Below are 136,107 nucleotides of genomic sequence, written 5' to 3'. Positions count from 1 at the left end.
CTGCTAGGGAAATCCCGGTAAGTATGTTGTTTCAACGAACGGCAGAGGTGGTGGTCAGGTAGTAGCGTATGGAGACATTTTCCCGTATTACTCCGATATTCTCTAGTTGGTATAGGGGGAACGGCCCTGAGTCCGGCGTGGCTATCGGGATCATCAGGACTATCCCTATCCCGGTAGTCCTACCCATCTGGCAATCTGGAATTGCTGTGTATACTTGGGTCAGTCCCTTCAGAGTACAATTATCCAGTGTCCCCCTTTGGTTAGCCAACTGAGCTAAATGTGAACTGTCTATCCAATCGGATACTTCCCCGCGTTGGATCTGGTCAAGATTGTGGCGGATCTGTCCCACCATCCACAGACCATAATCGTGACAGGGTTGACCCTGTCTTTGCTTTCCTGTATCTTCTTTTTCTCTATCAATTAGGTGATTGATGGTTTTGGCATGAGCTTCCAGGACTGAGATGCCATCCAACTGGATTTCGGCACCCTCCTTTCCTAGGCTTGGCTTGGTCTTTCTGGTTTTGCTCCACCCTCTCTAATAACCCCTTCATCACCCCTCTAAGCTGTTCCACCCTCTCATTTAACCCTTGTATATCTATCGAGTTCACTACGGAGGTCCCTGTATTGAAAACGGTCGCAACATCATTAACTATTTCCCTCTTCATCCTGGGGGCTAACCCCTGTCCCCGGAACCTACTGGCACCATTGCATCGGCAGCCTGCTGCATTACAACTTTACTTAATACATTGTACATTTTCCTTGACTGTTCGGTACAGTATTCCGGCATCTGGATGCCTGAAATATTGATCAGAACAGACACAATTTCATGTTTAACATTATCATACAACAGTTCCCCTTCGTTGTACATTACAATCCCATTCTCTGGTCCCTTAGTAGTTATGGGACAAGGCAGTTCCTCGGACAATGTAGTGGTTCTTATGGGGTGCGGTGTTGGAGGGGGTGAGAAACATACATACAATGATATTGCAGCCGGCCCCGCCTCCTCGTAATACCCACACAGCCCCATTCCCTTCTTGCGGATGACCGATTGCTGGGATTGTCCCGGAGGCGCGCAAATTATGCCAAAAGTACATTCATCGGGCCCTTTGACATCCCTCCGTTTAATGCATCTGCTCCTTATACCCGTGGAGCACTGTACACATACTCTTATTCTTATTAGGATTCCTTTTAGGATTCACTTGTAACCGTGCATTAAAATAAGTCCTGTCCTTGCTCCAGTCCTTGGCTGCTGGGATGCACATTCCATCCGTTAAATTAAACAAGACTCCATAGTTCATGTAGTTGTTTATTTCCAGCGTGCTCTGCTATCCATCGGTGTTACGTGCATGTCGCAGGGCTATCCATATTACGAGTAGCGCCGTTCGTATTCCCAGTCCGGTAAGTATTATCTGTAGTTTTAAACAGACGGCCTGGTCGTCACCAGGGGTTAAGGTTTTTGCTCTACGAGTGTCCCTGTCACCCTGCAAAATCAGAAGCACAAGGTTATAATCGAACCATTTCGAGCTGAATCTGTAGGGCATGCGCCCGTGTCTTTACCCACTTAAATATTACCCAAACTCCTATGACCAAGGCCAAAGCTATTCCTCCAAACATCGTTGTCTGCTTTACCGTTAGGTTGGGTTTGTGGACTACACCTACCCACCGTGGGGTACATTGGCTCTATTGCCAGAGGTGATGGTGCTATGGCTGCGCACTGCACTATCCGTCTAGTCCCGTTATCTCTTCCAGCCTGTTTATCTTAGCTTTTAACTCTTCAATTTGTTTTATTGAGTATCTATTTCTTTATTGTATCAGGCAAGTATTATTACATTTTTGTTTCCTCTGTTAGGTGAGTTTTTTTTTCTATTAAGAAATCCAAATTAATAATGTTCAGTATAAAACGGCTGTCAATGGAAAGGGTTAACTCGTTTCCAGGTTTGTAAGAAGACCTGATGTCATTACGTGACTTTACGTAATCATCTGAAAAAAAAGTTTTTGTGCCTTCAAAATTGGCTTCGAAATTAGGAATCCGTTAAACAGCATAAATCATCAGAGTAAACTCCAATGTTTTCTTAACTTATAATTCAAGTACTTGCCAAAGAATTTTTTTTTCATTGTTTTAAAATGAGACCACACATACAATAGCAATTTTGTTTACTGAAATTCAATTCTGTTTTTTTTTAAATTTCTCTCTTTCTCCTCGTTATCTTCAAAACCCTCCTGCTTGTTTAGACTGTTCGGGACTTTTTTTTTATAAACACTGTCCATTTTGGAAATCTTTTCAAACTGCATTGAAACTTTCTCATAATTTAAAATTTGAATCCATGTAGAGTGCTTTTTACCTCTTCCAATTTTTTCTTCTAATTAAACCAATATCTTTTTCACAGCAAGCATCAACTAGTATTTAGTAAGTTATGTCTTTTTCCATTTAGTCCGTTACATCTTTTTTTTTCTTCAAATTAGGTTTTGTATTTTACACGGAGGGTTCGTAACTCCATAAAGTTGTTAATTTAAAATCATTTGTTTATTTTCAAAGTGGCGTCTTTATCTTTTTCTTTTTCTCCATAACTGGAATGGAGTCCAGCTTTGAGAGTTTGAGGGCTGCCTTTCGTTATCTCAAAATGCTCCAGTTTCAAAGTCGTTACTAAAGCTTGCTGTTTTTAACATTTTCCAAAAGTCCCTTTTACATCTTCGCAGACAGCTCGCCACTCGCCCCGGAGTTTGACCTGATCAGATTTAATTTAATAATTTTTTTTTTTTGAATCCACCTCAGTATTTTCTGTGCCTTCGCTGAATATCTCAAAATCCCAATTCAAACTTTGTAATTTCAATCTTTATTTAAAACTTTTTTTTTTTGCTAGAAGCTCTTTTTTTTTAAAGCATTCTTTATCTCATTCCGAGACTAAATTTATGTCTTTCAACCCAATCAATCATTGCATGTTTTCTTTCGGCAAGTAAGTGAGCGTGTCAAATAAATCTTTTGCTCAACAAACCTATCCTTTATACATTTGTTTACTTTTCTAGCTCCATAACTTATCATCCAAATAAATCCACACCTGCATTTCTAACTTAAATGTCTTAAAACTTCCCACATACAGGACAACACTACAAAGGGTTAGCTAAAATAAACAGACACTTGCATTTCTCTTCCAACCAGGCTTTCAGAAACATGACAACATAAAAATTCATTCCGCAGTCACAAAATCACACAGGCACTTCTCATTATTCTTTTTTTTTTGGGCCGGCTCTATTCCTCTTTCATACTTCACTTAAGACAATCACCGTCAGTTTTTTTTTTAATCTTAGTTTCCTATGTTAATTTACATGGGCTCGCAGTATCAAGACCACAGCCTTTTTTTTTCTTTTTGACTTTCCGTTCCTTCTCCCACCATTCCCTTTGCTTTGCTGGTAGTTCCTGAGGATTCCACCCTGAGCTAATAATTTTTTTTTTTCGATTAGTTTCTTTTGTTTTTTTTTCCGCCAGATGGCAGGTAATGGATCCTTCTGGTCCCCACTCGAGTTTACTTGTTTTCATGGCCATTCCTGGGTAGGACTAGTACCGTTAGGAATCTACTCTCAGAGGTCCGCTTTCTACCTAGCGTAACTTGTAGTAAACTGTCTCCTAGCTACTGTCAGGTCACAAGTTCTGCTGTTGCACAGACTTATACAATTCTTAAAACGCGTTTAAGCAATTCCCGCAGTGCTCTACGTATCCTTAACGACTACCTACCACTGCTCGGCCCGTTGGTCCGACCCTGTTCACAGGTTTGGATTCCGTTAGCCGCTGTACACCACTTGGTTCTACCCCGGGGTATTTCAAATTACACTACTGGGTCCGGAAGATGTCTCTTGGTATCACGATCCCACGGTCTAAGTGTGTTCCCTACGCCTACTTGGTTCCTGGCCGTCACGTGGGACAAAAGTCCTCTTAATTCAGGCTAGGCGTTTGAGATATTAGACCGTCTCCTCGTGTCGATCAACCAGCTTCCACCTTCCGCACCCTTTATACTTAAAAATTGTTTTTTATACTCACCCGGGTTTTTTCCAAGGGCGTCCAGCGACTCCGGGAAATCCCGTCGACTACACCACTGTTAGCGTTAGTGTTTTCTCAGAAGAATCACTCCACACTCAGAGTCGGTTCCAACACCTGGCGGCCTTTATTACGCTCAGCGGGGAGGAAAACTCAGGACTGTATCCAGGTTTCTCTCCACAGAACAAAGGGTTACATGCACCTTTATATGTTTTACAACAGTTACAAACAGTTTACTACAGCTACACAGCCCATCACGGCTGGACACAAGCCAATCACAACGATTATAGATTACATATAGGTTCTTTTAACCCAATAGAATTCCCCTAGTTTCTCGGGAACCATATGTTCGGTTCTTGTCAGCTTGGGCTGATTGATATAGGTTCTCTCACTAGTTCTTTCTTCTTGGAGAAATAATTGGTTTATAACCTTGTTTACAGGAGATGGGTTCTCTTATCTCTTTCTTCCTGGGGAATTAATTGGTTTATGGCCTTGAATACGGGAGATGGGTTCTTTCTCATTATTCTTATCCTGCATCCAAGGCATTCCTATAGTGGGCCTCACAGGGTTATTGCTCGGTCATTGAACATTCAACAGTTCACAGCTTGACTACCTGATTTCCCATCATGCCTGGGCAGCCATTTTATGTGTGGCCACTTTAAACTTATATGCAGTTAGATATATCTAGCAGGTGCCTAATGCCTAGTATTTTGGTATATTCTAAAGGTGCCTACCTCCTACAACAGAGGTTATTAACTGTTTCACTAACACTTGCTTCTCTAATTCTTGCACTATCTGACAGACCGGTGCCTCAGCTTCGGGTTTTAATGGGTACTGTCGGTGAGCTTTGTGTTTGGGTCCAGGAATTTTGATGGATGGTATCTCTGCTAATCCACAATCTTGCCTGCATTGTGCCCACAGAGTCGGGTATAATTGACACACACTACCCCACACACCCTTTGTTTCCCACTCGGGTTGGATTGGGGTTATTCCGGCCACTCGTTGATGCTGGTGTCCCGGGTGTTCGAACTTAATTCGGTTTCCGTGCTTATCCCCCAAAATTATCCGGTTATGCTGGGGTTCTATCAGTACCCCTATCTCCGTTACGGTATCGATGCCCAATATGGTGCCCTCTGTGTTCTGACAGCAGCAAAACTGAGTAGGTTACATTACTCCCTGTACTTCTAATAACACCATCTCACGTAGGGTTGCTTTCTGATATCCCCCACCCACTCCTTGTATGTTTACACTCCTGCCGGTCCGGGGCAAATCTAACTTGGTAATGGAAACGGACGCTCCTGTGTCTACAAGCATATCGCAGTGCCAGCCCCTAAACACTGCACTAATAAACATCCTTGGATGCCCTAGCTGTGATCCCATACATCCGCCGGGGGCCGGCAACCCCTAGCGTGTACTGGCTAATCGGAGCTTGTTGATAATATCCTCGTTGGAGGGGTCTCAGGTGGGGGCAGTGGTGGCAGTGGTGCTGGTACCTGTCTGAGCCTGTCCATCAGCTCTTCCCTGGTTAATGGTGTTCCCTTCTTTACCTGTTGGGGGCCTCGCCTTCCTGCGCCTCCCCCTTACTCCAACAATCTTTGGCCAAATGTCCAAGTTTAGCACAATTGTGACATTTCCCTTTAGAATTTCTGTAACCTTTCCTTTTCTGCGGACAATCCCGACTGCAGTGACCTCCCTGATTGCAGTTAAAACATATCAGTGGAGCTGTGCGGGGTGTGTCTCCTCCTCCTTCATCTCTGCTGCTACCGCTGTTGCTGCTATTTTTGCTATTTTCTCCCTTTGTTCTAACTTTAACTCCTCTACATGTTCTGCCCATTCCAAAGTTTCATCGTAATCATCTCCTATCTTAAATCCTAACTTAATTATCTTTTGATTTGCCTCTCCAAGTCCGTCTTTAAACATTTTCTAGGATGCTGCACATTTCTGCCAGGATCATCAGCCCCAGAATGGTTTTTGTATTCAATCCACTTTCGTTCCCCGTACTCCCCTACCCTTTCCCTGCCTTCTGAATCACATTCAGTATTCTACTCCAATCTTTTGTCAGAATTCTGTATTCCTACTATTTGCTTAAGGGGTTGGGAACATATTCAATAGAATTTGTCTCTCCTGTGGGCTGAGGGGTACCTCCTGTATGGTAATGTGTGCTGCACTACGTCCGTTGGAGGGAATGGTGATAGTGCGTATCGGTGCTGCTGATAAATAGCCATTATCATGTGCCGGGGCCCACTCTACTCCGCACTCGTTATCCCAGTCTGGTTTACTGTTAGGGTGGGTTTGAGGACTACACTCACCCACCGTGGGGTACATTGGCTCTATTACCGTAGGTGATGGTGCACTGGCTGTGCACTGCACTATCCGTCTGGTCTTGTCTTTATCTCTTCCAGCTTATTTATCTCAGCTTCCAACACTTGAATTTGTTTTGTTTGAGTATCTATCTGGCCTCTGGTGAGTATTATTACATAGGCTTTCTTCGTTTTATTTTTATTCTGGCTATCCCACCATTTCCTCTGTCTCTCAGGTGAGTCTTCTTTCTTTTAGTAAGAAATCCAAACTAATAATGTCCAATATAAAACAGCTCTCAATGGAAAGGGTTAATCATCTGAAAAATTTTTCCCAAATCTTTGTGCCTTCAAAACTTGCTTAGAAATTAGGAATCCGTTAAAACAGCAGAAATCATTCGTAAAGTTGTCATAATAAAACCTTCTCATTGGGAAAGTCAGCATTTTAGATTAAACTCCAATTTCTCTAAACTTCCAATTCAAATACTTGCCAAAGATTGTTTCATTGATTTAAGACGAGACCACACATTTTTAATAACTATTTTGTTTACTGAAATCCAATTTTCCCACAAGCTATATACATTCCAGCATTTTGTTTTTACGGCCCCGTTCATTGCGCAAATCTTGTGTTTTATTTCTCTCGGCACAAAATCTAAACTTTCGTGCCGGTTTCATCTTTTTAAAGAATTCTCTAATTCCCAGTTTTTTTTCCTTCCTTTGCTGAGTCACATCATTTGGATTTTTTTCCCCTTTTGAATCCGAACTTAATAATTTTGTTTTGATGACTTCCTCTGGTCCATCGTTAAACATCTTTGTTTCTCTCTCTCAGCACAAAGCTGTGTCAGGTTTAACACGTAAGTTTTTATATTTAAACCAATATCTTTTTCACAATTTAAATCTCCTTTCTTCAAATGAGGTTTTATATTTTGATGATCTTCCTCCAGTCCATTTTCCTAAACATCTTTGTTTCTCATTCTAGCAGCTGCAGCTTTCAAGGTCGCATTTTTATCTTTTGATAAAAACACGCTGTCCTTTGTAAATTCAACGTGTTTTTCCAGCATTTTTCTTTTCTTTTAATAATTTTCCATTTTTCTCAGCCGGCATTTTATCCCACTGGCCAGTTTCCCGAGGATCCTGGGGTCTAATCCCACTTTTTAGGTTGTATTCCTTCTTTGTTTGCGCAGCACACGATCAATACCGGCTTCTCCGTGTTATTACCGTGTCACACTTCGGGACATACACCTTACTTTTCCTCCAACGATCGCTGGGTCCTCTCCCCCTTAGGTTGTAGTCCTTCTTTTTCAGGCAATACACCTATTCCACCCTTGGTTTTCGTCCTTCCGTGGTTCGCTATAACTTGTTCTACAGATTACCCCTTCTAATTCTTTATGCAGATTACCTCCTTCCCCGTCAATGCTACAGTTTGCAGGTGGTACAAAACATACTCACTGTCATTCAGGTCACATCATCCAGGTCAGAGGGTCTGCATCCTGTTCGTGGGGTAAAAAGGAGGTTTCTCTCCCTCAAGGTGGACTAACTGATATAGTTAATCGATACCTCGGTATAATAACCACGGAAGTAAACAAACAAAACCTCAGGTTTACTGGTTTTATTACGAGCAATGCAAGAGAAGGTTCAGTCGTGGAACCTCCGAAATACAAGAGTTTTCAAGCATAAATTATACAGGTTTAGGAGAGGAGCAATTCTCCTGCAAAATCTTCAATTGGTCTATTGTTATCAGCAAAGTTGCATTGATTTGTCAACTCTTATCAGACGGGCTCTGAGTGGTACACGCAACTGTCCATCTCTCATCATTGTTTTGTTCCTTACGGCCAAAGGGACCAAGGAGCATGGAGAGAAAGCAGGAAAGGGATACTGAGGTTGAATGATCAGCCATGATCTTATTGAATGGCGGTGCAGGCTCGAAGGGCCGAATGGCCTGCTCCTGCACATAATTTCTAAGTTTTTATGTTTCTATGTTTTGCCCTCTACCCCAGACTATCCGACGCTTAGTGTGGCTGTACAGGCTTCCTCTTATCTCTTCCTCAGGGACTTTAAATAAAACTGCTGACTTTGGCTGTTTAAGTATTACTCAGGTTAAGCTATAGTTTAATGTACATAAGTGTACTATACCTAAAAAGCAAGTGTTACATACATCGGCAATTTATAAGTTCACTACCTTCAGTTTAATTCTGACCACCTATTTGCAACCTTACAATTTATCCCTTACAATATGTAAGCTTGAGGGCTGCTGACCAAGGGCCGTGCGGCTCTTTGTTGGGCGGCGCGGACACGGTGGGCCGAAATGGCCTCCTTTTGCGCTGTAAATTTCTATGTTTCTATGTTTCTATGTTTGACCATCAGAGGAACTACTGGTCACCATCCACACTGAGAGTGAGAGATATTCATCCAGAAGGCTCAACAGATGAAGATATGTCTCCAGTTGAACATTCTTGATGTCTATCACTCGGCCAGGAATGTTTCCACAGTTGTCCTTTGTTACATCATCTGAACGAGAGATGGTGGTCTTGGGGCACAGTGTCCTCCAGGCATTTGGGCTACAGCCATCAGGCTCTTCAGGTAATGCTGCGACATTCAGGAGGAATGGGCTCCTGGCCAGTGGCCATGGATGAGTTCACTTGTCATTTCAGCAGGCTCGGGGTGTGAACGGTATAATAGGACATTTTACACTTTCAGACTCAGTGCGGGATAAGTCAGCATGTCTATGGGTGATAATGAAGAGGAAAGTCATGGGCTGCAGGAGGCTATCAATCTAGTGGTCAGGTGGGCAGAGCAGTAGAAAATGGAATTTCATTCAGAGAGTGTGAGGTGATGCACTTTGGGAGGGCTAATAAGGAAAGGGTAGACACTTTAAGCGGTAAGCCACTTAATAGTGTAGATGAACAAAGAGACCTTCGAGTGCTTGTCCACAGATCCCTGAAAGTAGCAGGCCAGCTGGATAAGGTGGTTAAGAAGGCATACGGAATGCTTGTCTTTATGGAATATAAGAGCAGGGAGGTGATGCTTAAATTGTACAATACTTTGGTGAGACCACAGCTGGAGTACTGAGCGCAGTTTTGGTCGCCGTATTATAGGAAGGACATGATTGCACTCGAGAGGGTGCAGAAGAGATTTAAAGGGATGCTGCCTGGAAACGAGAATCTTTATACGAGGACAATTGGATAGACTGGGCTTGTTCTCATTGGAACAGAGGAGGTTGAGAGGAGAACTCATTGAAGTGTACAAAATATTGAGGGGCCTGGACATAGTGGATAATAAGGGTCTATTTCCATTGGTGGAGAGGTCTATTACGAGGGGGCATAGTTTTAAGGTGGTTGATGGAAGGTTTAGAGGGTATTTGAGGGGGGGCTTCTTTATGCAGAGGTTTGTGGAGATCTGGCACTCACTGCCTGGAAGAGTGGTGGATGCAGAAACCTTCAGCACTTTTAAGAGATATTTGGATTGTCACTTAAAGTGCAGTAACCTGTGGGGTTACGGACGTAGAGCTGGTAATTGGAGTTAGACTGGATGACCTTTTATTGGACGGCGCAGATAGAATGGTAAGTACTTCAGGGAATAGAATATGGCCACGGTGTGATCTCCTGGACTAGTGTACCGATCACCTGGATGGGTCGGAGAAGAATTTTCCCAGATTTTTTCTCCCTAAATTGGCCTGGAATTTTATCTGGTTTTTGCCTCTTGCAGGAGATCACATGGCTCCGGTTGGGGTGGAGTGTAGATGTTTTCAGTATAAGGGGTGTCGCAGTTGTGTGAGGCCAACTGGTTGGGCTGGGTGCTCTTTGCCTTTCTGTCATTGTTCATAGGTTTATATGTAACCTTTAGGGCTGCTGACCAAGATGGTGCGGCTCTTTGTCAGCCGGCGCGGACACGATGGGCCGAAATGGCCTTCTTCTACGCTGTAAATTTCTATGTTTCTATGTTTGACCATCAGAGGAACTATCTACTAGTGAGCATACTGGTCACCATCCACACTGAGAGTGAGAGATAGTCATCCAGAAGGCTCAACTGATGAAGATATGTCTCCAGTTCAGCATTTATGATGTCTATCACTTGGTCAGTAATGTTTCCACAGTTCTCCTTTGTCGCAGCATCTGAATAAGAGATGGTGGTCTTGGGGCACAGTGTCCTCCAGGCATTTGGGCTACAGCCATCAGGCTCTTGAAGTAATGCTGTGACATTCAGGAGTAATGGGCATCAAGGCCAGTGGACATGGATGAGTTCACTTGTCATTTCAGCAGTGTCAGGGTGTGAACGTTATAATAGGATATTGTACACTTTCAGACTCGGTGTGGGCTAAGTCAGCATGTCTATGGTTGATAGTGATGAGGAAAGTCTTGGGCAGCAGGAGGATATCAATCTACTGGTCAAGTCGGCAGAGTAGTAGCAAATGGAATTTAATTCAGAGAAGTGTGAGGTGCTGCACTTTAGGAGGGCTAATAAGAAAGGGTAGACACATTAAGCGGTAGGCCACTTAATAGTGTAGACGAACAAAGTGACCTTGGAGTGCTTGTCCACAGATCCCTGAAAGTAGCAGGCCAGGTGGATAAGGGGGTTAAGAAAGCATACGGAATACTTGTCTTTATTGGCCGAGGCATAGAATATAAGAGCAAGGTGGTTATGCTTAAATTGTTTTATACTTTGGTTTGGCCACAGCTGGAGTACTGCATGCAGTTCTGCTCGTCATATTGTAGGAAGGACGAGATTGCATTAGAGAGGGTGCAGAGGAGATTTACTAGGATGCTGTCTGGAATGGAGAATCTTAGTTATGAGGACAGATTGGATAGGCTGGGTTTTTTCTCATTGGAACAGAGTAGGTTGAAAGGAGGCCTCATCGAGGTGTACAAAATATTGAGGGGCCTGGACAGAGTGAATAATAAGGGTCTATTTCCATTGGTGGAGGGGTCTATTATGAGGGGGCATTGTTTTCAAGTTTAGAGGCGATTTGAGGGGGGGCTTCTTTATGCAGAGGATTGTGGGGATCTGGAACTCGCTGCCTGGAAGACTGGTGGATGCAGAAACACTCTCCATTTTTAAGAGATGGTTGGATGGGCACTTAAAGTGCCGTAACCTGCAGGGTTACGTACCTAGAGCTGGTAATTGGGATTAGACTGGATGATCTATTGTTGGACGCTGCAGATATAATGGTAAGTACTGCAGGGAATAGAAGACAGCCAGGGTGATCTCCTGGACTAGTTTCGATCGCCTGGATGGGTCGGAGAGGAATTTTCCCACATTTTCTATCCCCAAATTGGCCTGGGTTTTTAATCTGGCTTTTGTCTCTCCCAGGGGATCACACGGCTCCGGTTGGGATGGAGTGTAGAATGTTTCAGTATAAGGGGTGTCGCAGTTGTGTGAGGCGGACTGGTTAGGCTGGGTGCTCTTTGCCTTTCCATCAGTGGTCATAGGTTTATATGTGTTAGGGCAAAAAGGAGGCTTCTCTCCTTGCAGGTGGACTAAATGATATAGTTAATTGACACCTCGCCCAGCTTCCCACTGTATAACGACCACGGAAGTAAAGAAACAAAACCTCAGGTTTTCCAGTTTTATTACGAGCATGCACGGGAAGGTTCAGTCGTGGAACCTCCCAAATACAAGAGGTTTCAAGCATAATTTATGCAGCTTTTGGAGAGGAGCTATTCTCCTACAAATCATCAATAGGTCTATTATTATCAGCGAAGTTGCATTGATTTGTCCACTCTTATCAGATGGGCTCTGAGAGGTACATGCAACTGTCCATCTCTCATCAATGTTGTGTTCCATTTTGCCTCTAACCCAGTCTATCCGATGCCTAGTGTGGCTGTACTGGCTTCCTTATCTCTTCCTCAGGGACTTTTAAACAAAACTGCTGACTTCGGCTGTTTAAGTATTACGAAGGTTAAGCTATAGTTTAATGTGTTTCAGTGTGCTATACCTATACAAGCAAGTGTTACATACATGGGCAATTTATAAGTTCACTACCTTCAGCCTAATTCTGACCCCCTATTTGCAACCTGACAATTTATCCCTTACAATTCCCCCCTTATGGTATACGCCCAGGATAGGCCACTTCCCAATTAATACCTCACGGGGGAGCTTCCAGGGTTGTCCTTTCGCTTGGGTAGCACTACTTCCCAAGCTGCAGGATCTACCTGTTGGCTTTCCCATCAAGGTTATACTAAGTAAGTCCTTTATGACGGACTGTACGATTTCCCTTTATTCAATGTTTAACTATTGTACGGGTTAGGACCTGCCTCTTACGTCGGTTACATCTTTTTAAAGAATAATACTCGCAAGATGAGTTCCCTTGCACTACAACCAGTACATTTAGTGCAGCATAGTTCGTACAGAAGTCCTTTTTAGCCAACATTTTCTCAGTTTTTGAATTATGCCCCACCTGGGGTATCCTCTGTTTCTTCTATATTTCCTCCACTTGGTCTTCTCTATTCTGCCGAATTTACAGCCCGCCTGGGGTATCCTTTATGTTGTTGAATGGTGTCCAATTCAGTCGAGTTTGTTCCTCATTCAGTTCGAGTATTGGTTTTCCTTGTGCCCGATGGCCTTCACATAACCTCCCCAGGGAATGTCCATCATTGTCCCATCGATCGTTCCTCCTTTAGTTCAGGGGTTATAATAAACCCATTTATATCTGTCTCGTCAAGCGGAGTAAAGCAGAAGTCATATCCATAATGAGGTGTTCCTTTCTTCATTTCAGTTGCCGTGGTGCTCACACATCAAACTCCATTTCCTCGTGGACAGCAATAATTTAGTAGTCCTGTGTTAGCGGGGTGATACTCAAGGTTTACCCGTCCACTTGGTTATATCCACAGTCATCTTTGATCATTCGTAGTGGATCTCGACATAAAGCAACTTGGTTATTTTTATAACAATCATCTATGCTGAGACTCTTAGTAATGTTGTTCTCTGGGACAGCACGCGAGTTTAATTTCTTATTTCTCCTGCATTGTTTGGTATAGAGGATCTCCCTTTGTCACATCATACTATGGTATAGTTAATACAAAACCGAGTATATTCAAATGTCCGGTTACACACCTGACCTTTGGGACCCAAGCATGACCGTTTCTCCGCACCTCGCAGGGATGAGTCATGTTTTTGTCCAAGGTCCAGTTGGTAAATACATCAAGTGTTATCCAATCCAGCACCTTTCCATTCTGAAGCTGCTCTCGGTTATGTTGTATTCCATTGAGCAACCATGCTCCATATCCTGTACATACTAGTTCTGTCTGTATGGTTTTACTTAAGATCCTCGATTCATTTATAGTTCTGGCGTGGTCTCGCAATGTGTGGGCCACTTGTAATAATTCCCTTTCTGCGCCATCACCCAGTTGTGCCTCTAACTTTTCATTATCCTCATCCCTTTCCAGCAATCACTGTAAGGTTCGTGTTAGAACGTTAATTCGATTATCTATTGTGTGTAGCTCTATAGTGTTTACCATTGTAACTCCTGCCGCGTATCCTTCTGTGTATCCCACCTCGTACCATTTGTAGCATCCCTCTTTTTCCTCAGTCCCATTTTTTACATGACCCTCTTTCCACGTTAAACTTCATGGTTTTTGATTCCGGGCCTTACGTGCTCACAGGGTCAGGTTTCTATACAGGCTTATAGTGTTTAACCCACAGAAGTTGAGGGTGGTTATAGTGTTTAAATTTAGGAATACAGTAATTATTCGCTGTCGTACCCCGAAGTGTATCTTATCCTTGGTCTGATTAATCAATCCCCCTTTTGCCCCAGCGTTCATAGTTGAACACGTTTGTGACGTTGGTGGTGTGATGGTCGGGGCTCTGGTTGTGCTCACTGTTGTTAAAGTAGTGGGTGGGGCCATGTTGGTGGGTCTATCTCGGGAGATATCCCTCCATCACCATTCATAGATGTTGAGTGAAATCTGCACCCCCTTCCCCCGGGTACAGTATCTCTGTCCCTCCTGATTATAAAACACACCCTGGTCTTATTCCCACTAATTATTGGTCCCATATTACTGGCCCATCCCCAATGTTGTTTAATTTCCTCGTTACATTGTTTTCTGTCTGTTACTTAAGTCTACTGTTGCTCCGTCCGTCAACATCAGTGTTTTTGATTCTTTATTAAACTTGTTATGTCTCTAATAAAGCAATGTAACTGAGTACTGTAGACGTGAGTAAGTGTGACATTAATCTCTTTATTCCAACTCCAGAATGCTGGTACAGCATGGGAGGCCTGCTTCTATACAGTGCTCCCATGGGAAGTTGGGATCCCTTGGGACTCCAACAGATACGCACTCTGGTAGTGGTAGAATGCTGGTTACATAGTGTTGCATACATAACATCACTCCCTCCCAAAGTCAATAGTTCACTTGTTTACAGGGTGAGACGATCTGGGGCTTTCCACTCCCTAGTCGATCGTTTCGGTACAAATGCAGGTGCAGGTGAGTTGGTTGGGCCTTCGCTGGGCTGCTGCACAGCTGACCTTGCTGGGCTGCTGGGGATGATGAGTTCAGCTTCGTGGTCAACCGTGATGTCGGTTGCCACTTGGGTGTGTGTCGGAGAGTCGAAGCTGGTTGTGTCCTCTTCAGGTTGCTCGTGGCTGTCTATGAATCGCAGTTTGGTTTGGTCTAAATGCTTTCTGCAAGTTAGTCCATTTGCGAGTTTGATCTGAAACACTCTACTCCCTTCTTTGGCTATGACAGTGCCAGCAAGCCATTTGGGACCATGTCCATAGTTGAGTACAAATACAGGATCATTGACTTCAATATCGCGTGACAAATTTGCGCGATCATGGTACATGCTTTATTGATGGCGCCTGCCCTCGACATCTATCTGCAAGTTTTTCCAGGGTCCTTTCGGTCAGGGCTGATGTCCCATTCTGTCCTTTACTTTCCCCCATGGGTTGTATTTTGCACATATCACGCACCTTCTACAGTGGTCCTCTATATCTCGACCCATTCGCTTCCATCACCAGCATCTGGACATCGAGCTTATCGTGTTGGTTCTACCTTTATGGACATACACATGGTATAAATTTAATAGGCTCCCCTGGATGCATTCCGGGGCCACCACATTCCCATCATTCTTCCATATCCCGTTGGTCCCTTGTTGGGCCCCTCTCTGCTTCCACCCCTCCTTTTCCTGTGGAGTGGCTTCTCCCTGTACCTTAAGCATGTTTATTTCCTCAGGCCCGATTGTACATGCTCCGACCTGGGCTTCCCCGGCCACTGTACCCATCTCTGACACTCACTTGGCTGCCTCGTCTGCCCATGCATTCCCCTGTTGATACTGATCATTAATTTTTATGTGCACTTTGACCTTTATTATCGCACACTCCTGGGGTAGGAGGGAGGCTTCCACTCGGTGTTTAACAATCTCCTCATGTTTAATTGGCTCTCCTCCTGAGGTCATGTATCCCCGTCTGCTCCAGGCTATCATATAATCCAAAACCAGACCGACTATCTGTATAGATGTTTAGTCTTTTTCCCCTAGCCAGCCTCAGAGCCTCAGTGAGAGCCACTAATTCAGACACTTGAGCTGATAGGCCCCCTTCTAACCATCTTTCCCTTCTAACCTGTCCGCTGCTATCTACCTCGACCCATCCCGTCCGTGGTGTCCCATTGATATCGTGCCGAGACCCATCGACCTATAGATCCATGTCTGCCTCCTCAAGCGGGGTTTCACTTGCCTGACTACTTCCCTTGTCTTCTCCTGTTGGGCTACACTGATGCTCCTCTCCCTCCGTAATGATCCACCCTGCAGGGTTGTTACTGTTGTCTTTTATTATTGTTACCGTCCCATTGGGGGGTAAGAGCATTGCTTCCCACCCTGCCCTTCGTGCATCGGATACCGTTTTTAGCCTTCCAGTGTTAAGTAATTCTACTAAGGTATGCTGGGTATGTAGGGTAATGCGTCCTGACATTATTATTGGTTCACTAACACTGATGGCCCTTGCCGTACAGTCTAGTGCAGCAACGCACCTGGACAGTCCTGTGGCTACGGGTTGCGACTTATCTGAGTAATATGCCACTGGTCTATGCCTGTCCCCATGTAATTGAGTCACGACGCGTTATAATCATCGTTACTGTGGTAGGTATAGATGTGAAAGGGCCTATTCTGGTCTGGCAGTCCCAAGGCTGGAGCATTGTGAGAGCTTGTTTTAACCACACAAATTCAGTTTCTTGATCTGGGCCCCAGTTTACGGGCTCTTGGGAGGGTTTCCCCCTTTGACCAGGTCCTGTATAGGTTGGGCCATCTCGGCATATTGGGGAATAACATTTCTGCAATGGTTGAATAGCCCTAGTATCTGGCTGACCCCTTTCGTGGTTCCTGGCCTGGGCATTGATTGAATTGCCTCCTTTCTGTCCTCGGGCATCTGTCTCTTCCCTCGTGATATTATGTATCCTACATATTTTACTTAGCTCCTTCCCACCTGCACCTTCCTGGGATTTATTTTTAATCCTGCGCTCTGTAGAGCTCCTAGCACTGTAGTTAAAGCCAGTACGTGTTGTTGTTCTGTGCTGGAGGCAATCAGGATATCATCCACATACTGCAAAAGGGTGCTTCCTTCTCCTACGTCTACTGGTTCCAAAATCCCTGTCAATACTCGATGAAATATGCTCGGGCTATTATGGAATCCCTGTGGCACTCTGGTCCATGTGTATTGTTTTCCCTTTACGGTGAAGGCAAATTTCCTTTGGGACTCTTTGTCTAAAGGTATGGCCCAAAATCAATTTGCGATATGCAGCACGGTGAATGTCTTATGTTCTGGATCATGGCCATTAAAAATTGTGGCCAGACTTACCACTATTGGATGTTCTCGGGAGTCACCTTATTCAGGGCGGTGTAATCGATAGTTAGTCGGTAAGACCTGTCGGGTTTCTTTACCGGCCACACAGGAGAATTAGTGGAGGCTATTACCTGTTTCACTACCCCGCGCTTCTCTAATTCCTGCACTATCTGACAGACCGGTGCCTCAGCTTCGGGTCTTAATGGGTACTGTCGGTGAGCTTTGTGTTCGGGTCCAGGAATTTTGATGGGTGGTGTCTCTGCGCTAATCCACAATCTTGCCTGTATTGTGCCCACAGAGTCGGGTATAATTGACACACACTACCCCACACATCCTTTGTTTCCCACTCGGGTTGGATTGGGGTTATTCCGGTCACTCGTTGCTGCTGGTGTCCCGGGTGTTCGAACTTAATTCGGTTTGCTTGCTTATCCCCCAAAATTATCCGGTTACGCTGGGGATCTATCAGTGCCCCTATCTCCGTTACGGTATCGATGCCCAATATGGTGCCCTCTGTGTTCTGACAGCAGCAAAACTGAGTAGGTAGCATTACTCCCTGTACTTCTAATAACACCATCTCATGTAGGGTTGCTTTCTGATATCCCCCACCCACTCCTTGTATGTTTACACTCCAGCTGGTCCGGGGCAAATCTAACTTGGTAATGGAAACGGACGCTCCTGTGTCTACAAGCATATCGAAGTGCCGGCCCTCAAACACTGCACTAATAAACATCCTTGGATGCCCTAGCTGTGATCCCATACATCCGCCGGGGGCCGGCAACCCCTAGCGTGTACTGGCTAATCGGAGCTTGTTGATAATATCCTCGTTGGAGGGGTCTCAGGTGGGGGCAGTGGTGGCAGTGGTGCTGGTACCTGTCTGAGCCTGTCCATCAGCTCTTCCCTGGTTAATGGTGTTCCCTTCTTTACCTTTGCCTTGCCTTCCTGCGCCTCCCCCTTACTCCAACAATCTTTGGCCAAATGTCCAAGTTTACCACAATTGTGACATTTCCCTTTAGAATTTCTGTAACCTTTCCTTTTCTGCGGACAATCCCGACTGAAGTGACCTCCCTGATTGCAGTTAAAACATATCAGTGGAGCTGTGCGGGGTGTGTCTCCTCCTCCTTCATCTCTGCTGCTACCGCTGTTGCTGCTATTTTTGCTATTTTCTCCCTTTGTTCTAACTTTAACTCCGCAACATGTTCTGCCCTTTCCAAAGTTTCATCGTAATCATCTTCTATCTTAAATCCTAACTTAATTATCTTTTGATGTGCCTCTCCTAGTCCGTCTTTAAACGTTTTCAAGGTTGCTGCACATTTCTGTCAGGGTCATCAGCCCCAGAATTGTCTTTGTAGTCAATCCACTTTCATTCCCCGTACACCCCTACCCTTTCCCTGCCTTCTGAATCACATTCAGTATTCTACTCCAATCTTTTGTCAGAATTCTGTATTCCTACTAATTGCCTCAGGGGTTGGGAACATATTCAATAGAATTTGTCTCTCCTGTGGGCTGAGGGGTACCTCCTGTATGGTAATGTGTGCTGCACTACGTCCGTTGGAGGGAATGGTGGTAGTGCGTATCGGTGCTGCTGATAAATAGCCATTATCATGTGCCGGGGCCCACTCTACTCCGCACTCGTTATCCCAGTCTGGTTTACTGTTAGGGTGGGTTTGTGGACTACACTTACCCACCGTGGGGTACATTGGCTCTATTACCGTAGGTGATGGTGCACTGGCTGTGCACTGCACTATCCGTCTGGTCTTGTCTTTATCTCTTCCAGCTTATTTATCTTAGCTTCCAACTCTTGAATTTGTTTTGTTTGAGTATCTATCTGGCCTCTGGTGAGTATTATTACAAAGGCTTTCTTCGTTTTATTTTTATTCTGGCTATCCCACCATTTCCTCTGTCTCTCAGGTGAGTCTACTTTCTTTTATTAAGAAATCCAAATTAATAATGTCCAATATAAAACAGCTCTGAATGGAAAGGGTTAACTCCTTTACAGGTTTGCAAGAAGGCCTGACATCATTACGTGACTTCGTGTAATCATCCGAAAAATTTTTCCCAAATCTTTGTGCCTTCAAAACTTGCTTAGAAATTAGGAATCCGTTAAAACAGCAGAAATCATTAGTAAAGTTGTCATAATAAAACCTTCTCATTGGGAAAGTCAGCATTTTACATTAAACTCCATTTTCTCTAAACTTCCAATTCAAATACTTGCCAAAGATTGTTTCATTGATTTAAGACGAGACCACACATTTTTAATAACCATTTTGTTTACTGAAATCTAATTTTCCCACAAGCTTTACACATTCCAGCATTTTGTTTTTACGGCCCCGTTCACTGAGCAAATCTTGTGTTTTATTTCTCTCGGCACAAAATCTAAACTTTCGTCCCAGTTCCATCTTTTTAAAGAATTCTCTAATTCCCAGGTTTCTTTCCTTCCTTTGCTGAAACCCTCAGCACTTTTAAGAGATAGTTGGATTTTCACTTAAAGTGCTGTAACCTGCAGGGTTACGGACGTAGAGCAGGTAATTGGAGTTAGACTGGATGACCTTTTGTTGGACGGCACAGATATAATGGTAAGTACTGCAGGGAATAGAATATGGCCACGGTGTGATCTCATGGACTAGTGTCGATCGCCTGGATGGGTCGGAGAGGAATTTTCCCAGATTTTTTCTCCCTAAATTGGCCTGGGTTTTTATCTGGTTTTTGCCTCTCCCAGGAGATCACATGGCTCCAGTTAGGGTGGAGTGTCGATGTTTTCAGTATAAGGGGTGTCACAGTTGTGTGAGGTGGACGGGTTGGGCTGGGTGCTCTTTGCCTTTCCATCAATGTCCATAGGTTGATATGTAACCTTAGGGCTGCTGACTGAGGGCCGTGCGGCTCTTTGTCGGCCGGCGCGGACACAATGGGCCAAAATGGCCTCCTCCTGCGCTGTAAATATCTGTATTTCTATGTTTCTGTTTGACTATCAGAGGAACTATCTACGAGTGGGTATATGGCATACTGGTCACCATCCGCACTGAGAGAGAGATAGTCATCCTGAAGGTCAATGAATGAAGATATGTCTCCAGTTGAGCATTCTTGATGTCTATCACTCGGCCAGGAATGTTTCCACAGTTCTCCTTTGTTACATCATCTGAACGAGAGATGGTGGTCTTGGGGCACAGTGTCCTCCTGGCATTTGGGCTCCAGACATCAGGCTCTTCAGGTAATGCTGTGACATTCAGGAGAAATGGACTTCAAGGCCAGTGGACATGGATGAGCTCACTTTTCATTTCAGCAGGCTCGGGGTGTGAAAGATATAATAGGACATTGTACTCTTTCAGACTCGGTGGGGGTAAGTCAGCATGTCTATGGTTGATAATGAAGAGGAAAGTCTTGGGCTGAAGCAGGATATCAATCTACCAGGCAGGGCTGTGGCAAATTGAATTTAATTCAGAGAAGTGTGAGGTGATGCACTTTGGGAGGGCTAATAAGGAAAGGGTAGACACATTAAGCGTTAGGCCACTTAATAGTGTAGCTGAACAAAGGGGCCTTGGAATGCTTGTCCACAGATCCCTGAAAGTAGCAGGCCAGGTGGATAAGGTGATTAAGAAGGCACATGGAATGCTTGCCTTTACTGGCCCAGTTATAGAATATAAGAGCAGAGAGGTTATGCTTAAATTGTATAATACTTCGAGCCTGCACCACCATTCAATGAGTTCATGGCTGAACATGCAACTTCAGTACCCCACTCCTGCTTTCTCACCATAACCCTTGATCCCTCTTACTACTAGGGGGATCAAGGGGTATGGCGAGAAAGCAGGAATGTGGTTCTGAAGTTGCATGTTCAGCCATGAACTCATTGAATGGCGGTGCAGGCTCGAAGGGTCGAATGGCCTACTCCTGCACCTATTTTCAATGTTTCTATGTTTCTATTAGGCCACAGCTGGAGTACTGCATGCAGTTCTAGTCGGGATGTGGCCCTGGTATTATGGGAAGGATGTGATTATACTAGAGAGGGTGCTGAGGAGATTTACTAGGATGCTGGCTGAAATGGAGAATCTTAGTTAATGGACAGATTGGATAGGCTGGGTTTGTTCTTATTGGAACAGAGAAGGTAGAGAGGAGACCTCATTGAGGTGTACAAAATATTGAGAGGCCTGGACATGGTGGATAGCAAGGGTCTATTTCCATTGGTGGAGGGATCTATTACGAGGGGCATAGTTTTAAGATGGTTGGTGGAAGGTTTCGAGGGGATTTGAGGGTGGGGCTTCTTTATGCAGAGGGCTGTGTGGATCTGGAACTCGCTGCCTGGAAGAGTGGTGGATGCAGAATCCCTCACCACTTTTAATATATGGTTGGATGGGCACTTAAAATGTTGTAACCTGCAGGGTTACGGACCTAGAGCTAGTAATTTGGATTAGACTGGATGACCTTTGGTTGGACGGCGCAAATATAATGGTAACTACTGCAGGGAATAGAATATGGCCAGGGTTTGATCTTCTGGACTAGTGTCGATCGCCTGGATGGGTCGGAGAGGAATTTTCCCAGATTTTTCTCCCTAAATTGGACTGGGTTTTTCCAGGAGATCACATGGCTCCGGTTGGGGTGGTGTGTAGAATGTTTCGGTATAAGGGGTGTCGCAGTTGTGTGAGGTGGACTGGTTGGTCTGGGTGCTCTTTGCCTTTCTGTTATTGTTCATAGGTTTGTATGTAACCTTTAGGGCTGCTGACTGAGGGCCGTGTGGCTCTTTTTCGGCTGACGCGAACACCATGGGCCGAAATGGCCTCCTTCTGCCCTGTAAATTTCTATGTTTCTATGTCTACAGACAGACAGTATGGCAGTAGTCGGGTATTTCTACTGTCTGGGATCCCCTCCTGGGTACCTCTGTCAAGTTGACTTGTTCCTTCCCATTGGTGCTTGAACGACGGGGTGACACTCTTGCTGGCACATTAGGCCGGGATGGACAATACTACAGTCAGCATACTCAGCTGCTCTGTGATTCGCCCTGACCCGTGGATGATCCACACAGAGGTAGTGCAGAGTATCTTTTGGACTTTGGGGGTTACCAGGTCAATCGACTTGCTCGTATCAGCGGACAATCACCTCTCTGCTCGAGGACCTCAGGCAGTCAGAGTGGAGGCTGGACAGCCTTTCGTTCTTTCGTTTCTAGATTCTGTTGCTCAGGGTTGCCTGATCTCCAGGCTGTTACAGAACATCGCAGCAGAAGGTAGTTCTTTCTTAACCCATTACTTGCCTCACAAACCGTGCTTCTCATACACCCTGGTGTTAAATATTGCCGGTCTGACTTCACAGAGGAGTCATTTGAAGATTAAAGTCAAGCCTGCTTTTTATTTAGGGAATCTTTATTTTTCATTCCGACATGTTCCACACACTATTGGACATTGATCAACTGGTACTCAGGGTGAGAAGGGCAGATCCTACAAGGGAACAGACTCTCCAGCTCCCAGGGATGAATTGATCAAAGTGAGTGTTATTCACGGGCACCGGCGTCAGATCGAAACAGTAAACTGAACCATCAGGACCTGGATTTGGATCTTGCCAGCTTCTGATTGGTGGGCTGGCTATTGAGATGGAATGCCCATCAGATTAGGATATCCCAGTGTGAGGCATTCATGGGTAATGATCACTTTATCATGTCTATCCTGGTCACTTAAGCCGCTGTTCCCATCCTCCTCGGCTACTTGGTTAGTCACCAGCAGTGTGTGGAGAATACCCGACTGAAGGTCAGCTCCCTTGTAAGCTGTTCCCTCGTAAGCTCCTCTTCATTCTTCAAATGACGGCATCTTCAAGCCACCTGCTTGTCTCTCGTGTCTGGTGGGGTGGGAAGTGAATGGATTCTCCTCGTTCTGGGTTGTCTTTGGGTGTCAATAAGCTGAGTTCTGGAGTGTGCTAAAAGTTAACACAGCGCGGGAGTCGGGGAGAGAGGCGAAAAACATTTTCCCAGACAAATTGTGCCGATGCATCCCGATAATTAGGTCCACATCCCCTACCACCCCCCACCCCCGCATCCCCATCCCTCAACCCTCCCCCCTTCAGCCCATTAATGTTTCGGAGCTGATGTTTCATCCGAGCATTGCTGGCTCTGTAACTCAATTCCAATTCACTGAGTATGGCACGGCCTAACGGAATGGCAAATTAAAGGGTGTGACAGTTAACACTTTCACAAAGAAGATTGAGAACGGTTTCCGTGCGAGCTGGAACGACACAGAACGGAGAATTCAGGACAGTTCACCGAGCGGTTTCAAGTCGTCGCTGAATGTTGTCAGCGGGTACAGAGCATCGCGGTTGTGTGGGACAAGCTGGATGGAGCAGCAGGTCTTTTCCTGTCCGTCGTTTATCAAGTCACGTTATTTCAACAACTTAAATGTGAGAAGTTTAACATCTGGAAATAAATGTGCAATGGAAATTAATAAACTTTCTCTGTGTTTCCTGAATTGTGGGGTTAAATAGCTGGTTGGAGATAAATTAAGTAATTTTGTAGTGCAGTCACTGTTGTAATGTAGGAAACACGGCAGCCAATTTTCACACAGCAAGCTCCCACAAACAGCAATGTGATAATGACCAGATAATGAGGGTGCAGACTTCCTAAAATGCATTCAAGAGAAATTTTTTCCGCCAGTATGCAGCAAGCCTAACAAGGGAAGGGGTGCTTCTGGATAGTTTTAGGGAATGAAGCTGGGCAGGTGGAAGGGGTATTATTGGGAGAGCATTTAGGTACTAGTGATCATAATTCAGTTCGATTTAGGGTAGTTATGGAAAAGGACAATGATAGACCCGGAATAAAAGTTCTCAATTGGGGAAAAGCCAATTTTACTCAGCTGAGAGGTGATTTAGCCAAAGTGGACTGGAAACAGCTACTTGAAGGTAAATCAGTGTCAGAGCAGTGGGAGGTATTCAAGGAGGAGATTGTGAGGTTTCAAAGCAAGTATGTTCCCTAAAAAAAAAGGTGGGACTAACATTTCAGTCTGCGCGGACACGATGGGAGGTCCTACTGCAGTTCTACAGGGCCTTGGTGAGGCCACACCTTGAATATTGTGTACAGTTTTGGTCTCCTAATATGAGGAAGGACATTCTTGCTATTGAGGGAGTGCAGCGAAGGTTCACTAGACTGATTCCCGGGATGGCAGGAGTGACATATGGAGAAAGACTGCATCGACTAGGCTTATATTCACTGGAGTTTAGAAGAATGAGAGGGGATCTCACAGAAATATATATAAAATTCTGACTGGATTGAACAGGTTAGATGCAGGAAGCGTTTTCCCGATGTTGGCGAAGTCCAAAACCAGGGGTCACAGTCGAAGGATAAGGGGTAAGCCATTTAAGACCGAGATGAGGAGAAAATTCTTCACTCAGAATTGTGAACCTGTGGAATTCTCTACCACAAAAAGTTGTTGATGCCAGTTCATTAGATATATTCAAGAGGGAGTTAGATGTGGCCCTTATGGCTAAAGGGATAAAGGGATGTGGAGAGAAAGCAGGAATGGGGAACTGAAGTTGCATGATCATATTGAATGGTGGTGCAGGCTTGAAGGGCCGAATGGCCTACTCCTGCACCTATTTTCCATGTTTCTATGTTTCTGTGCTGTAAATTTCCATGTTTCTATGTTTTTTCTATGCATTCGTTCCAATTAGGGAGAAGGAGTGTGAAATATTAGGTGAAATAAACAGAGTGAGAGAGTAAGTATTTAGGGGTTTAACATCTTTAAAAGCTGTTAAGAGAAGCAAGCGAGGAAATAGCAGAGGCTCTATCAGAGAAAGGGATAGACCGACTAATTACAGGTCAGTCAGCCTAACCTCGGTGATGTGAAAATTATTTGGAAAACATTATGAGGGACAGGATAAATCTTCTTTTAGAAAGTCACGGATTAATCAGGGACAGTCAGCATGGATTTGTTAAGGGAAGACAATGTAACTAGTAGAGTGGACAAGGGAGAACCAGTGGATGTGGTGTATTTGGACTTTCAAAAGGCTTTTGACAGGGTCCCACACAAGAGATACATGTGCAAAGTTAAAGCACATGGTACTGGGGGGTAATGTATTGACGTGGATAGAGAACTGTTTGGCAGACAGGAAAAAGAGAGTAGGGATAAACGGGTCCTTCTCAGAATGGCAGACAGTGATTAGTGGGGTGTGGCAGGGCTCAGTGCTGGGACCCCAGCTATTTACAATATACATCAATGATTTAGATGAAAGAATTGAGTGTAATATCTCCAAGTTTGCAGAGGACACTAAGCTGGGTGGCGGTGTGAGCTGTGAGGAGGACGCTAAGAGGCTGCAGGGTGACTTGGACAGGTTAGGTGAATGGGCAAATGCATGGCAGATACAGTAAAATGTGGATAAATGTGAGGTTATCCACTTTTTTGGCAAAAACATGAAGGCAGAATGGCGGCAGATTAGGAAAAGGGGAGGTGCAACGAGACCTGGGTGTCATGGTTCATCAATCATTGAAAGTTGGCATGCAGGTACAGCAGGCGGTGAAGAAGGCGAATGGCATGTTGGCCTTCATTGCTAGGGGATTTGAGTATCGGAGCAGGGAGGTCTTAATGCAGTTGTACAGGGCCTTGGTGAGGCCTCACCTGGAATATTGTATTCAGTTTTGGTCTCCTAATCTGAGAAAGGACGTTCTTGCTATTGAGCGAGTGCAGCGAAGGTTCACCAAACTGATTACCCGGATGGCAGGACTGACATATGAGGAGAGACTGGATCGACTGGGCCTGTATTCACTGGAGTTTAGAAGAATAAGAGGGGATCTCATAGAAAGATATAAAATTATGACAGGACTGGACAGGTTAGATGCAGGAAGAATGTTCCCGATGTTGGGGAAGTCCAGAACCAGAGGGGTCACAGTCGAAGGATAAGGGGTAAGCCATTTGGAGATGTGGAGAAACTTCTTCACTCAGAGAGTTGTTAACCTGTGGAATTCTCTACCGCAGAGAGTTGTTGATGCCAGTTCGTTAGATATATTCAAGAGGGAGTTAAATATGGCCCTGGCAGCTAAAGGGATCAAGGGGTATGGAGAGAAAGCAGGAAGCGGGTACTGAGGTGAATGATCAGCCATGATCTTATTGAATGGTGGTGCAGGCTCGAAGGGCCAAATGGCCTACTCCTGCACCTATTTCCGATGTTTCTATGTTTCTACATCAGGTTTCATTCAATACTTCTTTTGATAGTGAGACTGTTATTGCCGACATGACTTTTGTCCATCAAAATTGGTGAACTGAAGATTCACTCATGAAGGAATCCATCTGTGGGCCGACAGGTTTCATTGATGAATTATCTCACCAAGCTGCCTCTTTCACATCCAAGGAGGTGGCAGTGGTAATAAACGACACGGTTCCACCGCTGATCATTCCTCAGTATACCCAACGTATGCAGTTTGTCTACATTTCTAACTGCAAACCTAGGTCAACCTAACCCACAGTGAGGCATTGACCACTCTCGACCAGCTCCGATGGCCGGGCCACATTGTCCGCATGCCCGATACTGGACTCCCGAAACAAGCGCTCTACTCTGAGCGACATCACGGCAGGTGAGCCCCAGGAGCACAGAGAAAATGCTTCAAGGACACCCTCAAAGCCTCCGTGAAAAAATGTAACATCCCCACCGATTCTTGGGAATCCCTGGCCCAAGACCTCTCAAAGTGGAGGAGAAGCATCCGAGAAGGCACCGAAAACCTCGAGTCTCTTCACCGGGAGCACGCGGAAGCCAAGTACAAACAGCGGAAGGAGCGTACGATACAGCAAGCACCCCACCCACCCGTCCCTCCAACCCCTACCTACCCCACCTGTGACAGAGACTGTAGATCCCCCATTGGTCTCATCAGTCACCTTCGAACTGTAGTGTGGAAGCAAGTCATCCTCGACTCTGGGGGACAGTCTCAGAAGCAGAATGTTGTATATGTATGTCTGTTTACTGTGTGATGTCTGCAACACTGTTATGCAACACTGAATTCTCTACCACAGAAAGTTGTTGAGGCCAATTCACTAAATATATTCAAAAAGTAGTCCTTATTACTACGGGGATCAAGGGGTATGGTGAGAAAGCAGGAATGGGATACTGAAGTTGTATGTTCAGCCATGAACTCATTGAATGGCGGTGCAGGCTCAAAGGGCCGAATGGCCTACTCCTGCACCTATTTTCTATGTTTCTATGTTTCTATGAATGTACCCTTACACTGTACACACCTTACTTGTACACCAGAGGGTGCTGCTGTCGGAGACCTACAGGTTACCTGCACACTGCAGGTAACCCAGCATATAAAGGAGCTCACAGCTTGGTGTCCTCACTTGAGGAGCTGCAAATAAAGGACTACAGGTCTACACAGTCTCAGTATCATACCCTGCCTTGTGGAGTCATTTGCTAAAGGTATCTACGTACACTATAACTGGAGACGAGGATACGAGGTCACGAACTACATGCTCAAACATGTGTAACCTCAGCAACTTTCAGCAATTTACAGAGGGGGAAGATTGGGACACTTTTGTGGAAAGATTTGAACATTTTTTTGTAGCCAACGACCTGGATGGGAACATACCGGCTACATGACCGAACAAGCGCAGGACCATCCTGCTTAGCAGTTGTGGGCCCTCCATCCATTGTCTCGTTAGGGACTTGCTAGCCCCAGCGAAGACAACCACCAAAAGCTATGAGGAACTTGTAACACTCATACAGGAACAACTAAAACTGAAAGAAAGCATCCTCACAGCCAGGCACTGGTTCTACACTTACCGGCGACCTGAGGGCCAAGAAATTGCGAAGTATGCTGCACACCTAAGAAGACTAGTTGCTCCGTGTGACTTTGGAGACCATCTAAATGAAGCTCCAAGGGACATATTCATCATTGGAATCGGCCACAAGGGCCTCCTGCACAAGTTGCTCTCTGCTGACATCACGGTCACCCTGCAGAAAGCAATCCAAGTGAGCCAGGCCTACATGGTTTCAGCCGGCGACTCCAAGCGAATACTGACCCACGACTCTAAACCGGTGAGCACAGTGCACCGCATGGATACTTCGAAATGCAGGAAGGCTGACCCGAGTCCAGGAACCCTGAGTCCGTCACATGGGGCAAACCGGATGGCCCCGTGCTGGCGCTGTGGAGGAAACCACAGGACCCACCACTGCAGCTACAAAGACTATGCATACAAAGGCTGCAAAGAGAAAGGGCACCTCCAAAGAATGTGCAGAAAAAGCTGTACTCACCGCGTCTCTGATGAGCTGGCTCATCACCCGGGCTCCGACACAGATGATGGTGAAGTTGTTCAAACCCTGGAAGAAGAGTATGGTATCTATACCTGCTCCAGCGAAAGTTCTCCATGGAAGATGGAAGTGGGCATCGACGGGACGGGGTCCCAGTTTCCATGGAAATCGACACAGGGGCGAGTCAGTCTGTGATGAGCCAAACGACCTTTGAAAAACTTAGGATAAATCCCGCCAATCGACCGAAACTGTCTCCTGTCCAGGTGTAGCTGCTCACCTACAACAAAGATAAAATCCAAATCGTTAGCAGCGCAGACGTCCAGGTCTCCCAGGGCGGCGTGTTGAACAAACTCCCCCTGTGGATTGTAGCCGGCGACAGTCCCAAGCTGCTGGGCAGGAATTGGATGAACCCAGTCCACATCAAGTGAAATGGCGTCTGCCTCTGGTCTCTGGCAATCGACCTCCAACGTGGATCCATCGCAGCATCCGGGGAGGCTCCACTGTCCAGCTCGACGGAGCAGTGACGACTCCACAGCACCCCGGCGAAATCTCCAGGACCGAGGATCCAAACTCCACTTTCCGGGCCGGGGCAGCACTCCAAGAGGTGAACATCGACGAAAGAAATGGATTCCCGACATCCAGGGCCGAACCTGTGGAAGAAAAGACCACCACAGCCCACCTGAGGGAGAGCCAGAAGATGGCAGTCGAACCACGAAGAGAAGAACCTGTAATCTAAATGCCCGTGGCCATACCACGAGGGGCAGCATTGGAGGAGCGACACGTGGCACCGAGCGGCCAATCGGATTGGGAGGCTCCCTTAAAGGAGACCGGTAACCAAAGAAATTTAAAGGGACAGTTTCAACTATTTGAATACAAGGACTTTAAATCTAAAGATGCAATAAAAGGGTGCAAGTATGAAAATGTATGCAATGTAACCATGAATTGTGATGCTGGTTTAACTAATGAGACTAATGAGAAGAATGCAGGTGTCAGTAAGGTTAAGAACAAGTTTATTATGCTTAACAATAATGATAGTGAGTTTGAAATGCCTAATGTAACCATGTCTGTTGAGACCAGGACACCCAAAAGTGATGCATAGGCTAGAATGTACAATGCAGGCTCGACTATGTGTGATCAGAGCCAAGGTGTCTTGTATACTGGTCGGACACTGCCAAAGAACATTGGGTCCTAAAGGGACTATGCTAATGCCAATGGAATCCCTCTGTGAGAGACCCCAGGTCCAGCAGGCTTGCTGATCATGTAGCCTGGACCTTTGGAACAAATGTGATGCCCTTGCAGGATGCACACACATCCAGTGAGAGCAGACCCACTACAGGGACAGTGATCAATGGGCACCCCAGCCATCACCAATGGCAACCTGCACCAGACCAGCTCTACAGGTCACCAGGTCACCAGGGCCAACACCAGGAGCGTGAGGTCAATACCCTCCAGCTTCCCTGGCAAAACCTGGGATGACCTGACCCTCATCCCAATTGGTGGACAAGGAGCCCACCCAGTCATGTGGCCCTGCCCACCACCCCACAACTACTCACATCATAGAATATACACCACAACCACTGCTGCTGTGGTTATCCCCCTGAGGGATCCCACAACAGTGACACCCACATGGTCTGTGTGTGAGGGAGGGGAAACGTATGAGGCCAGCCTCAAGCACAGGGGTCACACCTGGTAACACACAACCCTCATCACAACCTCCCATAGCCCACCACTGATCACCTCCCCTGGGCATGATAATAAGGATATAAAAAATGCTTAGGGGGGAGTGTTGTTGTATATGCATGCCTGTTTACTGTGTGATGTCTGTAACACTATTATGCAATACTGAATGTACCCTTACACTGTACACACATTACCTGTACACCAGAGGGTGCTGCTGTTGGAGACCTAAGGGTTACTGCACACTGCAGGTAACCCAGTATATAAAGGAACTCACAGTTTGGTGTCCTCACTCGAGGAGCTGCAAATAAAGGACTACAGGTCTACACAGTTTCAGTATCATACCCTGCCTCGTGGAGTCATTTGCTAAAGGTACACAACAATATCCAATTAAAAACAAGAGCATACAAAGTGGCCAAAACTAGTGGGAGGACAGAAGACTTTGAAGCTTTTAAAAGCCAAGAAAGAACGACAAAAGCAATGATTAAGAAAGGGAAGATAGACGATGAAAGTAAATTAGTGCAAAATATAAAAACAGATAGCAAGAGTTTCAATTGGTATATAAAAAGGAAAAGGGTGGCTAAAGTAAATGTTGGTCCCTTAGAGGACGAGACCGGGGAATTAGTAATGGGGAACATGGAGATGGCAGAAACTCTGAACAAATATTTTGTATCAATCTTTCCATAGAGGACTCAAACAATATTCAGACGGTGGATAGTCTAGGGACTATAGGCGTGGAGGAACTTAACACAATCACAATCGCTAAGGAGGTGGTACTCAGTAAGATAATGGGATAAAGGCAGATAAATCCCCTGAACCTGATGGCTTGCATCCTAGTGTCTTATGAGAAGTAATGGCAGGGATTATGGATGCATTGGTTGCAATTTACCAAAATTCCCTGGATTCTGGGGAGGTCCCAGCAGATTGGAAAGCTGTAAATGTAACACCCCTATTTAAAAAAGAAGGCAGACAAAACGCAGGAAACTATAAGACCAGTTAGCTTAACATCTGTGGTTGGGAAAATGTTGGAGTCCATTATTAAAGAAGCAGTAGCAGGACATTTGGAAAAGCAAAGTTTGGTCAGGCAGAATCAACATGGATTTATGAAGGGGAAGTCATGTTTGACAAATTTGCTGCAGTTCTTCGAGGATGTAATGAACAGGATGGATAAAAGGGAACCAGTGGATGTGGTGTATTTGGACTTCCAGAAGGCATGTGACAAGGTGCCACATGAAAGGTTACTGCACAAGATAAAAATTCACAGGTTTGGGGGTAATATATTAGAACAGATAGAGGATTGGCTAACGAACAGAAAACAGAGTGTCGGGCAAAATGGTTAATTCTCTGGTTAGCAACCAATGACTAGTGGGGTGCTACAGGGATCAGTGCTGGGACCCCAACTATTTACAATCTATATTCATGACTTGGAAGAAGGGACTTGAGTGTAACGTAGCCAAGTTTGCTGACGATACAAAGATGGGAAGAAAAGCAATGCGTGAGGAGGACACAAAAATCTGCAAAAGGACATAGACAGGGTAAATGAGTGGGCAAAAATTTGCCAGATGGAGTATAATGTTGGAAAGTGTGAGGTCATGCACTTTGGAAGAACAAATCAAAGAGCAAGTTATTATTTAAATGGAGAAAGATTGCAAAGTGCTGCAGTACAGCGAGACCTGGGGGTACTTGTGCATGAAACGCAAAAGGATAGTCTGCAGGTGCAGCAAGTGATCAGGAAGGCCAAAGGTATTATGGCCTTTATTGCAAAGGGGAAGGAGTATAAAAGCAGGGAAGTCTTGCTACAGCGATATTAGGTATTGGTGAGGCCACACCTGGAATACTCCGTGCAGTTTTGGTTTCCATATTTACGAAAGGATATACTTGCTTTGGAGGCAGTGCAGAGAAGGTTCACTAGGTTAATTCCGGGGATGAGGGGGTTGACTTATGAGGAAAGGTTGAGTAAGTTGGGCCTCTACTCATTGGAATTCAGAAGATTGAGAGGTGATCTTATCAAAACGTATAAGATTATGAGGGGACTTGACAAGGTAGATGCAGAGAGGATGTTTCCTCTGATGGGGGAGACTAGAACTAGTGGGCATAATCTTAGAATAAGGGGCTGCCCATTTAAAACAGTGTTGAGGAGAAATTTCTTCTCTCAGAGGGTTGTAAATCTGAGGAATTCGCTGATCAGAGAGCTGTGGAAACTGGGACATTGAATAAATTTAAGACAGAAATAGACAGTTTCTTAAATGATAAGGGGATAAGGGGTTATGGGGAGTGGGCGGGGAAGTGGAGCTGAGTCCATGATCAGATCAGCCATGATCTTATTGAATGGCGGAGCAGGCTCAAGGGGCCATATGGCCTACTCCTGTTCCTATTTCTTATGTTCTTATGTTCACTCAGCTTGTAGTCCAAACCATTCATACAGCATGTTTTTTAACGATATAACTATTTGTACGGCACTTTTTCTGACGGACAGGTGACAAACCCCACCCCTGTCAAACTCCGCCCCTCTCCCGGCCGAATCATTCCGTGCGTGTGGTGCCAAGAAGCAGGACCTGGGGCTCCGACTCTCTCTCCCCGGCAGTCCTGGGCCCGTTGGCGGTGGTCCTGGGCCCGATGGTGGTGAGGGGGCCTGATGGTGAGAGAGAGGCTGGGTGGGGGGCGGGGGGTGGGTGGGAGAGGGAGAGAGGCTGGGGGAGAGACCTGGGGGAGAGAGAGACTGGGGGGAGAGAGAGACTGGGGGAGAGAGAGAGGCTGGGGGAGAGAGAGAGGCTGGGGGAGAGAGGGACTGGGGGGAGAGAGAGACTGGAGGTAGAGAGAGACTGGGGATGGGGAGAGACTGGGGGAGAGAGAGACTGGGGGGAGAGAGCGACTGGGGGGAGAGAGAGAGGCTGGGGGGAGAGAGTCTGGGGGGAGAGAGCGACTGGGGGGAGAGAGAGACTGGGGGAGAGAGAGAGGGGCTGGGGGGAGAGAGAGACTGAGGGGAGAGAAAGAATCTGGGGGGAGAGAGAGACTGGGGGGAGAGAGCGACTGGGGGGAGAGAGAGACTGGGGGAGAGAGAGAGGCTGGGGGGAGAGAGAGAGGCTGGGGGGAGAGAGAGAGGCTGGAGGGAGAGAGAGAGGCTGGGGGGAGAGAGAGAGGCTGGGGGGAGAGAGAGAGGCTGGGGGGAGAGAGAGGCTGGGGGAGAGAGAGAGGCTGGGGGGAGAGAGAGAGGCTGGGGGGAGAGAGAGAGGCTGGGGGGAGAGAGAGAGGCTGGGGGGAGAGAGAGAGGCTGGGGGGAGAGAGAGAGGCTGGGGGGAGAGAGAGAGGCTGGGGGGTGAGAGAGAGGATGGGGGGAGAGAGAGAGGCTGGGGGGAGAGAGAGAATCTGGGGGGAGAGAGAGACTGTGGGGAGAGAGCGACTGGGGGAGAGAGAGAGGCTGGGGGGAGAGAGAAAGGCTGGGGGGAGAGAGAGACTCGGGGAGAGAGAGGCTGGAGGTAGAGAGAGACTGGGGCGGGGAGAGACTGGGGGAGAGAGAGAGACTGGGCGGAGGGAGAGACTGGGAGGAGAGATAAACTGGGGAGAGATGCTTGTGGGGGTGGGGGGGGATGCTGAGGGGGGAGAGAGTGACTGGGGGAGAGAGAGAGGCTGGGGGAAAGAGAGAGGATGAGGGGGGGCAGAGAGAGAGACATGGGTAGTGGTGGGGATAGGGGGTCGGAGGGGAGAGAGCGAACTCAGGGAAGACGGATCACGTGCTTCCAAACCCCTTCAAGGGACATCGTTGGTGTATATGATATCCAGAAGTCACAACACTGTCACTATTCACTTCATACCCAATAAACCTGTTAACAATCCGTACACTATGCCCCATCTATGGTGGGGGCGGGGCAGGGGGTGGTGGTGGAGGATGCACTTGCACTGGGGGTAAGGCACTTCTGCTGGGGGAGGGATGGACTAGGGTAAGGTACTTCGGCTGGGGGAGTGATGTACTTGGACTGGGGTAAGGGACTTTGGCTGTCCCTTGCTGTCTTCTGGGGAGCTCTGTCCTCTGCCACTTCAGGAAGTCAAAGTGGATCGAGTTACAATTTGCAAAGTCAGTGAGACCTTGGGATGGGCGGTTCCAGTTACACATTGCTGTGAAACTTCAGGGTGTGGCTTATCCTCCAAGGGGACCAATTAGAAAAGAAGGGTGGAACATGGTGGCCATTTTGGCAGTACAAATAAACACATCCTTTTTTTTTTAAGTGGAACTACACTGAAAATAAAACTGGGACAGAATCTTTCCCTTTCTCCTTTCTTTATTTCATGATAGACTATTTTTACCCCTCTTACAACCCAGTTGAGAAATTCTGGTTACTTCTTACTTGTCAAAATGTTAGAGGGTGGGGTTCTTGGTGGGGTTCAGTCACCAGATTCAGAAGACAGTGCTTTGTTCTCAGCAGTGTTGTAAACTTAAAATGTCGATCACAAACTTTCCCCACATCTAGAGGCATAATCTTACGTTAAAATGATCATACTCAACATATTCACACTTTCTTAAAATTTCCAAAATTCAAAACAAGACGACAAAATGTCAAACGGCTTTTAGTTCCATCGCAGAAAAGTGGGTGGAGCTAAAACAGACACAACAGACACTGGGGCCGAAATTCAGGGTCTCAGTCAGAACCGTTACTGCCCGTTTGTGGTGACCATGCGGCGGAATCCCGTGGCCGCTGCTTTGTGGTCAACTGTCCGCCCCGACCCACATTCAGGTCGGGGATTTTTCGGCCGGTACCCAATTCCGCCCCACTGCCGATGACTGCCGCAAACACGTGATCAAAACACACACCACCGCTCTCCCTCATCTGCAGAATACAGTGCCCCAAATTCACTAAAAACAATCGTTGCCCCGCCGCGTGGTGCCCCAGACAGATTTTTCTGTCATTGCAGCTTCTTCTCACTGTGTGTGGTCCAGCAGTGCGGCGGCCCTTCGAGGGGAGGGCCAACTGCCGTGGCCGGCATTTCTTTATTTTTGCCGGCAACCTGGTACCTCCTCTTGGGAGCCAGGCCACTGGCCCGGCCGAAATCTCCCTGGTGGCTCAGTGGCTGAAGATGTAGAATAATAGAATCATAGAAGTTTACAGCACAGAAGGAGACCATTTCAGCCCATCGTGTCTGCGCCGGCCAACAAGAGGCTATCCAGCCTAATCCCACTTTCCAGCTCAAAGACTGTAACCCTGCAGGTTACAAACTTCAAGTGTGCATCCAAGTACTATATAAATGTGGTGAAGGTTTCTGCCTCTAGCACACTTTCAGGCAGTGAGTTCCAGACCCAACAACCCTCTACATGAGGAAATTTCCCCTCAAAACCCCTCTAAACCTTCTACCAATTATTTTAAATTTATGCCCCCGGGTTGTTGACCCCTATGCTAAGGGAAGTACTCCCTTTCTATTCAGAGTATCTAGGTCCCTCATAATTTTATACACCTCAATGAGGTCTACCCTCAGCCTCTTCTGTTCCAAGGAAAACAAACCCAGCCTATCCAATCTGTCCTCATAGCTAAAATTCTCCACTCCTGGCAACATCCTCGTAAATCCACTCTGTACCTTCTCCAGTGCAATCACGTCCTTCCTATAATACGGCGACCAGAACTGCATGCAGTACTCCAGCTGTGGCTTAAACCAGTGTTTTATACAGTTCAAGCATAACCCCCCTGCTCTTATATTCTATGCCTCGGCTAATAAAGGCAAGCATTCTGCATCCCTTCTTAACCACCAATTCTACCTGGCCTGCTACCTTCAGGGATCTATGAACATGCACTCCCAGGTTCCTTTGTTCCTCGACATCTCTCAGTGTACTATCATTTAATGTGCATTCCTTTTCTTTTCTAGCCCTCTCCAAATGCATTACCTTACATTTCTCCAGATTAAATACCTATTGCCACTGTTCTGCACACCTGACCAGTTAGAAACATAGAAATGTAGAAAATAAGTGCAGGAGTAGGCCATTCGGCCCTTCGAGCCTGCACCGCCATTCAATGAGTTCATGGCTGAACAATGCAACTTCAGTACCCCATTCCTGCTTTCTCGCCATACCCCTTGATCCCCCTAGTAGTAAGGATGGCATCCAACTCCTTTTTGAATATATTTAGTGAATTGGGCTCAACAACTTTCTGTGGTAGAGAATTCCACAGGTTCTCCACTCTATGGGTGAAGAAGTTTCTCCTCATCTCGGTCCTAAATTCTTAGACTGTGACCTCTGGTTCTGGACTTCCCCAACATTGGGAACATTCTTCCTGCATCTAACCTGTCTGAACCCATCAGAATTTTAAACGTTTCTATGAGATCGCCTCTCATTGTTCTGAACTCCAGTGAATACAAGCCCAGTTGATCCAGTCTTTCTTGATATGTCAGTCCCGCCATCCTGGGAATCAGTCTGGTGAACCTTTGCTGCACTCCCTCAATCGCAAGAATGTCCTTCCTCAAGTTAGGAGAACAAAACTGTACACAATACTCCAGGTGTGGCCTCACCAAGGCCCTGTACAATTATAGTAACACCCACCTGCCCCTGTACTCAAATCCCCTCGCTATGAAGGCCAACATGCCATTTGCTTTCTTAAACGCCTGCTGTACCTGCATGCCAACCTTCAATGACTGATGTACCATGACACCCAGGTCTCGTTGCACATCCCCTTTTCCGAATCTGTCACCATTCAGATAATAGTCTGTCTCTCTATTTTTACCACCAAACTGGACAACCTTACATTTATCCACATTATACTTCATCTGCCATGCATTTGCCCACTCACCTAACCTATCCAAGTCACTCTGCAGCCTCATAGCATCCTCCTCGCAGCTCACACTGCCACCCAACTTAGTGTCATCCACAAATTTGGAGAGATTACATTTAATCCCCTCGTCTAAATCATTAATGTACAATGTCGACAGCTGGGGCCCCAGCACAGAACTTTGCGGTACCCCACTAGTCACTGCCTGCCATTCTGAAAAGTCCCCATTTGCTCCTACTCTTTGCTTCCTTCTGCCAACCAGTTCTCAATCCACGGCAGCACACTACCCCCAATCCCATGTGCTTTAACTTTGCACATTAATCTCTTGTGTGGGACCTTGTCGAAAGCTTTCTGAAAGTCCATATACACCACATCAACTGGTTCTCCCTTGTCCACTCTACTGGAAACATCCTCAAAAAATTCCAGAAGATTTGTCAAGCATGATTTCCCTTTCACAAATCCATGCTGACTGAGACCTATCATGTCACCTCTTTCCAAATGCGCTGCTATGACATCCTTAATAATTGATTCCATCATTTTACCCACTAACGATGTCAGGGTGACCGGTCCATAATTCCCTGTTTTCTCTCTCCCTCCTTTTTTTTTAAAGTGGGGTTACATTGGCTACCCTCCACTCCATAGGAACTGATCTCGGGTCGATGGAATGTTGGAAAATGACTGTCAATGCATCCGCTATTTCCAAGGCCACCTGCTTAAGTACTCTGGGATGCAGACCATCAGGCGCTGGGGATTTATCGGCCTTCAATCCCATCAATTTCCCCAACACAATTTCCCGACTAATAAGGATTTCCCTCAGTTCCTCCTTCTTATTAGACCCTCTGACCCCTTTTATATCCGGAAGGTTATTTGTGTCCTCCTTAGTGAATACCGAACCAAAGTACTTGTTCAATTGGTCTGCCATTTCTTTGTTCCCTGTTATGACTTCCCCTGATTCTGACTGCAGGGGACCTACATTTGTCTTTACTAACCTTTTTCTCTTTACATATCTAGAGAAGCTTTTGCAGTCCGTTTTAATGTTCACTGCAAGCTTCCTCTCGTATTCTATTTTCCCTGCCCTATGAAATCCTTGGTCCTCCTCTGCTGAGTTCTAAATTTCTCCCAGTCCCCAGGATCGCTGCTATTTCTGGCCAATTTGTATGCCACTTCCTTGGCTTTAATACTATCCCTGATTTCCCTTGATAGCCACGGTTCAGCCACTTTCCCTTTTTTATTTTTACGCCAGACAAAAATGTACAATTGTTGTAGTTCATCCATGCGGTCTCTAAATGTCTGCCATTGCCCATCCTCTGTGAACCCCTTAAGTATCATTCGTCAATCTATCCTAGCCAATTCACACCTCATACTTTCAAAGTTACCGTTCTTTAAGATCTGGACCATGGTCTCTGAATTAACAGTTTCATTCTCCATCCTAATGTAGAATTCCACCATATTATGGTTACTCATCCCCAAGGGGCGTCACACAACGAGATTGCTAATTAATCCTCTCTCATTACACAACACCCAGTCTAAGATGGCCTCCCCCCTAGTTGATTCCTCGACATATTGGTCTAGAAAACTATCCCTTATGCACTCCAGGAAATCCTCGTCCACCGTATTGCTTCCAGTTTGGTTAGCCCAATCTATATGTTTATAAAGCCACCCATGATAACTGCTGCACCTTTATTGTATGCAACCCTAATTTCCTGTTTGATGCCCTCCCCAACATCACTACCACTGTTTGGAGGTCTGTACTAAACTCCCACTAACGTTTTTTTCCCTTTGGTGTTCTGCAGCTCTACCCATATAGATTCCACATCATCCAAGCTAATGTCCTTCTTAACTATTGCATTAATCTCCTCTTTAACCAGCAATGCTACCCCACCTCCTTTTCCTTTTATTCTATCCTTCCTGAATGTTGAATACCCTTGGATGTTGAGTTCCCAGCCCTGATCATCCTGGAGCCACGTCTCTGTAATCCCAATCACATCATATCTGTTAACATCTATTTGCACAGTTAATTCATCCATCTTATTACGGATACTCCTTGCATTTATACACAAAGCCTTCATGCTTGTTTTTTTAACACCCTTTGTCCTTTTAGAATTATGATGTAGTATGGCCCTTTTTGTTTCTTGCCTTTGTTTACTTGGCCTTCCACTATTGTTTTTACCTTTCTCCCATCTGTTTCTGACTCCATATTACTTCACCCTGTCTCACTGCATAGGTTCCCATCCCCCTGCCATATTAGTTTAAACACTCCCGAACTGCATCAGCAAATGTTATCCCTCGGATATCAGTTCCAGTCCTGCGCAAGTGCAGACCGTCCATTTTGTACAGGTCTCACTTCCCCCAGAACTGGTTCCAATGTCCTAGGAATTTGAATCCCTCCCTCTTGCACCACTGCTCAAGCTACGTATTTCTTCTAACTATCCTGCTCCCTCTACTCTGATTAGCACGTGGCACTGGTAGCAATCCAGAGATTCCTACCTTTGAGGTCCTATTTTTAATTTAACTCCTAGCTCCCTAAATTCAGCTTGTAGGACCTCTTCCAGCTTCTTACCTATATCGTTGGTACCTGCATGTACCACGACAACTGGCTGTTCACCCTCCCTCTCCAGAATGCTCTGCAGCCGCTCTGAGATACCCTTGACCCTTGCACCAGGGAGGCAACATACCATCCTGGAGTCTCGGTTGCAGCCGCAGAAATTACTATCTATTCCCCTTACATTAGAGTCCCCTATCACTATAGCTCTCCCACTCTTTTTCCCGCCCTTCTGTGCAGCAGAGCCACCCATGGTGCCATGAAGCTGACTGCTGGTGCCTTCCCCTGGTATGTCATCTCCCCCAACAGTATCCAAAGTGGTATATCTGTTTTGGGGGGGAGATGACCGCAGGGGACTCCTGCACCACCTTCCTGCTCTTGCCTTGTCTCTTGGTCACCCATTCACTATCTGTCCTAACCCTTACCTGATGTGTGACCAACTCACTAAATGTGCTATCCACAACACTCTCAGCATCGCGCATGCTCCAGAGTGAGTCCATCCGCAGCTCCAATGCCGTCATGTGGTCTGTCAGGAGCTGCAGCTGGACACACTTCCCACACACATAGTAGTCAGGGACACTGAAAGTATCCCTGACTTCCCACATAGCACAGGAGGAGCATGACACGGATCCGAGCTCTCCTGCCATGACTTAACCCTGAAATTAATTTACTTACTAAAATTTACTTAAACACCAAACAGCTACTTAGTAGTTCGTTGCCAATTAAACCAACCTAAAAGTCAGTCGAAAAGAGAGTTATACTTATCAGTCGAACAGCCAACCATTTACCAGCTTGGCTGTGACGTCACCTCTCGATTTCGCACCCCTCTATCTTTATCTGCAGCTGGTTGGGCTGCTCTCTGGGCCTCCATCTCCTACTCTCGCACTCCTTATCAGCTGCTCTCGTGTCAGCACAGGTAGGAAAAACAAGACAAAACAGCACCTGCAACCCCCACTTGCCTGAACTCAACCACTTACCAAACTCATGAATGCCACTCTTTGTTGCTGCAGTTGAATGATAACTTCCTGCAGTCCACAGCTTTCTTCTTCATTATCAACCACACAGCTTATTTTTGTATCATCTGCAAACTTCTTAATCATACCCCTCTATATTCAAGCCTTGACGTATAGCACAAAAAGTAAGGTACCTAGTACTGAGCCCTGCAGAACCCCACTGGAAGCGTCCTTCCAGTCACAAAACCATCCACCATTATCCTTTGCTTCCTGCTTCTGAGCCAAGTTTGGATCCAATTTGCCACTTTGCTCTGGATCCCATGGGTTTTTACTTTCGTGACCAGTCTGCCATATGGGACCTTATCAAAAGCTTTGCTAAAATCCAATTACACTACATCATACGCACTGCCCTCATCGACCCTCCTGGTTACCTCCTCGAAATTCTATCAAGTTAGTCAGACACAACCTTCCCTTGACAAATCCATGCTGACTATCCCTGATTAATCCGTGTCTTTCTAAATGTAGATTGATCCTGTCCTTCAGGAGTTTTTCCAATAATGTTCCCACGACTGAGATTCGGCTGACTGGCCTGTTATTACTTGGTCTATCCCTTTCTCCCTTCTTAAACATTAGCAATCCTCCAGTCCTCTGGCACCACACAAGAAGCCAGGGAGGGCTGGAAAATTATGGTCAAAGCCTCTGACATTTTGTCTTTTGCTTCGTTTAACAGCCTGGGATATATTTTACCTGGGCCTGGGGACTTATCCACTTTCAAAGCTGCTGAACCCGTTAAAACCTCTTCTCTCACTATGTTTATTTCATCTAATATCTCACACTCCTCCTCCTCGATAGCAGTGTCTGCATCGCCCCTCTCTTTCGTAAAAAGAGACGCAAAGTATTCATTGAGAACCAGACCCACATTGTCCACCTCCACACACAGATTAGCCTCGCGGTCTTTACTAGGCCCTGTCCTTTCTTTAGTTATCCTCTTATTCTTAATATAAAATGACGGATTCTCTCCCCTTTAATGGACTTTCGGTCCAACGTCAAAAAAAACCCAAAGTGCTGAAAATCAACGGAGAGGCCGCCTCAACGATCCCGGCGGAAAAATCTTAAAGTAAAAGGAAGTGCGCCAGCTTTCTGGTGGCCCTGAATTTCGGACCCACTTTCTTTCAAAGGCAGACTTTCAGACAAAAGGAATATTGTAACTTGTTAAACATTCACAGTCACGAAAACGTGTACACTTTCACACAAACTGAAATTGCAATATCCTTTAAGGTTCCTTTCACTCAGTAAACTTGAGATTTATTTTTCTCGGCACAGAAATTGGTCGGTTCAGTGTCGCTTTCAATATTAAGTTTACTTTTTTTCCTTCACCTTTTAAACTATCGTCTCAGCAGCTGTTCCTGGCTCCCCAATTCCCTGTTTTTTCTCCTTTTGCTGATTTTTCAGATGGGTTTGCCACTCTGCAAAAACGTAATTGAACCATGCACAGTCTGATAATTTCTATATAAATAACTTGTCTGGACCTTGCATGGTCTGACCATTTCTGTAAAAATTTGTCTGGACTTTGCACAGGCCGATAACTACCAACAGTAATGTCTCATCAGCAGTAAAGCAAGATACATTTTATAATCAAGCTTAGTTCATTTAATAACTTTACAAAAGCAATGTTCACAAATGTTAATGCATTTTATAATCTCACAATGGTTGCAAGCACTTCAACCTTCTCTTTTGCACTCACATGCTGGGCTCCGCTATCATTGAGGATGGGGATATTCATGGAGCCTCCTCCTCCCGTTAGTTGTTTAATGGTCCACCACCATTCACAACTGGAATGCAGAGCTTTGATCTGGTCCACTGATTGTGAGATCACTTAGCTTTGTCTGTAGCATGCTGCTTCCACTGTTTAGTGTACATGTAGTCCTGTGTTGCAGCTTCTCCAGGTTGGCACCTCATTCTTAGGGATGCCAGGTGCTTTTCTTGGCATGCTCTTCTGCACTCCTTATTGGACCAGGGTTGGTCCGCTTGCTTGATGGTAATGGCAGATTGAGGGATATGCCGGGCCATGAGATTACAGATTGTGATGGAAAACAATTCGGCTGCTGCTAATGGCCCACAATGCTTCATGGATGCCCAGTTTTGAGCTGCTAGATCTGTTGAATCTATCCCAGTTAGCATGGTGGTAGTGTCACAAAACATGATGGATAGTGTCCTCAGTCTGAAGACAGGACTTTATCTCCACAATAACTGTGGTCATGGCTACCAATGTTGTCATGGACGGATGCATCTGCGACAGGTAGATTGGTGAGGACAAGTTCATGTGGGTTTTTCCCATGTGTTGGTTATCTCACCGCCTGCCGCACTCCCCGTCTGGCAGCTATGTCCTTCAGGACTTGGCCAGCTCTGTCAGTAGTGGATCTACCGAGGTACTCTTTGTGATGGACATTGAAGTCTCCCACCCACAGTATATTCTGTGCCCTTGCGTCCCTCAGTGCTTCTTCCAGTGTACTAAGCTTAAATAAAGAAGATTATGAAGGTATGAAGGCAGAGTTGGCTAAAGTGGACTGGGAAAATAGATTAAAGTGTAGGACGGTTGATGAACAGTGGCATACATTTAAGGAGATATTTCACAACTCCCAAGAAAAATATATTCCAGTGAGGAGAAAAGAGTGTAAAAGAAAAGATAGCCATCCGTGGCTAACTCAAGAAATAATGGATGGTAATCAATTAAAAACAAGGGCATACAAAGTGGCCAAAACTACTGGGAGGGCAGAAGATTGGGAAGATTTTAAAAGCCAGCAAAGAATGACTAAAAAAATGATTAAGAAAGGGAAAATAGACTATGAAAGTAAACTAGAATGAAATATAAAAACAGATTGCAAGAGTATCAATCGGTATATAAAAAGGAAAAGAGTGGCTAAAGTAAATGTTGGTCTATTAGAGGACGACAACGGGGAATTAATAATGGGGAACATGGAGATGGCAGAAACTCTGAACAAATATTTTGTATCAGTCTGCACGGTAGAGGACACTAACAATATCCCAACAGTGGATATTCAAGGGGCTGTAGCGGGGGAGGAGCTTAACACAAGGCGGGAGTGGGGTACTGAAGTTGCATGTTCAGCCATGATCATATTGAATGACGGTGCAGGCTCGAAGGGCCGAATGGCCTGCTCGTGCACCTATTTTCTATGTTTCTATGTTTCTATGACTCTCAGGGGCATCCCTCCCGACTGTATACCACTGTGCCACCACTTCTGGTGAGTCTGTGCTGCCGGTGGGATAGAACATATCCAGGGATAGTAATGGAGGAGTCAGGGACATTAGCTGAAATGTATGACTATATATGAGGCTGTTGGTTGCATGCAATATTTGTGTCCAATTCTGAGTGTTGCACTGTAGGAAGGATGTGAAGCCCTAAGAGTGGGTGCAGCAAAGATTTAAAAGAATGCTTCCAGGGTTGAGGGACTTCAATTGCATGGCTGGGTTGGAGAAGCTGAGGTTGTTCTCCTTAGAACTGAGATGGTTGAGCAGATTTGATTGAGGTTTTAAACATCATGAGGGGTCTAGACAGAGTAGATAGAGAAAAACTGTTCCCATTGGCGGAAGGGTCAAGAATCAGAGGACACAGATTTAAGGTAATTGGTAAAAGAACCAAAGGTGACATGAGGAGAAACATTTTTATGCAGCAAGTGGTTAGAATCTGGAATGCACTGCCTTAGGTGGTGGAGGCAGATTCAACAGTGACTTTGAAAAGGGAACTGGATAAGTACCTGAAGGGAAAAAAATTGCAGAGCTACGGGGAAAGGGCAGTGGAGTGGGAGTAATTAATGGGCTTTTGCAGAGAGCCAGCACGGGCTCGATGGGCCGAATGGCCACCTTCTATGCTCTAACCACTGTATATTACAATTCAAAATAACACAGTCGCAGTATACTGGACCCTATTTGCTGGCCACAACACGATTTGCTGGCCATTCACACCCATTAAAGGAGGAAAATGACAATTAAAATGTTATCTTGGTTCAAAATGATAACCTAAAGAAAAGGAAAATCATAAAAAAGCCATCAAAAATTACGATGTGCGTAAAATGGATTGCACACATGTGCATGTGAGAATGGATTATCACCCAATGGGAAAGCTGAATTGCAAGTATTTAGCAAGAAGTTATAGCCTGCGCTATCATTAAGCATTATGATCGTTAATATAGCTTTGTTGCATCTTGTATAAATAATTTAAGGTGCTGAAGTAACCAGATCGTGTAGTGCAAATTGCATTAGTACATTTGCTTTTCATTGAATAGAAATTTGCTGATTAGATAAAAGGTTAAAGCTGTTCCCTACATCGATATCAGAGTAATTTCTAATGTTGGAAGCGAGCTCACTTTTGGTTGAGTTTACTTGCAATGTAAATGATCACATTATGAAAAGATTAAATGATTCGAGCTCGCCATTTTCCTCTGAAAGGGCACATTGCATTCCACATGTCTTCAGTTTGCATCGCTGCTATAGGAACAGCACTGTAATTTAGGTAATTTGCATTCCACATGCCAATGCCACGGAGTTTTAATTTCCTCAAGATAAATGCCTTTATTGAAAAACTCTCTGGATCGTCAAACCAGACCTCATGGTATGTAATATTGACCTGCCATAAAAATACAAAGAGAGTTAAACAAGTAGGAGCAAGGTTTGACTCAGTGCACAGTTCCAGACACAATACTGAACACCTTCAGCAGCAATATGCACAATACATTAAACTTGTACTTACATTAAAAGGTGAGGTTAGGTAGGCTGAGCTAAAGAAAGGTGAAAAGGTGGATTTTTTCAAAACTTAGTTGAAATGGATTATGAAAATCACTGCAAACTAATAGAAACTAATTTTTGAAAAAGTCTGGCTACTGATTCTTCATTGAGATCACAGAACTTCAAAATTAATAAATTTCAACTTTTTTATCATTTAATGGAGCCAAGTTTCGGCCTGAGTTACTCCTGTTTTTTTGGAGCAACTGGTTTAGAATGGAGTTTCTTAGAAATTTTAATTCTGGGCATTTAGTTTGCTCCAGTTCTAGTCAGTGAGAACAGTTTCACTTTGGAACAGAATGTTGTTTTCAAAAGGGGACGTGTCCGGCCACTTACGCCTGTTTTCAAAGTTTAGGCAGTGAAAACTTACTCCAAACTAACTTAGAATGGAGTAAGTGAAGATTTTTGTACGTTCGAAAAAAACTTGACTACACTTTAGAAAATCAGGCGTAGGTTACAAATCAGGTGCAGGGAATGGGGGCCGGGGGGGGTTTAAAGGGAAGTTTACCAACATTAAACACTTCAGTTTTACAAATAAAGAGCCATCATCAATAATAAATGATAAATACATCAATAAATCAACCAATAAATCATTAAAAAAAAATCAATAAATAAAACATTTTCTACTTGCCAACTGCAGCACCGGGAGTCCTCCAACAGCGTGCTGGGACGGCCCCCCCAGTGTGTCTCTGTCAGTGTCTCTATCTCTCTGTCTGTCTGTGTGTGTGTGTCTCTCACTCTCTGACTGTCACTCTCTGTGTTTCTGACAGCGAGGGGAGGGGGAGAAGTGGGATGGCGGGGGGGAGGAGGAGAAGAAGAAGAGGGGCGAGGAGAAGGGGGGGAGGAGAAGGGGCAGGGAGAGGAGGCGGAAGGGGGGAAGAGGGGGAGAAGGGAGAGAGGATAGAGGGAGGGAAGGAGAGAGGAGGGAGGGAGGGAAGGAGAGAGGAGGGAGGGAGGGAAGGAGAGAGGAGGGAGGGAGGGAAGGAGAGAGGAGGGAGAGAAGGAGGGAGGGAAGGAGAGAGGAGGGAGAGAAGGAGGGAAGGAAGGAGAGAGGAGGGAAGGAGAGAGGGAGGGAGGGAAGGAGAGAGGGAGGGAGGGAAGGAGAGAGGGAGGGAAGGAGAGAGGGAGGGAGGGAAGGAGAGAGGGAGGGAGGGAAGGAGAGAAGGAGGGAGGGAGAGAAGGAGAGAAGGAGGGAGGGATGGAAGGAGGGAGGGAGGGAGGGAGAGAGGAAGGGAGAGAAAGAAGCTGAACGGCTGGGCCCAAGACTTCGGGCTGGATTTACAGGTAGGGTGTGTCGGGACTCGGGGGGGGGGGTCCCGGAGGTCCGGGGGGGGGGGATTGGGGGGAGAGTTGCGCAGGTCTGGGGGAGGGGGCGTGGAGTCACGGAGTGGGGTGGTGGGGGGGTAAGAGTCGCGGAGGTCCGCGGGGGGAGTCACGGAGATCGGGTCGCTGGGGGGGGGGGCGGCGGCGGAGAGAGAGCGGGGGTCGGGTGGGGTCCAGTCGGGTGGGAGGAGCCTTATCCACGCAGCACCAGTGAGGCCATTCGGCCAGGGCTAGGGGCTGCGTGCTTCGGGCCCCTCCCACAGTTTTGGACGCCTGGAGCTACTGCACATGTGCGCCCACTGTAGCGCGCATGTGCAGAAGTCCCGGCACTGTTTTCAGCCCAGGGACCTGGCTCCGCCCCCACAGCTCGTGCTGCACCGCGCCCAGCTCCAGAGGGCCTGCAGAGAGCCGGAGAATAGATTTTTTTTTTTAGGCGCACTTTGTGGCGCGAAAAACGGGCGTCCAGGTCCGGGCTGCACCGTTTTAGGCGCGGCCCGAAACTTGGGCCAATGATACTAAAGTTGCCAAAGTCAATGCAAGTACGGACCTTGAAATTACACCATGGAATACGGTACAATTGATTTAATAGGTTAATGATGCCGTTAAAATAGCGGAAGGCTGATCATTTGATTGAATTAAGTGTTTATCCGCTAACACTCCACAGCATGATTTCAAGCCAATTAGATAACTATGTTGCATCACTTCAAAGAAACTTATTGTGTGACGCACTTTGAGATGAATTAAATAGACACGATCAAGTACAAATGAATTCCACTCTTAACATCTATTACAACAAGAACAACAACATTTATATAGCACCTTTTAATGTAGTAGAGCATCCTAAGGTGTTTCACAGAAGCGTTATCAAATAAAGTCTGACACAGAGGCACATCAGGAGATATTAGGACAGGTGACCACATGCTTGGCCAAAGAAGTGGGTTTTAAGGAGGGTTTTGAAGTCGAAGAGGTAGAGAAGTTTAGGAGGGGAATTGAAGAGCTGAGGGCCTAGGCAGTTGAATGCCACCAATGGCCCTCATAAAAGGGAATTCAAAAGTCTTCCATAGGCATCCAGGTATTATACGGGTAAGAGGAGGGGTGGGACAAAAAAGGAAACTTACGAATGGAGCCTGAGGGTATGGCTGAGGGACTAAATAAGTACTTTGCATCTATCTTCACCAAGGAAGAAGATGCTGCTCAATGCATAGTGAAAGAGGTAGTGGGTGTTGTGTATGGAGAAAGAGTCAAACTGAACACTCTGAGCTCAAAGTGAAGTGTGACCTTAGTCCTTTATTGCAGGTCTCCAGAGTGCCTCTCCAACCTGTGAAGCCTCCTTAAATACCTGTGCTCCCAAGGGATTATGGGATCCCTTGGGACTCCGGGAATGAGTCCTCTGGTGGGTGTACAGAGTAAATACAAGTCCACATATATAACAACATTCCCCCCCCAAAATCAATAATGTAACTATTTACAATGTGAGTCGATCTGGGGCCCTTCTTGCCCTGGTTGATCGTCTCGTTGTGAAAGCTGGTGTTGTTGAATCATTTATTGGGCCCTCGCTGGGCTGCTGTGCAGCTGGCCTTGCTGGGCTGCCTGGTGTGTTGACCATAAACTTAGCGGCGTCTCCCTGGGTACATTGCTTAACTGCAAACATGTATTACATCTGTGAAGGTAGGACTCAAATTCCACATCGATACCAGGCCACCACACGTGGGATCTGGCTATCGCTTTCATCATTACGATGCCTGGGTGGGTACTGTGGAGGTCATTGATGAAGGTGTCTCTGCCCTTCTTGGGGACCACTACTCGATTGCCCCACAGAAGGCAGTCTGCCTGTATAGACATTTCATCTTTGCGCCACTGGAACGGCTTTATCTCTTCTTGCATTTCCACTGGGACATTGGACTAGCTCCCGTGAAGCACACAGCTTTTGACTAGAGATACAAGGAGTCCTGCCTTGTCCAGGTTTTGACTTGCTGGGCAGTGACGGGTGATTTCTCACTCTCAAATGCTTCCATAACCATGGCTAGATCTGTGGGCTGTGCCATTTCCACCCCCGTGGTGGGCAATCGCAGCCGACTGAGAGCATCGGCGCAGTTTTCTGTGCCTGGCCTGTGGCGGGTGGCGCAGTTGTATGCGGACAATGTGAGCGCTCATCTCTGGATGTGGGCTGATGCGTTGGTATTAATCCCTTTATCTCACAAAACAGGAATATGAGTGGCTTATGGTCAGTTTCCAAATCGAACTTTAGCCCAAACAGGTATTGATGCATTTTCTTTACTCCATAGACACGCGCTAACGCTTCTTTTTCAATCATGCTGTAGGCTCTCTCAGCATTAGACAGACGCTTGGATGCATAAGCAACTGGTTGTAGTTTCCCAAAATCATTAGCTTGTTGAAATACACACCCGACGCCAAAGAACACGCATCACATGCTCGGGCCATGTGATGCGTATTCATATGGTGTCGGGTATGTATTGCAACAAGCTAATGATTTGTTTGAGCATAACAATTTTCTCGCTATTACAAAGGCATTTTCTTGGCTTTTGCCCCAAACCCATTCGCCCCCTTTCTGTAGTAAGACATGTAATGGTTCTAGCAGTGTGCTGAGAGCCAGTAAGAAGTTACCAAAGTAGTTCAAGAGTCCCAGAAACGACCACAGCTCCGTCACGTTGTGTGGCCTTGGTGCGTTCTCGATTGCCTCCGTTTTCGGGTTGGTGGTCCTGATGCCATCCGTCGCAATCCTCCTTCCCAAGAACTCCACTTCAGGTGCCAGGAAAACGGACTTCGTGCATTTTAACCTGAGCCCCACATGGTTGAGTCGACTAACAATCTCCTCCAGGTTCTGCAGGTGCTCGACTGTGTTCTGACCAGTGACCAAGATGTCGTCCTGGAAGACCACGGTGTGCGGGACCGACTTCAGTAAACTTTCCATGTTTCTCTGGAATATCGCCGCCGCTGATCGGATTCCAAACAGGCATCTATTGTAAACAAGAAAAAACCCTTGTGTGTGCTGATGCAGGTGAGAGCCTTCGATGATTCCTCCAGTTCCTGCGTCATGTAGCTTGAAGTCAGATCCAGCTTCGTGAACGTCTTTCCTCCCACCAGCGTTGCAAAGAGGTCGTCGGTCTTTGGTAGTGGGTATTGGTCCTGTAGGGAGAAATGATTGATAGTTACTTTGTAATCGCCACAGATTCTGATGGTGCCGCCTCCCTTGAGGACTGGGACAATAGGACTGGCCCACTCGCTGAACTCAATTGGTGAAATGATGTCCTCTCATTGCAACCAGTCTAGCTCGATCTCTACCTTTTCTCTCATCATGTACGGTACTGCTCTTGCCTTGTGATGGATGGGTCGTACCCCGGAATTAGGTGGATCTGCACTTTTGCTCCTTGGAATTTCCCGATGCCTGGTTCGAACAGCGAAGGTAATTTGTTTAAGACCTGGGCACACGAAGTGTCGTCAGCGGGCAATAGCACACGGACATCGTCCCAGTTCCAGCGTATCTTTCCCAGCCAGCTCCTGCCGAGCAGCGTGGGACCATCGCCCAGTACCACCCAGAGTGGTAGCTTGTACACCGATCCATCGTAGGAGACCTTTACGGTAGCACTGCCGATTACAGGAATCTGTTCTTTTGTGTAAGTTCTTAGTTTCGTGCGAACTGGAACTTGAGGCCTTGTTGCACCACAACCTTTCGAAAGTCTTTTTGCCCACGATGGACTGGCTCTCACCCATATCCAGCTCCATTGAAAACGGGAGTGCATTTAGTTCAACATTCAGCATTATCGGGGGACAATTCGTGGTGAATGTGTGCACCCCATGTACCTCTGCCTCCTCTATCTGAGGCTCTGGTTCGTTGTGATCCTCCGTGGATCTGTCTTCCTCTGCAACATGGTGGTTTGCAGGTTTAACAGGCTTAGCAGCTCGCCTGCACACTCGTTGGAGGTGTCCCAATGTTACACAGCCTTTGCAAATGTACTCTTTGAATCGGTATGAATGGAAACGATGATCACCCCCGCAGCGCCAACAAGGAGTTAATGGCCTTGCATTCATCACCCTTGATGGTGGACTCTGAGTCAACTGCTGACGTGCAGCTGCAGGTATGTGTGACCTGCCCTGTACGTTACAATTCAAAAACAACATCACTTTGTTCACAGTACTTGTCGCAGCACTTGTGTGCTGAGAGATTTGCTTCGTATTGTCACTGGTGGCAATGAATGCCTGGGCTATCGCTATGGTCTTACTCAAGGTTGGAGTCTCTACAGTCAAACGTTTGTGAAGTATGGTTTCGTGGCCAATGCCAAGTACGATAAAGTCTCTGAGCATGTGCTCCAAATGTCCTTCAAATTCGCATTGTCCTGCAAGGCGTCTTAGCTCGACGACATAACTCGCCACTTCCTGGCCTTCAGACCTTTTGTAGGTGTAGAACCGGTACCTCGCCATCAAAACGCTTTCCTTCGGATTCAAATGCTCTCGGACCAGTGTGCACAAATCGTCATACGATTTCTCCGTGGGTTTCGTTGGAGTGAGCAGATTCGTCATGAGGCCATACATTGGTGCCCCACAGACGGGGAGGAGGAATGCCCTTCGTTTGGCAATGCTCTCTTCCCCATTTAGCTCGTTGGCCACGAAGTATTGGTCGAGTCACTCCACAAAAATTTCCCAATCATCTCTCTCCGAAAATTTCTCCAGGATGCCCACTGTTCTCTGCATCTTTGGGTTCGCTATCTGCATCTCGTCGCCAGTTGTATATGGAGAAAGAGTCAGACTGAACACTGAGCTCAAAGTAAAGTGTGACCTTAGTCTTTTAGTGCAGGTCTCCAGAGTGCCTCTCCAACCTGTGAAGTTTCCTTCAATACCTGTGCTTCCAAGGGATTATGGTATCACTTGGGACTCCAGGGGATGAGCCCTCTGGTGGCTGTACAGAGTAAATACAAGTGGACATATATAACAGTGGGGATACTGGATGGGATAAAAATTGATAAACAAGAGGTACTACCAGTAAGGCTGGCTGTACTTAAAGCAGATTAATCACCAGGACTGAATGGGATGCATCGTGGGATGCTGAGGGAAGTTAAGGACGGAATCGCACAGATACTGGCCATAATCTTTTAATTCTCCTTAGCTACAGGAGTGGTGCCAGAGGACTGAAGAATTTCAAATGTTACACCCTTGTTCAAAAAAGTGTGTAAGGATAAATCCAACAACTATAGGCCAGTCAGCTTAACCTCGGTAGTGGGGAAGCGTTTAGAAATGACAATCCGGGACAAAATTAACAATCACTTGGACACGCATGGATTAATTAAGGAAATACAGCACAGATTTGTTAAAGACAAATCATGTTTAACTAACTTGATCGAGTTTACTGATGAGGTAACAGGGAGGGTTTATGAGGGCAATGCAGTTGATGTGGTGTACATGTACTTCCAAAAAAGGCATTTGCTAAACTGCCACATAATAGGCTTGCCAGCAAAGTTGAAGCCCACAGAATAAAAGGGACAGTGGCAGCAATTGGATACAAAATTGGCTAAGAGACAGGAAACAGAGAGTAGTGGTGAACGGTTGTTTTTCAGACTGGAGGTAGGTATACTGTGGTGTCCCCAGGGGTCGATACTAGGACCACTACTTTTCTTGATGTATATTGATGACTTGGACTTGGGTGTACAAGGCACAATTTCAAAATTTGCAGATGACAAAAAACTTGGAAGTGTAGTGAACAGTGAGGAGGATAGTGATAGACTTCAAAAAGACATAAACAGGCTGGTGAAATGTGCGGACACGTGGCAGGTGAAATTTAACGCAGAACACTTTGAAGTGAAACATTTTGGTAGGAAGAAGGAGGAAAGGTAATATAAACTAAAGGTTAAAAAACTAAAAGGGGTGTATGAACAGAAAGATCTGGGGGTATATGTGCACAAATCGGTGAAGGTGGCAGGGCAGATGGAAAACGCAGTTAAAAAAGCATACGGGATCCTGGGCTTGATAAATAGAGACAACGAGTACAAAAGCAAGGAATTTATGATGAACCTTTATCAAACACTGTTTAGACATCACCTGGAATATTGTGTCCAATTCTGGGAGCTCCACTTTAGGAGAGTTCCGAGGGCTTTAGAGAGGGTGCACAAAAGATTTACAAGAATGGTTCAGGGATGAGGGACTTCAGTTACATGGATGGATGAGAGAAGCTGGTGTTGCATTTCTTGGAGCAGAGAAGGTTGAGAGGAGATTTGATGGAGCTGTTCAAAATAATGAGGGGTCTAGACAGAGTAGATCAAGAGAAACTGTTCCCATTGGTGGAAGGATCGTGAACCAGATGTCACAGATTTATGGTGATTGGCAAAAGAACTTAAATCAACATGAGGAAAAACTTATTTTACGCAGGGAATGGTTAAGATCTGGAAAGCACTGCCTGAACGATTGGTGGAGCCAGACACAATCTTGGCTTTCAAAAGGGAATTGGTGAAGTACTGAAAGGCAAAAAAAATTGCAGGGCTGCGGGGAAAGGGCGCGAGCGTGGGACTAGCTGGAGTACTCTTGCAGAGACCCGGCACGGGCTCAGCAGGCTGAATGGCCTATGTCTGTGCTAAAACCAGAAAACACTTTATTTTATACTTTCCAGATGATACCAAACTTAGAAATGTAGTCAACCATGAGAACAATAGTAACAGACTTCCATTAGCTTTATAAATGGAAGCATAGGGTACTAAACCATTTTTGCCAAACCTTTACAAAACATTTGTTGGGTCTATTGGGAATATTGTCTTTAATTCTGGATAACACACTTCAAAAAGAATGTCAAGGCCTTAAAGCGGGTGCAAAAGAGATTGGTTATAATGGTACCAGGAATGAGCAATATTGGGGGTGAAATTGCCCTTTTTTATGGCCCCGTAAACGCCTCCGGGGCAGCACCAACGGGGAGCAAGACAGTTTTAGTCCAGGGAGGTGGGCACGACCATGGCTGTGCTGTGCCTCATGGTTAGCACCCCAGGGTGCTACACAAGTGGCGATGACATCATTGCGCTGCGTAGCGACCCATCACCGCCCCAGGCCGACCCATTAGCACCCCACATGGGAAATTGCCATGCAGGCCGCGAGGCCGCTGCAAGCAAGTGTCAATGCCAACTTCGTGGGTTGCGAAGCTGGCCAACATCCGCTCTCAGGGCGGTGCTTAAAGGGGAGGGCGCCAGCGCCCTGGGCCATCTCTTTATGTCAGCCGACTCTCGGATTCTCTCGATGATGGCTGCCCTAGCTTGGTCCGGACTGCCATTGTGCCGGGATGCTGGCCATTATGGAGCATCCGCGTAGCGCTTGACTCCTGCCCCAGTAGCGCCCCGGTTACCGCCAGCAAAGAAAGTAGAGCACGGGAGATTGCATCCGGCTTCCTTTCAGTGGGGGACTTCTTCGGGCAATTCCATGACGGAGGCGGGACTTCCATACCGGGCGCTAAAAGTCCCGGCCCCGGAATGTTACTGCCCCCAATCGGGGCACAGGACAAGTTTGCCCCTTTTATTTCTATGGCGAGACTAGAGATGTTGGGTTGATCTCCTTAGAATAGAGAAGATTAAAAGGAGATTTGATAGAGGTGTTCAGAATCATGAACGGTTTTCATAGAGTATACATGTGAGAGACTGTTGCCAGTGGCAGAGAAGTCAGTAACCAGTGCACACAGATTTAAGGTGATGAGCAAAAGAACTAGAGAAAAAGATTCTTCACAAAGCAACTTGTTGTGATCTGAAAGGCACAGCTTGAAAGGATGGTGCAAGCAGATTCAATTGTAGCTTTCAGACAGAATTGGATAAATTGTTGAAGCAAAAAAAATGACAGGGCTATGGGAAAAGAGCAGGGGAGGGGGACTATTTGTGTAGTTCTGTACATGAGCCAGCAGTGGCATGATGTGCTGTATCACCCTATGATTCTACTGACACTGGAACATCATCTTTAATTAGTCAAAACTATTGGGTTAATTTCCATATGGACAAATCAAATTGGCAAAAGTAGTTTGGAGGACGAGTTCATGGAATGCATTCTAGACAGTTTGCTCCAACAATGTTGTTCTACAGAAGCTGGGGTCTGTGGAACCAACCAGGGAAGCGGCTATTTTAGATTTTGTCATGTTTAATTTTTTTTTAATGATTCATTCTCGGGATGTGACCATCATTGGCACAGCCAGCACTTATTGCCCATGAGAAGGTGCTGGTGAGACAACTTCTTAAACCGCTGCAAGTCCATAAGATGAAGGTACCAACACAATGCTGTTAGGGAGGGAGTTCCATGATTTTGACCCAGCGATGATGAGGGAACAGCAATATTTTTTCAAGTCCGGATGGAGTGTGACTTCGAGGGAGAACCTGGAAGAGGTGATGTTCCCATACATCTCATAGTAAGGAATCCTCCAGAGAAGAGTGATCATAATTTGATAGAATTTGACATTGAGTTCAAAAGTGAAGTACTTAAGTCTGCCAATGACATAGGCAGGTGGGCCGAGTTGGCCAAGATAGATTGGGAAATGAAATTGAACGGTATGATCGTAGTTAAGCAATGGCAAATATTGAAAAAGTATTTGATTATTATCAATGCATATAAATGTTTGAGAAATAAAAAGTCCACGAAAAGTAATCCCTCTGTGGCCAACTAAGGAAGATAAGGATAGTATTAAATTAAAAGTAAAGGCTTTAATGTTTCCAAGAAGAGTTCTAAGCCTGAGGGTAGGGAGAGTTTTAGAAACCAGCAAAGAGTTACCAAAACATTGATAGTTAAATCATTCTATTTTCTCTCTCTATCAAGAAATCTAAACACAGATTGTAAGATCTTCTATAGTGAAGGTAAATGTGGGTCGATTGAGTCTGAGAAAAGAGAAAGTATGATGGGGAATAAGGAAATGGCAGAGATGTGAAACAAATATTCTGTTTCCACAGTAGAAGACACAAAAATCATACCAGAAACAGTGGGGAACCAAGGGCTAGAAATTCCACAGCCTGTTGTTATTTGATAAATAACATCATTTTTGTGAAGAAATAAGAATAAAAATATTGCCGTTTTTAACGGAATATATTTGACAACAAAATACGCCTGTCGTTAAACAACAGCATTGCACAAGGATTCACGGTGGAAACCGCGATCTCACCAACTTTAGCCCGAGGCCTATCAATGCTAAAAATACAGGCCCTGGGAGGGGAGAAAACACACACAAATAAAAAATTGCAAAAAACAAAAAAATCAAAAGTCACAAAACATTTACCAGACCATTAACTAAGTAATTGCTGCAAAAGAATTAAAAAATAAAAATGTTAATTTACCTTTTTTGCAGGTCTTCGGGATTGGTTCATAGAAACATCAAAAATAGGTGCAGGAGTAGGCCATTCGGCCCTTCTAGCCTGCACCGCCATTCAATGACTTAAAGGACAGAAAACACAACAGGAAAAATGAGGTCATTTTCAGGTTGGCAGGCTAGTGGGGCGCCGCAAGTATCAGTGCTGGGGCATCAGCTTTTTACAATCTATATTGATGACTGAGATGAAAGGACCGAATGTAATGTATCTAAGTTTGCTGATGATACAAAGCTAGGTGGGAAAGAAGGCTGTGAGGAGGCTTCTCAGCTTCGATGTGGGGGGTCATCAGCCAGGTGGTGAGGCCATATCGTTAGTCACCAAATCCAGCATTGACATTGTGGCTGCCTGGTAAATATGAGGCATGTGAGCCTCATCGATGTGCCCGGAAATTTGGCATTCACTGCCATAATTATCTGGTTGTGGTCGACAATGAGTTGGATCTTCAGGGAATGAAATCCTTTTCGGTTGCAAAAAACCTCTGCGTCCTGAAAAGGTGCCCGTATGGCGATGTGCGTACAGATTATTGCTCTCTGCCCCTTGGGGAAGTTAGCAATTCGGTAGAATCCTAGACCCCTGTCAGGCTGAGCCTCCGTGGTCATAGGGAAGCTGATAAAGTCCATCCTACATGTGTACAGAGCTTCAGTGACCTGTCTAAAGCAGTAATGTGTGGCATGTTGAGATATAGTGCAAATGTCGCCAGCGGAGGCCTGAAAGGAACCCGATGTGTAGAACGACAGTGCCGCGGTCAGCTTGACCTCGACAGACAGGGCGGTCCTGATGGTGCTGGCAGGCTGAAGATCTGCCCTGATGAGCTGGCATATCTCACGGATAACCACTTTGTGGAAGCACAGTCTCTGAAGGCAGGTGTTCTCGGATAAGTCGAGGTAAGACTGCTTCTCCCTGTAAATGCTGGGGGTGTATGGTCTGGTCCTCCTCATCAGTCTGGCATGTCTTAGATTGGGCACATAATGCTGTGGATTAGATCTTGTGCCAATTGTATTCTGCAGCATCTGCGTTGTCATCAAGGCAGGCTGAGAAATGGCTGGCCCCATTCCAATAACTATAAGTATAATGCCCATTGCTCACAAGCAATAACTGTCCCCACTAAGATACCAAACGGAAAATCCAATCGTCCACAGTATGATAAGATGTCTACTCAGATGAACTCATGTTAAATGAACTCCAGAGTACATCCAATCTCCCCCGAAGTTGAAGCAGCCCTTTCAATGAAACAACCTGCGATTTACAAAATGGTGTCCACACCACTGTGATTAATTCAGGTCAGTTCAACTATTTCACAGCAGATTTTTCGACGAGTGAGATTGTGCGCGATCTGTGTGCGAGGTGCTGAAAGTCACGCTGTGCGATATACTGGGCATTAGTTTCGGCAAATGTGATGTTTACGACAAAAAAAAAAGTGGGCGGCAGGTATTATTTAATCTTGACGTAAATTACAGGCCGAAAATAACGTTGGGCGATATCATGGGCTTTGGGTTCGTTCATTCTGATGTTTCCGCCGAAAAAAAGGGCGGTATTATTTTTTGTCGGCGTTACCTACATGCCGAAAGTAACACTCGGCGATAAGTGACCAAGAAATGGGCGGCAGTTTCCATTTTGTGGGCTAAATTGGCGATATATCGGCGTCACACCTCATTTCAGTGTTAAAATGGATGTTAAGCGGGCGGTATGCATGCAAAGATAATGGAAAATCTAGCCCATAGTTTCATGAGGTTTAGATTAGCCAAGGTAAACAACAGGGAGCAATTTAGAGTAAAAATACTTAATTGCAGGAAGATCAATTGCAGTGGGATGAGAATGGATTTGGCCCGTGCTAAATTGGATCAAAGATTGGTCGGCAAAACTGCAGTGCAACGGTGGGATGCCTTTAAAGTGGAAATAGTTTGGGTACAGTCGAGGTACATTCCCACTAAGGGGAAATGTAGAGCAACCAGAGCCAGAGCTCCCTGGATACTGAAAGGTGCAACATTCACGAGAACCCCCCCTCTAGTGTTTGGGCTCATTCGAAAGGAAATTTAATTTGGACTATCTACCGGAAAGTTTGAAATGCAAAAGTGCTTATGGAAAAACTACGAACTTTAATCGAATTTTGGACTTTTACAAGACAAATTCAAGCCTGTGGACGGGCCTAAAGAACTAAAGAACTATCTGGGTGGTGAGACTAAGTTAACTTGTTTGGAGGAATGGTCATTCGAAAACCCTTCTCCACAAGAGATATTTACATTACAACAATAAGTCAGAGATGGCTAGCCATCAAACCAAACTGAGAAAAGCCATCTTCAACATGAATAAGAACAAAGGGCCCACTACAGCCTGTATGCGAAAAACTAAGCACAGAAGGACACTGCGATTACCAAGCTAATATTTCCATCAGGAAATAGATTTAGAAATGCAACCCACCCAAGTCATATTAACTTTTAACAAGCCCGCCAAAATATTACAAAGAGAAGTCAAGCCTGCCAAATTTTTAAAAAGAATCCTGGACTCATTTGGCGCAAAGATTAGAACAGCTCAAATCGTATAACTAGCCCCCTGTTTTAACAGAGGGTATGACACACTTTGCCATACAACCGAGACCATGCTGTTGTCATCAAGAAAGGAGAGAAACCAACGCGACAGTTGTAAACTAACTTCTCCAGCCTCGAAGTCCTGAAGCCCTGAAGGAAGGAAGAACATCACCATCGCGGCAGCAACCGACCACAGCCAACGTGGTACCAACGAAAAACCACCGCGATCGACCAAACTCGAAACAAAACTTCAACAGGAAGAAACCGAAGAATCGAAAGTTTCCACTCTCCAATTTAAGGCCTGACTACCAACAGGTGAAAACATTACCTAAAGAGACTTTGGACCTATTTCTAATGAAGAAAACCGGGTACTTACCCCATAGGTCCAAAACGTGCCTTACCGCATCAGCGGACTCAACCCAACTGAAGATTGCGCAGTAAGATGTCTTCTCCGATGTTCGGGGTACCGCAAGCAGAACCTACAGAATTCAATGAACCCCGAAATCGCGAACTACCGCTAACTGACCGGAAAGGATTGGTAAGCATAGTCCCTGCCTGCCCTGGAGTCTAACCTTGCTAGGATTAGGTAATGGGAGGTGGGAGGGGTAATTTTTACTGTAATCCCCTTTGAATGTGTAATATATTATTCTTTATTCGAGTGATTATAAGTCTGACATTGTATTTTCTTGTCTGTAATAAAATCAAAGTTCTTTTTCACCAAACCAGTTGTCCTTTGCACTTTATCACATCCCCCAAATAAACCCAGAGTCGAGAACCCGAGGGAGTGGGAGCGATTCGAACGACTCAAGTAGGTCAGAGGTGAACCTGACACCCGGGACCACCCCTTGCAGTGGCGAATGAGATAGAGAATAAGAAGAAGCAGAAAAAGAGCGCGTATAACCGATGTCAGGCTTGAGAATACATCTAAGAATCAGGCTAAATATAGAAAGTTCAGAGAAGTGAAAATGAAAATAAGAGGGGGAAAGAGAGAGTATAAGAATTGGATGGCAGCTATAATAAAAGGTAATGCAAAAGTCTTCTTTAGGCATATAAATATTAAACGGGCAGCAACAAAAAGGGGTGGGGCCGATTGGAGACAAAAAGGAGACCTAGACATGGAGGCACATATTGGAGACAATGTCACTCTGTGACTTGTACCTTTATTCACAGGACCAAGAAGTGATGACCCTGCGTGGGACCTCCCATTATATACCTGGTTGACCAGGTGAGGAGTGTCTCCCACAAGTTCACTCCCTGTGGTCAAGGTGTGCATTACTCAGGTGTATACAGTGTACAGTGTTGTTACATAAAGGTTACAGTTATGTGAGGTTACAAACATGATATCCCTCTCTCTCCCTCTCTGCTGCTGCTGTCCGGGCCGTGGAACTGCATCTGTTGCACTGCGCTGAATTTGTTAACTGCCCAGAAGGTTTTTCCAGAGTCACATATGCCATTCTAAGAAAAATTGGAGTGAATTGGAGCCGGCCAAACTTGCTTAAATGGCCAGAATTGTTGCGGGTGGCAGATAATGCCCCCAATAAGGTAAAAAAAAAGTAGCCTAAAAAAATCCTACCTAAGTGAATTATGCCAGTGCAGAAACTTTGGGGAAACTTGCAGATTTGAATTTACTCAAAAAAAACGGCACACGCCAAAAAAATGATGCAGATAATTGAGTAAAATTGATCCCAATAAAGGGAGAGATAGAGGAGATACTGGATGGGATAAGAATTGGGACTAGAAAGGCTGCCTGTATATAAAGTAATTCAGTCACCAGGACCAGATGGGATGCAGCCTCAGATACTGAGGGAAGTGAAGGAAGAAATCACGGAGGTACTAGTAATAATCTTCCAATCCTCTTTAGAAACAAACGAGGTGCCAGAGGTGTTATGTAGGTCAACATTGTAACTGTGTAAGACTTGCCACCAGAGGGCGCAACTGTTGGAGGCCCAAGGATCACCTGCATTCCTCGTGCAAGGGAGTATAAAAGGTTGTCTGCCATGCTGCTTAGGCACTCTGGAGTTGTATTAAAGAGACTAAGGTTACATCAGTGTGAGCTCAAAGTACTCAGTCTTCTGGCTTTCTTCCATACCTAACAATTGGCGACGAGTAACAGGTTATGAACTTTCATGTGGTTATGGCTGCCGTTGATATTTTAGATAGATCTGTAGAGGGTGATGATTGGGAAGCCTTCATTGAGTGTCTCGACCAGTACTCCGTGGCCAACGAGCTGAATGGGGACAATAAAGCGATCAAGCGCAGGACGATTCTCCTCACCGTGTGTGGGTCCACAATATACGGCCTCATCAAGAATCTGCGAGCACCAGAGAAACCAGTGGAGAAGACATATACAGAGTTGTGTACGCTGGTTCAGAACCACCTCAAGCCGAAGGAGAGCATCTCAATGGCCAGGTATCGCTTCTACACGCATCACCGCTCCGAGGGCCAGGTATCGCTTCTACACACATCACCGCTCCGAGGGCCAGGTATCGCTTCTACACACATCACCGCTCCGAGGGCCAGGACGTGGCGAGTTATGTCGCCGACCTGAGACTCCATGCAGGAACTTGCAAATTTGCTGGATTTTTGGGGAAATGCTGCGGGACTTTTTTGTGCTTGACATCGGCCACGAGGTCATTCTTCGCAAGCTGCTGTCCGCCGAATCCCTAGACCTGAGCAAGGCCATCATGATAGCCCAGGCATTCTTATCCATGAGTAATAATACCAGCCAGTTATATTCCCAGCATCGAAGCTCACCGGCAAGTACTGTGCATAAAATAACATCGCTAGCTGTCAGAACTGCATAAGGCAGGGCCTACATGTCTGCAGCTGCAAGACCGAGGATGACTCAGAGTCCGCCATCGGTCGTGAATGCCAATCCATTAACACCATGTTGGAGCTGCGGGGTTAATCATCGAGCCCATCAATATCGATTCAAGCACTATGTGTGCAAAGGCTGTGAAACAATGGGGTACCTCCAGCGAATGTGCAGGAGTCCTGCGACTCACCACATGGCAGAGTGGGCAGAGGATGATCGATCTGGCGCGGATCATGCAGAACAAAGAAGGGAGGCAACTTAATCTGAGGAAGAAGTGTACGGGGTACACACCTTCACCACCAAGAGCCCTCCTATCATGCTGAAAGTCAAATTTAACTGTCTACCAGCATCAATGGAGTTGGATACGGGGTGAGTCAGTCAATTATGAGCCAGAAGGCTTTTGAGAAACTGTGGGGCAACAAGGCACAAAGGCCCAAACTGAGCCCGATTCAGACAAAGCTGTGCACCTACATCAAAGCGCTCATACCAGTCATTGGCAGTGCGGCAGTTAACATATCGTATGATGGAGCTGTGCACGATTTATCACTGTGGATTGTACCCGGCGATGGCCCAACGCTATTTGGCAGAAGCTGGCTGGCAAAGATTCGATGGAACTGGGACGACGTCAAAGCACTATCGTCAGTGGATGATGCCTCGTGCGCCCAAGTGCTGAGCAAGTTTCCTTCGCTATTTGAACCAGGCATCGGCAACTTCACAGGTGCCAAGGTGCAGATCCATCTAGTCCCCGATGCAAGGCCCGTTCATCACAAGGCTAGAGCAGTTCCATATATGATGAGGGAGAAAGTCGAGATCGAACTGGACAGACTTCAACGAGAGAGAATCATATCGCCAGTCGAGTACAACGAGCGGGCCAGTCCAATTGTTCCGGTGTTGAAAAGCGATGGCACAGTCAGAATCTGCGGAGACTACAAGGTAACGATCAAACGAGTCTCATTACAAGACCAGTACCCGCTACCCAAGGCGGATGACCTGTTCACAACGTTAGCAGGGGGGGAAGTCGTTCACCAAGTTGGACCTAACCTCTGCCGACATGACACAGGAGCTGGCTGAATCTTTGAAAAGATTGACGTGCATCAACACACAAAAAGGACTGTTTATATACCACAGGTGCCCTTTTGGGATTCGCTCGGCTGCTGCCATCTTCCAGAGGAACATGGAGAGTCTGCTGAAATCGGTTCCATGTACCGCTGTGGTTCAAGACGACATCCTGATCACTGGTCGTGACACCATCGAACACCTGCACAACCTGGAAGAGGTTCTAGACAGAGGGGGACTCAGGCTGAAATGCTCCAAGTGTGTTTTCCTGGTGCCAGAGGTCGAATTTTTGGGGAGAAAGAAAGCGGCAGACGGCATCAGACCCACGGACTCAAAGACAGAGGCCATCAAGAATGCACCCAGACCACAGAATGTGACTGAGCTGCTTTCGTTCCTGGGACTCGTCAACTATTTTGGTAACTTTCTACCCGGCTTAAGCACTTTGCTGGAACCATTGCACATGTTGCTCTGTAAGGGTGACAACTAGGTTTGGGGTAAATCTCAAGAGACAGCCTTTGAGAAGGCCAGAAACCTACTTTGTTCTAATAGGTTACTTGTACTGTATGAACCGTGTAAACGATTAGTGCTAGCTTGCAATATATCTTCTTACAGCGTCGGCAGTCTGTTACAGCATACCAATGTATCGGGCAAACTTCAACTGGTTACATACGCATCTAGAAGTCTGTCTAAGGCAGAAAGAGTCTACAGTATGGTTGAGAAAGAGGCTTTAGCATGTGGATATAGGATTAAGAAAATGCACCAATACCTATTTGGACTTCGGTTTGAGCTTGAAACCGACCACAAACTGCTCATTTCACTGTTTTCAGAAAGCAAAAGTATAAACACCAATGCTTTGTCCCGCATCCACAGATGGGCACTGACATTGTCCGCCTATGACTATGTTATCCGCCACAGACCAGGCACGGAGAACTATGCTGATGCCCTCAGTCGGCTACCATTGCCCACTACCGGGGTGGAAATGGCGCAGCCCACAGACTTGCTTCTGGTCATGGATGCTTTTGAGAGCGAGGGATCACCCATCACTGCTCGCCAGATCAGGACCTGGACCAGCCAGGATCCTGTGCTATCACTTGTAAAATGTTGCTTCCTTAATAGGAGCTGGTCAGCTGTTCCCGAGGAAATGCAAGATGAAATTACACCGACGTAAAGATGAAATGTCCATCCAGTCGGATTGTCTCTTATGGGGTAATCGCATGGTTTTTGCCAAAAAAGGGCAGGGAAATTTTTATACGTGATCTACACAATACCCACCTAGGCATAGTCATGATGATGGCTATAGCCAGGTCGCATGTTTGGTGGCCTGGCATTGACTCGGACTTAGAGTCATGTGTACACCAGTACAAGACATGCTCACAATTGGGCAATGCACCAAGGGAGGCTCCATTGAGTCCGTGGTCATGGCCCTCCAAACCATGGTCCAGGATCCATGTAGATTTTGCTGGTCCCTTTCTCGGAAAGATGTTTTTAGTTGAAGTGGATGCTTACTCTAAATGGATTGAATGCGTAATCATGTCATCCAGCACATCAACTGCCACCATTGAAAGCCTCCGGGCTATGTTCGCCACCCATGGCTTGCCCGACGTCCTTATCAGTGACAATTGACCGTGTATCACAAGCTCGGAATTCAAGTTTATGACCCGCAATGGCATCAAGCATGTCAGGTCTGCCCCCTTTAAGCCCACATTCAACGGTCTAGTGGAACAGGTAACCCAAACTATCAAGCAAAGTTTGAAACACGTGACGGAAGGCTCGTTGCAGACCTGCTTATCATGGGTTCTGCTCAGCTACCGGAGGCGACCCCACTCGCTCACTGGGGTTCCCCCTGCAGAATTGTTAATGAAGAGAGCACTCAAAACCAGGCTCTCCTTAGTCCACCCGGATCTAAATGATCATGTGGAAACCTGGCGTCACCGGCAAAACAAGTACCACGATCGCACGGCTGTATCGCGTGACATTGATGTTAACGACCCGGTGTTGGTCCTTAATTAAGGTCATGATCCTAAATGGGTCATTGGCACTGTCTTGGCCAAGGAGAGGAATAGAGTGTTTTTAGTCAAACTATTGAATGGACAAACGTGCAGAAAGCATTTGGATCAGACCAAACTGCGGTTCACCGACAACCAGGAACAACCTGAAGAGGACATCACCATCGTCGATCCACCAACTCACACCCAACCAGCAATCGACCTCACTGTCAATGAAGAGGATGAACCCACCATTCCCAACAGTCCTGTCAAACCAGCCGCGCCACAGTGCAGCAATGGTCCGACTAACTCACCCATGTCAGAATTTGAACTCAGACGCTCAACCAGAGAGTGTAGGGCCCCGGATTGTCTCAACTTGTAAATAATTTATATCAAAGACTTTGGGGGGGAGTGATGGTATGTATGTAAACATTGTAACTGTGCAAGACTTGCCACCAGAGGGCGCAACTGTTGGAGGCCCAAGGGTCACCTGCACACCTCGCGCAAGGGAGTATAAAAGGTTGGCTGCCATGCTGCTTAGGCACTCTGGAGTTGTATTAAAGAGACTAAGGTCACATCACTTTTAGCTCACAGTACTCAGTCTTGTGGAGTTCTTCCATACCAAGCAAGAGGACTGGAGAATTGCAAATGTTACATCCTTGTTCAATAAAGGGTGTAAGGGTTAAACCCTGCAACTATAGGCCTCGCTGTCAATGAAGAGGTTTAACCTCAGTAGTCCGGAAGCTTTTAGAAACACTAATCAGGGACAAAATTAACAGTCACTTGGACAAGTATGGATTAATTAAGGAAAGCCAGCATGGATTTGTTAAAGGCAAATCGTGTTTAACCAACTTGATCGAGATTTCTGATGAAGTAACAGAGATCGTAGATGAGGGCAATGTGGATGACGTGGTGTACATGGATTTCCAAAAGACATTCGAAATAGTGCCACATAATAGGCTTGTCAGCAAAGTCTAAGCCCACAGAATAAAAGGGACACTGGCAGAGTGGATACGAAATTGGCTGTATGACAGGAAACAGGGAATAGTTGTGAGCGGTTGTTTTTCGGACTGGAGGAATGTATACAGTGGTGTTCCCCAGGGGTCAGTTCTAGTACCACTGCTTTTCTTGATATACATTAATGCCTTGGATGTGGGTGTACAGGGCACAATTTCAAAAGTTTCAGATGAAACAAAACTTGAAAGTATAGTGAACAATGATAGGATAGAGGATATAGACAAGCTGGTGGAATGGGCGCACACATGGCAGATGAAATTTAAAGCAGAAAAGTGTAAGTGATACATTTTTGTTAAAAGACTGAGGAGAGCAAATAGAAACTAAAGGGTACATACCTCAAGGGGGTGCATGAACAGAGCGACCTGGGGGTATATGTGCATATATCGTTGAAGGTGGCAGGGCAGGTTGTGAAAGCAGATAAAAAAAGTTTAGAAGATCCTGGCTTCCTGCTAAGAGGTATTAAGTACAAAATCATGGCTATTATGATGAACCTGTATAAAACACTAGTTCAGCCTCAACTGGAGTATTGTATCCAATTCTGGGCACGGCACTTTAGGAATGATGTGAAAGTATTTAGAGAGGGTGCATAACAGACTTACAAGAATGATTCCAGGGATCAGGGAGTTCAGTTACGTGGACAGACAGGAGAATTTGGGGTTGTTCTCCTTAGAGCCGAGATGATTGAGAGGAAATTTGATAGAGGTGTTCAAAATCATGAGGGGTCTGAACAGAGTCGATCAAGAGAAACTGTTCCATTGCACAACGCTCCTGCTGCTCACCTCCTTAACTAACTCCAACTGCACTTCCTTAATGAGAGCAGCAGGTTTCTTCCTCCAATGGCTGGGGGAAAATATGTCTCTCCTCCACCTCCTGACTGCATCCAGCAGTAACTCCAGTGAGGCATCATTGAATCTGGGTGCTGCCCTTGTTCTATGTCCACCATCCATGCTGAACATCTCCAATTTACACATAGGCACCGTCCCTTTAAATACAGCTGAGATTATGTCATGTGGGTGTGCATCACGCCCACTGTGCAGCTTGGAGACACAAAACCTTGAAGTCAAAATTAATTGCTACAATTCAGTTGAGATTGCAAATTCAGCCCGCTCAGTTGATTTCCGTGTTTCCCCCATGTAATTCCACACCGGAGCACACAACCTGCCTTCAGATTAATATCAGGGTCAACAATATGGAACAAACTTTCAAACCTGATATCATTTTGCTTCAGTTTCAACTCTCTAAAAAATAATTGTTGGAATGTGTGTGTTGCTGCCCATCTCGAGTTGCCCAAAGCGACTGTGTGTCTTGCGAGGTATTTCAGAGGGCAGTTAATGATCAGTCACATTGGTGTGTGACCGAGGTTACATAGAGGTCAGACCAGGTAAGGGTAACACATTTCCTTCCCCAAATATGAGTCTCGATTGCCAAATCCTGTGCACAGAGAATATTGAATCATGAAAGGCTGTAATGTTCATATTGTACAAAGAATCTTAAATGCACCAATCTCCATTATGCTTTGATTGATAATCTTACCATGTAGTTAAAATATGGAACCCTCGAAACTTCATCCCAATATTTGCTGGTAAATGATTTAGGCAAGAGCTTCATATCTTTGTATGGGACCCAGTTTGTCACTGCATAACTGCAAGGGGCATCTTCCAAATTGTTCCTTTCCAATTCACATCTACCAGGCTGGAAAGTACAAAAAGGATGAGAAAATAATACTTATTTTAATAAATATAATAATATATTTAATTTAGTAACGTCAAAACACAGGAACAGCATGAATGATCTCCAAATGTAAAGGACAAGACACACCCAGTAGTTTATCTGGAATGCATAATTAGATCCTGTCTGCCTAAGTAATCAAGTACTTTACAAATTGTAATTTGAGCCATTCTGACTGCCAGGCGCCAGTCGGAACAGAGCTCACATCGAAGAGATTGGGCTCACCCTTGTGGCTTAAGACGTACTCCTACCCCCCAAACATGTTTCTAACATTCAGTTCACCCCCTGAGTTTCTGATTTTTGCCAATCAACAAGTTCCTTACCTCCCCCACCACCCAAGTTCCTGACCTTCTCCTCCACGTTTCTGTCATCCTCTCCCCACTCAATTTCCTGCCTTTCACCCTCTCACCACCCCACCCCGAGATCCTGACCTTCTCTCACCCTGCCCAAGTGCCTGACCTCCCCCCGCCCAAGTATCTGACCTCCCCCCGCCCAAGTGCCTGACCTCCCGCTGCCCAAGGTCCTGACCACCCAATGCCCAAGGTCCTGACCACCCAATGCCCAAGTTCCTGACCTTCTTTACCCCTCTGGGCTCTTTACCTTCTTCTCCTACACCCCGTTTCCCCCCGCTTCCTAACTTTCTCCACCTTCTCAATTTTCTTCCCCCTTCTGGTTCCTGACCTTCTCTCCCCAACTAGTTCCTTACCATCCCCCACCACCCATAGATGGGGCATTGTGTGTGGGTCACAGATTGTTAACAGGTTTATTGGCTATGAAGTGAATAGTAACACAGCATGGCTCAAAGACTGGTGTGGAAGAAATGGGTTTCAATTCATGGGGCACGAGCACCAGTACAGGGGTAAGAGGGAACTGTTCCGTTGGGACAGGTTTCACTTGAACCATGCTGGGGCTAGTGTCCTGGTGAATTGAATAACTAGGGCTGTAGAGAGGGGAGGGCTCAGGTGAGCAGAAATTTAAAAAGTCATAGAGCAAGGTGAAGGCAATAGAGCAGGATAGTGGTGGGGGAAATGATAACCAAAGTTTGACAGCAAGAGACAGAATGTATAAAAATAAGAGTGTATCAGAAAGTGTGGTCAAATCAGGGCAAAATGATAAATCATAGAATCATAGTAACAAAAAAATATACACCATGGAAGGAAGGGGAAAATGTTGGAATCAGTTATTAAAGATGAAATAGCAGCGCATTTGGAAAGCAGTGACAAGATCGGTCCAAGTCAGCGTGGATTTATGAAAGAGATATCATGCTTGACAAATCTTCTCGAATGTTTTGAGGATTTGACTAGTAGAGTGGACAAGGGAGAACCAGTGGATGTGGTGTATTTGGACTTTAAAAAGGCTTTTGACAAGGTCCCACACAAAGAGATTAGTTTGCAAAAATTAAAGCACATTGGAGTTAAGGTATTGACGTGGATAGACAACTGGTTGGCAGACAGGAAGCAGAGAGTAGTGATAAACGGGTCCTTCTCAGAATGGCAGGCAGTGACTAGTGGGGTGCCGCAGGGCTCAGTGCTGGGACCCCAGCTATTTACAATATACATCAAAAATTTTGATGAAGGAATTTAGTGTAATATCTCCAAGTTTGCAGATGACACTGAGCTGGGTGGCAGTGTGAGCTATGAGGAGGACTCTAAGAGGCTGCAGGATGACTTGGACAGGTTAGGTGAGTGGACAAATGCATGGCAGATGCAGTATAATGTGGATAAATATGAGGTTATCAACTTTGGTGGCAAAAACACAAAGGCAGAATATTATCTGAATGGTGGCAGATTAGGAAAAGGGGAGGTGCAATGAGACCTGGGTGTCATGGTACATCAGTCATTGAAAGTTGGCATGCAGGTACAGCAGGCGGTGAAGAAGGCAAATGGCATGTTGGCATTCATAGCTAGGGGATTTGAGTATAGGAGCAGGGAGGTCTTAATGCAGTCGTGCAGGGCCTTGGTGAGGCCTCACCTGGAATATTGTGTTCAGTTTTGGTCTCCTAATCTGAGGAAGGATGTTCTTGCTATTGAGGGAGTACAGTGAAGGTTCACCAGACTGATTCCGGGGATGGCAGGACTGGCATAAGGAGAGATTGGATCGACTGGGCCTGTATTCACTGGAGTTTAGAAGGATGAGAGGGGATCTCACAGAAACATATAAAATTCTGAAGGGACTGGACAGGTTAGATGCAGGAAGAATGTTCCCGATGTTGGGGAAGTCCAGAACCAGGGGACACAGTCTAAGGATAAAGGGTAAGCCATTTAGGAACGAGATGAGGAGAAACTTCTTCACTCAGAGAGTTGTTAACCTGTGGAATTTTCTACTGCAGAGATTTGTTGATGCTCGTTTGTTAGATATATTCAAGAAGAAATTAGATACGGCCCTGATGGCTAAAGGGATCAAGGGGTATGGAGAGAAAGCAGGAAAGGGATACTGAGGTGAATGATCAGCCATGATCTTACTGAATGGTGGTGCAGGCTCGAAGGGCCGAATGGCCTACTCCTGCACCTATTTTCTATGTTTCTATGTTTATGTTTCTATTTTGGCCCATTGAGTCCACACAGGACAACCAAGAGCTACAGCCTAATCCCACTTTGCAGCTCTTGGTTCGTAGCCCTGTAGGTTACGGCACTTTAAGTGCAAATCTAAGTACCTTTTAAATGTGGTGAGGGTTCCTGCCTCTAACACACTTTCAGGTAGTGAGTTCCAGACCATCACTATCCTCTGGGTGAGGAACTTTCCCTTCATATCTTCCCAAAACCTCCCCCAAATTACTTTAAATCCATCATCATCATAGGCGGTCCCTCACGCGAGAATGACTTGTTTCCACTAGAGTTCACAGATGTTTCAAATGAAGGAGCCAATGTTCCAGTCCTGAACTCCAATTGAGGGGGTGGAAGAGGCCTGTGTGTGGATTTTTTTAACGTGTGATGACTGTTGCACATCAGTCACCACACAGGCTCAACAAAGCTAGGCCTTCATCCAATGGCAAGGGTTGAAGCATATACCTAGTACGCACACATATCGCAGTGTGGGCAGGCCCATGCTGCCCCTGGGCCCTCGGCTCTTATGGGCTCCATATTCTCATTCACCGCACCTTCGCCCACAATGTTCCAGGGCCCAGCGCTCCAGCTCTATTTATAGCCCCGACCTGCGGTTGTGTTCTCACACAGATCGGGTCAGCCCACAATGTTCCAGGGCCCGACGCTCCAGCTCTATTTATAGCCCCGACCTGCGGTGGTGTTCTCACACAGATCGGGCCAGCCCACAATGTTCCAGGTCCCGACGCTCCAGCTCTATTTATAGCCCCACCCTGCGGTGGTGTTCGCACAGAGGTCGGGATGGCCCACAAAATCTATGCCACTTGGTTGTTGACCCCTTTGCCAAGAGAAACAGGTCCTTCCTATCCACTCTATCCAGACCCCTCATAATTTTATACACCTCAATAAGGTCTCCGCTTAGCCTCCTCTGTTCCAAAGAAAACAGACCCAATGTTTCCTCATAGCCAAAAAGATAAAACAAAAATATTTTTATCTGCATGAACACAGCATTTGTAAAAAGATAGAAGAGTTAACGGCGCAAATAAATGTAAATGGGTATGATTTGATAGCCATTACAGAGACAAGGTTACAAGGTGACCAAGGCTGGGAACTGAATATTCATGAATATTTGACAATTTGGAAGCCTAGACAGAAAGGAAAAGGAGGTGGCGTAGCTCTATTAATACAGGATGAGATCAGTGCAGTAGTGAGAAATTATATTGGCTCAGAAGATCAAGATGTAGGGTGGATGGAGATAAGAAATAATAAGGGGATGAAGGCACTGGTGCAGGTAGTCTATAGATCCCCTAACAGTAGTTACACTGTTGGATGGAGTATAACTCAAGAAATAATGGAGGCATGTAAGAAAAGTACAGCAATAATCATGGGTAATTTTAATCTTCATATTGATTGGACAAATCAAATTGAGGAAGAGTTCATACAGTGTATCCTTGCGGAACCAACCAGGGAACAGGCTATCTTAGATCTGGTGCTGTGTAATGAACAGGATTTATAAATGATTTCATAGTAAAGGATCTTCTAGGAAAGAGTAATCATTGCATGGTTGAATTTCAAATTCAGTTGTAGGGTCAGAAAGTTGGATCTCAAACCAGTGTCCTGATTCTAATTAAAGGCGATTACAAAAGTATGAAAGTAGAGTTGGCTAAAGTGGACTGGGAAAATAGATTAACATGTAAGACATTTAAAAGCAATCGCAGATATTTAGGGAGCTACTTCATAACTCTCAACAAAAATATATTCTGGTGAGAAGGAAAGACTTTACCAGAAGGGAGAACCATCCGTGGTTTATTAAGGAAGTAAAGGATGGTATCAAATTGAAAACAATGGCGTACAAAGTTGCCAAGATTAATGGGAGGCCAGAGGAATGGGAATTTTATAAAACCAGCAAAGAACAACTTAAAAAGTAATAAAGAGAGGGAAGATAGATTATGAGAGTAAATTAGCAAGAAATATAAAAACAGAAAGTATGAGCTTCTACAAGTATATAAGAAGGAAGAGAGTAGCTATAGTAAATTTTGGTCCCTTAGAGGATGAGACTGGGGAATTAATAATGGGTAACATGAAAATAGCAGAGACTTTGAACAAATATTTTGTGTCAGACTTCACGGTAGAAGACAGTAAATACATCTCGATAATGGATAATCCAGGGGCTATATGGAGGGAGGAACTTAAAACAATCACTATCACGAAAGAAAAAGTACTCGGTAAAATAATAGGATTAAAGGTGCACAAATTCCCTGTACCTGATGGCTGGTATCCTAGGGTTTTAAAAGAAGTGGCTGCAGAGATAGTGGATGCATTGGTGATAATCGACCAAACTTCACTGGATTTAGGAGAGGTCCCTGCAGATTTGAAAACCACAAATGTAATGCCTCAATTTAAAAAAGGAGGCAGACAGAAAGCAGAAAACAATAGAGCAGTTAGCCTAACATCTTTCGTTGGGAAAATGCTGGAGTCCATTATTAAGGAAGCAGTAGCAGGACATTTGGAAAAGCACCATTCAGACAAGCAGAGTCAGAATGGTTTTATGCAAGGGAAATCATGTTTGACAAATTTGCTGCAGTTCTTTGAGGATGTAAACAGCAGGTTGGATAAGGGGGTACCAGTGGATGTGGTGTATTTGGATTTCCAGAGGGCATTTGATAAAGTGCCACATAAAAGGCTATTGAACAAGATAAAATCTCACGGGGTTGGGGATAATATATTAGCATGGATAGCGGATTAGAGAAATAGCAGAAAACAGAGAGTGGGGATAAATGGGTCATTTCCCGGTTGGCAAACAATAACTAGTGGGGTGCCACAGGGATCGGTGCTGGGGCCTCAAAAATTTACAATCTATATTAATGATTTGGATGACGGGATCGCATGCAATGTCGCCAAATTTGCTGATGATACAAAGATGGATGGGAAAGCAAGTTGTGAGGAGGACATGAACAATCTACAAAGGGATGTAGACAGGCTAAGTGAGTGGGCAATCATTTGGCAGATGGAGTATAATGTGGGAAAGTGTGAGGTTATCCACTTTGGCATGAAAAATAAAAAAGCAAATTATTATTTAAATAGAGCGAAATTACAAAATGCTGTAGTACAGAGGGTCCTGGGGCTAGATTTTCCACATTTTTTGCATGCTTAACTCCCATTTAATGTCCATTTATCGCTGAAATGACGTATAACGCCCAGATCTCGCCCATTTAGCCACAAAATTGAAACTGACAGGCATCTTTTGGACACTTATCGCCAAGCGTTACTTTCCCCATGTGCAAAACGACGGGAAAAAATAATACCGCCCACCCATCTTTTTGGGGCGGAATCATCAGAATGGGCGAAATCAACACCCACAATATTTCCCAGCGTTAGTTTCCGCTCAAGATTAAATAATACCGACCGCCCACTTTTTTTTGTCATAAAGATCACATTTTCCGAAACTAACGCCCAGGAGATCTGCCAGTGTCACTTTCTCCACCTCGCACACATATCGGTCACAATATCGCTCACACAAAAAAACGCCCAGGAAAAGTGGAACTAACCGGAACTAATCCCAGCGTTATGGACGCCATGTTCTACATCACATGTCACATCATTTAAAAGGCTGCTCTGCTTCCAGCTTGGGGGAGTTCGGATGTGCTCTGGAGTTCTTTGGAGTGGTTATGAACATCTGTACAAACATCTTTATCACATTGTGAACGATTGGAATTTAATAGGTGTCTTCGTCGGGATATTCATTCTTTGTGACTAATCGGTAGAAAACAGAAAGCTGTTGCAATGGGGCCTGTCCTTTCTCACCCTCTCTTGATGACCAATTACATGCTGCAGACTCCGTATCACCCTATCTCGGAACCAATGTGCCGCAGTCATCAGTGCGTACGCCCCCACACTCGATGTAATGGATTCGGCTAAAGAGGATTTTTATTCCAACCTCGAGACATCCTTGTCCTGTGTCCCCACAGGCGACAAATTGATCCTCCTGGGTGATTTTAATGCCAGGGTTGGCAAAGACACAGTCCTCTGGGGAGGTGTGATTGGCAGAGAGGGGGTAGGGAAAGGGAATTACAGCGGTACCCTACTCCTGACAAAATGTCTTGAACATGAACTCCTCATTACCAACACCCTGTTCTGCCAGAGAGACAAATACAAGGCATCATGGCTCCACCCTCGCTGCAAACACTGGCACCTGCTTGACTATGTCATCGTCCGAGCCAGGGATCGCAAGGATGTACTCATCACCCGCGCCATGACAGGAGCTGACGACTGCTGGACAGATCACCGTCTAATCCAACCCATCATCAACATTAACATTGCCCCAAAGCAGAGGGGACAGCAGAAGCAGTTCTGCAAAAAAGTTAATGCTGCGTCACTTAGAGACCCAGCTAAGAGAGCCCGATATAGCCAGCGCCTCACAGCTAATCTGGCATGCCTTGATGACCCTGAGATGCTGAATCCCCATCACACTTGGTCTGCCCGCCAGGCCTCTATAACCAGTGCCTGTGAAGAGACACTTGGTCACTCAACCTGAAAACATCAGGACTGGTTTGATGAAAATGATCAGGAGATCGAAGAACTAATAGATCGCAAGTGCAAAGCATTTCTGAGCCTCAAGCAACAGCCAACTCGGGAGCTGCAAAACATTACAGACGACTCAAGGCTCAGGTCCAACAAAACCTCGGGACCTAAAGAACAGATGTTGGATGGAGAAAGCACAGGAGATACAACAACTGGTCGACAGCCACGATATGCGAGGATTCTTCACTGCAGTCAAGGCCACCTACGGTCCAAACTCCCAAGGCCCCACCCCACTCCTGGCCAAGAACGGGGAAACACTCATCAAGGAAACTGAGGCTGTCAGGGCCCGATGGAAGGAGCACTTTCAAGATTTCCTCAATCAAGACTCTGCCTTTGACTCGAGTGTTCTCGATTCCATCCCGCAGCATGCCACCCGCCACCAGCTCAGTGAAACTCCAACATTGCACGAGGTTGGCAAAGCCATAAAACAGCTTAAGAATAACAAGGCTACGGGTGCGGATGGAATCCCTGCTGAGGCGCTAAAATACAGCAGAGAGGCGCTGTTGGCGCGGATACATGAACTCATCTCTCTCATCTGGAGGGAGGAGAGCATGCCGGGAGTTCTCAGAGATGTAGTGATTGTGGTCATCTTTAAAAAGGGGAGACAAGTCCGACTACGGCAACGACAGAAGAATCTCCCTGCTTTCAGCCACTGAGAAAGTTGCCGCTCGAGTTCTCCTCAATTGTCTTCTCTCAGTGGCCGAGGAGCTCCTCTCGGAATCACAATGCGGATTTCGTCCTCTTCGGGGCATAACTGACATGATCTTTGCAGTGCGCCAGTTCCACGCAAAATGCAGGGAGCAGCGCCAGCCTTTATACATGGCCTTTATCGATCTTACAAAGGTCTTTGACACTGTCAACCGTGAGGGTCTATGGAGCGTCCTCCTCCGTTTCAGATGCCCCCAAGAGTTTGTCAACATCCTTCGCCTGCTTCAGGATGATATGCAGGCCGTGATCCTCACCAACGGATCCATTACAGACCCAATCCACGTCCGGACCGGGGTGAAACAGGGCTGTGTTATTGCTCCAACACTCTTCTCAATCTTCCTCGCCGCCATGCTTCACCTCACAATCAACAAGCTCCCCGCTGGAGTGGAACTAAACTACAGAACCAGTGGGAAGCTGTTTAACCTACGCTGCCTCCAGGCCAGGTCCAAGATCACCCCAACCTCTGTCGTTGAGCTGCAATATTTGGACAATGCCTGTGTCTGCGCACATTCAGAGGCAGAACTCCAGGATATAGTCAATGTATTCACTGAGGCATATGAAAGCATGGGCCTTACGCTTAACATCCATAAGACTAATGTCCTTCACCAGCTTGTCATCGCCACACAGCACTGCCCTCCAATCATCAATCACCATTTACCATATCTCGGGAGCCTCTTACCAACAAAGGCAGACATTGATGCGGAGATTCAGCATCGCCTCCAGTGTGCCAGTGCAGCCTTCGGCCGCCTGCGGACAAGAGTGTTTAAAGACCAGGCCCTCAAATCTACCACCAAACTCATGGTTTACAGGGCTGTAGTAATACCCGCCCTCCTGTATGGATCTGAGACATGGACGATTTACAGAAGGCACCTCAAGTCGCTGGAGATATATCACCAATGATGTCTCCGCAAGATCCTGCAAATCTCCTGGGGCACCAACATCAGTGTCCTCGACCAGGCTAACATCCCCAGTATTGACGCACTGACCACATTCGATCAGCTTCACTGGGCAGGCCACATAGTACACATGCCAGATACGAGACTCCCTAAGTAAATGCTTTATACAGAGCTCCTTCGTGGTAAACGAGCCAAAGGAGGAGAGCGGAAACGTTATAAGGACACCCTCAAAGCCTCCCTGGTAAAGTGCGACATCACCACTGACACCTGGGAGACCCTGGCCGCAGACCGCCTGAGGCGGAGAAAGTCCATCCGGGAAGGCATTGTTTTCTTTGAGTCTCGACGCAAGGAGCATGAAGAGGCCAGGCACAGGCAGCAGAAGGAGCGCGCGGCAAACCAGCCCTACCAACCCCTTCCCCCGACGAGTGTCTGTCCCACCTGTAACAGGGTCTGTGCCTCTCGTATTGGACTGTTCAGCCATCAGAGAACTCACTTTGGGAGTTGAAGCAAGTCTTCCTCGATTCCGAGGGACTGCCTACGATGATGGCTGCAGACTCGAGATGACCGAAGGTATGCTCCACATCACTATGTGCCCAATGTAAGATGTGCCAGACTGATGAGGACCAGACGTTACACCCCCCGCAAGTACAGGGAGAAGCAGTCTTACCTCGACTTGCCCGACACTACCTGCCTTCAGTGACTGCGCTTCCACAAAGAGGTTATCACTGGGGTGTGCCAGCTCATAAGCGGAGATCTGCAGCCTGCCAGCAACATCAGTACTGCACTGTCCGTCGAGGTCAAAGTCACCGTGGCACTGTCGTTCTACACATCGGGTTCTTTTCAGGCCTCAGCTGGTGACATTTGTGATCTGTCTCAGCATGCCACACATTAATGCATTAGACAGGTCACTGAAGCCCTGTACACACGCAGGATGGACCTGATCAGCTTCCCTGTGACCAGGGAGGCTCAGACTGAGAGGGCTTTAGGATTCTCCCGAATTGCTAACTACCCCAAGGTTCAGGGAACAATAGACTGTACGCACATCGCGATGTAGGCACCTTTTCAGGATGCAGAGATTTTCAGGAACCGCAAGAGGTTCCACTCCCTGAACGTGCAACTCGTTTGTCAACCGCCAGCAAATTATAATGGCAATGAATGCAAAATTTCTGTTCAGCATCCATGATGCTCACATCCTGTGTGAGAGCACTGTAACTGACTTGTTTAACAATCAGCCACAAGGTCAATGCTGGATGCTTGGTGACAGAGGATATGGCCTTGCCACCTGATGACCCTCCTGCGTGACACCCACACCGAACCTGAGAGGCAATACAACGAGAGCCGCAGAGCCACTCTCAATATCATGGAGAAAACCATTGGAGTGCTTCAGCAGCGCTTCATTTGCCCGAACCACTCAAGAGGCGATCTCCAATACCCCCCTGAGCAGGTAACTCAATTCATGGTAGTGTGCTCCATGCTGCACAACTTGGCTATCAGGAGCGGAAAAGAATTGCCTGAAGAGTCTGACAGAGCAGCTCACCAGAGAGAGGAAGAGGAGGACGAGGAGGTGGATGCTGACATCGGCCCAGACAATCAGGCTGATGCTGAAGCCATGCCCCCGACCCCCCTGCCAACCTCATGAAAGGGCCTGTAGTGGCATGATCGCTGCAAGACTGTTATATCAGGAGCTCATCAATGCGCGCTTTTCCTGAAAGAACATTGGTGGTATTTACAAAGCTGACACACTGCTGTGTGTAGGTCATACATCAAAGGTGGGCATCACCTTCATGATAGTTAAAGTTTAAGTTGATTGAAGTTAAGTGTAATTATGCCCTTTTATGTTCAGGAATCACCAGTGTGTAATGGTGCAGCTATCTGAGACAATGCGAAACAAGGTCTTGTTAAATAAAAAAACATTTAAATCGAACATTGTCTGAAATTATAAGTATTTCTGTAAAAAGCATTCCTTCACCCCACCACCTCACTTCTCCTCCCCACCTCTGCCCCTTCCCCTTCCCCTCCAGACTCCAAGCCGCCTGGCCGAGGAGCACCTCAGGTGATGCTTCATTGCGGGAGGGGGGGGGAATGACGGCCGAACCGTTGCTCAGATATATACGGGAAAGGACAGTCCCAAGGTGGGAACGTGCTCCGAGCCAGAAGCAAGATGTTGCTCCTGGCTCTTCTGTGTCTTTTGCAATAGGGATGCGGCACCTTGGGGTGCAGTGCCGCGATCTGGGACCATTGAGAGTCCTCTGCCACCAGTGTTCCTGGCTACCAGCTCCAGGGCCTCCTCCATCCCTTCCATGTTATATAGAAACATAGAAACATAGAAAATAGGTGCAGGAGCAGGCCATCCGGCCCTTCGAGCCTGCACCACCATTCAATAAGATCATGGTTGATCATTCCTTCAGTACCCCGTTCCTGCTTTCTCTCCATACCCCTTGATCCCTTTAGCCGCAAGTGCCATATCTAACTCCCTCTTGAATATATCTAACGAACTGGCATCAACAACTCTCTGCGGTAGGGAATTCCACAGGTTAACAACTCTCTGAGTGAAGAAGTTCCTCCTCATCTCAGTCCTAAATGGCTTACCCCTTATCCGAAGACTATGTTCCCTGGTTCTGGACTTCCCCAACATCGGGAACATTCTTCCTGCATCTAACCTGTCCAATTTTTGTTGGACAAAAACTCAGTGCCAACTATGTTCTTGGTGCTTAGTAGACTTTTTACTGCTGGTGAATCTCCCTCGTACCTCGCACAACAGCCAAACAAGCACACATCACACAGCCACACACAATTTCAGTCCCTTTCAGCTCCCTCTCTCTGTGTCTCCTCTTCTGTGCATGTCAAGACGACCCTTGACCTCTTGAATCATGGGAATCGAGCGGTGCCAAGCCGTTGCTAAGGACAGCAACACTTTACGGCACACGGTCAGAGAGATTTAACGCTACTGCCCATTTCATATCACTCGCAGTAACGCCCAATTTCAAAAATGGAGACGAGGTGCTTTGAGAATTAGTGAGAAGCTGGCGATCTGAAAACCCATTTTTACCACCCACGTCGGAAATAATGCCCAATTGAACAAATACTTTGATTCTATCTTCATGAAGGAAGACACAAATAACCTTCCGGATGTATTAGGGAACCGAGGGTCTAGTGAGAAGGAGGAACTAAAGGATATCCTTATTAGGCAGGAAATTGTGCTAGGATGATTGATGGGATTGAAGGCTGATAAATCCCCAGGGCCAGATCTACATCCAGAGTACTTAAAGAAGTGGCCCTAGAAATAGTGGATGCATTGGTGATCATTTTGCAACAGTCTATCGACTCTGGATCAGTCCCTATGGACTGGAGGGTAGCTAATGTAACACTACTTTTTAAAAAAGGAGGGAGAGAGAAAACGGTTAATTATAGAACGGTTAGCCTGACATCAGTAATGAGGAAAATGTTGGAATCAATCATTAAGGATGAAAGAGCAGCGCATTTGGAAAGCAGTGATAGGATTTGTCCAAGTCAGCATGGATTTATGAAAGCGAAATCATGCTTGACAAATCCTCTGGAAATTTTTGAGTATGCAACTAGTAGAGTGGACAAGGGACAACCAGTGGCTGTGGCTTTTGACAAGGTCCCACACAAGAGATTGGTGTGCAAAATCAAAGCACATGCTATCGGTGGTAGTGTACTGACATGGATAGAGAACTGGTTGGCAGACAGGAAGCAGAGTCGGGACAAACGGGTCCTTTTCAGAATGGCAGGCAGTGACTAGTGGAGTGCCACAGGGATCAGTGCTGGGAACCCAGCTCTTTACAATATATATTAATGATTTGGATGAAGGAATTGAGTGTAATATCTCCAAATTTGCAGATGACACTCAACTGGGTGGCGGTGTGAGCTGTGAGGAGGACTCTAAGAGGCTGCTGGGTGACTTGGACAGGTTAGGCGAGTGGGCAAATGCATGGCAGATGCAGTATAATGTGGATAAATGTGAGTTTATCCACTTTGGGGGTAAAAACACGAAGGCAGAATATTATCTGAATGGTGGCAGATTCGGAAAAGGGGAGGTACAGCGAGACCTGGGTGTCATGGTTCATCAGTCATTGAAAGTGGGCATGCAGGTACAGCAGGCGGTGAAGAAGGCAAATGGTATGTTGGCCTTCATAGCTAGGGGGTTTGAGTATAGGAGCAGGGAAGTCTTACTGCAGTTGTACAGGGCCTTGGTGAGGCCTCACCTGGAATATTGTGTTCAGTTTTGGTTTCCTAATCTGAGGAAGGATGTTCTTGCTGTTGAGGGAGTGCAGCGAAGGTTCACCAGGGATGGCTGGACTGACATATGAGGAGAGACTGGATCAACTGGGCCTTTATACACTGGAGTTTAGAAGGATGAGAGGGGATCTCATAGAAACATATAAGATTCTGACGGGGCTGGACAGGTTATTGATGAAACGAACCTTAAAGACCAGGCTCTCGTTAATCCTCCCAGACATGCATGAAGTTGTTGAGGCTAAGCGTCAAAAGCTTACTGAGTACCATGACCGAAATTCGAGGGAGAGGTGGAATGAGATAGGGGACAAAGTGTTTGTGCTAAACTATGGCCGGGGTCCCAAATGGCTTGCCTGAGTAACAGACAAAGAGGGAAACAGACTACTGGTTGTACAAATGGACAATGGCCAAACCTGCCGGAGGCATATAGACCAAGTAAAAAGTAGATTCACTGGTAACACTGAAGAACCAGAGGCAGACTACAATGTGGAACTCACACCACACCTGGTGGACAGACACCAAGGCAAACAACTGAACCACAACTAAGACGCTCCACGCGAGAGCGCAGACCACCTGAGAGACTGAATCTATAAAGGCAATAAGACCTTGGGGGAGGGTGATGTCATGTATCTCACATTACTGTATATAACTGTATCTTACCATGCTATACATGACTGTAACTGGATATGATCTGCAACAATAAGCATAACTTACCACCAGGGGTGCACTTGCAGGAGACACTCCATATCTGTCCCACTGAGGTATATAAAGGGAGGTCTCAGGCAAGTGCAGCACTGGAGAGCTGGAATTAAAGGTGCAGGTCCTGAGTGACCTTGACTTCAGCATGTGTCTCGTGTAAGTCAGTACATTAGAGTCAGGACTTAACAGGTGGCAATAACACGAAAGCAGAATATTATCTGAATGGCGGCAGATTAGGAAAAGGGGAGGTGCAACGAGACCTGGGTGTCATGGTACATCAGTCATTGAAAGTTGGCATGCAGGTACAGCAGGTGGTGAAGAAGGCAAATGGTATGTTGGCCTTCATAGCTAGGGGATTTGAGTATAGGAGCAGGGAGGTCTTATTGCAGTTGTACAGGGCCTTGGTGAGGCCTCACCTGGAACATTGTGTTCAGTTTTGGTCTCCTAATCTGAGGAAGGACGTTCTTGCTATTGAGGGAGTGCAATGAAGGTTCACCAGACTGATTCACGGGCTGGCAGGACTTACATATGAGGGGAGACTGGATTGACTGGGCTTGTATTCACTGGAGTTTAGAAGGATGAGAGGGGATCTCATAGAAATATATAACATTCTGACAAGACAGGAGAGGTTAGATGCAGGAAGAATGTTCCCGATGTTGGGAAGTCCAGAACCGGGGGACATAGTCTAAGGATAAGGAGTAAGCCATTTAGGACTGAGATGAGGAGAAACTTCTTCATTCAGAAAGTTGTTAACCTGTGGAATTCCCTACCGCTGAGAGTTGTTGATGCCAGTTCATTGGATATATTCCAGAGGGAGTTAGATATGGCGGATCAAGGGATATGGAGGGAAAGCAGAAAATGTGTACTGAGGTGAATGATCAGCCATGATCTTATTGAATGGTGGTGCAGGCTTGAAGGGCCGAATGGCCTACTCCTGCACCTATTTTCTATGTTTCTATCTAGCCCCTGGAGGCCTTGTGCATGAAACATAAAGAGTTAGCATGCAGATACAGCAAGTAATCAGGAAGGCAAATGGAATGTTGGATTTTATTGCAAAGGGGATAGAGTATAAAAGCAGGGAAGTCCTGCTACAACATTAAAGGGTATTGGTGAGGCCATACTTAGAGCACTGCGCACAGTTTTGCTCTCCTTATTTAAGGAGGGATACACTTGCATTGGAGGCAGTTCAGAGAAGGTTCATTAGGTTGATTCCTCAGAAGAAGGGATTGACTTATGAGGAAAGGTTGAGCAGATTGGAATTCTCTGCCCCAGAGAGTTGTGGAGGCTAGGTCATTGAATATAAGGTATGATCGACAGATTTTTGGATAATAAGTGAGTGAAGGATTATGGGAGCGGACAGGGAAGTGGAGCCGAGCCCAAGATCAGATTAGCCATGATCTTATTAAATGGCGGAGCAGGCTCGAGGGGCCAAATGGCCTCCTCTTGCTCCTATTTCTTATGTTCTTATGTTTAACAGTATCATGAGTTCTGGATTTCATCCAGTCCAATGATATCACTTGCCACGCAAGTAGCAAACATTCCGAGAAACCAACCAGGTCGAGAGGAAGGAGAGGAGAACGTTGTATAGGTGTAAAAAGGGTGGGATTGGATGTATGTGATCCGCCTTACCATCTGGATCACATTCTCGCTTTCATTCCTTCCATCGCCACCAGCTTTCGACCTGAGTCACATTCTTCCCCCATCCCCACTGTGCTCTCCGTGCTATTTAATCTCCCCGTCCCCGAATTCCTGACCTCCTCTCACCCCTGAATTTTTGACCTCCTCTCCCCATCAAGGTCCTGATCTCCTCTCCCCACCAAGTTTCAGAACTCCTTTCCCTTCGCTCCAGTCCTTTCTCCTCCCCTTAAACCCTCTCCACTCCCTCTCTTTCATTAGACCATTCTTTCCCCACCTCTTTCTCTCCTCCCCCCCCCTCTCTGTATACCCCTCTCTCTCTACACCCCTCTCTCTCTCTTCACTCCCCTCTCCCTGTCTCCCACCTTCTCTCTCCCCTTCACTCTCCCTCTCTCTACCCTTCACCACTCTCTCTCATTCCCCTTCTCTCTCCCCATCTCTCTTTCTCCCCATCTCCCTCACCACCTTTCTCTCTCCCCTCCCCCTCTCTTCCACTCTCTCTTTCACTCCCTTTCACCGTATCTCTCTTCGATCCACCTCTCTCTCTCTTTCTCCCTCTCTCTCTCCCTTCCCCTCTCTCCTTCTCTTCTGCCAACAGCCCCCTCCGCCACCACACACTTCCCCCAATGGATCCAATGACCATCTCCTTCTCTCTCATTTCCCCTCTGTCTCTGGCTCTCTTCAGCAGCTGTCCCCACTCTGCCCCTGGCCACCAATGCAAACAGCGATCTTCTCCTTGAGGAGTGAAGTAAAGCGTGGCCCACAGTGCAGGTCACAACTGTTGGGTACTGTGCATTCACGGCTTTGGGAGAAACATAGAAACATAGAAAATAGGTGCAGGAGTAGGCCATTCAGCCCTTCGAGCCTGCACCGCCATTCAATAAGATCATGGCTGATCATTCCTTCAGTACCCTTTCCTGCTTTCTCTCCATACCCCTTGATCCCTTTAGCCGTAAGGGCCATATCGAACTCCTTCTTGAATATATCCGATGAACTGCCACCAACAACTCTCTGCGGCAGGGAATTCCACAGGTTAACAACTTTCTGAGTGAAGAAGTTTCTCCTCAACTCATTCCTAAATGGTCTACCCCTTATCCTTAGACTGTGTCCCCTGGTTCTGGACTTCCCCAACATCGGGTACATTCTTCCCGCATCGAACCTGTCCAGCCCCGTCAGAATCTTATATGTTTCTAGGAGATCCCCTCTCATCTTTCTAAACTCCAGTGTATAAAGGCTCAGTGGATCCAGTTTCTCCTCATGTCAGTCCAGCCATCCCTGGAATCAGTCTGGTGAACCTTTGCTGCACTCCCTCAAAAGTAAGAACGTCCTTCCTCAGATTAGAAGACCAAAACTGAACACAATATTCCAGGTGAGACCGCACCAAGGCCCTGTACAACTGCAGTAAGACTTCCCTGCCCTTATACTAAAATCGCCTAGTGTGAAGGCCAACATACCATTTGCCTTCTTCAACACCTGCTGTACCTGCATGCCAACTTTCAATGAATGATGAACTATGACACCCAGGTCTCGCTGCACCTCCCCTTTTCCTAATCTGCCGCCATTCAGTTAATGTTCTGCCTTCGTGTTTTTACCCCCAAAGTGGATAACCTCACATTTATACTGCATCTGCCATGCATTTGCCCACTCGCCTAACCTGTCCAAGTCACCCTGCAGCCTCTTAGAGTCCTCCTCACAGCTCACACCGCCACCCAGTTGAGTGTCATCTGCAAACTTGGAGATATTACACTCAATTCCTTCATCCAAATCATTAATATATATTGTAAAGAGCTGGGGTCCCAGCACTGATCCCTGTGGCACTCCACTAGTCACTGCCTGCCATTCTGAAAAGGACCCGTTTATCCCGACTCTCTGCTTCCTGTCTGCCAACCAGTTCTCTATCCACGTCAGTACATTACCCCCAATACCGTGTGCTTTGATTTTGCACACCAATCTCTTGTGTGGGACCTTGTCAAAAGCCTTTTGAAAGTCCAATTACACCACATCCACTGGTTCCCCCTTGTCCACCCTACCAGTTACATCCTCAAAAAATTGCAGAAGGTTTGTCAAGCATGATTTCCCTTTCATAAATCCATGCTGACTTGGTCCAATCCTGTCACTGTTTTCCAAATGCGCTGCTATTTCATCCTTAATGATTGATTCCAACATTTTCCCCACTACTGATGTCAGGCTATAATTGCCCGTTTTCTCTCTCCCTCCTTTTTTAAAAAGCGCTGTTACATTAGCTACCCTCCAGTCGATAGGGACTGATCCAGAGTTGATAGACTGTTGCAAAATGATCACCAATGCATCCACGATTTCTAGGGCCACTTCTTTTAAGTACTCTAGGATGTAGACTATCAGGCCCCAGGGATTTATCAGCTTTCAATCCCATCAATTTCCCCAACACAATTTCCTGCCTAATAAGGATATCCTTCAGTTCCTCTTCTCACTAGACCCTCGGTCCCCTTGTACATCCGGAAGGTTATTTGTATCTTCCTTAGTGAAGACAGAACCAAAATATTTGTTCAATTGGTCTGCCATTTCTTTGTTCCCCATTATAAATTCACCTGAATCTGATTGCAAGGGACCTACGTTTGTCTTCACTAATCTTTTTCTCTTCACATATCTACAGAAGCTTTTGCAGTCAGTTTTTATGTTCCCAGCAACCTTCCTCTCATACTCTAATTTCCCCCTCTGTATTAAACCCTTTGCTCCTCTGCTCAATTCTAAATTTCTCCCAGTCCTCAGGTTTGCTGCTTTTTCTGGCTAATTTATATGCCTCTTCCTTGGATCTAACACTATCCTTAATTCCCCTTCTTAGCCACGGTTGAGCCACCTTCCCTGTTTTATTCTTACTCCAGACAGGGATGTACAACTGTTGAAGTTCATCCATGTGATCTATAAATGTTTGCCATTGCCTATCCACTGTCAACCCTTTAAGTGTCATTTGCCAGTCTATTCTAGCCAATTCACGCCTCATACCGTCGAAGTTAGCTTTCCTTAAGTTTCGGACCCTGGTTTCTGAACTAACTGTGTCACTCTCCATCTTAATAAAGAATTCTACCATATTATGGTCACTCTTCCCCAAGGGGCCTCGCACAACAAGGTTGCTAATTAGTCCCTTCTCATTGCACATCACCCAGTCTAGGATGGCCAGCTCTCTAGTTGGTTCCTCGACATATTGATCAAGAAAACCATCCTTAATACAATCCAGGAAATCCTCCTCTACCGCATTGCTGCCAGTTTGGTTAGCCCAATCTATATGTAAATTAAAGTCGCCCATGATAACTGCTGTACCTTTATTGCATACATCCCTTATTTCTTGTTTGATGCTGTTCCCAACCTCACTACGACTGTTTGGTGGCCTGTACACAACTTCCACCAGCTTTTTCTGCCCTTTGGTATTCCGTAGCTCCACCCACACCGATTCCACATCATCAAAGCCAATGTCCCTCCTTACTATTGCATTAATTTCCTCTTTAAACAGCAACGCCACCTGCCTCCTTTTCCTCTCTGCCTATCCTTCCTAAATGTTGAATACCTCTGGATGTTGAGTTCCCAGCTTTGGTCACCCTGGAGCCATGTCTCTGTGATGCCAATTACATCATATCCATTAACTGCTATCTGCGCAGTTAATTCGTCCACCTTATTCTGAATACTCCTCACATTGAGGCACAAAGCCTTCTGGCTTGTCTTTTTAATACATCTTGACCCTTTAGAATTTGTCTGCAATGTTGCCCTTTTTGTTTTTTGCCTTGGGATTCCCTGCCTCCACTTTTACTCTTCTCCTTTTTATCTTTTGCCTCTGTCTCCCTTTTATTTCCCTCTGCCTCCCTACATAGGTTCCCGTCCCCCTGCCATATTAGTTTAACTCCTCCCCAACAGCACTAGCAAACACTCCCCATAGGACATTGGTTCTGGTCCTGCCCAGCTGCAGACCGTCCGGTTTGTACTGGTCCCACCTCCCCCAGAACCGGTTCCAATGCCCCAGGAATTTGAATCCCTCCCTTCTGCACCACTCCTCAAGCCACGTATTCATCTGAGCTATCCTGCGATTCCTACTCTGACTAGCACGTGGCACTGGTAGCAATCCTGAGATTACTACTTTTGAGGTCCTACTTTTTAATTTAGCTCCTAGCTCCCTAAATTCGTCTCGGAGGACCTCATCCCGTTTTTTACCTGTATTGTTGGTACCTATGTGCACCATGACAACTGACTATTCACCCTCCCTTTTAAGAATGTCCTGCACTCGCTCCGAGACATCCTTGACCCTTGCACCAGGGAGTCTCGGTTGCGGCCGCAGAAACGCCTATCTATTCCCCTTACAATCGAATCCCCTATCACCATAGCTCTTCCACTCTTTTTCCTGCCCTCCTGTGCAGCAGAGCCACCCACGGTACCTTGAACTTGGCTGCTGCTGTCCTCCCCTGATGAATCATCCCCCTCAACTGTACCCAAAGCGAGGTATCTGTTTTGCAGGGGGATGTCCGCAGGGGACCCCTGCACTACCTCCCTTGCACTGCTCTTCCTGTTGGTCACCCATTTACTATCTGGCTGTGCACCCTTTAGCTGCTGTGAGACCAACTTGCTCAACGTGCTATTCACGTCATTCTCAGCATCGTGGATGCTCCAGAGTGAATCCACACGCAGCTCCATTGCCGTAATGCGGTCTGTCAGGAACTGCAGATGGATACACTTCTCACACACGTAGTCGTCAGGGACACCGGAAGCGTCCCTGAGTTCCCACATCGTACAGGAGGAGCATAACACGTGTCCGAGCTGTCCTGCCATGACTTACCCTTAGAATAACTTAATTTGGCAACAACAATGCTAAAGGTTACTTACCGATAAAGAAAAGAGAACGAAAAACTACTTACCAATCACCAGCCAATCACTTACCCCCTTGGCTGTGACGCCACCTTTCGCTTTCTTTCTACTTCATTTTTGCCTTCTCCCTGCATCTGCACCAGCTGGGCCTTTATAGGCCTCTGACCCCGGACTCACGCCTCACCACGATCACGAACTCCCGCTGCCTCTCGCGGCCTTTATAGGCCTCTGACCCCGGACTCACGCCTCTCCACGATCACGAACTCCCGCTGCCTCTAGCGGCCTTTATAGGCCTCTGACCCCGGACTCACACCTCTCCACGATCACGAACTCCCGCTGCCATTCGCAGCCTTTATAGGCCTCCGACCCCGGACTCACGCCTCTCCACGACCATGAACTCCCGCTGCCGCACGCGGCCTTTATAGGCCTCTGACCCCGGACTCACGCCTCTCCACGACCATGAATTCTCGCTGCCTCTCGCGGCCTTTATAGGCCTCTGACTCCGGACTCATGCCTCTCCATGACCATGAACTCCCGCTGCCTCTCGCGGCCTTTATAGGCCTCCGACGTCCCCAGACTCTTGCCTCTCACCAACCACGAACTCCCGCTGCCTCTCGTGGCCTTTATAGGCCTCCGACATTCCCGGACTCTCGCCTCTCACCGACCAAAGTATCATTTGCCAGTCTAATCTAGCCAATTCACGCCTCATACCGTCAAAGTTATCTTTCCTTAAGTTCAGGACCCTAGTTTCTGAATTAACTTTGTCACTCTCCATCCCAATAAAGAATTGTACCATATTATGGTCACTCTTCCCCAAGGGGCCTCGCACAAAAAGATTGCTAATTAGTCCCTTCTCATTATATATCACCCAGTCTAGGATGGCCAGCTCTCTGGTTGGTTCCTCAACATATTGGTCTAGAAAACCATCCCTAATACACTCCAGGAAATCCTCCTCCACCACATTGCTACCAGTTTGGTTAGCCCAATCAATATGTAGATTAAAGTCGCCCTTGATTACTGCTGTACCTTTATTGCACACATCCCTTATTTCTTGTTTGATGCTGTCCCCAATCTCACTACTACTATTTGGTGGCCTGCACACAACTCCTTTGGTATTCCGTAGCTCCACCCATACCGATTCCGCATCATTCCAGCTAATGTCCTTACTTACAATTGCATTAATTTCCTCTTTAACCAGCAACGCCACCCCGCCTCCTTTTCCTTTCTGTCTATCCTTCCTAAATGTTGAATATCCCTGGATGTTGAGTTCCCAGCCTTGGTCACCCTGGAGCTATGTCTCCGCGATGCCAATCACATCATATCCATTAACTGCTATCTGCGCAGTTAATTCGTCCACCTTATTCCGAATACTCCTCGCATTGAGGCACAGAGCCTTCAGGCTTGTCTTTTTAACACCCTTTGCCCCTTTAGAATTTGTCTGTAATGTGGCCCTTTTTGCTTTTTGCCTTGGGTTTCTCTGCCCTCCACTTTTACTATTCTCCTTTCTATCTTTTGCTTCTGACTCCATTTTGTTTCCCACTGTCTCCCTGCCTAGGTTCCCATCCCCCTTCCATATTAGTTTAACTCCTCCCCAACAGTGTGCATGTGCAGAAAGGGATCGAGTGCGCATTGGTGGCACCGGGATACCGCGAGCATATGCAGAAGGCCACAAAGATGTTCGTTAGATACTCACGGTGACTGAATATAGCAGATTAAGGGCTGCTCTAATTGATGAATTTAACATGATCAAAGGAGCTGATTGGGTAGATAGAGAGAAAGTAATTGCACTGGAGGGTGAAGTCCTGAACAATGCACTTCGGGGTTGGCTTTAATGGAATACAATATTAAATAACATGGATAAGGTAAGTCCAGAGACTAAGCCAATGGATGTAAATGGAAATTGGTGAAAAGTAAACATGGAACAGAAATTTAAAAAGTGAAGATTTTGAAATAGTGCACAAAGCAAACCAACAGAGGCAAAAACACTGGGCTATTCCAAAATACAATTAGATGTCCTGATGAGACTATTAATGTACCAGATGGATGAGTTTCAGGTGAATTGATTCTACTCCCATTTCTTGTGCAATGCAAACTGACCATTTCACCTTACCTCAAAAAAGTGCTTGCAAGTATAGTCATAACCAAACAATGCAAGTCCCAACACGAGCTTTCTGGATTCAATACCCAGATTGATATAAGCGGACAGACCTAAATGGGCAAAAAACAACAATGAGTTTCTTAACATTGATATAGAGCAGGTAGACCCTGAACCTGAACATCTTATTGTACATACCTGATACAACCTGGTGATAAGGAGCATTTGACATTGCAAAACACTCATTCATAGTTTCCTCATGCATATCATAGGATTTCACAATCAAAAAGTCACAATGTTTTGCAATTGTAGCAAAGTCATAGCATTGGCCCTCTATGCAGTTTGGAGACCAAGGCACAGTAAATGTGATCTAAGGGCCAAAGAATAACACGAAGAAGTTAATTAGTAGCACTTTAGGTTAACAAGATATTAATCATGTTTAGTACCTCATCATTCACCCAAATTCTTCCGACAATTTTTCTGTCAATTATCTCTCCTCTCCTCGAGGCATCAAGTTGTGACCAAATTGCAATCGCAAAACTACCGGCCATGCTCCAATACCTGATCAAAGTGATGTAAGAAATTGTGAATTGGAAGAAATAACTTGAGACCAAGATGTCCCTTCAGATTGGTGTTAGAATAAAGGATTAATTCCCTGGTTCAATAGCCAAAGTGACTTGAACAGCGTGAACATCAATAACTGATAACAGGCAGCTTCAAACATCTGAAGGCCAAGAATGGAATGTCTGACTCCAACCTTGGGAGGATGTGAAGAGGGGGGTTTCACCCAAGAGTTGAGACAAAGAACCCGACATACAATAGGTTAAATGGTCCTGTCCGTATCCTACACCAGGTCCATCCCTAAAAAGAATTAAAAAGAAAGACCCAGAAGGCATTTCAGGGCAGACGGTGAAGAAAAGAACTGTTCGTACCACCAGCCGTCTGTGCGATCGGGACTAATAACAACTATTTATCACGGTCGTAGGTCTACTATGTCTGTCCTGATTGTGTGTTGTGTTTGACTATATTTGAACTATCAATTCATTTGCCTTATAACTCCTAAGACCCTTTGGGTATCTGTGAGTGACCTGTGATCCTGAATCTTACAGTGATCACATTTGATCACGTGAGGCCAGACATTAATAGGTCGAAATTCGCTACCAGTGTTTTTGAGACGGGGTCACCGCTTGAGTGCTGATTTTACCGCCAGGCATTAGGTGCAGGCTCTAACGACCAAATTCAGTTTTTACACCCAAAGGTGGCAGAGCAGCGCTGAAAAGTGGCGTTGCACACACATCCTCGGGCGGAGGCTCAGGAGGCTACCGCCATGCTCGGAGAAACAAGCGGAAGAAAAGGGAAGGAAAAGTAAATTACTAAAAGTTCTCCAATCCACACACACACATTTCCCCACTCTTAAAACTAATGAAATCATGCAGAAATAAATAAAGAGAAAAAAGTACCTTCCTTTCTCGGCGATTCCCCTCATAACTGCTCTTGAACCACCACTTTTTTCAGGCTGTACGGCAGCAGTTCAAAGCAAATATCCCGACAGAGCCATTGTTTGCTGATGATGTCACTACGTGGGTGGCGTTAGCTGGCTCAGTGTTGCCTCTTGGTGTCTCTGCCAAAGAGCCTACTCTATTTCAGCCGGGCCGTGGACGCCACTTAACGATGATGGGAGGCTGTTGCCGGCCGTTTGCCACCTACCGCCGGTGGTAACGGGCGGCATCCACAACCAAATATCGACCCCTGAGTGCTGGCAGGATATTAGACTGTGAGGGGAGGAGCAAAGCAGTTGGTGTCCTTGCCCAACATCTGCACTGCAGTTTCAGCGGGTGGTTCCAGATAGCAATCAGATGATTCATTTGACCCAGTGGCACGAGGGGCAAATTTTTCCCTCCAATATTCCAGCTGCGAATGGACCATGGGCTAGACTTTCCACTTTTGTGCAGATCGCCCAAAAATGGTCGTTATTTCCAGCGTGGGCGAAAAAATGGGTTTTGAGATCGCCGGATTATCGCCCATTTTCAAAACCCGAACTTTCCATTTTTGAAAATGGGCGTTACCGCGAGCTAGCTGAAATGGGCGTTAGCGTTACATTTTTTTGACCTTCTGCCGTAAAGTGTCACTGACCAGAGCAACAGCATGGTAACGCTCATTTCCCACGTTTCAGGAGGTCAGGGGTCATCATTACATGCGCAGAAGAGGAGGCAGAGTGAGAGGGAGCAGAGAGGAACTGAAACATGTGTGGGTGTGGTGTGTGCTTGTTTGGCTGTTTTGGGAGGCAGGAGTGAGATTTACCAGCAGCAAAAAGCCTACTAAGCACAAAGACGGTAGTTGGCACCGAGTTTTTGTGGAACAAATAATATTTAACTTGGAAGGAATGGAGGAAGTGACCTAGCACAGTATGGAGACTGACGCTGGTGAAAACAGTGAGCTGGGAGAGGAACAATTGGGAGGACAAAAAAGAGCGAGGAAGTTCTCGGATGAGGCAAATGCATCCCTCATGCAGGAGGTCAAGTCACGCTGGGGTCAATTGACCCAGGGAGGGCATGGGACGCCCACCCCAAAGGCCTACCAGAAGATATGGCCGAGATAGCCGAGGTGGTCTTGTCGATGACCAACGAGGTGCGTGATGGCAACCAAACCTGCAAGCGACGGAACGACCTTGTCGGATCCACCACAGTAAGTATTACATTTATTTACAAGTACTTATATATTTCTATAATTGGAATTGTAAGTGTAATGAGTGATTAAAATCAGATGTGATGTCTTGCACTTATACCGGGAAGATTACTCAAAGCCTGCGGTCACGGTGTATGTCGTTAGGTAAAGAATGATCATTTTCATTATAATAATGATTACATCTGTCGGGTATGTGTTGTATCAGTCTCTGTGACAGTACCTAGCAATAATATCACGCAATGATCTCATGCCATGTCGTGCTGTTGTTACCTTTTATAGAAGTAGCTTTCGAGGAATAGGGCCGAGCAGAGTTTAACGTGTGGGGGGGGCGACCTCACTGAAATCAAGGAGTGGATGTTGGCACTAGTGGGGAGCCACCCCCCGGTCGGTCACGCAAGCAGCAGCAGAGCCTGATGTGATGCCACGTGAGTAAAGTATACATCATTGTGTGATGTAAAGTCAATAGATGCCACACACACTCATATCCGACCAATATTATATGATCGATGAATCATAAAATTCTTGTCTAAATAATGATGTCCTCATGAGAATCATTGCATTGCAGAATTTGGTGATAGTCATGAAATGTGATGTCTTGATGATCTTGATAGTGGTGTTTTTGTCGTGGATATGCTGTGTGTAGTGATAGACTCACCATGTGCCCCTAGCACCCCCTTCTCCTCTAATAACCTCATTTATGTTTCGCAGCTCAGCCAGCAGCACGGCCCCAGGCAAGGCCACAGAGGCCAGAAGGTGAGGGCGCGGGGCCGGACTCACCGGACGATCCTCCATCTGGTGCTGAGGAGCACCGATACTCACCCGTGCACCTGCCGGGTCCCTTCTCAACAGATGACAGTGCTGACTTTGAGGAGCCTGCATCCCCAACTTCCATATTCCATTCGACACTAATGACATTTAGTACTCCCGCGGCCATTCGCACATCCAACATGGAGGTACCGGGCCCAAGCAACTTGCCACAGGGCGCCCCAGGTGTCTCCAGGATGGCGCCGACCAAGCGGAGGTTGGTTATACGTGGCAGGTCTGCACCACGAGCAGCAGATCTGAGCAGGGACATGGTAGACTTGTCTAGGAGGAGTGTTGACATAGGTCAGCAGATCCAACAAATAATGGGGGGCAAATCCCTCCAGCTGGCCAGCATGTCCGCCACTATGATGGCGTACATGCCACAGCTGGTGGAGGCCATGGAGCCAATAGCCAGGAACACTGATGGCGGAGGCCTCCCAGTGGTCCCGGAGCACGGCACTGCGCCCCAAAGTGCCGTACCCCCAATGCCAATGACACATGAGAGCCAGGACGAAGATATTGCTTTTGGCCCGGAGGACATTCCCACCTCGGGACCGTCCTCTCCCGTATCCGTCCAAGCAGCGGTTCTGCCGTCATCCCCCCCAATGAAGCAGCACCTGAGGAGCTCCTCAGCCAGGCTGCTTGGAGGCAGGAGGGGAAGGGGAAGGGTAGAGGTGTGGAGTAGAAGTGGAGGGGGGAAAGGAAAGTGAGGTGCAGGTGTTGTCTTGGGCATATTTTTATGTTGTTTGTGCTATTTTGGTGAAAGGTTCGAGGGAAGGGGTGAGGGGGCTATCTTGCTAGTTTGCATTTGTGTTCTGTGTTGCTGGAAATGGTGACCATTCGAATGATATAAATGTGATAAATTTGTTGTGAGGTGGGGAGAGGTGTATTTTACAGTTATAATTATGATTTCACACAAATGGTTGGATTAAATGTTTTATATCCAACATAACTTTGTTGCACAGTGTCTCAGATAGCTGCACCATTACACACTGGTGATTCCTTAACATGAAAGGGTATAATTACACTTAACTTGAATCAACTTAAACTTTAACAGTCACCAAGGTGATGCACACCAGTGATGTCTGACCTGCACACCCAGCAGTGTTGCAGCTTTGTAAATAACCACAACGTTCTTTCATTTATGAGCTGCTGACATTAGTTTCCATTTTGTGGCTAAATGGGCGATATATGGGCATTATACCTCATTTCAGCGTTAAAATGACGTTAAGTGGGTGATATGCATGCAAAAATAACGGAAAGTCTAGCCCCATGATTTGTACGGCTTGCGTATTCACTGCCTTAACACAAGGCATTAATGAGCCGACACTTAAGAATTAAATGACAGCACGTCAGGTTAGCAAGGTCTGTCATATAAAAACCTCATAACAATAAAATCTGCTTCAAGCATCATTGAATAAAAATGAAGCAAGTGCTTTAGACCTATTTAATGGTCCTTAATTTCAAAATAAACCATCGCGTGTAAATCACGGGACATTTCCGAAGGATGTTATAGGGCCCTGCATAAATACAAGTTTCTCTTCCCTTTACGAAAGATTTTGATAGAGTGAGTTAGAATAAACTGTTTTCAGTGGCAGGAGGGTCGGTAACCAGAGGACCCCGTTAAGGTAATTGCCAAAAGAACCAGAGGTGACATGAGGAGGATATTTTTCACGGCAAGTTGTTGGTAACTTTCAAAGGCAATTGGATACATACTTGAAGGAAAAAAGTTGTAAGGCTATGGAGAGAGAGCAGGGGGATGGGAGTCATTGGGCAGTTCTTTCAGAGAGCAGGCACAGGAACGATGGGCCAAATGGTAATCTTCTGTGCTCTATTGTTCTGTGAACTTGCGTGAATATTACAGTTTGAACCATGCCATTCATGGAAGCTGGGCTTCAATTAACTGTAGAATTTTGGGTTACAAGTGGTGCAGCACCAAGTTTGCTGTATATCCAGTTGAAGCTGATTCAAATTAAAATTTCTAACCTCAGCTTTGGTCAAAGCAGAATGGAACCAGATGGTGCACTAATAAACAGCAGCTAAATATCACTATTTCCATTTTCTTCTCCAGAAAAATATCAATGTTCCTTTATAATTAAATAGAAACAAAATTGTTATCCTCATTTTTTTTAAATGGCTCCTTTACTTTAACTCTGCACTCCTTACTATGACCATCAACATATTCCCTGTCACTCCCGGGAAATGTGCATCCCTATAATTGCTACATAACCAGGCTGATGTAACTTCAGTTTTTCCCTATGTCCAGTTGCGTGCGCAATTTGACTGTCACTTCAAACCTGAGACATTCACTTCTATTTCCACAACTTCTCCCGCTTGATCTTTTCTCCCTATCCCCCCCTGACCTTCTCTCCTGTCGTCATGCTGCCTTTCAACTCCCCTCTCTCGGTTACTCTGTCCTCCCAAATCCCTACCCCGACCCTTCATTACACTTCGACCTTCCTCCTCTCCTGCCGCCGTCGCAGGCTCGGCTCGCTCTTAGATAAGCCTGCAGCTTCTCTCTGTGCCTCTCTTGGTATGCTCCGAAGGGCCCACCGTGGCACTCGTCACTGTCTCCTCAGGGGTAGTGTCCCCAACGGTCCCACCCCACTCTCCCACCGACCTTGCCACCCAGCTAGCCCACAGGGGGCTGACCTTCGTCCAACTCATCCCTCCAAGTGCTGACCCTGTGGATGCTGGCAGTGGATCATCCATCACCGACCCTCTCCGCATTTCCCTCCAACAACTGCCTTGCCATCCATGAGTTTATCGTGGATGATTGCATCGACATCTTGGACGTGACGGAAACTTGGCTGAGGGGTGATGAAACCTTGGGGCTGAAATTGCCCCTTACTTTAAGGCCTGTTACCGCCGGAAATCAGCGGCCATGCTGCGGAGTGCAATGGCCGCCGATTTTACATGTAATGGCCACATTTAAAAATTCCGCTCCTGCAGTATCCCGTCAGTGACCCACTCCCCGCCCCACTGCTACTCTGCTGTCTATCAATCCTAAGTGCGTCATAAGCGCGTGCACCCGCTATGGCGAAATTCCGCCGAACAAATCATGCTCCCACAGCACGGTGCCAAAAGTTGCTGTTTTCTGCCGGTGCAGTGAGGTTGTAAAATGGCGGTGCGGCTCCCATTAATGGGAATACCTACTACCACGGCCGCCATGTTATATATTTTGTCGGCCAACTGCCATGTCGGGGTAACAATTATGCCCTCGGGTTCGGCCGGGCCGCCAACAGGAAACCTGCCACCCCCTCTTTGGTGCCAGGCCACTGGCCCGGCCTAAACATTCCCTGGTGGCCCATTGGACCGAACTTAAACAATCGCGCAGGTTCTCCCCTTTAAGTGAAGGGGAGAGCCGTGGTGATGCGGCACCGTGATGACATCATCAGCGCTACGCTGATGACTGACAGCGGCGGCCACCCCGCCCAACCCCAACGTCCTCCGCTCGAGTGTGCTCACTGCCGCACTTCCGCCCCCGTTATGACCGACTTCCGATCCACCGGGAATAAAAAGCCAAAGGGCAGAATTTCGTTCAAGAGGCCAACGCAACCAACATCATTATCAGAGGCTGTCCCTCGGAATCGAGAAAGACTTGCTTCCACTCTTAAAATGAATCCTTAGGTGGCTGAACAATCCAATATGAGAAACACAGTCCCTGTCACAGGTGGAACAGATAGTCATTGAGGGAAGGGGTGGGTGGGACTGGTTTTCCGCTTGCTTTTTCCGCTGCCTGCGCTTGATTTCTGCACGCTCTCTGCGATGAGACGCGAGGTGCTCAGCGCCCTCCCGGATGCACTTCCTTCACAGGGCGGTCTTTGGCCAGGGACTCCCAGGTGTCGGTGGGAATGTTGCACTTTATCAGGGAGGCTTTGTAACGTTTCTTCTGCACACCTTTGGCTTGTTTGCCGTGAAGGAGTTCCGATTAGAGCACTTGCTTTGGGAATCTTGTGTCAGGCATGCGAAAAATGTGGCCTGCCCAGCGGAGCTGATCAAGTGTGGTCAGTGCTTCAATGCTGGGGTTGTTTGCCTGGTCAAGGACACTAAAGTTGGTGAGTCAGTCCTCCCAGGGGGTTTGTAGGATCTTGCGGAGACATCATTGGTGGTATTTCTCCAGTGACGTGAGGTGTCTACTGTACAGGGTCCATGTCTCTGACCCATAAAGGAGGGCGAGTTTTACTCCAGCCCTGCAGACCATGAGCTTGGTGGCAGTTTTGAAGGCCTAGTCTTCAAACACTCTTTTCCTCAGGCGTCCGAAGGCTGCACTGGCGCACTGGAGGTGGTGTTGGATCTCGTCGTCAATGTTTGCTCTTGTTGATGAGAAGCTCCCGAGGTATGGGAAATGGTCCATGTTGTCCAGGGCTGTGCCGTGGGTCTTGAGGGGCAGTGCTGTGCAGCGAGGACAGGCTGGTGGAGGAGCTTTGTCTTACGGATGTTTAGCGTAAGGACCATGCTTCCATAGGCCTCAGTAAATACGTCGACTGTGTCCTGGATTTCAGCTTCTGTATCAGGGCAGATGCTGACATCGTTTGCGTTCTGTCACTCGACGACAGAGGTTGGGGTGGTCTTGGACCTGGACTTGAGACGGCGAAGGTTGAACAGGTTCCCACTGGTTCTGTAGTTTAGTTCACCTCCAGCGGGCAGCTTGTTGACTGTGAGGTGAAGCATGACAGTGAGGAAGATTGAAAAGAGGTTTGGGGTGATGACGCAGCCCCGTTTGACCCTGGTCCGGACGTGGATTGGGTCTGTAATGGATCCGTTGGTAAGGATCATGGCCTGCTTGTCGTCGTGTAGCAGGCGCAGGGTGGTGACGAACATTTGGGGGCACACGAAACTGCGGAGGAGGCTGCATAGACCCTCACGGTTGACAGTGTCAAAGGCCTTTGTAAAGACGAAGGAGGCCATGTATAAGGGCTGGCGCTGCTCCCTGCATCTTTCCTGCAACTGTCGTGCTGCAAAAATCATGTCCGTTGTGTCCCGTGGGGAACGAAATCCACGCTGCAACTCCGGACGGAGCCCCTCAGCTACTGGGAGAAGACTGTTGAGGAGGACACTAGCGACTCCTTTCCCAGTGGCTGATAGCAGGGAGATTCCTCTGTAGTTGCCGCAATTGAACTTGTCCCCTTTTTAAAAGATGGTCACAATCACTGCATCTCTGAGATCTCCCAGCATGCTCTCCTCCCTCCAGGTGCGCGAGATGAGGTCATGCATTCGCACCAACAGTGTCTGTCCGCCATTCTTCAGTGCCTCAGCAGGAATTCCATCCTCTCCCGTAGCCTTGTTGTTTTTAGGCTGTTTTCTATCTTGTGCAGTGTTGAGGTTTTGCCGAGGGGGTGGCGGGTAGCATGCTGCGGGATGGAGTCGAGAACACTTGGGTCAAAGGCAGAGTCTCGGTTGAGGAGATCTTCGAAGTGCTCCTTCCAGCGGGCCCCGACTGCCTCGGTGTCTTTGATGAGTGTTTCCCCATTCTTGGCCAGCAGTGGGGTGGGGCCTTGGGTGTTTGGGCTGTAGGTGGCCTTGACTGCGATGAAGAATCCTCGCACATCATGCTGTATCTGCTGTGCTTTCTCCATCCACCACCTGTTCGTTAGGTCTCAGGTTTTTTGTTGGGTCTCAGCCTTGAGCCGTTTGTAATACTGCTTTGCTGCTCCCGAATTGGGATTTTGTTTAAGGCTCAGAAATGCCCTGCACTTGCGATCTGTCAGATCTTGGATTTCCTGATCATTCTCATCAAACCAGTCCTGGTGTTTCCTGGTTGCCTGATCGAGCGTCTCTTTACAAGCACTGGTTAAGGAGGCCTGGAGGGCAGACCAAGCGTTGTGTGCGTTCTGCGTCTTGGGGTCATCAAGGCGCGCGAGGCTAGCTGTGAGTCACCGACTGCATAGGGCTCTCTTAGCTGGGCAACTAGCACGCCGGTAAAAACATGAGGAACAGGGTAGGTGCCCTGTTTCCAGCGGTGGGCAATTTCAGTCTCTTTACCTTTAAATAAAGCCTCCCTGCCTGGCTATACCTTCCACCACTTGCCCTGCCCAGACTGCTGTGGTGGTGATGTGGTTCTCATCACCAAATCATACCTTGGTCTATCCCTCTACTCCTCCTGCACCTTCTCCTCCTTTGAACATCTCACCTTATTCCACCCCTCTCACCTCTCATTTAAAATTCTCCTTCTCTACCACCCACCCAAGCACAATAAAAATGTAATGACGGATATGTCCTCACTGCTTTCCTCCCTCAGCCTCTGCACCCAGCGACTTCTCATTCTCGGTGATTTCAACTTCCATCTCAATTCATCATGCTGTGTCTCCACTGAGTTCACTACTCTCCTATCCTCCCTTAATCTCTCCCTCCATGTGAACTCCCCAACCCATATTCACGGCCTCTCCCTTGACCTTGCCATCTCTCGTGGCCTCGCTATTCCTACCGTGTCAATTGCAGATCAGATAATCTCTGACCATTTCCTTGTATCGCCCTCCAACCACACCCCCCTTCCCCCAAGCAACGCTACTTTCTTCGACATCTGCCCCTGGAAAACACTCTCTCCCAACTCTCTTACAACTGCACTTATCAACTCCAATCTGTCTAGCCTTTGTCCCTCCATTCACCATGATATTTCTGCAGCCACCGATCTGCTCATCCACACCCTCATCACCACCTTTGTTACTCTACTCTCTATTAAAACAATTATTCTCTCTCACCCTGGCTTTTCCCCCTGGTACGGCCCTCATCTTCATTCCCTCAAGTCCAAGGGGTGCAGATTTCAACGGATGTGTTGGACAACAGGTTTAGCCATTCACTGCCAGATCTGTCTGGACCATATAAAGCATTATCGGGTTTGACTCTTGTCTGTCAATACTGTTCACTATTACAGGATCAATCTGGAATGCAAAGATAAGCCCCAGTTACTATTCACTACTGCCAATTGTCTTCTTAAACCCCTCCCCCTTATCGCCATCACACTCACCTCCAACAACAAGTGCGGGGAGCTCATCATAGAATCTTAGAAATTTATAGCACAGAAGGAGGCCAATTCAACCCATCATGTCCGTACCAGCCAACAACAAGCTATCCGGCTTAATCCCACTTGCCAGCTCTCGGTCCATATCCCTGCAGTTTACAGCACTTCAAATGCACATCCAAGTACTATTTAAATGTGGTGAGAATTTCTGCCTCTACCACCCTTTCAGTCAGTGAGTTCCAGACCCCCAGAATCTGCTGGGTGAAGAAATTTCCCCTCATATCCCCTCTAAACATTCTACCAATTACATTAAATTAATGGCCCCTGGTTGTTGACCCTCTGCTAAGGGAAATAGGCCCTTTCTATCCACTATATCTAGCCCCCTCTGTTCCAAGGAAAACAAACCCAGCCCATCCAATCTGTCCTCATAGCTAAGATTCTCCACTCCCGGCAACATCCTCATAAATCTCCTCTGTACCCTCGCGAGTGCAATTACATCCTTCCTGAAAAATGGTGATCAGAACTGCACGCAGTACTCTAGCTTTGACCGAACTACAGTTTTATACAGTTCAAGCATAACCCCCTTGCTCTTGTATTCTATGCCCCGGCTAATAAAGGCAAGCATTCCCTATGCCTTCTTAACCAACTTATTTAACTGGCTTGCGCCCTTCAGTGATCTGTGGACATGCACGTCAAGGTCCCATTGTTCCTCTACACTTCTGAGTGTCCTATCATTTAATGTGTATTCCCTATTCTTAGCAGCCCTCCCCAAATGCATTACCTCACTTTTCTCCGCATTAAATTCCATTTGCCACTGTTCTGCCCACCTGACCAGTTGATTGATATCGTCCTGCAGTCTACAGCTTTCTTCTTCATTATCAATCGCACAGCTGATTTTAGTATCATCTGCAAACTTCTTGATCGTACCCCCTGTATTCAAGTCTAGATCATTGATGTATAGCACAAAAAGCAAAGGATCTCGTACTAAGCCCTGCAGATCATCATCATCGGCAGTCCCTCAAAACGAGGATGACTTGCTTCCACGCCAAAAAGGGATGAGTTTCAGTGAAGGAACTGATATTCCAGATGTTAACGGGTGGAAGATGCCTGTGCGTGGATTTTTTATCGTGTGGTGGCCGTTGCACACCAGCCACAACACGGGCTTGACAGAGCTGGGTCTTAGTCCAGTGGCAAGGATTAACCAAGATGACTGGAGGCCTGCTCTGCTGCACAGGCCTAGTGCGCACACATATCGTAGTGTGGGCTGCAGAACATCACTGAAAACACCCATCAACCATTACCCTCTGCTTCCTGCCTTTGAGCCAATTTTGGATCCAACTTGTCACTTTGATTTGGATCCCATGGGCTTTTACTTTCGAGCCCAGTCTGCCACCTTGGACCATATCAAAAGCCTTGCTGAAATCCATACACACTACATCAAACGCACTACCCTCATCGACCCTCCTTGTTACCTCCTCAAAAAATAGAATTAAGTTAGACACGATCTTCCCTAAACAAATCCGTGCTGACTGTCCTTGATTAATCCGTGGTCTTTCTAAATGAAGATTTATCCTGTCCTTCAGAAATTTTTCCCACTGATTTTCCCACCACCGAGGTTAGGCTGACTGGCCTGTAATTGCTCGGACTGTCCCTTTCTCCCTTCTTAAACATAGGTACCACATTAACAGTCCTCCAGTCCTCTGGCACCACACCTGAAACCAGAAAGGATTGGAAAATATGGTCAAAGCCTCTGCAATTTCTTCTTTTGAGACCAGCTGATCAGCTGCCTCTGCCACTTCCTTTCCTTCCCCTCGCCCATCGGGCCAAATTTCCTCTGAGTTTCCCCCCTGCCTTAGACCTGAACTCACATCTCTCCCCAGTTTCTCTCTGATAGCCCCTCTTGACCCCTTCATGCTCATATTGTACATGAGACCCACTTCATGCTCCTTTGATCCTATTCCCACTAAACTGCTGACCACCCAACTTCCTTTTCTGTCTCCCATGTTAGCCGACATTGTTAATGGTTCTCTCTCTCAGGTACTGTCCCCCTCTCCTTCAAATCTGCTGTCATCACCCATCTCCTCAAAAAAACAACCCTTGACCCCACTGTACTTGCAAGCTACCGTCCCATTTCCAACTTCCCTTTCCTCTCCAAAGTCCTTGAACATGTTGTCACCTCACAAAGCTGTGCCCACCTTTCCCAGAACTCCACGTTTGAATTTCCTCAATCTGGTTACCACCCCAGCCACAGTACTGAAACGGCTCACATCAAAGTCACAAATGACATCCTTTGTGACTATGACAAATGTAAACTATCCCTCCTCATCCTTCTCGACGTGTCTGCAGCCTTTGACACGGTTGACTACTCCACCCTCCTCCAATGCCTCTCCGTTACCGTCCAGCTGTGTGGGACAGCACTCGTCTGGTTCCATTTTATCTATCTAATCAGAGCCAGAAAATTACCTGTAATGGCTTCTCTTCCCATTCCCACATCATTTCCTCCGGTGTCTAACCTTGGTCCCCTCCTATTTCTCAACTATATGCTGCCCCTTGGTGACATCATCTGAAAACACGGCATCAGTTTCCACATGTACACTGACAACACCCAGCTCTACCTCACCATCACTTCTCTTGACACTTTCATGGTCTTTAAATTGTCAGATTGCTTGTCCGACATCCAGTACTAGATGAGCAGAAATTTTCTCCAATTAAATATTGGTAAGAACTAAGCCATTGTCTTTGGTCCCTGTTGCAAACTACATTCCCTAGCCACCGACTCCATCCCTCTCCCGAGCATTTGTCTGAGCCTGAACCAGACTGTTCACAAGCTAGGTGTCATATTTGACCCTGAAATGAGCTTGCGGCCATAAATCGGCAGCATAAATGAAACTGCCTACTTCCACCTCCGTAACATTGCCCATCTCCATCCCTGCCTCAGCTAATCTGCTGCTGAAACCTTCATCCATGTCTTTGTCACTTCTAGAGTACACTACTCCAATACACTCCTGGATGGCCTCCTACATTCTACCCTACATAAACTGAGTTCATCAAAAACGTGACAATGCTTTGATTTCAAAATTCTCATCCTTGTTTACAAATCCCTCCATGGTCTCGCCCCTCCCTATCTCTGTAATCTCCTTCAGCCTCACTACCTGATGAGATGTCTCCACTCCTCAAATTCAGCCCTCTTGAGCATCCCTGATTATAACTGCTCAACCATTGGTGGCCGTGCCTTCACCTGCCTGGATTCCAAGCTCTGGAACTCCCTCCCCAAACCTTTCCGCCTCTCTGCCTCTCTTTCCTCCTTCATGACGCTCCTTAAAACCTACCTCTTGACTAAGCTTGTGTCATCTGCCGTAATTTCTTCTTACGTGGCTCGGTGTCAAATTTATTTGCTTTTTCTTATAACACTCCTGTGAAGCACCTTGGGATATTCTACTACATTAAAGGCACTATATAAATACAAGTTGTTGTTGTTTACCTGAGATCCAGGTATTTCACGGTGGAAGGTTTGTGTGGTTTCGTGAATCAGCTCAATCATTCCAAAAAGATATAATTCATCGTTTTCCAAAAATTGCTGATAATTCACAAGGAGTCCATCCATAAATTGCTTTTTTGCCAACTGTATTTTAGAATTTATCCAATCTGTTCGCATTGCAGAGCTGGTAAATAGCTCTCTTGTTAAACGTCCTAATGAAGAAAGAAGAAACAACTGACATTTATTCAGCATCATTTGTAGAACATAAAGCCCAAGGCATTTTACAGGACAGAAGTGCAAACATCAAGTAGTAAGTAGGAGAGGAAGATTTAGCTAGAACTTGCACTTACATAGTGCCTTTCACATCCTCGGGATGTCCTTACATGACTCAGAGCCAAATAATTACGTTTGAAGTGAAATCACTTGTTTTATAAGCAGATGTGGCAGCTAATTTGTGCCAAATAAGGTCTCATAAAAAGGAAATGAACACAAAAGGTAATTCTAAGGACTTTTATAGGTATATAAATAGTAAAAGCTAATAAGAGGAGGGTTGGGGGCATTTAGGGATCCAAAAGGAGACCTACGCATGGAGGCAGAAGGTTATGGCTGAGTTATTAAATGAGTACGGTGCATCTGTCCAAAGAACAAGAAGCTGCCATAGACATAATGAAAGAGGGGGTAGTTGAGATACTGGATGGGGTATAAATTGATTAAGAAGAGGTACTAGAAACATTAGCTGTACTTAAAGTAAATAAGTCACCAGGATCGGATGGGATATGTAAAGTCCTTACTCTACAGCATGAAACCACATGAGGCACATTCCAGGGACAAGGCCACTCTGTGACCTTAACTCTTTATTACAGGACTCCAGAAGTGATGACCCTGCATGGGACCTCCCTTTATATACCTGTGTGATCAGGTGAGGAGTGTCTCCCACATGTTCACCCTCTGTGGTCAAGGTGTACATCTAAGTTGAGTGTTTTCAGTAATACAGTGGTGTTACATTGTAGTTACAAACATGACAGGATGCATCCTAAGACACTGAGGGAAGTGAAGGAAGAAATCGCAGAGATATTAGCCATAATCTTGCAACCCTCCTTAGAAATGGGGGTGGTGCTCGAGGACTGGAGAATGGCAAATGATAAACCCTTGTTCAAAAAATTATGCAAAGATAAAGCCAGCAATTATAGGTCAGTCAGTTTAACCTTGGTAGTGGGGAAGATTTAAGAAACAATAATCAGGGACAAAATTAACAGTCACTTGGACAAATGTGGATTAATTAAGGAAAGCCCGCATGGATTTGTTGAAGGCAAATCGTGTTTAACCAACTTGATCGAGTTTTTTGATGAGGGAACAGGAATGGTTGATGAGGACAATGTGGTTGATGTGATGTACACAGATTTCCAAAAGGCATGCACAAAGTGACGACAAACTGATCATCCTCGGTGACTTCAATGCCAGGGTCGGCATGACACAGCCCTCTGGGGAGGCGTGTTTGGCAGAGAGGGGGGTTAGGGAAAGCCAACTCCAGCGGGTACCCTACTCCTGACAAAATGTGTAGAACATGAACTTCTCATCACCAACATCGTGTTCCACTCGAGGGACAAATACAAGGCATCATGGCAACACCTTCGCTTCAACTATGTCAGCATCCAAGCCAGGGATCTCAAAGATGTGCGCATCACCTGCGCCATGACAGGAGCTGATGACTGCTGGATGGACCACCGCCAAATCCGATCCATCATTGACATCAGCATAGCCCCAAAGAGGAGGGGGCAGCAGAAGCAGTGCCGCAAAAAAGTCAATGCCGGGGCACTTAAGGACCCAGCTAAGAGAGTCCTATACAGTAAGTGCCTCACAATTAACCTGGCGTGTCTTAATGACCCTGAGATGCAGAATGTCCACAACACTTGGTCTGCCCTCCAGGCCTCCATAACCAGTGCCTGCAAAGAGAGGCTCGGTCACTCAACCAGAAAACACCAGGACTGCTTCGATGAGAATGATCAAGAGATCCAAGAGCGAAATATCCTCCGAGCGAGCATTACCGGTGCCAAACGGGGCGATAATCAATTTTTAGCCCTTAATCTACCGATATCTCGTTGTGGTTTTTTCGGTGATAAAATGAGTTACCTGTCAGGAGAACTCGAACGTCATTTGCATGAGCGTGACACAAAAGTTCAGGGTCATACGCTCTCACGGCTATAACAGTTGTGACCTTAGACCAGTCATAATGCTTCCAATCTTTTCCACCAATATCAAAGACAACAACCTAGTACAAAAATAAAGCTGTCAACTTCCATTTAAAAATATAGATTTTCCCAATCAATATAACTGTTCCCAGGCTACGTGACCAGGGAGGGCTGGTGAACACATCTATCCTGCAGGTTATATTGGTGGTGCTCTTGTTGCTGCCACACTGCCCACTTAGTAACATTACTCTGGAGTAAATGCTAACCTCATCAGCTACATCAGTTACAAAGTCATTTGCCACCAATGTTTTGTTTTCAAAGATCCAATAAGTTATATTCAGTTTAATCATGGCCAGGGTCACACTTTACATTGACTGATTAAGTCAAATCCCATTTTTATTACATGGGATTCCAGAATATTTAACAGGTGTTTTGGGGTCAATATTCTGTGCAAACCGCAAACTTTAACCATGGCATTAGGCAGTAAGACGGAGATCACATGTCATTTAAGATACTTTACGTTAAAAAAAAAAGCACATTTTATTGACGTTGCACATGCTAAAATATCTTTTCACAGTTCAATAGAGTGTCCTATTTTATACAGGCTGCAATTATGCCAACATGAACATTTTAACATAGGAATTATAATACGATACTCCGCATTTCCACCATATTCTAACTTGACCCTTGCACCGATCCACGAGCTTCACCTGATCCCGATCCCAACCCACACCCCTCAGCCTTTTCCGGATACTTGGCCAGCGATCCCTCTCCCCGTGACACAGGCTGGAGCTTGACTGGTGCCATCTCTTTCCTGCCCCAGCTCAGCCCGAGCTCACCCAACAAATCCCAGCCCGAGCCCCCCAACCCAGCCCAGCCCGAGCCCCCCAACTCAGCCCAGCCCGAGACCCCCAACACAGCCCAGCCCGAGACCCCCAACACAGCCCAGCCCGAGCCCACCCAACACAGCCCAGCCAGAGCCCACCCAACCCAGCCCAGCCCGAGCCCCCCAACACAGCCCAGCCCAAGCCCACCCAACACAGCCCAGCCCAAGCCCACCCAACCCAGCCCAGCCCAGCCCGAGTCCACCCAACACAGCCCAGCCCGAGCCCACCCAACCCAGCCCAGCCCGAGCCCACCCAACACAGCCCGAGCCCACCCAACACAGCCCGAGCCCACCCAACACAGCCCAGCCCAAGCCCCCCAACACAGCCCAGCCTGAGCCCACCCAACACAGCCCAGCCCAGCCCGAGCCCACCCAACACAGCCCCGCCCGAGCCCACCCAACACAGCCCAGCCCGAGCCCACCCAACACAGCCCCGCCCGAGCCCACCCAACACAGCCCGAGCCCACCCAACTCAGCCCAGCCTGAGCCCACCCAACACAGACCAGCCCAGCCCGAGCCCACCCAACACAGCCCAGCCCAAGCCCCCCAACACAGCCCAGCCTGTGCACCCAAGCCCAGCGCGTGAATGTTGTACCCCAGCCCGTGACTGCCATGCAGCTCAGCACAGCTCGACCCGAGACCCCCAACCCAGCCCAACCTGAGCCCACCAACCCAGCCCAGCCCAAGCCCACCAACTCAACCCAGCTCGAGCCCACCCAACCCAGCCCAGCCCGAACCTGCCAGCCTCAGCCCAAACCAGCCAGCGCCTCCACCTAACCCCGCCCAAGTGTTCCAAAACAAACTAACCCAGCTAATGCCCCCAACTCAACCCAGTGCAGCCTGTGCCCCCAGCCCAATCCAACTCAGCCCAGCCCGAGCCCCCAAAACAAACCCAACCAGTGCCCTCCATCATAACGCAGCACAGCCTGAGTCCCCAGTACAACCCAGCCCGAGCCCCCCATGTCGGTCCCCTAGGGGGAAAGTGCCAGGGGGTGAAGAACGATCCCCAACCCCGGAAAGAACAACCTAAAGAAGAGAATCTCTCAGATCTTCCACAACAGTGCGGGTGAGAGGAACAAAATGAAGAAAGGGAGGAGCTCACATCCCAATGTCCATTCCAAGGGCTGCTGCTCAATACACTTCAACAGACAACTTAAAGTAAAATAACTTTTACACGAGGGAATTTAATGGCCCTCGACACCCACCTCGACTTGGTGCTGAATGTGTGTGGCCACGGGTTGGCACAGAGACGGATTCGAGCATTGACACTCGATACTGGTGTTGGATTCACCGGCGACCCACAGCGCGGCCAGGGCCAGAACCTGCGCCAATGCCAAACTCGAGCGCATCCTCTCTGCCAGAGATGAAAACTTATCAGTCACTGTGCAACAATGTATTTATACTGACCGGCATGTGACTGATGACACCTCCTGGATCTCTATCTCTTGGTATGTGTGGTAATAGTGAAATGTTGGCGCAAGCTTCATACTGTCAAATGCAACTTTGTTGGGACGTTCTCTTCTCTCCCTCCCTACCTCTCTTGGGCAAGATTCATCCCTGAACCAGTCTCCCCCACTTCCTCCTTAACATAGAAACATAGAAACAAAGAAATCTACAGTGCAGGAGGAGGCCATTTCGGCCCATTGTTTCCACACCGGACAACAAAGAGCCACATGGCTCTCGGTCAGCAGCCCTGAAGGTTACATATAAACCTATGAACAATGAACAACAGCGGAAAGGTAACCACTGCCCAACCAGTCCGCCCCACACAACTGCGACACCCCTTGCACCGAAACATTCTGTACACCACCCCAACCAGAGCCATGTGATCTCCTGGGAGAGGCAAGACCCAGATAAAAACCCAGGCCAATTGGGGAAAAAAAATCTGGGAAAATTCCTCTCTGACCCATCCAGGCGATCAAAACTAGTCCAGGAGATCACATTGGACATATTCGATTCCCTGCAGTACTTACCATCGTATCTGCACCAGCCAACATGAGGTTCTCCAGTCTAATCCCATTGACCAGCTCCAGGTCCGTAACTGCAGGTTACGGCACTATAAGTGCCCATCCAAGCAACTTTTAAATGTGGTGAGGGTTTCTGCATCCATCACCCTTCCATGCAGTGAGTTTCAGATCCCCGCAATCCTCTGCGTGAAGAAGTCTCCCCTCAGATCCCCTCTGAACCTTCCACCAACCACCTTAAAACTAATCCCCTCATAATTGATCCCTCCACCAAGTGAAATAAGCCCTCGCTATCCACTCTATCCAGGACCCTCAAAATTATGTACACTTGAATGAAGTCTCCACTTAACCTCCTCTGTTCCAATGAGAACAAACCCAGCCTATCCGATCTATCCTCATAGCTAAGATTCTCCATTCCAGACAGCATCCTAGTAAATCTCCTCTGCACCCTCTCTAGTGCAATCACATGCTTTCTACGGTGACTAGAACTGCACGCAGTACTCCAACTAACATTGGGCAACATTAATCCCTGAACCTGTCTCCACCCACTTCCTCCTTAACATTGAGCAACCTTCATTCCTGAACCGATGTCCCTCACTTTCTCCTTAATATGGGCAACATTCATCCCTGAAACTCTCTCCATTCCCTCCTCTTTCCTCCTTAACTTTAACACCATTCAACCCTGCACCTCTATCCCACATCCCCTCATCCTCCCTACCTTGACCAATATTCATCACTGAACCCCTATCCTGCACTTATTGTGTGTCTTTACCAACATTTATCTCTTAATCTCTCTCCCACCTTCCGCTCTGTTGAGACCAACATTCGTCTTCGAATCTTTACCACACTTCCTCCATGTTTTGGTCAACTGTCGCCCTCAAACCTCTCTTCCCACTATTTCCATGTCTTTTTTTTCATTCGTTTCTGGGATGTGGGCGTGTTGGCAAGGCCAGCATTTATTGCCCATCCCTAATTGCCCTTGAGAAGGTTATGGTGAGCCACCTTCTTGAACCGCTGCTTTCTGCGTGGTGAAGGTAGTCCCGTAGTGCTGTTAGAGAGGGAATTCCAGGATTTTGATGGAGGGAAGTTCATTGATGAAGCAGCTGAAGATGATTGGGCCTAGGACACTGCCGTGAGGAACACCTGCGGTGATGTCCTGGGGCTGAGATGATTGGCCTCCGGCAACCACAACCATCTTCCTTTGTGCTAGGTATGGCTCCAGCCAGTGGAGAGCCGTTCCCCTGACTCCCATGCTGCTTCCATTGTTTAGTATACATGTAGTCCTGTGTTGCAGCTTCCCCTGGTTGGCAGCTCATTTTTCAGTATCCTGATGCTGCTCCTGGTCTGCTCTTTTAAACTTCTCATTGAATCATTGTTAGTCACCTGGCTTGATGTTAATGGTAGAGTGAGGGATATGCCATGAGGTTAGAAATTGTGGTGGAATAAAATTCTCCTGCTGCTGGAATGGCCCACAGCGCCTCACGGATGCCCGGCTTTGAGATGCTGGATCCATTCTGAATCTCTCCCATTTAGCACGCTGGTAGTGCTGCACTACACGATGGAGGATGCCCTCAGTGTGAAGACAGACCTTCGGCTCTACAAAGACTGTGCGGTGGTCACAGCTACCAATACTGTCATGGACAGATGCATCTGCATCAGGTAGATTGGTGAGAATGAGGCCAGGTCGGTTTTTCCCTCATGTCCAGTACATTCTGTGCCCTTGCTACCCTCAGTGCCTCTCTCATGTGGTGTTCAACATGAAGGAGTATTGATTCAGCAGCTGAGGGAGGGAGATAGGTGGTAACCAGCATGAGGTTTCCTTGTCCATGCTTGACCTGAAGCCATGAGACTTCATGGGGTCAATGTTGAGCACTCCCAGAGCCACTCCTTCCCAACTGTAGACCACTACTATGACACATTTGGTGGCTCTCTCCTGCCAATGGGACAGGACATACCCAATGATGGTGATGGAGGAGTCAGGGACATTGGCAGAAAGACATGATTCTGTTGGTATGACTATATCAGGCTTTTACCTGACTAGTGTGTGGGACTACCTCTCCCAAGTTTGGGGCAAGTCCCCCGATGTTAGTGCGGAGGACTTTGCAGGGTCGACTGGGCTGGGTGTGCCGTTGTCTTAGCCGATGCCAGTGCCGAGGTTGATGCTGGGTGGTCCATCTAATTTTATTCTTACTATTGTTTCTTGTAACTGTTTATTACAACTGAGTGGTGTGCTCAGCCATTTCAGAGGGCAGTTAAGAGTCAACCACATTGCTCTAGGTCTGGAGTCACATGTAGTGCCGACCAGGTAAGGGCAGCAGATTTCCTTCCCTGAAGGACATCAGTGAGAGGATTTTAAGACAACCCGGTACTTTAATGGTCATCATTACTATTACTAGCTTTTTATTGCCGATTTATTTAATTCACTGAATTTAATTCCACAGCTGCCATGGTGGAATTTGAACTCACGTGTTTGGATCATTTTGCCAACATAATGACAGTGACTGCACTGCAAGACGTTGACCGTGAAATTGCAAACCCCTTTTCACCCCGGGGCGGGCAGCGGAAACGGCTTCCCCGGAATTGCCCCCATTATTGTGGGGGTGATAATGGCTTTGCCCTGCACCTCCCGATTAGTCTCGGGACGGGGTGTACACGGTGATGCCATTGCAGTGTGCGCTGACTCCTTATCATCCCACGCTGACCCCTTATCGCCCCAGGCCAACCGCTTTGCGCCCCGCGGGAGGAGAGGCTAGCTTGGGGCGATGCCAACAACAACTTTGCGGGTTGCGATGCTGCTGTACAGGAGCCGACAGGGCGCTGCTTAAAGAGGGGAGCCTTTGCACCGTGACCGCCATGTTTTTCAGTCGTCACAACAATAGCGGTTGTTGGAAAGGCCGGGCTGCCATCATGTAGCCCCACACCCCCCTTTGGGGGCCGGGCCGCTGCCCCAGCCTAAAAAGTCTCTGGTGGCCCAGTGGTACTCACCAAAGGGGCTGCAGAGTTTGCAACGGCCCTTCCCTTTCAAATGAAGGAGTGGGGGGGCTTTGTGGCATGTCAGGGCTACGCGGAGTGACCGTGTAGTGCTGATGTCATCAGCGTGGCGCAGAGATGCACGGCCAGCTACCGGGAGCGCCTCAGACAACACTCCGCTTCTTCTCTGATGTACTTGGGCCCAATTCCCAGAGAGGGGCGGTACTTCCAACCCGGGGGCAAATAGGCCCAGGTTCGTAGGTTACCATCCCGTTACACTGGCGCGGGCATTATCGCCCCCGTTATCTTTGGCTGTACAGTGTCTTGAGATGTCCTGAGGGCATGAATCGTACAATATAATTGCAAATTCTTCCTTGAATGTATTCTACTTTATTTTAAGAGGCATGGAACCCTTTTTGTATAAGTGGGCTAATATCACAGTTGACTGACAGTCAGAGGAATTCAATACAAATGTGAAGAATTCGTACAATATTATCAATTTAGTGCACAAACAAGATAATCACTGATGATGGAGGCCACTCGGCCCTCCAAAAATATATATATATATATATCTCCCCACCTTTTTTGTATCCAGTTGTTTCTTAAATGATTACAAGAGTTCAGTCCCAGCTACTGGACCTGGGAACTCTTTCCCTATGTTGATCACTCTGTAGACATGAAATTTGGTTTGAAGCACCTCATTTAGGGGCATTAATGGATCTCGAAAGGCTTACCGCCCAGCCACGCAGGTTGTTGTGCCCCGCCGGGAAATGTGGTTCATGTTTACCGGCGGCGCAAAACGCCTCGCCGTCCAAAATCAGTTAGATCATGACGTCAGTTCGCGTGCAACAACCCGCTAGCGTACCGCTGGCAAAATGAGGTGTGTCCGTCTCATTTAGCGTCTGCCGCTGCACATGCCAGAGAAACCAGGCAATCCCACGTAAGTTAGGCGATACCTGGAGGCTATTTGAAGGGAGGAGCAACCGGGTTAATTGGAGGTCACAGTGAGTGCAACATTTCAACAGAGCATGACCCACAACTGAGGAGACCCATTGACGTTGGGACAGGAGGCCTTACCCCCCACAGGTTTAACGGGAACAACGCTCACACCTTGACATGTCAGAGGAGCAGTGTGTCAGAAGGCTGCATTCCAAAAAGAGGTCCTGACAGAGATGTGCCATCTTCTGCAGCCTGACATCGGCACCAGGACTACACTGCCCGTCGCAGTGAAGGCCAGTGTTGCGCTGACCTTCTATGCCTCCGCCTCCTTCCAGGCTGCATCGAGGACATAGGCAACGTCTCTCAATTTGCTGCACATCGCTGCAATAATGCATATTGAAAGGCTTACCACCCAGCCATGCAGGTTGTTGTGCCCCGCTGGGAAATTTGGTTCATGTTTACTGGGCTCTGTTCAGACGGTCAATGCAATTATTAACATTCCCAATGAGCAGGGATAAATAGTATGAGCAGACATATGGATTTGCCAGGATAGCAAGCTTCCCAATGGTTCAAGGAGCCATTGACTGCACACATGTGGTCTTGCGAGCACCATTTTAGAATGTCGAGGTCTTCCGAAACTGAAAGGCATACCACTTCCTGAATGTGCAGCTGCTGTGTGACCACACGCAGCGCATCCTCACAGTGAATGCCCGCTATCCTGGCAGCACACAGGATGCATACATCCTGCATGAGTGCACTGTGCCACGAATGTTTCAGCCACCATGGGAAGGACATGGCTGGCTGCTCGGGGACAAAGGATACGGCCTTGCCATCTGGCTAATGACCCCTCTCCGCAATCCCACCACCCAATTGGAGCATCGCTACAACAACAACAGCCATGCGACCGCCCGCAACAGAGTCGAGTAGACAATAGGGGTGCTGAAGCAACAGTTCCGATGCCTGGACCGCTCTGGTGGCAGCCTTCAATACTGCAATCAACAGGTGTCACTATTCATTGTGGTGTGCTGCATGCTGCACAACTTGACTATAATGAGGTCCCAGGCATTGGCCGTGGGGATTGCAACCCCACCTCAGGAGGAGGACAAAGAGGAAGAGGAGCCTGCCAAGGCTCCGAATGGCCAACTAGACGAGGAGGAGGAACAGCAGCCACGAAGGAAGCACTGTGGCAATGCTGCCGCTGCAAGGGCCAATCATTAGTGGCTCATAATGTATCGTTTCTCTTCAATGGAGGAAGCTGATGGAAGCAGCTAATATTGACCATGTTATGTGCTGTGATAATGGCTCAGTGAAATTCCACATTAATAGACAAGATGGCAATGCAAACGTTCAAATAAACATTTTAATAATTTCATCAAAAGTCTCGCCTCAAACAGCACACCAAGAAAAACACACCAGCAACTAATAAAAAATGTAACAAATGCCCCTTGAAACAGCATAACACACAATCAACTTGAGCAATATGTGTTCAAACGCCCCTGCCATTTGTAATTCCACACCAGCTTCAATGTGCCATATAAGGTCCAGACCCATACACCAATTGCAGGCGTCAAACAACAGCAACAATATATTTACAATGATATTTACAGGATGGAGACATCAGTCCATAGTGGTCAAAATCTTTATTTCCCAACCTTTCCTAATCCCTGCTCCCACGCCTACTGCTCCTCCTTAATGGGGCACAGTGCCTGCAGCAAGGCTGTTTTAAGGCTGCTGTGTCTCTAAGGCAGACACTACAGACGGCCTAGCAGGATGCCCTGGACCAGCTCTGAGACCGGAAGGGCCAGCAGCAGACTGCACTGCCTCAGTATCGGCGGCAGCAGTCTTGGATGGCTGGGGTGTAGATCGCGGCAGGTGCAAAGGTGGAGTGGCAGTGGTGGGAGCCGGAATGCTGTCATCTTGAGCAAGGACAGCACCTTCCATTTCCAGCAGAGCCTCAGCATCCGGAGCTAGATTGCTGGCCTGCTTCGACACCATCACTTCCCCAGAGAGGATGGAAGCAGTTGGTGTTTGCATGGCATCAATCTGAGACTGACTCACAGATCACTGAGTCTGAAACGCTGCAGGCTGAGAGTTGATGCCAGTAACCAATGACTGCATCACATCACGAAGGCCTTGCGTGGCTTCGACCTGTGATGTGATAGCTACTGCCATGCCAGCCATGGCACGCGGCATCACCTCTGGGATTCCACTGTCGCTGGTTGAGCCCATCTCCCTCTGGAGCCGGTCAAGGATGGGCTCGATAGGCTGCTGGGAGGCTCGGCCAATGCTTGAGACGGTCTCCTCCAACCTCAGAGCAAGTGCATCCATGCTCTGCGGGACGCTTTCCAATGCACCCATAAGCTCACGGTGAATTACCATGGACTCTCTCGACATAGCCTCCAAGTCCATGTCCACATCTGAGTGTCTCCGAGCAGGAGTCATGATCAGAGTCAATCTCCGAGGAGCTTGCCCCAAGATGCCCCTCGCGCTGTGTGTTGCTGCAGGCCACTCGGGCCAGGAGCCTCAGGCTCTTCAAAGCCCAATAATGGCGTGTCTTCCACCGAGGTCACAAAAGTCTTCGACACTGTCAATCGTGAGGTATTATGGATTGTCCTCCTCAGATTCGGCTGCCCTCAAAAGTTTGTCACCATTCTCCACCTGCTCCATGACGACATACAAGCCGTGATCCTGACCAGCGGATCCACCACAGACCCAGTCCACATTCTGACTGGGGTCAAGCTAGGCTGTGTCACTGCACCAACGCTCTTCTTGATCTTCCTTGCTGCAATGCTCCATCTCGCCCTCGGCAAGCTCCCCGCTGGAGTGGAGCTAAATTACAGGACAAACGGGAATCTGTTCAACCTCCGCCACCTTCAGGTTAGATCCAAGCTCGTCCCATCCTCCATCATCGAACTACAGTACATAGACGCTGCTTGCGTCTGCGCACACTCGGAGGCCGAACTCCAAGCCATCGTCAAAATCTTCACCAAGGCTTACAAGAGCTTGGGCCTTACACTAAACAACTGTAAGACAAAGATCGTCCCAAACTGCCCCCGCCACACAGCATTGCCCCCCCCGTTTATCAAAATCCACAACGAGACATTGGACAAAGTGGACCATTTTCCATACCTCGGGAGCTTACTGTGAACAAGGGCAGACATCGACGACGAGGTCCAACACCACCTGCAGTGTGCCAGTGCAACCTTTGGTCACCTGAGGAAGAGAGTATTCGAAGACCAGGACCTCAAACCCGGCACCAAGCTCATGGTCTACAGAGCAGTTGTGATACCCGCCCTCCTATATGGCTCAGGGACATGGACTATGTAAAGCAGGCACCTCAAAACACTGGAGAAGTACCACTTATGCTGATTCCGTAAGATGCTGCAAATCCATTGGCATGACATGCGCACCAACGTCAGTGTCCTCGCTCAGGCCAATATCCTCAGCATCGAAGTACTGACCACGCTCGATCAGCCACACTGGACGGGATACATCACCCGCATGCCTGACACAAGACTCCCAAAACAAGTGCTCCACTCGGAGCTCCAACACAGCAAGTGAGCCCCAGGTGGGCAGAGGAAATGCTTCAAGGACACCCTCAAAGCCTCCTTGAAAAAATGTAACATCCACACTGGCACCTGGGAATCCCTGGCCCAAGACTGCCCAAAGTGGAGGAAAAGCATCCGGGAAGGCGCTGAACACCTCGAGCCTCTTCGCTGAGAGCAAGCTGAAGCCAAGCGTCGACAGTGGAAGGAGCACGTGACAACCCAGGCACCCCACCCTCCTGTTCCTTCAACAACCGTCTGCCCCACCTGTGACAGAGACTGTGGGTCCCGCATTGGACTCTTCAGTCACCTGAGAACTCATTTCTAGTGTGGAAGCAAGTCATCCTCGACTCCGACCTCCAAGTCCGTTAAACCACCTAAGGTGGCCGAGGCTGGTGTCGCCGCCACTCCTCCCCCACCCGCTTTCGTCGGAACCAGTAGAGGCACGGGCGATGTCAGAAAAAGACCAACACGGCCTCCGGCGGGGGAAAGAGAGTGCGTCCGGGCAGAATGAAGGTGTGGAGGGAAAAAAACATCTTGAGGCGAGTCACTAAGAAAACTCAAATGACCCCATAACCGTGCTTGCCCCAAACACCAAAATGGTGAACGTGAGCACGAGGTAATCCTGTGACCAATCCTATGACAGGACCCACTCCCAAAGAGAATCTACTACCCGCGGTCGGCCTTGGGCCCGAGAAACAAAAACAGAAGGAGGGAGCGGAGGCAGAGGCAGAGGCAAACATAGAAGTCTCCCTGCCTCCGTGTCTGTCATGTATGTTACATTATTATATATAACTGTATCCTAACATGCTATACATGACTAATAAGATATGACCTGTAACCACCAGCATACCTTACCACCAGGGGTGCACTTGCAAGAGACAGGTATATAAGGACAGGTCTCAGGCAAATGCAGCATTCCAGAGCTGTGAAATAAAGGTGCAGGTCCAGAGTGACCTTGACTTCACTACATGCCTCGTGTGAATCTGTACTGAGGGGACAGGACTTTACAGTGGCGATGAGTTACGGGATTACAGAATCCACACAATGGCGAACAACGGATCAGATGAAAAGTACAATGCGGGAGACATTTGGGAGGACTTTATAGAAAGGCTCCAGCAAAGCTTTGTAACCAAAGACTGGTTAGGCGACGATAAGGCAGACAAGAGAAGAGCCCATCTCTTGACCAGCTGTGGCTCGAAAACATATGCTTTAATGAAGGATCTGTTGGCACCCGAGAAACCAGCAAGCAAGTCATTTGAAGAATTGAGCACACTGGTAAGAGACCACCTGAAGCCATCGAGCAGCCTACACATAGCCAGACACAGGTTCTACAACTGCAGACGCTGTGTGGGCCAGAGCATACCCGACTTCGTGACGGAACTTCGGAGGTTGGCTAGTTTATGTGAGTTCTCCGATGAACTGAGGAGAGAAATGCTGAGAGACTTTTTCACTGAAGGAATAGGCCATGCAGGCATATTCCGAAAGCTCATAGAGACCAAGAACCTGACCTTAGAGGCAGCAGCACTGGTTGCACAGACATTCTTGGTAGGGGAAGAAGAAACAAGGTTGATTTACAATGCAGGTACGACAACTAACGAAATATCGGAACAAGAAGTTCACAGCACTAAACAAGCTGCTACCCCCACACACAGACAAAACCAGGAGAACAGGCTCTCGACAGCAGGCAGAAGCCATCAAGAGCCACAGGAATGGCCGTTCACACCTCATCAACCCACAATGCGAGCAATCAACACCAAACTAAGGACCTATACCAAAGAAATCGTACCAGTCCTCGGCAGCGCCATGCTCTCTGTCACACACAAAGGGACAGTGAACCGACTTCCCCTGTGGATTGTCCCCGGAGACCCCCCAGCACTGCTGGGGAGAAGCTGGCTGGCAAAACTAAACTGGAAATGGGATGATGTCCATGCCATGTCATTAGAGGAACGGACCTCCTACTCAATAGTTATAAAGCGATTTGAACATCTCTTTCAGCCAGGTGTGGGCACTTTCAAAGGGGCCAAAGTCAAAATCTACATCACACAGGATGCTAGACCGGTCCATCACAAGGCCAGAGCTGTACCCTATGTGATGAGGGAAAAGATTGAACACGAACTAGACAGGCTTCTGCGGGAAGGCATTATATCACCTGTGGAATTTAGCGCCTGGGCAAGTCCCATCATCCCAGTCATGAAGCCCGATGGATCCATACGAATCTGTGGGGACTACAAATCTACCATAAACAGAGTCTCCCTACAGGACCAGTACCCGCTGCCCAGAGCGGAGGACTTATTTGCCACATTGGCTGGAGGTAAACTTTTCTCAAAATTAGACCTCACATCTGCGTATATGACGCAAGAATTGACCGAGGAATCCAAGCTACTCACCACCATCAACACACATCGAGGCCTTTTCATATACAATCGATGCCCATTCGGCATCAGGTCAGCAGCTGCCATATTCCAGCGCAACATGGAGAGTCTGCTCAAGTCCATCCCGGGGTCGGTTGTATTTCAAGATGATATACTTATCACGGGTAGGGACACCGACTCCCATCTCCGTAATTTGGAGGAAGTACTAAAGTGGTTGGATAGGGTAGGCCTACGAGTCAAGAAATCCAAGTGCTTGTTTCTCGCACCCGAGGTTGAATTTTTGGGCAGAAGGATTGCCACTGATGGAATCCGCCCAACAGAGTCCAAAACAGAAGCAATTCGCCTGGCACCCAGGCCCCGGAATGTCTCAGAACTGCGTGCCTTTCTCGGGCTACTCAATTACTTTGGGAACTTTATCCAGAACTTAATCACGCTGCTGGAGCCTCTCCACGTGCTACTCAGGAAGGGGTGCGATTGGTTTTGGGGGGACGCCCAGGAACGCGCCTTCAATAAGGCACGCAACAGTGTTTTGACTTTCTTTGATCCAGGTAAAAAGCTAGTTCTCTCATGCGATGCATCAGCATATGGGGTTGGGTGCGTTTTGCAACATGTCAATAGTGCGGGCAAATTACAACCCATAGCTTATGCCTCCAGGTCACTTTCGCGGGCGGAGCGCGGGTACGGAATGGTAGAGAAGGAGGCGCTCACATGCGTGTACGGTGTGAAAAAGATGCATCAATACCTTTTCAGGGCCAAGTTCGCGTTAGAAACCGATCACGTCCCTCCTATCCGAGAGCAAGGCAATAAATGCCAATGCCTCGGCACGAATTCAATGATGGGCACTCATGCTGGTGACTATACCAGAAGACACAGACCAGGCACAGACAACTGTGCCGACGCTCTCAGCAGGCTACACCTGGCAACCACGGAAGTGTCTGATGAACAGGACTGTGAGATAGTCATGGCAATCAATGTCTTTGAGTTCACAGGTTCACCCATGACGGCTCGCCAAATCAGAGCCTGGACGGCCAGCGACCCCACGTTATCCTTAGTAAAAAGATGTGTCCTAACTGGTGACTGGGCAGAGGCTCGCGATGCCTGCTCCGAGGAATTAAAACCCTTTCACAGGCGCATGCATGAGCTATCACGACAAGCAGACTGCCTAATGTGGGGCAGCTGAGTAGTCATTCCTCTGCGAGGCAGAGAGGCATTTGTCCGGGAGCTCCACCGCGAGCACCCGGGGATCATTCTCATGAAGGCCACAGCCAGATCCCACGTCTGGTGGCCTGGTATTGATGCGGACTCGGAGCTCTGCGTCCGAAGGTGCACCATGTGTGCCCAACTCAGCAATGCCCCCAGGGAGGCTCCACTGAGCCCCGGGCCCTGGCCTACCAAACCATGGTCGCGGGTGCACGTAGACCAGGCAGGCCCATTCATGGGCAAAATGTTCCTCATAGTTGTAGATGCATTTTCAAAGTGGATCGAATGCACCATTTTAAACTCGAGCACAACCTCCACCACTGTGGAGAGCCTCGCAACCATGTTTGCAACGCACGGAATCCCTGACACATTGGTCAGTGACAATGGTCCGTGCTACACCAGCGCAGAATTCCAAGACTTTATAATTGACCACCGCATAAATAATGTCAAGACGGCACCGTTCAAGCCGACCTCCAACAGTCAGGCGGAGAGAGCAGTGCAAATGATTAAACAAGGCACTCTTAAAATCCAAGGTCCCATGCTGCAGGGTCGCCTGTCGCGACTGCTGCTGGCATACAGATCTCGTCCGCACTCATTGACTGGGATCACCCCCGCGCAACTGTTGATGAAAACAACTTTAAAAACAAGGCTCTCATTAATCCTCCCAGACATGCACGAAATCATTGAGGCAAAGCGCCGTAAGCTGACTGAGTACCATGACAGAAATTCGAGGGGTAGATGGAATGAGATAGGGGACAAAGTGTTTGTACTAAACTATGGCAGGGGTCCCAAATGGCTTGCAGGGACAGTAACGGGCAAGTAAGGAAATAGGCTACTGGTAGTACAAATGGACAATGGCAAAACCTGCCGGAGGCATGCAGACCAAGTCAAAAGCAGATTTTCCAACAATACTGCGGAACCAGAGGCAGACTACAATGTGGAACTCGCACCACACCTGGTGGACAGACAGAGGGAACAAATTGAGGAAAGGGCAATCCCAATAGACAGCCCAGACAAGTCAACAACAATCACACCAATCGAAACAGACAACCCAGGCGAGATATCAGCAACCACACCCAAAGAAAAACAGACACCAAGGCAAACAACTAAACCACAACTCACACTCCACGCGAGAGCGTAGACCACCTGAGAGACTGAACCTATAAAGACAATAAGACCTTGGGGGAGGGTGATGTCATGTATCTTACATTATAATATATAACTGTATCCTAACATGCTGTACATGACTGTAATAAGATATGACCTGTAACCACCAGCATACCTTAGCACCAGGGGTGCACTTGCAAGAGACAGGTATATAAGGGCAGGTCTCAAGCAAGTGCAGCATTCCAGAGCTGTGAAATAAAGGTGCAGGTCCAGAGTGACCTTGACTTCACTACATGCCTCGTGTGAATCTGTACTGAGGGGACAGGACTTTACAGTGTCCATCCAGACTAAAAAGGAAGCGCCATTTCTTGGAAGCGGAGGAGGACCGAGAGGAGGGAGGTCCCTCAATGCAAGAGGAGTTGGCGCATCGCGCTGGTCCCGCGCTCCACCCACCCCACATCCCCACCATTACCAAGACGCGCCATCGGCGGGAGTTGCCCATCCCTCGGGAGGGTGAGACAGCTACTTCTGTCCAGCCTGGGCCTCCTGGGGATGGGGAAGAAGCCCTGCCTGTTGTGGGGGCTGTGGAGCCGTCCACAGTTACCACCATACCACAACCATTAATCATTGCTGGGTCGGTCGTCCTGTAAGCTGAGGCGGGCGAGGCCGATGAGGCTGAGCATGCCCAGTGGCCCCGACATCTCCCAGGAACTGCTCGAGCTGGTGGAAGATTTTAACTGAAATACCCCGCCCACTGGGTCGGAGGGTGGTGGCGGTGTGGGCGAGGGCCCCCTATCTCCATCTCTGATGTTGGTGCTGGGTGTGCTGGAGGAACAATTCATGGTTTTTCCCTGGAGTCTCTGTACAGCCCGAAGGAGAAGGAGCTAACGGGTTGAAGCTGCTGCACACATGGAGGATCAATGACCCAGGGTGAGAGCCCACAAATTCTGCAATGGAGCCTTGGTGTTCGGTGTGGAGAGTCAGAGAGCGGTGCTCGACCCGGCAAGTGGCAGGAGCCGCTCGCCGCAAGCCTTGTGCAGCATGTGGAGGGAGGTAGCGCATGATGTCTTGGGCAGCACTGTGGAGTGAGGCCAAGGTGGCTCAAAACAGGATGGAGCAGGAGTGCACAGACAGGGGACAAGCCGACACCCAACCACTGTCTGCGCTGGAGAATAGAGTGCTGCGTATTATTGGGCGCCGGGTGGAGGGCGCCTTGGTCATCGGCGACGTAGACCCCCCTTGGGGAAACCACGGTATGTTCACCCCTACCCCTTCTTCTCATATCCCACTGCCTCCTCACCCCACAAGCGTATCAGACTTTCCAGCTAATCATGCTGTATGCATACAATTCTCCCTTCCTTTACCCGACTCATGTGAGATTATTATTGCAGACAACGAACAAGCAACTGAGAAGCCTGTCGCTGAGGTCAGCGTAGAGAGCGAGGCGGATCTCACCCACAGGCACCAGCTCAGACACTGTTGTTTAGAGGCCACAGTAGCGAGAGCTGCACATGGTGAGGCATCGGGGATGAGTGGGCTACAGTGAGGTCGGGGCAAAGGGTAGCTCGGGAGCCAACTCCCCGGAGGGCGGGTTCATGTGTGAGTTGTGCTACACAGGACACAGATGAGGACCCCCATATTGAGGCATTTACAAGAAGTGTGATGGGCATGCACACGGCAATAATAGGTCCAATGTCATGGGTGCATGACAGCCTCTCGGTAATGACCAGGAGTGTGGAGGAGTCCGCCTCCAACATTGCAGAAGACTCTGAGCACACCGTGGAGACAATCACTTCCAATCTGCAAAGGATGGTAGACTCCCAGTGAGTCCGTGGTGATCCAGACATGATGCCGCGTGTGATGGGCGATCTGGCAGCTTGCAGTGCAACACAGGCGGAAGAGACGCAAATATTAGTGCTGTAATGCAGTCTATGCTTGGTGGCATCCAATCTCAGACTGCTCTCATGCAGTCTTAACTTGATGTCACGCAAGCTCTGACTGCTGCCATCATGGCTGGGTCTACCACCGTCAACCCGGGCTTTCTCGGCGTCTCAGCAGGCCATCAATCTGTGCTCCAACAGATTGCTAGGGATGCTGAGGTGCTGCCGCGGGGGAATGGCAGTGGGTCAGTGGAACAGGAAGTTGCTGTCCTCTCTCAGGATGATAGCATTTCTGCTTACACCACAGCCACACCGCCATTGCCCCTGTCACTGTCTATCATCCAGCTACCCCAGACTGCTGCCGCCCCTGCTGAGATGGTGCAGTCTGCAGCCGGACCTTCCTGGCCCAGAGTCGGTCGAGGGTGTCCTGCAAGGTCATCTGAAGTCCCCCGCACGGACACTCAGCAGCTGTCCACCAGCCGTGCTATAGCTATTGGGCCAATACTTTGTAGTAGCACTAGAGCAGGCAAAGGCACAGTAACGAGCCATTGCACAAGGGTGAATCATTAATATGTTTGTTGTAAATGTGGTCACTGGTTATTAATAAATGAATTTCGGACATGTATTTAAAGAAACATAGAAACATAGAAAATAGGTGCAGGAGTCGGCCATTCGGCCCTTCGAGCCTGCACCATCATTCAATAACATCATGGCTGATCATTCCTTCAGTGCACCTTTCCCGCTTTCTCTCCATGCCCCTTGATCCCTTTAGCCATAAGTTCCATATCTAACTCTCTCTTGAATATATCCAATGAACTGGCATCAACAACTCTTTGCGGCAGGGAATTCCACAGGTTAACAACTCTCTGAGTGAAGAAGTTTCTCCTCATCTCAGTCCTAAATGGCCTACCCCTTATCCTAAGACTGTGTCCCCTGCTTCTGGACTTCCCCAACATCGGGAACATTCTTCCCGCATCGAACCAGTCCCGTCCAGTCAGAATCTTATACCTTTCTATGAGATCCCCTCTCATCCTTCTAAACTCCAGGATATAAAGGCCTAGTTGATCCAGTCTCTCCTCATATGTCAGTCCAGCCATCCCTGGAATCAACCTTCGCAGCACTCCATCAATAGCAAGAACGTCCTTCCTCAGATTAGGAGACCAAAACTGAACACAATATTCCAGGTGAGGCCTCACCAAGGCCCTGTACAACTGCAGTAAGACTTGCCTGCTCCTATACTCAAATCCCCTAGCTATGAAGACCAACATGCCATTTGCCTTCTTCACTGCCTGCTGTACCTGCATGCCAACTTTCAATGACTGATGAACCATGACACCCAGGTCTCGTTGCACCTCCCCTTTTCCTAATCTGCCACCATTCAGATAATATTCTGCCTTCGTGTTTTTGCCACCAAAGTGGATAACCTCACTTTTATCCGCATTATACTGTATCTGCCATGCATTTGCCCACTCACCTAACCTGTCCAATCAACCTGCAGCCTCTTAGCATCCTCCTCACAGCTCACACCGCCACCTAGTTTAGTGTCATCTGCAAACTTGGAGATATTACACTCAATTCCTGCATCCAAATCATTAATGTATCTTGTAAAGAGCTGGGGTCCCAGCACTGAGCCCTGCGGCACTCCACTAATCACTGCCTGCCATTTTGAAAAGGACCTGTTTATCCCGACTCTCTGCTTCCTGTCTGCCAACCAGTTCTCTATCCACACCAGTACATTACCCCCAATACCATGTGCTTTGATTTAGCACACCAATCTCTTTTGTGGGACCTTGTCAAAGGCCTTTTGAAAGTCCAAATACACAACATCCACTGGTTCTCCCTTGTCCACTCTACTAGTTACATCCTCAAAAAATTCCAGAAGATTTGTCAAGCATGATTTCCCTTTCACAAATCCATGCTGACGTGGATCAATCCAGTCACTGCTTTCCAAATGCACTGCTATTTCATCCTTAATAATTGATTCTAACATTTTCCCCACTACTGATGTCAGGCTAACCGGCCTATTATTTCCCATTTTCTCTCTCCCTCCTTTTTTAAAAATTGGTGTTACATTAGCTACCCTCCAGTCCATAGGAACTGATCCAGAGTCGATAGACTGTTAGAAAATGATCACCAATGCATCAACTATTTCTAGTGCCACCTCCTTAAGTACTCTGGGATGCAGACAATCAGGTCCCGGGGATTTGTCGGCCTTCAATTTCCCCAACACAATTTCCCACTGAATAAGGATATCCTTCAGTTCCTCATTCTCGCTAGACCCTTGGTCCCCAGTACATCCGAAAGGTAATTTGTGTCTTCCTTCGTGAAGACAGAACCAAAGCATTTGTTCAATTGGTCTGCCATTTCTTTGTTCCCCATTATTAATTCACCTGAGTCTGACTGCAAGGGACCTACATTTGTCTTCACGAATCTTTTTCTCTTATCTATAGAAGCTTTTGCAGTCAGTTTTTATGTTCCCAGCAAGCTTCCTCTCATACTCTATTTTCCCCCTCCTAATTAAACCCTTTGTCCTCCTCTGCTGAATTCTAAATTTCTCCCAGTCCTCAGGTTCGCTGCTTTTTCTGGCCAATTTCTATACCTCTTCCTTGGATCTAACACTATCCTTAATTTCTCTTGTTAGCCACGGTTGTGCCACCTTCCCTGTTTTATTTTTACTCCAGACAGGGATATACAGCTGTTGAAGTTCATCCATGTGATCTATAAATGTTTGCCATTGCCTATCTACCGTCAACCCTTTAAGTATCATTTGCCAGTCTATTCTAGCCAATTGACGCCTCATGCCATCGAAGTTAGCTTTCCCCAAGTTTCGGACCCTAGTTTCTGAATTGACTGTGTCACTCTCCATCTTAATAAAGAATTCTACCATATTATGGTCACTCTTCCCCAAGGGGCCTCACACAACAAGATTGCTAATTAGTCCCTTCTCATTACACATCACCCAGTCTCGGATGGCCAGCTCTCTAGTTGATTCCTCGACATATTGGTCAAAAAAACCATCCCTAATACACTCCAGGAAATCCTCCTCTAGCGTACTGCTACTAGTTTGGTTAGCCCAATCTATATGTAAATTAAAGTCACCCATGATAACTGCTGTACCTTTATTGCACACATCCCTTATTTCTTGTTTGATGCTGTCCCCAACCTCACTACTACTGTTTGGTGGCCTGTACACAACTCCCACCAGTGTTTTGTGCTCTTTGGTATTTCGCAGCTGCACCCATACCGATTCCACGCCATCCAAGCTAATGTCCTTCCTTACTATAGCATTAATTTCCTCTTTAACCAGCAATGCCATCACACCTCCTTTTCCTCTCTGTCTATCCTTCCTCAATGTTGAATACCCCTGGATGTTGCATTCTCAGCCTTGGTCAACCTGGAGCCATGTCTCTGTGATTCAGGAAGGATAGAATAAAAGGAAAAGGAGGTGGGGTAGCTTAGCTGGTTAAAGAGGAGATTAATGCAATAGTTAGAAAGGACATTAGCTTGGATGATGTGGAATCTATATGGGTAGAGCTGCAGAACACCAAAGTGCAAAAAACGTTAGTGGGAGTTGTGTACAGACCTCCAAACAGTAGTAGTGATGTTGGGGAGGGCATCAAACAGGAAATTAGGGGTGCATGCAATAAAGGTGCAGCAGTTATAATGGGTGACTTTAATATGCACATAGCTTGGGCGAGCCAAACTGGAAGCAATACGGTAGAGGAGGATTTCCTGGAGTGCATAAGGGATGGTTTTCTAGACCAATATGTCGAGGAACCAACCAGGGGGGAGGCAATCTTAGACTGCGTGTTGTGTAATGAGAGAGGATTAATTAGCAATCTCGTTGTGCGAGGCCCCTTGGGGAAGAGTGACCATAATGTGGTGGAATTCTGCATTAGGATGGAAAATGAAACAGTTAATTCAGAGACCATGGTCCAGAACTTAAAGAAGGGTAACTTTGAAGGTATGAGGTGTGAATTGGCTAGGATAGATTGGCGAATGATACTTAAGGGGTTGACTGTGGATGGGCAATGGCAGACATTTCGAGACCGCATGGATGAAATACAACAATTGCACATTCCTGTCTGGCATAAAAATAAAAAAGGGAAGGTGGCTCAACCGTGGCTAGCAAGGGAAATCAAGGATAGTATTAAAGCCAAGGAAGTGGCATACAAATTGGCCAGAAATAGCAGCGAACCCGGGGACTGGGAGAAATTTAGAACTCAGCAGAGGAGGACAAAGGGTTTGATTAGGGCAGGGAAAATGGAGTACGAGAAGAAGCTTGCAGGGAACATTAAGACGGATTGCAAAAGTTTCTACAGATATGTAAAGAGAAAAAGGTTAGTAAAGACAAACAAAGTCAGAATCAGGGGAAGTCATAACGGGGAACAAAGAAATAGCAGACCAATTGAACAAGTACTTTGGTTCGGTATTCACTAAAGAGGACACAAACAACCTTCCGGATATAAAAGGGGTCAGAGGGTCGAGTATGGAGGAGGAACTGAGGGAAATCCTTATTAGTCAGGAAATTGTGTTGGGGTAATTGATGGGATTGAAGGCCGATAAATCCCCAGGGCCTGATGGACTGCATCCCAGAGTACTTAAGGAGGTGGCCTTGGAAATAGTGGATGCATTGACAGTCATTTTCCAACATTCCATTGACTCTGGATCAATTCCTATGGAGTGGAGGGTAGCCAATGTAACCCCACTTTTTAAAAAAGGAGGGAGAGAGATAACAGGGAATTATAGACCGGTCAGCCTGACATCGGTAGTGGGTAAAATGATGGAATCAATTATTAAGGATGTCATAGCAGTGCATTTGGAAAGAGGTGACATGATAGGTCCAAGTCAGCATGGATTTGTGAAAGGGAAATCATGCTTGACAAATCTTCTGGAATTTTCTGAGGATGTTTCCAGTAGAGTGGACAAGGGAGAACCAGTTGATGTGGTATATTTGGACTTTCAGAAGGCTTTCGACAAGGTCCCACACAAGAGATTAATGTGCAAAGTTAAAGCACATGGGATTAGGGGTAGTGTGCTGACATGGATTGAGAACTAGTTGTCAGACAGGAAGCAAAGAGTAGGAGTAAATGGGTACTTTTCAGAATGGCAGGCAGTGACTAGTGGGGTACCGCAAGGTTCTGTGTTGGGGCCTCAGCTGTTTACACTGAACATTAATGATTTAGACAAGGGGATTAAATGTAGTATCTCCAAATTTGCGGATGACACTAAGTTGGGTGGCAGTGTGAGCTGCGCGGAGGATGCTATGAGGCTGCAGAGTGACTTGGATAGGTTAGGTGAGTGGACAAATGCATGGCAGATGAAGTATAATGTGGATAAATGTGAGGTTATTCACTTCGGTGGTAAAAATAGAGAGACAATTATCTGAATGGTGACAGATTAGGAAAAGGAGAGGTGCAATGAGACCTGCGTGTCATGGTGCATCAGTCATTGAACGTTGGCATGCAGGTACAGCAGGCGGTTAAGAAAGCAAATGGCATGTTGGCCTTTATAGCGAGGAGATTTGAGTACAGGGCCAGGGAGGTGTTGCTGCAGTTGTACAGGGCCTTGGTGAGGCCACACCTGGAGTATTGTGTACAGTTTTTGTCTCCTAACTTGAGGAAGGACATTCTTGCTATTGAGGGAGTGCAGCGAAGGTTCACCAGACTGATTCCCAGGATGGTGGGACTGACCTATCAAGAAAGATTGGATCAACTGGGCTTGTATTCACTGGAGTTCAGAAGAATGAGAGGGGACCTCATAGAAACGTTTAAAATTCTGACGGGTTTAAACAGGTTAGATGCAGGAAGAATGTTCCCAATGTTGGGGAAGTCCAGAACCAGGGGTCACATTCTAAGGATAAGGTGTAAGCCATTTAGGACTGAGATGAGGAGAACTTTTTCACCCAGAGAGTGGTGAACCTGTGGAAGTCTCTACCACAGAAAGTAGTTAAGGCCAATTCACTAAATATATTCAAAAGGGAGTTAGATGAAGTCCTTACTGCTAGGGGGATCAAGGGGTATGGCGAGAAAGCAGGAAAGGGGTACTGAAGTTGCATGTTCAGCCATGAACTCATTGAATGGCGGTGCAGGCTAGAAGGGCCGAATGGCCTACTCCTGCACCTATTGTTGTATGTTTCTATGTTTCTATGTGATGCCAATTACATCATATCCATTAACAGCTATCTGCGCAGTTAATTCGTCAACCTTATTTCGAATACTCTTCGCATGGAGGCACAGAGCCTTCAGGCTTGACTTTTTAACACACCTTGCCCCTTTAGAATTTTACTGTAATGTGGCCCTTTTTGTTTTTTGCCTTGGGATTCCCTGCCCTCCACTTTTACTATTCTCCTTTCTGTCTTTTGCCTCTTTCTCCCTTTTTAATTTCCGTCTGCCCCCCTACATAGGTTCCCCTCCCCCTGCCATATTATTTTAACTCCTCCCCAACAGCACTAGCAAACACTCCCCCTAGCACATTGGTTCCGGTCCTGCCCAGGTGCAGACCGTCCGGTTTGTACTGGTCCCACCTCCCCCAGAACTGGTTCCAATGCACCAGCAATTTCAATCCCTCCCTTCTGCACCACTCCTCAAGCCACGTATTCATCTGAGCTATCCTGTGATTCCTACTCTGACTAGCACGTGGCACTGGTAGCAATCCTGAGATTACTACTTTTGAGGTCCTAAGTTTTAATTTAGCTCCTAGCTTCCTAAATTCATCTCGTAGGAACTCATCCTGTTTTTTGCCTCTATCATTGGTACCTATATGCACCACGACAACTGGCTGTTCACCCTCCCTTTTCAGAATGTCCTGCACCCGCTCCGAGACATCCTTGACCCTTGCACCAGGGAGGCAACATACCATCCTGGAGTCTCGGTTGCTATCGCAGAAACGCCTATCCATTCCCCTTACAATTGAATCCCCTATCATTATAGCTCTCCCACTCTTTTTCCTGCCCTCCTGTGCAGCAGAGCCGCCCACAGTGCCATGAACTTGGCTGCTGCTGCCCTCTCCTGATGAGTCATCCCCCTCAACAGTACCAAAAGTGAGGTATCTGTTTTGCAGGGGGATGTCCGCAGGGGACCTCTGCACTACCTTCCTTGCACTGCTCTTCCTGTTGGTCACCCATTTACTATCTGGCTGTGTACACTTTACCTGCGGTGAGACCAACTCGCTAAATGTGCTATTCACGTCATTCTCAGCATCGTGGCTGCTCCAGAGTGAATCCACTCGCAGCTCCAGTGCCGCAATGCATTCCGTCAGGAGCTGGAGGCGGACACACTTCCTGCACACATAGTCGTCAGGGAGACCAGAAGCGTCCCTGACTTCCCACATAGTACAGGAGGAGCACAACACATGTCCGAGCTCTCCTGCCATGTCTTAATCCTTAGATAAACTTAATTGGGCAACAACGATGCTAAATGTTACTTACTGATAAAGAAAGAGAAAGAAAAACTACTGACCAATCACCAGCCAATCACTTACCCCCTTGGTTGTGACGTCACCTTTCGTTTTCTTTCTACTTCTTTTTTGCCTCCCTGATGCAAGCTGGGCCTTTACAGGCCCCGGCCGGATTCCCTGGACTCACGCCTCAGCGACTACGAACTCCCGCTGTCTCTCGCGGCCTTTATAGGCCTTGCCCGGATTCCCCGGACTCACGCCTCAGCGACTACGAACTCCACCTGGCTCTCGCGGCCTTGATAGGCCTCGGACGCTCCCCGGACTCACGACTCAGCAACTCATGCCATGTTTAGACTTAGTCTCTGCATGCACTTTGCAGACTTTGGATAATCATTTCCCACATTCTTTAGTTAATCATTTCACCTTTTGGACTTGGTCTCTGGTTAATGGTTTCCTAAGAGTGGGCACCGGAGGGACTGGAGTGCATCATCACGCCCTAAACCAAATTTTAATTTGATTTTACGTTTTAAAGTTTAATTTGTTTTAATTGCCGGTGCTTTTAGTGTCCCCCTCCCCTTTTATAGGGGGCACTGGAAAAAGGAAAAAAATTTGATTTTAGTGCCCAAAAGAAAAACCGAAAAAAAAGAAAAAAAAAAGGGCCTTGTAAATGTCTGGTGTGTCATCCAGGTCGGGTGGCACGGATAAATGTTTTATGTTTTGCAGGTAGACGCTAAAAGAGTTAATGGTTTCCTATTCTTCCAGCATTTTTTTCATTAACCATTTCATCTTCCCTTGCTTTCCTGTGAGCCATCCCCGGATGAATTTGGACATGGGACTCTGGAGCAAAACGCATCCGACCAGACCGCCCCAATAGCGCCGATCACACAACGGAAAACTAACCACCGAGGCAAGGTGACTTTTCCACCCGCAGACAGCAGGCTCCATCCCCACGGTTTTAACAGGTCCGCCTCCATAGGTTTCCGGGACTCGTGCTATGCATCCCGGTGTGTGACCCGCCTGGTTCCTGTACCGCTGGATACACCTTCATTGTCAGAGGCTGACCTGTGTATTTATCAGTTGGAAATCAGTCTGCCGCTTTACTGCTGTCACTCCTTCCAGCCAAGGCACGGCCACACATGCTCAGTACTGCCCTGTTCAGCCCCACAAGCCCTTTCACCGACCATTGACATGGATCGGATCCGATGTTCCCTCCCGAAGTTTTCCCCGACATCCTACTCTGGTTATTGCCCGACGGGAGCAGAAGTGCCCTTTCAGCACCTTCCCTTACTCGCTCGGGACCGGTGCACCGATATAGTTAGCGCCAGCGCCGGGGCTTTCCAACGGCGATAATGCTCGAGCGCACCGTTAGTGATATCCGCTGCCGCTAAGGTTTGGAATTTCCTGCCCATAATGTTTTAACCATTTTATTCAGTAAAAAGAAACCAAAGACTTTAATCACGACGAGGGTATCTTACACCCATGGAGCTTGAATCTCTGTGTTCTGCATCTGTACCATAATTGTTAAGTATATTACATTTCTGTTCTGTCAGGGTCAGTAGAGCACTGTTCTTTATTGGTTGGATGGTTGACAATGTCAGTAAGGGAGTGAAGGGGATTGGGAGAGAAGAACTTATGCATGTGGCTCAAGGTCTAAGTAATTCATACTCTTATCTGCTGCCGTCACTGAAGCTTTTCACAAACATTTCATTCATTATGCTAGATACAGAATATACCAGTACATTTTTCATTCAGTATCTAATGCCTTTTTGCATCAATGTGAAACATTTTCAAGTACAGATCAACAAGGTATTACATGCTTCGAATGTACGGCACAGAAACAGGCCGATCGGCCCATCGGGTCCATGTCACTGTCTATGTTCCACATGAGCCTCAACCCACCCATCTTCATCTAACCCTATCATCATATTCATCTATTCTTTCTCCTTCATGCCCTTATCTAGCTTCCCCTTAAATTAATCTGTTATTGGCCTCAACTACTCCTTGTGGTAGGAGTCTCGCAGAAGTAGTCGTATAACTCAGATGTCAGGCCAGCAATCTAACTGGCAATGGTACTAAAGACAAGTAACGTGAGACACTGTGTTCCCCTCTTCCCCAGTCCTGGAGGCTGTTCCGCACCAGCTTGAGATCGTACCGGCTGCACTATCATATCCGCCTGGTGCAAAGCAGCATTTTAAAATCCCCGAGAACTATACAAACTTGCTCTGAAATGTTTTTATTGTTAGGTGAAGTCAGGTGCTCCCATTCTCTCCCTCATTGTCATTAAATAATAGCTGGCAGAAAGTGGAGCTCTGCACCAGCATCCATCCAGACATGCACAGTATTCATTCGCCACTGACCTCAGTATAACTTTGGGGTGCCCACTCTGTATCACACACGGCAGAGACTGGGAGCTCCAGCATCATTGCAGCCTGAGAAATGTGATGTAAAGTAAATTTAACACTGATATCAGGGAATTGGGTTAGTAATTCGGTACCCCCATTTTGAAGGGTTAATCCTGTTGGGACAGTAACTATAGCTCCCCTGAAAGTTTGCTCCACCTGCTGCAAAAATAGATTTCAGCGCCCCAAGCGGGAAAGGGAGCGTTAAATCAGTCATTGCACAATTCTCTAACGGTGGTGGAACTGAAAATCTCAACAATAAATTTCCAGAGCGAATGCAAATGCTGCGAAAGCCGCTATACATCCTGTGGACAGTCAATTCTTAAAGACGTGGTAAGATAAGTATGCGCATGCGCAGTTCCAACTTCTCCGTTTGCTCAGAGTGGGAAAATGGAGCAGGAAGCTGGTCGCCAGCGTGACCACCGCATCTCACCCACGGTCGTCGAGGCATTCGTGGAGGGAGTGGAGAGGCGGTGGATTCTGCTGCAACCTTCCAGTGGAAAGAGGCCCGCTCCCAGAGTCTTCAGGAGGCGATGGAGGGAGGTGGCCCAGCACGTCTCCGCCAGGAACACAGTCGCCAGAACTGTGACACAATGTCACAAGAAGTTCAACAACCTCACTAGGGCAGTCAGGGTGAGTACCCTTTCTATTCACGTTGCAATGCCTTAATGTGAAGCTCACTGTCTCACACAATGTCAAGACTTTGCAGTACCTGCTCCTGCACTATGTGTACCGAGGCGATGGTCTTCATTGGTGAAGACACCATTAAAGTTCAGGCTCAGTTCATCAGCCATGGCCTGGCCATCCAATCGTCGCTGACCTTCGTATTCCCAACTCAGCTGACTCCTTCTCGCACTACCGTTTCACTCTTGATATGCGTTCACAACACTTCAGCCTTATCCTTCATCTTCGGTGGTAATCACCTAATCCCACCGTTCACCCAGCCACTCTGCACAGCCACACACATTCAAATGGAGATCTGCACACTTCCACACAGTAGCCACTATTCAACGAAGGTAGGCACATGTGGCACACGATGAGCTGCACACTCACTCACACCTTCTTGTGTTTGTTATTGCAGTCGAAACTGACACACAACCGGCACGAGCAGAGGTGCACCGGAGGAGGGGAGCCTGACATCGAGGACCTCACAGAGGTGTAGGAGCAAGTGTCCGCCCTCGTGGGCACACCAGTTGGTGCAGTAGTGGTTGGTGAAGCCGAGCCCCCTGGCAGTATGTTAATGCCCTTTGTGTTTTATGTGAGGCCCTTTACCCTTGAGACCAAATGCCCTACTCCCTTTACATATAAATGTCCAATGCCAGCTCTTTCTTCCCTTCCTGCCCCTCACCTGCTGCTAACCACAATTCTGTTGCTTTGTGCTTACAGATGATGAGCCAGAAGCACAGCAGCCTCACCATGAACCCTCCACATCGAACAGTGGGGGAGACGAGGAGGAAGGGGGCAAAAATTTTGCGACAGAGTGTGACCCTCCATCAGCTGCACCAAGTGGAGGCACCACCTCGGTGGAAGACACGCCATTATTGGGCTTTGAAGAGCCTGAGACTCCTGGCCTGAGTGGTCTGCAGCAACACACAGCGCCAGGGGTGCATTGGAAAGCTTCCCGCAGAGCATGGATGCACTTGCTCTGAGGTTGGAGGAGGCCGCCTCAAGCATTGGCCGAGCCTCCCAGCAGCCTATCGAGCCCATCCTTGACCGGCTCCAGAGGGAGATGGGCTCAACGAGCGACAGTGGAATCCCAGAGGTGATGCCGCGTGCCATGGCAGTAGCTATCGCATCACAGGCCGAAGCCACACAAGGCCTTCGTGATCTGATGCGGTCACTGGTTACTGGCATCAACTCTCAGACTGCAGCGTTTCAGACTCTGTGATCTGTGAGTCAGTCTCAGATTGATGCCATGCAAACACCAACTGCTTCCATCCTCTCTGGGGAAGTGATGGTGTCGAAGCAGGCCAGCAATCTAGCTCTGGATGCTGAGGCTCTGCTGGAAATGGAAGGTGCTGTCCTTGCTCATGATGACAGCATTCCGGCTCCCACCACTGCCACTCCACCTTTGCACCTGCCGCGGTCTATACCCCAGCCATCCAAGACTGCTGCCGCCGATACTGAGGCAGTGCAGTCCGGGCAGGCCTTTCCGGTCTCAGAGCTGGTCCAGGGCATCCTGCTAGGCCGTCTGTAGTGTCTGCCTTAGAGACACAGCAACCTTAAAGCAGTCTTGCTGCAGGCACTGCAGCCCCATTGAGGAGGAGCAGTCGGCGTGGGAGGAGGGGTTAAGGAAAGGGTGGGAAATAAAGATTTTGGCCACCCTGGACAGATGTCTTCATCCTGTAAATATCATTGTAAATATATTGTTGCTGTTGTTTGATGCCTGCTATTGGTGTATGGGTCTGGTCCTAATATGGCACATTGAAGCTGGTGTGGAATTACAAATGGCAGGGGCATTTGAACACATATTGCTCAAGTTGATTGTGTGTTATGCTGTTTCAAGGAGCATTTGTTACATTTTTTTTATTAGTTGCTGGTGAGGGTTTGTTTGGTGTGCTGTTTGAGGCAAAACTTTTGACGAAGTTATTAAAATATTAATTTGACCATTTGCATTCCCCTCTTGTCTATCAATGTGGAATTTCACTGAGCCATTATCATAGTGCACAGCACGGTCAATATTAGCTGCATCTGTCAGCTTCCTCCATTGAAGAGAAACGATGCATTATGAGACGCTCTTGCAGCGGCAGCATTGCCACAGTGCTTCCTCTGTGGCTGCTGTTCCTCCTCCTCATCTGGTTGGCCATTCGGGGCCTTGGCAGGCTCCTCTTCCTCTTTGTCCTCCTCCTGAGATGGGGTTGCAATCCCCACTGGCAATGCCTGCACTTTCATTATAGCCAAGTTGTGCAGCCTGCAGCACACCACAATGAATCACCTCAGAGACGAGGTGGAGTGTTGTCTGAGGCATTCTGCATCGTTTCCAAGGCCCTCCCGGGGCAGTAACAGGGCTTGCAGCTCTGCACCATGCTGATGACATCAATGCTACATGGCCTTTCCGCGTAGTGCTGACACGACACAACACCCCTCCCCTTCATTTACAGGGGAGGGCCGTTGTGAACACTGCAGCCCCTTTGGTGGGCACCACCGGAGAAGTTTTAGGCTGGGACAGCAGCCCGGCCCCTAAGAGGGGGTGGTGGGCTTCATGATGGCAGACCGACCGCCATTGTTGGGCCGACTGTAAAACATGGCGGCCGTGGCACAAAGGCCTTCCCCTTCAAGTAACGACCCGGCGGCTCCTGTACGGCAGCATCGCGCCCCACAAAGCTGGTGTTGGCATTGCCCCACGCCAGCCTCACGTCCCGCAGACCAATTTCCCCCACGGGGCTCAAAGCGGTCAGCCTGGGACGATAAGGGGTCGGTGCGCACAGCAATGGCATCATCACCGAGTACACCCCGACCCGAGGCTGATCGGGAGGTGCAGCACAAAGCCATTATAGTCCCCACAATAATGGGTGCAATTCCGGGGGTGGCGTTTCTGCCGCCCGTCCCGGGGTGAGAAGGGGTTTGCAATTTTATGCTCAACGTCTTGGAGTGCAGTCACCATCATTATGTGGGCAAACTAATCTGAAGATGTGAGTTCAAATCCCACCACGGCATCTGTGGAATTTAATTAGTTGCAGATGCATCTGTCCATGATAGTATTGGTAGCTGTGACCACCGCACAGTCTTTGTAGAGCTGAAGGTCTATCTTCACACTGAGGGCATCCTCCATCGTGTTGTGCAGCACTACCAGCGTGCTAAATGGGAGAGATTCAGAATGGATCTAGCAGCTCAAAGCCGGGCATCCGTGAGGAGCTGTGGGCCATCAGCAGCAGGAGAATTTTATTCCACCACAATTTATAACCTCATGGCCCGGCATATCCCTCACTCTACCATTATCATCAAGCCAGGCGTTGATGCCAGTTCATTGGATGTATTCAAGAGGGAGTTAAATGTGGCCCTTACGGCTAAAGGGATCAAGGGGTATAGAGAGAAAGCAGGAAAGGGGTACTGAGAGAATGATCAGCCATGATCTTATTGAATGGCGGTGCAGGCTCAAAGGGCCGAATGGCCTACTCCTGCACCTATTTTCTATGTTTCTATGTAACCATGATTCAATGAGAAGTTTAAAAGAGCAGACCAGGAGCAGCATCAGGATACTGAAAAATGAGCTGCCAACCAGGGGAAGCTGCAACACAGGACTACATGTATGCTAAACAATGGAAGCAGCATGGGAGTCAGGGGAACGGCTCTCCACTGGCT

At 47.2% G+C, this 136,107-nt stretch overlaps 1 protein-coding gene across 1 annotated transcript; it reads right to left on the bottom strand.

Annotated features, from left to right (window-relative positions):
• Positions 1–44,552: 44,552 nt before the first annotated feature.
• On the bottom strand, positions 44,553–113,896 carry LOC139268341 (di-N-acetylchitobiase-like). Its single transcript, XM_070886423.1, has 8 exons — positions 113,695–113,896; positions 107,234–107,382; positions 105,084–105,222; positions 102,957–103,165; positions 89,224–89,395; positions 89,041–89,138; positions 66,593–66,751; positions 44,553–44,857 (listed from the first exon to the last, which is right to left on the bottom strand). Exons 1-8 carry the CDS (start codon positions 113,894–113,896, stop codon positions 44,645–44,647), a joined length of 1,341 nt encoding a protein of 446 aa, XP_070742524.1. The 3' UTR covers positions 44,553–44,644.
• Positions 113,897–136,107: the final 22,211 nt, after the last annotated feature.

Source organism: Pristiophorus japonicus, chromosome 8 (assembly GCF_044704955.1).
Source record: "Pristiophorus japonicus isolate sPriJap1 chromosome 8, sPriJap1.hap1, whole genome shotgun sequence".
In the NCBI taxonomy this organism is placed as follows: Eukaryota; Metazoa; Chordata; class Chondrichthyes; family Pristiophoridae; genus Pristiophorus; species Pristiophorus japonicus.
The sequence above is the reverse complement of the archived record's forward strand: the minus strand, read 5'-3'. Positions and strand labels throughout refer to the sequence as shown.

Coding starts and splice junctions, on each gene's coding strand:
- LOC139268341 (XM_070886423.1), bottom strand. CDS start 113,896: ATGGTGTCGAAGCAGGCCAGCAATCTAGCTCCGGATGCTGAGGCTCTG. Junction 103,166..105,083: donor CGTTCGAGTTCTCCTGACAG/GTAACTCATTTT, acceptor TTTCTTCATTAG/GACGTTTAACAAGAGAGCTA. Junction 44,858..66,592: donor TTCCATATTTTAACTACATG/GTAAGATTATCA, acceptor TTTTTATGGCAG/GTCAATATTACATACCATGA.